General features: G+C 39.7%; 3 protein-coding genes and 3 long non-coding RNA genes across 8 annotated transcripts in view; 4 read left to right on the top strand and 2 right to left on the bottom strand.

Annotated features, from left to right (window-relative positions):
- The first annotated feature begins 19,240 nt into the window (after positions 1-19,240).
- Positions 19,241-24,298, top strand: rbm8a (RNA binding motif protein 8A). Its single transcript, XM_057834272.1, has 6 exons — positions 19,241-19,349; positions 19,595-19,654; positions 19,724-19,801; positions 23,656-23,792; positions 23,870-24,006; positions 24,075-24,298. The coding sequence occupies exons 1-6, from the start codon at positions 19,250-19,252 to the stop codon at positions 24,121-24,123; spliced, it is 561 nt and encodes a 186-aa protein (XP_057690255.1). The 5' UTR covers positions 19,241-19,249; the 3' UTR covers positions 24,124-24,298.
- Positions 24,299-25,144: 846 nt separating this feature from the next.
- otud7b (OTU deubiquitinase 7B) lies at positions 25,145-68,100 on the top strand. The gene is made up of 11 exons (XM_057834029.1): positions 25,145-25,311; positions 33,249-33,428; positions 33,503-33,661; positions 37,536-37,727; positions 37,798-37,899; positions 44,983-45,110; positions 49,990-50,224; positions 50,290-50,439; positions 50,522-50,636; positions 60,012-60,090; positions 65,715-68,100. Exons 2-11 carry the CDS (start codon positions 33,344-33,346, stop codon positions 66,864-66,866), a joined length of 2,397 nt encoding a protein of 798 aa, XP_057690012.1. The 5' UTR covers positions 25,145-25,311; positions 33,249-33,343; the 3' UTR covers positions 66,867-68,100.
- Positions 68,101-76,977: 8,877 nt separating this feature from the next.
- On the top strand, positions 76,978-100,073 carry LOC130914645 (enhancer of mRNA-decapping protein 4-like). 3 transcript variants are annotated; one of them, XM_057834033.1, is made up of 13 exons: positions 76,978-77,289; positions 80,659-80,734; positions 84,096-84,198; positions 85,373-85,529; positions 87,360-87,516; positions 90,509-90,672; positions 92,316-92,963; positions 93,036-95,139; positions 95,213-95,306; positions 95,438-95,921; positions 96,136-96,241; positions 96,363-96,522; positions 96,591-100,073. In XM_057834033.1, the coding sequence occupies exons 1-7, from the start codon at positions 77,285-77,287 to the stop codon at positions 92,500-92,502; spliced, it is 849 nt and encodes a 282-aa protein (XP_057690016.1). In that variant the 5' UTR covers positions 76,978-77,284; the 3' UTR covers positions 92,503-92,963; positions 93,036-95,139; positions 95,213-95,306; positions 95,438-95,921; positions 96,136-96,241; positions 96,363-96,522; positions 96,591-100,073. The 3 variants fall into 3 exon arrangements, with proteins under 3 accessions (XP_057690016.1, XP_057690015.1, XP_057690014.1); XM_057834032.1 differs by having other exon boundaries at positions 92,316-93,172; positions 93,495-95,139; XM_057834031.1 differs by lacking the exons at positions 96,136-96,241; positions 96,363-96,522; positions 96,591-100,073 and having other exon boundaries at positions 93,036-93,172; positions 93,495-95,139; positions 95,438-95,668.
- Positions 100,074-102,138: 2,065 nt separating this feature from the next.
- On the top strand, positions 102,139-106,777 carry LOC130915079 (uncharacterized). Its single transcript, XR_009063052.1, has 6 exons — positions 102,139-102,421; positions 103,261-103,390; positions 105,208-105,355; positions 105,457-105,510; positions 106,357-106,584; positions 106,666-106,777. It is a non-coding gene; the product is annotated as an uncharacterized LOC130915079 (long non-coding RNA).
- Positions 106,778-107,893: 1,116 nt separating this feature from the next.
- On the bottom strand, positions 107,894-112,404 carry LOC130915250 (uncharacterized). The gene is made up of 9 exons (XR_009063071.1): positions 112,075-112,404; positions 111,793-111,993; positions 111,242-111,434; positions 110,871-110,957; positions 110,538-110,731; positions 110,318-110,454; positions 109,772-109,964; positions 109,552-109,688; positions 107,894-109,205 (listed from the first exon to the last, which is right to left on the bottom strand). It is a non-coding gene; the product is annotated as an uncharacterized LOC130915250 (long non-coding RNA).
- Positions 112,405-116,937: 4,533 nt separating this feature from the next.
- LOC130915251 (uncharacterized) overlaps positions 116,938-121,896 on the bottom strand; it is a 5,199-nt gene continuing 240 nt past the window's right edge. The window contains exons 1-3 of the long non-coding RNA XR_009063072.1: positions 121,895-121,896; positions 121,769-121,823; positions 116,938-117,342 (exon numbers count right to left, since the gene is read on the bottom strand). The exon at positions 121,895-121,896 is cut by the window's right edge and continues 240 nt beyond it. This is a non-coding gene — a long non-coding RNA (uncharacterized LOC130915251). The remainder of the gene's footprint in view (positions 117,343-121,768; positions 121,824-121,894) is intronic.

Genomic DNA, 121,896 nt, shown 5'->3' with positions numbered 1-121,896 from the left:
GTCATGTGATTACCGTTGCGATGTATCTTGGGTGAAACTGGTTGAGCCACTGTTGGCATCTCTGGCAAAATAAAAGTAAGATCTAATAAAATAAAGAAGAAACATGTACAGACTTGTGTAGCGTTTCTTCCTCACAAATGTACTCAAGTAAAAAAGGGATGGCTTTGTAATACTACTCTTAGAAGTCTCAAAACGGTTACTCAAGTAAATGTAATGGAGTAAATGTAACGCGTTACTACCCACCTCTGCATCTACTCGCAATAAACTCATTTCAATTTAGCACCTTTCATCGCTCCTACCAACATGGCCGTCCTCAGGCCACTTTGTTAGGGGCGATGTTCCTATCAAAGTCAATGCATTGACATTCAAATCAAGTCAGAACTAGCTTTTTTTTTTTTTTTTTTTTTTTGTCTGTCCTGTTCAGCTGCTTGACACGGAGAATGGAAATCTGAGTGTCCGATTGGTCTGAACAGTTTGAATGTATCACATGGAAGTATGACATACTACCATTGCTATCACTCAACATGCCTTGTTTATTAGTAGAAAGCACCGAACAGGATGGAGTTATGAGGGGACAGAAGAAAAGAAGGAGAGAAAGATAGAAGTACAAACAACAACAAGAAATACATTGAGTGTCTACACTAACTATGAATATGTTGGTGCTGTCTTTAGCTAGTTTTATTTCCAGTTGACACCTTGTGGGGTGTCCTGATGACCAAGGAAAAAAGAAGAGTGGGGAGAGTCAGTAAGATGAGTTATGTGTGGTGTAGAACCCAGAATTTGTATGAATACCTTGTATGTCTGAGTATGCTGGCATCCTATTCTATGGTATGTGATCTCTAATCCTGACACCGAGTTTTACTACTTGAGTGTGTCTAATTCTCAACCTGTTATTTGATTAACGCAAAGCGGCTACTATTTATTCATTGTCTACTATTGACGGTGCGAGCCATCCGATCCGTTTGAAGTGGGAGGGTTTTCAAATCGGTAGGCTGCAAATCTCACACTTCAAATGGATTGGATGTTTAATAGTGATAAACATTTATGAAGGATGATTAGACACTGCATGATTGGACGTCTATCATTTGAATAAAAAAAAATTAAAAAAACTAAATTACTGCATTCTCAAAGTACTTGTTATTATGGCTTGGTCACTCAATGGCTGCCAGTGACGTTAATAGACGTTCAATCCACACTCCTACTTCAAAATGATTGGACGTTTACTTGTGATAAACTCATTTTAATTCCCAACAGACCTTTCTAAATGGCCTCAGGGCCAAAATCTACACAACAGGGAAAATATGAAAAAAAAATTAGGGGGGGGGGGGGGGGGGGGGGGGGAATATGCCTGAATAAATGAACCATCATTGTTCCCTTGAAAAATATAGTCTTCTTCAATAAGAAATGCATAAGTATTTTACTATGTCACTATAATTGGACTGGCGTCATCTGGTGGTTGACGGGGGAATCTTCACCTAAAACAAATGAAAGGGAGAAAAGAGAAACACAACCTGTACAAAAACAAAACAGAAAAAATACCTAGAATGTTAACTCGGCGACAGACGTCTGATCCAAATGAACGTCTGTCACTGTCATTGGCACTGAACTCTCCCTATTTGACTACTTCCATACTCAAAGCTGTATTTTTACTGTACAAATATTCAGAAAATTTGAATTAAATGACTTACATGTCGATTTTGATCTGGGTACAGATTGCAGTTTTCATTTTTGTGGTACTGTAAACCTTCCATGTTTAATAAGTTCTGGCCAAAGTTGGTGAATATTAGAAGTTGACCTCTCTGACTACTCCCATACTCAAAATGATGCATTTATACTGTACAAATATAAAGCAAATTTGAATTTAAAGCCCTACATGCTGACTTTGATCTGGTTACAGTTTGCAGTTCTAATTTTTGTGGTACTGTAAATCCGCAACTCTGAATAAGTTCTGGATAAGGATGGTGAATATTAGAAGTGGACCTCTCTGACTACTTCCATACTCAAAACTGTATTTTTACTGTGCAAATATTCAGAAATTTTGAATTAAATGACTTGCATGTCAACTTTGATCTGGTTACAGATTGCAGTTTTCATTTTTGTGGTACTGTAAACCTTCAATGTTTAATAAGTTCTGGCCAAAGTTGGTGAATATTAGTAGTGGACCTCTCTGACTACTCCCATACTCAAACCTATGCATTTTTACTATACAAATATTTTTTTTTAATTAATTAATTAATTAAATGTCCTAAAGGTGAACTTTGATCTGGGAACAGGTTACAGTTCTCATTTTTGTGGTACTGTAAATCCACAATTTTAATAGGTTCTGGTCAAAGTTGATGAATATTAGTGGGAGACCACTGTGAATACTCTAATCCTCAAAACTAAGCATTTTTACAGTACCAATATTTAGAAAATTGAATCAAAAGTCCTACATATACACTTTGATGAGGCTACAGTTCTCATTTTTGTGATACTGTAAATCCAAAACTCTAAATAAGTTCTGGACAAGGATGGTGAATATTAGAAGTGGACCTCTCTGACTACTTCCATGCTCAAAACTATGCATTTTAACTGTACAAATATTTAGAAAATTTGAATTAAATTTCCTAAATATGAACTTTGATTTTCTTACAGGTTACAGTTTTTATTTTCGTGGTACTGTAAATCCACAATTTTGAATAAGTTCTGGCCAAGGTTGGTGAATATTAGTAGTAGACCTCTCTGACTACTGCCATACTCAAAACTATGCGTTTTTACTGTACCAGTGTTTAGAAAAATAAATTAACAGTCCTAGATATATACTTTGATCAGGTTACAGTTCTCATTTTTGTGATACTGTAAATCCACAACTCTAAATAAATTCTGGACAAGGATGGTGAATATTAGAAGTGGACCTCTCTGACTACTTACATATTCAAAACCATGCATTTTTATTCAAACATATCCTATGTGCAATACTTTTTTACGTGCAATATTCAATGCCTTCACTGTCAACTGCTGCTAGTTCACTACAATTATTTGCAATGCATGAACATAGGACTACCTCATACATATTATATTAATTTAGATTTTATACTTTTATTCTTGCAAGCCACTCGAGATTTTTACTTGTCCTCCACTGAAAAGGGAGATTCTCCACAATTTCATTGTACAGCTGTATAATGGCAATAAAGGGCTACGTATTCTATTCTAATGTCCTATGTCTGGTTACAGTTCTCATTTTTGTGGTACTGTAAATCCACAATTTTGAATATGATCTGGCCAAAGTTGATGAATAATATTAGTGGACCTGTCTGACTACTCCTATACTCAAAACTATACATCTACATGTATGCCAACTTTGATCTGGTTAGAGGTTACAGTTCTCATTTTTGTGGTACTGTAAATCCACTATTTTGAATAGGTTCTGTCCAAGGATGGCGAATGTTAGTAGTGGACTTCTCTGACTACTCCCATACTCAGAATTATGCATTTTTACTGCACAAATATAAAGCAAATTTGAATTTAAAGTCCTACATGCCGACTTTGATCTGGTTACCGGTTACAGTTCTCATTTTTGTGGGACTGTAAATCCACTATTTTGAATAGGTTCTGGCCAAGGTTGGTGAATGTTAGTAGTGGACCTCTCTGACTACTCCCATAATCAAACCTATGCATTTTTACTGTACTAATATTTAGAAAATTTAATTAAAAGTCCTACTTATATAATTTGATCAGGTTACAGTTCTCATATTTGTGATACTGTAAATCCACGATTTGGAATAGATTGTGGCCGAGGTTGGTGAATATTATTAGAAGACCTCTCTGACTACTCACATCCTCAAAACTTCGAAAATTTGAATTAAAGTCCTACATGCATGTTGTGATCAGGTTATAGTTGTCATTTTTGTGGAACTGTAAATCCACGGTTCTGAATAAGCTATTGCCAACGGTAGTGAATATTAGTAGTGGACCACTCTGTGTAGCTGGCTGGATGGCTTCCAACACCGTCCATGAAGTGGGCCGGTCTTTCGATGACTCCCCCCACGCCCCCTGGCTGTGGATACTCATCTTCCGGCGCCATTGACGACACTCGACGTCCAGTCCATTTTGACTGTGAGAGGCGAATAAACGTTCCAAGTCAAAATGGATTGGACGTCGAGCGCAGTCAATGGCAGCCAGTGAGTTCACTTATTTTGCCCAAAAAAAAAAAAAACTAATTCGGGCCACATGAGATTTAATTGCCATAAATGTGGCCTGCCAGGTAGAATGGTTCAACACCCCTTTTGTAAACCAAACCAACCAGTTCATTTTTTAAACATTATTTTTGCCCTTTCTTTTATTTCTCTGCCACATGAACTCATCAACGGCGATAGATCGTTCGATCATTCCCGGTTCAAACGGACGTCTATCACCGAGCGTTGGGAAAGGGATCGGACGTCGTCCGCGGCGAAGCCCGCACTTAAAAGGCCTTGGGTTTGTCGGGAGGCCATTGTGTTTGTTTGGTCGCCTAGCAACCGTCTCCAAGGCCAGCGCTCCATTGTTGAATGGCTGAATTGCCGGCTGCCTGTTGCTACTTTTCCAAATTGGGATGTCATTTCACAAAGTGCCCATTGCCCGCCCGCAAAACACATACGCGGGGAAAAATGGAGAAAGACAAGCACTGACATGGACAGCTTTCTACTTTTATTTATGTATTTTTGTGGTGAAAAAGTGACAATATAATTGATAGAGACTGGATTTTATTTTATTTTTATATTATATTATGATCAAAGGATTATTTTGTATCATTGATGTATTTTTTCTAAAATGTTGAAATATATCGAATGATATATTTTTATACATTTTTATATTTATGTATATTATATTTACTGTAATTTTCGGACTATAAACCGCTACTTTTTTCCTTCATTTTGAATCCTGCAGCTTATAGTCCAATGCAGCATATTTATTGATTTTGTTGGGATAACAGGCAACACTTTATTAGACAGCACCGTCATAAGACAGTCATAATTATGACATGACACTATCATGGGTATTACTGACTTTTTAAGACAGATCTCATTTAGTGACAATCATGTCATTAACTCCATTTATGTCCAGCTGGGATTTTTTGCATCCATTCAAAAGTGAGCTCATTTGCCAGATAACACTAAAGGACATCTATTATAAAGATTCATTTATGCTCATGACAGTGTCGTGTCATAATTATGATTGTCTAATGACAGTCTTATGACGCTACTGTCAAATAGAGTGTTACCAAATACCATAACTAGCGATTAACGAAATATCTGGAACCGTAACTGAAGACATAGTTAGCATAGAACATGTATTTTGATTCTTTAGCTTTATCTGTAGCGCTGCAGTGCATGCTTGGAGGCATGTTGGGTGACAACAGTGTTGACAGCAGGCGGCAGCAGAGATTGACTGTCTCCCCCAAGGAAGCAGTGATGGCGAAATGTAGCTTCTTGAAGCAATGAAGCTTTTCAGCCAATTGGTTCAAAGCTTCATGGTGGTTTATTTTTGTCTTATTACAGTCTTATTACAGTCGTATGACGCCGCTGTCAAATAAAGTGTTAACGGTTAATATATTTTGGTGTAAATATCCCATAACACAGAAAGGACAGCTGCGGCTTATAGTCCAGAGCGGCTTATCTATGAAGAAATGCCGTTTTCGTGTCAAATTTGGGGGGCGGTGGTTTATAGTCAGGCGCGCCTTATAGTGCAAAAATTACGGTAATTATTAGTAAGTCAAAATGATTTGTCATTCAAAATGTCACTTCCTGTTGCCATTGGTTCACTTCATGTTAATTTGGGGCATTTCAGGGTCACTTCCTGCTCATTTGGGGGAATTTCATTTTAACTTCCTGTTGATTGGGAGGCACTTTGGGTTCCCTGCCTACAGATATCAGGTCACTTCCTGTTGATTTTGGGATGTATCAGGGTCATCAATTCATTTTGGGGTCACTTCCTGTTGACATTGGGTCACTTCCTGTTGATTGAGGGGCATTTTTTCCACTTTCTGTTGATATTGGGTCACTTCCTGTTGATCGCAGGGCATTTTTTCCACTTCCTGTTGATATTGGGTCACTTCCTGTTGATTGGGGGCATTTTGGGGTTACTTCCTGTTTCTGTCAGATCACTTCATGTTAATTTGGGGGCCTATTTGGGTCATTTCCTGTTGACATCAGGTCACTTCCTGTTGATTGGGTGGCATTTTGGGGTCACTTCCTGTTTATCGCAGGGCATTTTTTTTCCCACTTCCTGTTGATATTGGGTCACTTCCTGTTGATTGGGTGGCTTTTTGGGGTCACTTCCTGTTGATATTGGGACACTTCCTGTTGATTGGGTGGCATTTTGGGGTCACTTCCTGTTGATATTGGGACACCTACTGTTGATTTGGTGGCGTTTCAGGGTTACTTCCTGTTTCTGTCAGATCATTTCATCTTGATTTGGGGGCCTATTTGGGTCACTTCCTGTTGATATCAGGGCACTTCATGTTGAGTTAGGGGCATTTCGGGGTCATCAATTTATTTTGAGGGTATCTTTCTGTTGATATTGGGTCATTTCCTGTTGCTTGGGGGGGGCATTTTTTCCACTTTCTGTTGATATTGGGTCACTTACTGTTGATTGGGGGCATTTTGGGGTTACTTCCTGTTTCTGTCAGATAACTTCATGTTAATTTCGGGGCCTATTTGGGTCATTTCCTGTTGATATCAGGTCACTTCCTGTTACGGGCATTCCGGGGTCATCAACTCATTTTGGGGTCACTTTCTGTTGATATTGGGTCACTTCCTGTTGATCGCAGGGCATTTTTTCCACTTCCTGTTGATATTGGGTCACCTACTGTTGATTTGGTGGCATTTCAGGGTTACTTCCTATTTCTGTCAGATCACTTCATGTTGATTTGGGGGCCTATTTGGGTCACTTGCTGTTGATATCAGGGCACTCCATGTTGAGTTAGGGGCATTTCGGGCTCATCAACTCATTTTGGGGTCACTTTATGTTGATATGGGGTCACTTCCTGTTGATTGCGGGGCATTTTTTCCACTTCCTGTTGATATTGGGTCCCTTCCTGTTGATTGCGGGGCATTTTTTCCACTTCCTGTTGATATTGGGTCACTTCCTGTTGATTGGGTGGCATTTCAGCGTTACTTCCTGTTTCTGTCAGATCACTTCATGTTGATTTGGGGGCCCATTTGGGTCACTTCTTGTTGATATCAGGTCACTTTCTGTTGAGTTGGAGGCATTTAGGGGTCACTTCCGTTTGATATCGGGCCACTTCCTGTTTATTTGGAGCATTTCGGGAACACTTTCTGTTTCTATCGGATCACTTCCTGTTGAGTTGGAGGCATTTCAGGTTAATTTCCTGTTTGATATCAGGTCACTTCCTGTTTATTTGGGGCATTTCATTGTCACTTCCTGTTGATTTGGGGCATTTCATTGTCACTTCCTGTTGATTTGGGGCATTTCAGGGTCAATTCCAGTTGATTTGGAGGCATTTCGGGGTCACTTCCTGTTGATTTGGGGCTTGTCAGGGTCCCTTTCTGTTGATATTGGCTCACTTCCCGTTGAGTTAGGCATTTCTGGGTCACTTCCTTTTGATAAGGGGCACTCCAGGTTGATTTGGGGGAATTTTGGGTTCACTTCCTGTTTGATATCAAGTCACTTACTGTTTATTTGGGGCATTTTGTTGTCACTTCCTGTTGATTTGAGGGCTTTTCGGGTTCACTTTCTGTTGATATCGGGTCACTTTCTGGTTAGTTGGAGGCATTTAGGGGTCACTTCCTGTTGATATTGGGCTCTTCCTGTTTATTTGGGGCATTTCGTTTTACACTTTGTGTTGATTTGGGGGCTTTTCGGGACACTTTCTGTTGGTATCGGGTCACTTTCTGTTGACTTGGAGGCATTTTGGGGTCACTTCCTTTTGATATCGGGCACTTTCTGTTGATTTGGAGCATTTCGTTGTCACTTCCTGTTGAGATGGAGGCATCTAGAGGTCACTTCCTGTTGAGTTAGAGCAGTGCTTCTCAATTATTTTCTGCCACGCCCCCCCAAGGAAGACGTAAATATTTTGCGCCCCCCCCAAACTCTGCCGCCACTGTAAATAGTGTCAGGAATGAGCGGGCAAGGCAGGTGGTGTGGACCCAAATGCAGGGAAACGAAAAAGGCAGCGAGGCAGGTGGCAGTGAACTCAAAAAACGTTTTAATAATAACTAACAAAAATCACAAAGTACAAACAAAAGGACTATGGATCAAAAGGCAATGTTCCAACAAAACTTACTTAAACGGATGGACAGGTACACGAGGGCTTGGACGGGACGCAAGAATGTTGACCAGAGCGTGGACATGGACGTAGACAGACTTTGACAATGACGCAACAAGGACTGAAAAGAAACTGGGAGCTTATATACACACGTAGACACAGGGTAACGAGACAACGAGGAACAGCTGGGTAACACACTAGGATGCAGATTGCAGGACACTAGGAAAAGGCACAACAGGTGAAATCAATGGGCAATCACAGAGACAAGTCACACAAGGAGAAAACCAACACAAAACCTAACAAATAGTATCATTTGTCTATAAAATTACTATTATAAATACGCATCTGCCTAGCATTGTGTCCTTTTTTTTCTAATAAAGAAAAAAAGTAACATAGATCAACATATAATAAAGTATAACTTTATTAACATTGTTTTGTTTGTAACAGAGAAGACTTGACGTGCATCAATTTGCCTGAATTTGAAAAAAAGTCACATCCAAACTAAAAAATACACTCAAGGTACATTTTTGACCATTTGATACAGAAAAATAAAATGTAATAAAATCAGTAAATAATAACAAATTCAAATTGATTAGAAACATTCACTCATGAGGACAATATGCCAAAAAATTTGACCGAAACAACAAAACTGAATAAAAGAAAAAAAGTGTCCTTGGACGGAAGGACAGTTTATATTTTTGCTGCTCACACTTCCTTTGCAATGGTGTGGAGTTATTTTGCAATGAGCATGCTAACAATGCTCACTGGTTTACTGATATAAAACTGACAAAGCAGGACGATTGTTGGCAATATTCGGCACGTTCTCGCTGAAAAATAATCAAGCGGCTTATCAATGTGATTGGGGTCCACTGTCTTTAAGTGGCGTCTTAATTGATCTGTCTTCTGGCTGTCCGCTATAATTATTTTTAGACACAGTAAACAGTGGTCTTTCCTCATCACCCGCTGTATTAAAAGTCCAAGCTAAAAGGCAAGCGGCACGAAAAAAGTGCATTCTCGGTGATCCCAAGCTGAAAATGGCACTTTTCGGGCGGCGACGTGAGAACCGGACAAGACAGTGGGTCGCTGCGTGAGTGAATCCGGTCGGAAAATGGCTTTCAAAAACGGCGGTGGCACACTGCTCTTCATATCTGTTTTCTGTGTGTGCTGAGTGCTCTTCCTTAGTTCAAAAATACTGCGTGCACTCTGAAAATGAGAGCGCCACTGCCACCTACTGAGTGGATGTGCAAGTACACTTTTTGCCAGTACGGCAAAAAAACAAAAAAAAAGCATGTTCCCCGAGGTCACATGCGCGCCCCCTGGCATCGCCCCACTATTTGAGAAGTACTGAGTTAGAGGCATTTAGTGTCCTTTTTATATGGCATTTTGTTGTCACTTCCTGTTGATGTGGGGGCTTGTCAGGGTCACTTTCTGTTGATATCGGGTAACTTCCTGTTGAGTTAGAGGCATTTAAAGGTCACTTCATTTTGATATCGGGCACTTCAGGTTGATTTGGGGGCATTTGAGGTTCACTTCCTGTTGATATCAGGTCATATCCTGTTCATTTGGGGCATTTCGTTGTCACATCCTGTTGGTTTGGGGGCTTTTTGGGGTCACTTTCTGTTGATATTGGGTCACTTACTGTTGAGTTGGAGGCATTTTAAGGTCCCTTCCTTTTGATATTGGGCACTTCAGGTTGATTTGGGGTATTTTATTTGTCACTTCCTGTTGAGTTAGGGGAATTCTGGGGTCACTTCCTGTTGATAACAGGTCACTTCCTGTTGAGTTAGAGGCATTTTGGGGTCACTTCCTTTTGATATTGGGCACTTCAAGTTGATTTGGGGCATTTTGTTGTCACTTCCTGTTGATTTGGTGGGGGCATTTCAAGGTGTTTCCGGATGTTAACGGGTAACTTCCTATTGATCACAGGTCACTTCCTGTCGGTGGTATGGCAGCTGGAGACATTGAAAATGAATGGGAAAGTTACGGGCAAATTTTGGCTGAAGCGCATGTTTTTTGCCGCGAGAAAAATAATATCAATATCCTGAAATTTTTGATGCGTCTTTATTTTTAATTTTTCATGATTAATTTGCAAATGAAGACCTGCTAAATCAAGATTTTAAGAAACAGAACAATCACCTCCGCTGCCGCCTTTGCAGGTGTCCCTAAAATGGCATTGACGGAAGGACGCGCGCACAAAGAGGCGGCGACGGCGAGTAAATCGCGAGACGCGATTGGAGCGACACGCCGCGGGCCAAGCCTCTTTTTCGGTCGTCGCCAGGGGCGGAGAGCGACGTCACGTCGGCGCCCTTCTTTTTCTCCGGGAGCGCTCGCGCCGCAAAACGCCGGGCGGGCGTCTCAGCGCCAAACGCCCGCCTCGCCGGGCCCTCTTCCTCCGTCTCGCGCCTTTTCTGCTTTTCATTTGGCCAGGCGGCGGAACAATCCGAGCCCCCTGCCGAGCCCCCGTTCGCACCGTGGGTAAGTGGCCCCTTTTTTCTTTTTTTCCCAGGCTATTCTGACGAAAAAGAGCAATGAGAAGCTGAATTGACTGACGGTGAACCCCTCCTAATTCAAGTCAATTGGACGTGTCTGTATGTGCTGTGGTATTTAGCATCAGCCAGCCAGCCAAATGTCATTTTTTTCCCTTTTTTTTTTTTTTTTAATTTGTATATTCAGTAACATTATGACCCGACCCTGTCATAAGCATTAATGAATGCTTATGACAGATGTCACCAAGTGTCAAATTTTGTCAGTCACTCCATTTATGTCCAATCTGCATCTTTGACATCCGTTCAAAAGTGACGTCGTTGACACTTTATGACATCTGTCTTAAGTATTCATTAATGCTGGTGACAGTGTCATGTCATCAGTATGACGGTCATAGGACGGTCTTATATGGAGGACCAAGAGTGCAAAAATTAAATCAGTAAATACACAATTAAATAAATGATTAAATGTGTCATGTAATGCTGCAATTTCAATATTTATTTAAATGTTTTTTTATTTCACTTTTTATTTATTTGTTTCAATTTTTAAATATATATTTCAGTTTTATTTTGATTTATATTCCATTTTTATATGTGTATATGTCCATTTTTATTTATATATTTCAGATTTTATTTATTTCAATTTATGCTTATTTCAATTTTATTTTTTCAACATTTATTTCAATATTTATTTAACTTTTTATTCTTTATTTCAATTTCTATTTATAAATGTCAATTTTTATTTATATATTTCACTTTATTTCAATTTATATTTCAATTTTTATTTAATTATTTCAACATGTATTTTCATTTTTATTTATTACAACATTTATCTATTCCAATATGAATGTATTGATTTCAACATTTATTTATTTCACATTTTAATTATTTCAATATTTATTTCACTTTTTATTTATTTCCATTTTTATTTTTATATGTGTTGATTTTTATCTATATATTTCACTTTATTTATTTCAATTTATATTTATTTCAAGTTTTATTTTAATTATTTCAACGTATGTTATTTATTTATTTATTTATTCCAATATGAATGGATTGATTTTAGCATTTATTTATTTCATTTTATTTATTTCAATATTTATTTAACTTTTTATTTATTTCAATTTCTATTTATATATATGTCAATTTTTATTTATATATTTCACTTTATTTATTTCAATTTTTATTTCAGTTTTTATTTATACATGTCAATTTTTATTTATATATTTCACTTTATGTATTTATTTCCATTTATATTTATTTCAATTTGTATTCCAATTTGTATTTATTTCTTTCAACATATATTTTAGGTTTTATTTATTCATTTCAACATTTATTTCAATTTTTGTTAATGTATGTCAATTTTTATATATTTAAATTTATTTATTTCAATTTATGTTTATACATTACAATTTTTATTTCAGTTTTGATTTTATTATTTCAACATTTGTTTGTTTCACTTTTTATTTATTTCACTTTTTATTGATCTATTTCAATTTTTCTTGATGTATGCCAAATTTTATGTTTGACCTTATTTATTCCCATATTTATTTAATTTTTTATTTTATTATTTCAACATTTCTTTTCAATTTTCCTTTCAATATTTCTTTCAACATGTATTTATTCATTTATTTCAACATTTATTTATTTATTTAAATTGTTTTTACATTTATTTCATTATTTTTCTTTTTTTCAACATTTATTTGAAATTTTTCATTATTTCTTTCTTTCTTTCAACATTTATATATTTAAAATTTTATTTATTTATTTCTTGTTTCCCTTGCGCCGCATGAAATCATTTGATCTGTCATTGGCTCATCAAACTCGGTGGGCGGGGTTTGAGTTGAATAAATCAAGCTACATGGCTCTGGAGTCAATCTAGTGCTCCTTCCTTCCCAACATGGCAGCGAATACAGATGCATCACACTACCACAAGTGGCGTCTTTAAAGCGCCGTCCAAAAAAAATGTATTTCAGATAGAGCGCTATCGTCAAAAATAAAAATGCACTTTTCAAACTCTCCCTTAGTTTTTATTTGGCACTGATAGACCACGGAAAAGCAGGGCAAGTTTTCATGGAGGAAAATGTGTTTATCCACTAGAGGACAGTCATTTGTATTTTTTCAGTCAGAGTTGGATGATTCTGGTATATTTTTGACCTCATGTGGAAAAACTGGGAAATTGTTCTTGAAAGTCCTTATTTTAAAACTATATATACATTCCTGGCAGGAGCCTATCGATAACCTTTTGGCATACAAAGTATCGCCATTTCCAGATATTGTAAGTTTGTCACACCCCTAACACATTCTAGCGCAAAACCGATACCGATATGTTCCAATATTATTTGAAATGCTTTTATCAAGTGATTTTATCCGGCAACTCTATTTCCTGGTTCATCGGCCCATCTCAGCCAAAATGGCTTGTACGTCTAGCACCTTCAATGCTGCTGAAGCATACTTTTTTATATAGGCTGTAGTGTATCATCCATCACTTTAATGTGTCCGAGCATTAAGAAGAAGAGAAGAGCGGGCAGCTGGCTCCTTGCCTCGCATTTGGAAGATTATGACTCAATTATCAATCATCGCTATCGATGGCTTCTGCGGACTTGTGGAGCGCCATCGGCACGCAGCGCAACAAGTGTATTGTAGACCTCAAAAAATGTTCAAATCTTTGTTGTTGTTTTTTTTAAGTCTCTTAATAGCAAATGTTTTTATATTTTTCTTACATTTGAGTCCGGTCCAACTTCAACATATTCCAAAAATTCATGCCGCGTGGGCTTCTATTCAGTTTTTGCCAAAAATTCACACTTTTTCCATAATTTTTTATGACCCAAGAAGTCCCATTCATTGGCACATTAAATATTTTGGTTTGGAAAGCTTTTTCATGACATTCACACGATTCCAACTTCAATATATTCCACAAACATTTCACATATTTTCAATTCTTCACTTTTTTTTCACCAAAATTTCACAATTTTTCAACAAAACGTCACAAAATTTCACCAACACTTCACCATATTTTGACCAAAATTACACAATTTTTCACCAAAACGTTACAAATTTTCACCAAAATTTCACAAGTTTTCATCAATTTCACAATTTTTCGCCACAACGTCAGTTTCACTCAAACATCGGCATTTTTCACCAAAACGTCACAAAATTTCACCAACAATTCACCATTTTTCGGCAGAATTTCACAATTTTTCACCAAAATTTCACATATTTTCACCAAAAGGTCACAAAATTTCACCAAAACTTCACCCATTTTTGCCAAAATTTTACAAATGTTCACAATTTTTAACCAAAGCGTCACAATTTTTAACCAAAACGTCACATTTTTTTACCAAAATTTTTCAATTTTCCCCAAAATTTCACGTTTTTACCAAAATTGCGCAATTTTTCACCAAAACATCCTAAAGTTTTACCCAAACATCACCATTTTTCACCAAAACCACCTTTTTTCACTAAAATTTTGACAAAAACACATTTTTGCCAAAATTTCACAATTTTTCACCAAGATTTCTACAATTTTTTACCAAAATTTCGCTATTTCTCACCAAAATGTCCCAAAGTTTAACCCAAGCGTCACCATTTTTCACCAAAACTTCACAATATTTCACCAAAATGTCGCCATTTTTCGCCGAAATTTCACTATTCACCAAAATGTCACCTCATTTTGTGTCACGTCATGTCATTTCTCATTGCGTCACGCCACACCACTTCATTCCAATGTTTTGTGTAGCATTGTCACATCATGACATCTTACGTCTCATCACGTGACGTAGTGTCACTTTGCGTCACGTCATTTTGTGACACGTCGTGTCACGTTGTATCATTTTGCCTCATGTCACGTAGTGTCATTTCTCAATGCGTCACGTCGCGTCATTTCAATGTTTTGTGTAGCATTGTCACGTCATGACATCTCATCACGTCTCATCACTTTGTGTCACATCATTTTGTGTCACGTCGTGTCATTTTGCCTCATGTCACGTCATTTTTCAATGCGTCACGTCACATCACTTCATTCCAATGTTTTGTGTAGCGGTATCACATCATCGTATGTTACATCTCATCACATCGTGTCACTTTACGTCACGTCACTTTGCGTCACGTCACTTTGTTTCACTTAGTGTCATTTTGCCTCATGTCACATTATTTTGTGTCACGTCGCATCCCTTCTTTTCATTGTTCTGTGTAGCAATGTCACATCAAGTCACATTACATCTCGTTGCGTCGTGTCACTTAGCGTTACATCACGTCATTCCAATGTTTTGTGCAGTGTCGTCACATGCCGTCAATTAGCCTCAAGTCACTTCATTTAACATAGCGTCACATCACTTCATTCATAGACTTCATAATTCCTATTGACCTGACACTTCGTAATTCTTTGCCTCACGCCTTACCATAGGGGGCAGAACTTTATTTAGTAATAGCCGAAGACGCCACACACTCATGTCGGATTTAATCTTGGATTTTTGAAGAACTATGAAAGCTGTACCGCATACAAACAGGAAGGATTGTCTCAGGAGTGATTTGTTCGAGGATATACTTAAAATAGATGCGTAACTGCCTGTTTTTTTGCTCTTTTAAGAAAGAATCCAGACTGTTTTACGTCCATATCTATGAAGAATTCGGTGATTTAAGCATTTATTCACAAGAATTTTCAACGGAAAAAGCCATTGTGGCAGTCCCGTTATCTTAACAAACCGCTAACAGACTAGCATAATTCTTCAACAAATTAAAGTAAATTCAAACTGCCTGTTTTTTTTTTGTTTTTTTGGGGGTTTTTTTGCTTATAACCAAGACTCGAGACTGTTTTACGTCCATATCTATAAAGAATTCAAGGATTTAAGCATTTATTCACAAGAATTTCAACTTTGCTGTGGACATGTGGTAAGGCGGCGCCAAAGTGAATTTAAAGACGAGCCGCACATTCGCCATATTTACGTAATATAAATACTACCTGCACGGTTTCTTTTGCCCTTAACCAAGAATTGAGACTGTTTTACGTCCGTATCTATGAATAATTCAGGGATTTAAGCAGTTATTCACAAGAATTTCCACGTAAAAAGCTCTTTGTTGTAGTATTGCAGCGACACAGTGAACTTAAGGATGAGTATAATGAAAATAAAAGGCTATTTTATTCCATAAAAAGTTGTGATTGTATATAGAATTTATTAGTAATCTATTTATACAGTATATTATAATTGTTTCTGCATTCTTTCCTCAAGTATTAAGTTTCTGATGTGAAAATTGAGTGATTTAATCGCTGTTGAAAGCATGCAGTAAATAAAAGAAAAATAAGTTGCTATTTTGGGCAAAAACTTATATGATGTGTTCAATATTGCTATTGATCCTGAAAATATAGGTGATTATCTCTTCATTTGGTGATTTTTGTGCATCTAGTGTAAAATCTGGCGATTCAATAGCCATTTTAAGTTTTGTTATACTTATACAAAAAAATAATTAATTGGGATTTTATTAGGGAATTACTTTAAATATTTTTTATGCCGCTGCTCATGGAGACTCATGTATGGCTAAGGTAGGTGCCTGTTTTGGTTTTAGGTCGGTAGCAGCTTCAGTTTTGAAAATATTTGAAGTTTTTGAAAATAGGCCCCCTACGGATTGGCCCCGTTTTCCATGTCATGTCAATAGGTTATGAAGCCTTTGCTTCATTTCAATGTTTTGTGTAGCGATGTCACGTCAAGTCACGCTACCTCTCATCACGTCGTGTCACTTTGCGTTATATTACATCAGGTCATTCCAATGTTTTGTCAGTGTTGTCACGTGGTGTCATTTTGCCTCATGTTATGTTGTTTTGTGTCACGTCATTTCTCATAGCATCACATCACTTCATTCCAACGTTTTGTGTCGTGTTGTCATGTCAAGGCAAGAGTTTCTAGGTCTCAGGGCTGATTAATGACATTCATGAAGTCTTCTTGTTGCTTGTAGATTCCGAGTTAGACAGTAGAGGGAGCCGGGAGGTCGTAGTTCATTTTTGCCTTGACTTGCCAAAAGTTTTCACCAATTTCACAATTTTTCGCCAAAACATCAGTTTCACCCAAACATCGGCATTTTTCACCAAAACGTCACAAAATTTCACCAACACTTCACCACTTTTCAGCAGAATTTCACAATTTTTCACCGAAATTTCACATATTTTCACCAAAAGGTCACAAATTTCCACCAAAACGTCACCATTTTCGCCAAAATTTCACATATTTCTTTCAAAATTTCACAATTTTTCATCAAATGTTACAAATTTTCACCAAAACTTTGCCAATTTTTGCCAAAATTTTACAAATTTTTACTACAATTTCACAAATTTCACCAAAACGTCACAATTTTTTAACAAAAAATTTCCATTTTTTGCCAAAATTTCACAATTTTTCACCAAATGTTACAAATTTTCACCAAAGCTTTGCCAATTTTTGCCAAAATTTTACAAATTTTCACTACAATTTCACAAATTTCACCAAAACGTCACAATTCTTTAACAAAAACTTTCCATTTTTTGCCAAAATTTCACATATTTTTCACCAACATTTCGCAATTTTTCACCAAAACGTCCTAGTTTTACCCAAGCATCACCATTTTTCACCAAAACCACCTTTTTTCACTAAAATCTCACATATTTTCACCAAAATGTCACAAATTTTGACAAAAACTTCACAAATTTTCACCAAAACGTTACTACTGTTTGCCAAAATTTCACAATTTTTTTACCAAAATTTCACTGTTTCACCAAAACGTCCCAAAGTTTTACCCAAGCGTCACCATTTTTAACCAAAACACTATTGTTCACCAATGTGATTCCAACGTTTTGTGTCGTGTTGTCATGTCAAGGCAAGACTTTCTAGGTCTCAGGGCTGATTAATGACATTCATGAATCGCGGTCTTCTTGTTGCTTGTAGATTCCGAGTTAGACAGTAGAGGGAGCCGGGAGGTCGTAGTTCATTTTTGCCTTGACTTGGTACGCGAGTACAAAAAGACAGCAGATTTTGAAGTGGAATTTTGTAATGATGCATCACACACGAGTGCATATTATAAGCAAGACATGACAGTTGCACAAAGCGGTGCTAGGAAAGCAAATAAAACTGAGGAATCTTCAAGGAGCACGCTGTGGATAAGAGCTCTGACGGCGGCGTGGAAGACTAGTGATTTTGTTGTTTTGTGTCGGAAAGGACAGCAAGTCATTGTCTCCCGCTTCGCTGAAGAGACGCCGCGCCGGCAGCTCCTGGCACCAAACTATCAAGTCTTTTCACGAGTCGATCAATAACAAGTGGAGCCCGCGTATCGATCACACGCTAGCGTGACGCTAATTGACGTCTTTGTTTTTTTGTTTGTTTGGGGGGGGGGGGGGGGGGTCATACTGTGAGTATACATTTGTGCAAAAAAATTGATTCATCGATTGTTTTTCTTTTCAAATGTCATTTGTACTTATGTATAAAAAATATTTTATTAATCTAAGCAAAAGACAAAATGATAGCAAAAAATGACAAATTCCAAATAATTTGACATTTTTTTGTGTGTGTGAAAATTCTGACATTATCTTGATTGTTTTATCACAATCACGGTAAGGTGATTTTTTTTTGGGGGGGGGGGATTATCAAACATGCCTTTATTAATTTTATTGCTGTATAGTTAAGGTTATAACGTATAGAAGTGACTAATTGTGGTATTTTTATGTATTTCGAAATATTCTGCATGTATTTATTGTTCTATTGTCAAGGTGAAAAAAATTGGGATTTTTTTCCCCCCTGGTTTTCCCCACTTTATTTCTCATGTATTTATACATATAATGCATTTATTTTTTGAAGTATTATTTTTATTACTGGTCAAGATAAAGTGACAACAAGGTAGTTATTATTATTTTTTTTTAATCATGTATTTTACAGATTTTTCCCCCTAATAAAATCTTGGACAGATAAAGTATTTATAATGTAATATAATCTATTATTCAAATATGCCGAGTTATATTTTGACTTGTAAATGATCATGTCAAGACGAGAAACCACATTAAAACGTGAAATTTATCACATTATTACGTATTACGTACATATTTTGTCTCTAGTGGGGCGAAACCCACCAAAATTATGTCTTTAAAAATTATGTTCTTCTTGCAAATGAGGTAATAATAATAACCGTAAAGACTAATTAATAATACAATATGTATAATTAAAAGTATCAGCACAAAGTACGTAGAAGAGCTCATGTTCGCAAGCCTTTCATAAAAGTTACTTGCGCCAAAGCGCCACCAGGGGGAGGCCAAGATCAATATTATAACTCCAAACGTAACGTAAGACCTGGAATTATTTCACCTTACACCCGATCGTTTTGTTGTTAAATCGTTGCTCTATGAACTAAATATGTAAAATAAATGCACAAAATGCGACACCGGTCAATTATGTTTCACTGTTTCCCTTCAAAAGACAATTATGCAACGAAAAGGGGCGCAAATCTTGTATTTTTCTCTGCGAAACTACTTCCTGTTTTTACGTAGGTGCGTCACAACTACGGGCGCATGCGCAGTGGCTCGCTTGCATTCTCACTCACAGTCAACATGGCGGACGTGCTGGAACTTCACGAAGCGGGAGGCGAGGATTTTCCTATGGATGAGGATGGTAATTCTCATTTTTATGTGGATTGCCGTCCAAAGTGTAGTTATATGACGAGCTCTGTGTAAATTGGAAAAAGTTTTGTAGCGATAAAATGCCAAAAACTGAAGAGTTGTCAACTGCGCGGTCGAAGGCCCGAGCTGACATGCTAAATGCTAACGACGCTCCACCAACGAACTCTGCAACATTTAACTTGATTAGCGTTGTTTTTAAACACGTGAGATAAACAACGTCACTTTTTCCTATCGCAGAAAGCATCCACAAGCTGAAGGAGAAAGCCAAAAAGAGGAAAGGGCGAGGTTTTGGCTCCGGTGAGTGAAAAACGACAATGCACAGCAGGCAAATGAATGGAGGGCTCACTCTTCCATTTGTATCGGTAGATGAAGGCGCCAGATCCCGCATGAAGGAAGACTATGACACCGTGGAGCAGGATGGAGATGAGCCGGGACCTCAGAGATGTGAGTTTAGCGTTAAATTAAGTCTTTGAGTGCCATTGCCGTTGATGTGCGTCCAATCAGCATTCTGCTGTGAATTGAAACGAGCTGATCACGAGAAAAAAAAATCCTCTGGGCAAGATTTACCGTTTTTGGTTCCAATGTACATTTGCTGTTAAATGTCAAGCAATATTAGGCTCGAGCGTATGACGTGGCACTCGCGAGGTTTCCGCCGCTATCGCCATTGTGGAAGCGAGAAACATAAGCAATGAGGCATTTCAACACAGGTCGCTCTTTAAAAATGGTTGGAAATTATTGTGCGGTAAAGAATTGCAACAACCGATCGAATAGAAAGGAGAATGTACAGCTCGACGGAACACCATTGAGTTTCTTCCGGATCCCTACATGGAGAAAAGGCGAGGGAAAGCTCATATCTGAACTTACCAAACGTCGAAGAATGGCATGGGTGGCCTCGATCAGAAGGAAGGGCATAACGTTTGATTCTCCAGTTACACACTGAGTTTGCTCTATGCACTTCCACTCCGGTAAGTTAATTTCGTTTGTTTACGCAAATTTCAGTAACTTTACGCCCTAAGTCGGCCTGTTGTTAGCTATTGCTAAAGCTAAACAACTAGCATGCATACATGTGCATTGTCTTCATAAGACATAATTCATGTCGTTGCTAAATGAAAAAGCTGTAATATTTTGACGTGAGAGAGTGGCAAAGAATTTGTACACAGGCTACATTTTATGCAGCAAAAGATTTGTACATCCGTGGTCACAGACTAATGTAAACACACATTGCCTACCTTTGCTAGAAAGATGTGTTGCCGTTTGCTATGGTCATAAAGTGAAGATCCTGCAACCATCCGCAGCAAAACTGTTCGTAGCTTTGTAGCGATTTGTAGTTTCGGAATTGCTGATGAGTGTAGTAACATATACCAAACACTAAATACAGCATGATGTCCATTTCGCGTAGTGGTGGAAGCTTGTCGACATCTTTATTCCATTTGTGTTCGGCTTGCTCGTGAGGGTCAACATTGTTCACATCCTTAAAATTGCTCACATATCTGTCCTTCGCCGTGGTAACAAGTTTGTCTCTGTATCGAACTGGCAAGTATTCCTTACTTTTTTCCATCTTTGGTTGCCGCTAAGTTTAAATGTCCCGTGATGCTTCCGCAATGGTTGCGTTGTCGCAAATCTCGCATGATCCCGTGCTGCTGTGACGTAAACTCTCGAGCCTAATAAGATTTATGAGTCGTAGTAGATTTGCTAAAAATTTTACTAAAGTAAGAATAGCTTTTCTTCAAAATAATATTACTCAAGTAAATGTAGAGGGAGAATGTAACGACTAGTGTAGCCCAAAGTAGCAGCAGCAGTAGTGTTAAATAAATGTAACACTTTACTACTCACCTATGGTCATGGCTGATTGTCGTTAGGCATGAGACTGACTGTATGATAACCTTAAGCAAAACTAACACGGTTTGACGGATTCACAGTTAGGGCTGCAGCTCTTTATTATTTTAGTTGTCGATTAATCCATCAACTATTTACTGTATTTTTCGGACTATTAAGTCACATTTTGGGGGGAAATTTACTTGATAAAATCCAACACATAGAACAGATATATCTTCTTGAAGGGCTATTTAAAATAAAAATACAGTCAAATATGATCTGAGTTTTGTCAAAATCACACAGATGGAAAAAGTGTCTCCTTTAACTAAAACCACCCAGAAATTATTTGGTTTTCTTATTTAAATGAGGAAAGTATGCAAACAATGACAGAATTGGGAAAAATTAGTAAGTTAACCATCACATTCAATATTTTGTGCAATAACTTCAAACAGACGCTTCCTGTAGCTGCCGATCAGTCTGGCACATCGATCAGTACTAATCTTGGCCCATTCTTCTCTACAAAACTCCTGTAGTTCAGTCAGATTCCTGAGATGAATCACTGTCTTTAGGTCATTCCACAGCATCTCAATGGGGTTCAAGTCTGGACTTTGACTTGGCCACTCCAGAATGTGTATTTTGCTCTTCTGAAACCATTCTGAAGTTGATTCACTTCTGTTTTTTGGATGGATCATTGTCTTGTTGCTGCATCCATCCTATTTTTAGCTTCAATTGTCTGACAGATGGTTTTCCTGCAAAACTTCTGAATTCATTCTTCCATTAATGATTGCGAGTTGTCCAGGCCCTGAGGTAGCGAAACAGCCCCAAATCATGATTCTCCCTCCACCACGCTTCATGGTAGGGATGAGGTGTTGATGTTGGTGAGCTGTTCCATTTTTTCTGCAGACATGACGCTGTTTGTTACTCCCAAACAATTCAACTTTGGTTTCATCAGTCCATTAAATATTTTGCCAAAACGTCTGTGGAGTGTCCAAGTGCCTTTTTGCGAACATCAAACGAACAACAGTGTTTTTTTTTAGACAGCAGTGGCTTCCTTCCTCTGTGGAGTCCTCCCATGAACACCATTCTTGGCCATAGTTTTAGAGGATGTGTTCACAGAGATATTGGACTGTGCCAGTGATTTCTGTAAGTCTTTAGCAGACACTCTAAGGTTCTTTTTTTACCTTGGAGTATTCTGCACCGAACTCTTGGCGTCATCTTTGGTGGACGGCCACTCCTTGGGAGAGAAGCGACAGTGCCAAACTCTCTCCATTTATTGACAACTTCTCTGACTGCTGATTGATGAACATCCAGACTTTTAGAGATGGTTTTGTATCCTTTTCCAGCTTCATACAAATCAATGATCCTTGATCGCAGGTCTTCAGACAGCTCTGTTGACCGAGCCATGATGTACATCAGACAGTGCTTCTCATCAAGATATTTCTTACCAGGTGTGTGTTTTACAGTGGGCAGGTTACCACTCATCAGTGATTGGGCACACACCGGACTTAAAATGTTTGGTAAAAATTTGTTTCAATTGCTCTTTAAGTCTCCTTAGGTAGAGGGTTCACTTATTTTTCCCCCTTCTGTCATTGTTTGCATGCTATCCTCATTTAAATATGAAAACTAGGGCTGTCAAAATTATCGCGTTAACGGGCAGTAATTAATTTTTAAAATTACGTTAAAATATTTAACGCTATTAACGCACATGCCCCGCTCAAACAGATTAAAATGACAGCAAAGTGCAATGTCCACTTGTTACTTGTGTTTTTTGGAGTTTTGTCGCCCTCTGCTGGCGCTTGGGTGCAACTGATTTTATGGGCTTAAGCACCCATGAGCATAGTGTAATTATTGACATCAACAATGGCGGGCTACTAGTTTATTTTTTGATGGAAAATTTTAAATTTTATTAAAACGAAAACATTAAGAGGGGTTTGAATATAAAATTTCTATAACTTGTATAACATTTATCTTTTAAGAACTGCAAGTCTTTCTATCCATGGATCGCTTTAACAGAATGTTAATAATGTTAATGCCATCTTGTTGATTTATTGTTATAATAAACAAATACAGTACTTATGTGCCGTATGTTGAATGTATATATCCATCTTGTGTCTTTCCATTCCAACAATAATTTACAGAAAAATATGGCATATTTTATAGATGGTTTGAATTGCGATTAATTACGATTAATTTTTAAGCTGTAATTAACTCGATTAAAAATTTTAATCATTTGACAGCCCTAATGAAAACCTATAAATGTCTGAGAGTTTTCATCTGTGTAATTTTGACAAATATCGGATCACATTTGATGGTGATTTTATGCAGGAATGTGAGAAATTCCAAAAGGTTCAGATACTTTTTCATTCCACAGTACCTTGAAATGAGTAACCGGCACATGTCAATTGTCGACCATCAATATAAACATTAGCGGCAGCCCTAAAAGAAAACTGAGCAATGACCTGAGTTTTGTGGCTCTGCGCTAGCCGTAGAGGGCTGGATCCTGTTTGTCACGGGCGTTCACGAGGAAGCCACGGAGGAGGACATCCACGACAAGTTCTCAGAGTTTGGAGAGATCAAGAACCTTAACCTCAACCTGGATCGCAGGACGGGATACCTCAAAGTGAGACCGCCTGCCCCGTCCGCTCCGTTCCGTTCTGTTTGGCTGCCATTGCTTGAGCAAAAAGTCCTCGCCGTCAGGGTTACGCTCTGGTAGAGTACGAGACCTACAAAGAGGCCCAGGCGGCTATGGAGGGCCTCAACGGGCAGGACATGATGGGCCAGCCCATCAGTGTAGACTGGGGCTTTGTCCGCGGTCCCCCCAAGAGCAGGCGCAGGTGAGTCGCCGTTACAGACGGACGACGCCGGCCGGCATCTCGTTTCACCGCTCCTCCTTTGCTTTTAGGACCGGCGGACGGCGACGCAGCAGGAGTCCCGACAGGCGACGTCGTTGAACTTCTCTCTTTATGTACAATTTGTGCTTTAGTGACTTCACGCAGCAGTGTTTGGATCTGGCTCCATTGTCCTCATTTCCTGTGAAAATATTTTTGTTTTTTTTGCATTTTATCGCGGGGAAGTGTTTTTGTTTTATATGACTTTCGGGCAAGATTAAAGTTTTAGAAATGATGACGTGTGGACATTTATTTGGGGGGGGGGGGGTTGTTTGTAATTTTATCTTACAATGTTATACTTTTGACTACTTCATTTTTAAAATATTTTCAATTATTATTTATTCAGAAAATGTTAGAATATAAGTGAGTAAAATGGTCATTTTAACTAAAAAAAAAACGACACTTATATGGGCGACGTCCGCGTTGCATCATCTGTAATTAGTGACGTCACTGCTTTTAGAAGTCCGAAAAAGAACCTGTCGGTAGGTGTTTAGTGCGCGCTACAGTCATTTTGCAACAGAATTCTCTCACAGAATTAGATAATGAAACATGGAGGTAGGTGGATTATGTACTTTACACTGTACTTTGGATCGCTCGTTTTCAACCAGCTCGTTTCTGAAAAGACGTCAACAATGCGGTAAATATATCGCATACGTAATGATCAAGTTTTCTATAAATCCAGCGTGACTCGTAGCCACTTAAATGGTTTGTGTCATGTTTTTAAACCCGCCAAGAATTAATCGACTCGGGAGTTTTGTAGTGGAGTAAATGATCCACGTTAAATTCGGAGAAGTCTGCCGCAAGATGGCCGCCACTTATGACATTTTGGGTCATCTATCCTTACATACATGATATCTATGCTCCCCGCTCATAGGCTGACGTGTAACCTCTCGGCCTCTTTTAATCAACGAACCAATCAACGGCCACTGGTTCGGCTGTCTCTCGTTCTCATTGGTCAATTACGAGGTCCATTAAGACGTTAGTCGTTCGTCTACTGGCTCGTATCTGTGTCACCGGAAAACGTTCACTTCGGCGATTGGCCCGCTGCCTCCGGAGGCGGGCTCCCAGAGTCGGTTGACGTTGTTGTTGTAAGTGGAGTGGAAATTACTTTGTCGCCGATGGTCCGGCTTGGGGATTTGACGCTGACTTGCGCCACGACAAGATGCTTTAAAGTTCACCGCTGTCACTTTTCACCGAGGGGGGGAACGTAGGAGCACGGCGAGAATGAAAACATCCGCGGAGCGCCTCGAGGTAAGAAGCAATTTACAAGCTCTTGCTTAGCTAACAGCTAACGCTAGCCGCCGATTAGCCTCAGCGTCAAGTCGCCGCACAAACGACAATTTTCCACCGCGGTGAAAACATTCGCTATGTTTGGGTGAAATTAACGTGGTTGGAGGGGTTTACGAGTTTCGAATCACATCGTGGGGGGACGAGCACATACACCCCCGTGGGCTCAACTCATTGGCTGCCAATGACTGTGATAGACGAACCAGATCAGCTTTAAAAATGAGCTATTTTAAATTTAGGACGCAATAACTTTGGCGTATTTCCATTTATAATACTCAAACTGAGGAAAAAACGTCAACAAAGCTGCAACTTGTCAAACGGCTATAGTGATATAATCATCAATGAACTTATTGGCTACCATTGACGGGGATGGACGTCCGATACAGTTGGACTGGCAACGATGTATATATATATATTAGAGGTGGGAACGTCTTGGTACATCACGGTACGATACGATTTGCGATACAAAGATCACGATAACGATGTTACAAGACAACGATTATCGATACATTGGTCAGGAAAACGGCTATTTTCATCCTTCTGCTGTGAATTGGAATTAGTTTATCACTTGTAGACGTCCAACTCATTTGATTTGGGAAGGTGGCAGCGGAAAAACATTCAGAGACCAATGAGTTTAATTATGGAGAATTTCAGGCCATTTGTTGTTGATTTTCAGTCACTCCCTGTTGATTTTGGGGCATTTCAGGGTCACTTCTTGTTTCTTTTGCGTTCCAGAACGGGATGTGACCCGGCAATCTCCCCAAATGAATAGGAAGTGACTCAAACTCAACAGGAAGTGATCTGTAATTGCCCTAAAATGCACAAAAGTTCAGCTGTAAATGCCCTCCAAATTGGAAATTCTAGCTGCGAATTCCCTGGTTTTAAATTATCTACCGAATGAATAAATGAATTTTGAATTAATTCACCCATCATCTCAATGGCAGCCGTAGAGTTAACAGAGAAACTATTATGGTGGATGATTTTGGTCGCAACTTGTTGGTTCATTTTTATGATTTAACATTGACACCTTTTTAAAAGGATATACCGATTCTTGGCAAAAGCATATCCATACAAAGTATCACCTTATCACCATTTTGATATTTTATCCCACCCCTAGTATATTTATTTAAACCCTTTCAGTGAGTGTGGGCACTACAGTAGAAAGTTGACCAAAAGTTGGCACTTTTGGTCATTTATTTATTTTATTTTTACGGCAAGTGACTATTGTTGGTCATGATAAAACCGAAATGTTAGCAATTACCATAATTTTCGGACTCTAAGGCGCACCTGACTATAAGCTGCCACCCACCAAATGTGACACGAAAATGGCATTTGTTCATAGATAAGCCACACTGGACTATAATCCGCAGCTGTCAATTTGACTCGCCATTTGTTTCTACATCCGACGACATGCTCGAAATACGACGACAATGGCAGCACCGCAGACGAATGCACGGCGGATTTTCTCGTGTGACAAATCAACACTGGTTGGTACAGGTGGTGAAACAAGGAAAAAGTTGACGCTTACCTTCTAAATGAAGATGCAAATGACAGAAAAATATGAGCGTGGGGTGAAATGGCTCAACAATACATCTCCACGGTCCTCCTCCGACCATCGTTGGCCAGTCTTTATAAGTTAAGCTGACAATTCTTATTGTGGTAACATCTCCAGAGAAATCGCCAACTTCGCCACGTTTTTATCATTTATTTCACAACTTATTCAAAACAAAAACACCTTCTGTCTGCCGCAATTGACGGTGTTCTCAAGAAAACGTTCAAAGTGAAAGTGAAACTCAAGCTCACTGGTCTGTCTCTGGCACGTCAGCCCCGCGGTGCGTTCAGGGTCAGCAAAAAACGTCCGCCACATTAGAACCCGATTCGTTACATTAATACAGGAATTATTATTATTCCGAATTTGATTTATAATTTATTTGTTTTGCTATGTGTAATTGCCATTTGTAATAGTACCAGCAGTATTTTTTAAGGATTTAGTGAAGGTTTTTGGGCTGTGGAAAGAATTAATGGAATTATAATGTATTCCTATGGCCATCCACCTACTGGTGACGCAGCACCAGGAGCAACGTGGGGTTCAGTATCTTGCTCAAGGACACTTAGGCGTGTTCATCAGGGCGGAGAATTGAACCCACAACCTCTGGGTTGGGGGGACAACTACTCTACCACTGAGCCACGCCGCCTGTAATATACAACTGTATTGATTATCAAATTCGTTTGCAACTAATCCATTGATTGATCTGTTGTTGCAGCCTTTTTTAAGAAGCTAGTTTAGACAGGTAATGTCACACCCCTAGTGGCTTTTGACCGACTCGCGACGTCTCTAATGATTGTTTGTTTTTCTTATTGGGGCGGGGGGTGAGCAAGCTTCCAAGACACAAAAGCTGCTTTGCACGCAATTTAGAACAATAATTAAAGCGTGAAAGACTGCGGGCTGCACTTGTTTGGTCACCCGCAGCCATAGACAAACAAGACAGACAGTCAAGTGTCTTAAGTCTGTATTACGTCACTCTCTCGCCGCAGACGTCTGCCGGCTCACACTGACTGCATCGTGACACAACGCGCACAACTGTCACTTCCATTGGTGTGTTAATTCTTTCATCTTCCATGCATGAATTATGTTTGTTTTGATTTTTTTTAAACCAATGGCTGCCATTGATGGCGCGAGATGTTCAATCCATTTAGACTGGGAGGAGCGAGAGAGTCTGTTCCTGTTCATTGGTGACTTGCTTTTTAATTTTTTGTTGATTTTGCTGCACTTACAGGTAGACATGTGCCGGTTACCGGTTGCACGGTTTACCGTGGTGTGAAAACGTCGCGGTTTCAAAACCACTACAATTTTCCGTCATACCTCAGTACGGTATTCGCTATTTTTCATGTGCCAAAATGCAGCCGAAGTGGCTTGGTGCGGCAGCGCTCACCCTTCCCGTTTGTTGCCGTGAGTGTCAGTGACGCTATTCTGCTGAACAGCCAGCAAACCCCAAAAACAAACCCTCCAAACACAAGGCGTACTTTTCTTAGATTTATTGAGCTCTCAAATTGTGCTTAAATATACAAATGAATACATTTAAAACGTTGTAAAATTGTATTTTTCCACATGTGATTAGGTTCAACAGGATAGCAGTAGCACCATTAAAAAGTTCGCCAAAAACAAAACACACATTTTCCTTTCAAATTCAATATACAAACTAGGGCTGCAGCTATCGAATATTTTAGTAATCGAGTAATCGACTGAAAATTCTGTCGATTAATCGAGTAATCGGATAAAACAATTATATTTTTAGGTGAAGAGCAATTATAGATATACATGAGAAAACAAGACATTTTATCATTTTCAGTCAATCAATGTCTTTATTTTTGATGTATATTGTTGAAAACAGCCAACAATTGCATCTCAGATGTAACTACAATTTTAAAAAATGACTAATTCACTGCTTTCACTCAAAAAACCTTTAGATCTTATTTTTAAAAAGTATATATATATTATATATATATATAAACACACCTAAAAAGGCCTGTACGCTTGATAACACACATCACTTAAAAGTTAGGATTTTTTCCCACGTTTTTCAATTAAATATCTATTTGTGTCAAGCCATTTTTAAGTTCTAGTTAAGTTTTAAGTTAGTCTAAACTGTAAGTCCTGATAGGATTTTGAGTTTTTGCACTGTTCAAAATAAATGTATGATACAGGCTGTATTGGAGCACATTAGGGACTAGTGCTACTTGGTGTTTTATCCAGCAATGACTACTGAGCTAAAATTGATAGTTAGCATTATTGAGTTTTTATTTGACACCCTCATCACTCCACAACGCTATGTTATGTTAAAGCCTGTATGTAAGACACGTTAGCCACGCATCGAAAGCGGTCTTAATTAATTGAAACCTAGCCCTCCGCAGTGCTAACGTAAGGTGAGCTAGTAGTGACAATAACGTTAATCTTATATATTAGCGCTTAGCGCTCTTTATTAGCGCTTAGCGCTCTACTGCTTTAAGATGGCGGCTGTTTGCTAACGCTGCCCAGACGCGGCCTAGTCTGTCACTGTGCATCTAGTTCAACATACATGTGATCTCTATGAGACTCATTGGACGCTACCTGCAACTAACGTAGCATGAGCGGGCTAGTATTTAGCAACGTCGGCGTCGTTTGTAGCGGTTCTGCAGTTGCTTCTTCCTCTACGCACGTGACATCAGCGCGTTGTCCTGCATTAAAAGTAGTCCGAGCAAAACGTGATGCTTAGAGCTGTCAAAATAAACGATTACTCGAGGTGAATAAAATTACTCGGATCAGTTTTTAAACTCGAGTTACTCGAGTTGCTCGAGTATTCGTTTCAGCTCTAATACAAACTAACTAAAACTTAAAAAGACGAATGTTAGCCTAGGCTAAGCTGGGAGAGCAGCTTCGTTGAGATTTTATGTCTCACAGCCGCTGAGTGAGAAACAAGCTTGAGTGGAAGAAGGGGGGAAGAAAAAGGATCGCGTCAAAGATCGCTAATTGGGAAAGGAGGTCACACTCCTCACTTTTTTTTTTAGATGAAACCTTTCCTCAACAATATTTACATTTTAACTAATTCATAAAACTAACTTATACATTTTTAACTACCTTATTAACTTATGAATTCTTTGTTCTTTTTAACACAAAGGCATGGCATCATGTAGACTAGAGTTGACACAGTGGCTGAAAATGGCAAAACTTCACTTGAGCTTCCCCCCCTCAAAAAAAAGTCATACAGTATATATTTTTAATTTTATTTAGAAGTGTGTTTACTTTTTTATAGCAATTATTTTGTTCTTACTCTAATATTGAGCAACTTGAGCTGTGGCTGTGGGTATAGTCTAGGTTCTATTTATTTTAATTTTATATAAAATATTTATTTTTTGGTAATTTATTTATTTTCACATTATATTCATGTTCCAATTTGCAAATATGTTTTGAAAAAAATCCTGTTCAATGGGATTTTTTAAAATTTTATTTTTATTTTTTTTTTAATTTTTTATTTTTTTTCTAAAACCCATACATCTCAAAATTATGGAGCTATAATTGCAATTCCGTGATACCGTGAAACCGCGGTATTTTTGCTCACAGTTACCGTACCGTCAAAATCTCATACCGGCACATGCCTACTTACAGGTTATTTGGAGGATTTTCAGGGCATCATATACATTCATGTGAAACAATTAGGACACATTAGAAAATGTTTACATATCAATGTCTGATCTTGTTTTCCTTTATTTCTGGAAAAGAAAGTGATTTAATTGCAGGTAAACAACAAAAATTAACATTGTTTTACTCATTAAACCAAATATATCAGCTAGGTGCGTGCCATCTTAGACACTCCACGATTCGATTCATTTACAATTCAGGGTGCTACGATTCGATTATTGAACGATGATTACGGTACAGGGAGACCCCGCTTTCTCAAATTATGCTGCAAAATTTGTTGGTAGTCTTCAGACTTCATAATGCCATGCACGCGGTCAAGCAGTTGAGTGGCAGAGGTAGCAAAGCAACCCCAAAACATCAGGGAACCTCCGCCATGTTTGACTGGGAGGACAGTGTTCTTTTCTTTGAAAGTCCCGTTTTTTTTCCCTGTAAAGTCTATGTTGATGCCTTTTTTTTTTTTTTTTGCCAAAAAGCTCTACTTTTGTCTCATCTGACCAGAGAAACGTTCTTCCAAAACATTTTTGGCTTTCTCAGGTAAGTTTTGGCAAACTCCTGCCTGTTTTTTTTTTTTTTTTGTGTCTCCAGTACGGGAGTGGGTATAGAGTCCCTTTTCATTCATAGGTCGATGGATTGTACAGGTTGACACTGTTGTGCCCTCTGACTGCGCGATAGCTTGAACTTTTTTGGAAGTTAGTCGAGGTTCTTTATCCACCATCCGCACAATCTTTTGTTGAAATCTCTGGTCAATTTTTCTTTTCCGTCCACATCTAGGAAGGGTAGCCGCTAGGACTGGGAACCTCTCGTTACCTCACGATACGATACGATTTGCGATTCAAAGCTCACGATAACGATGCTCTGACGATACGGCGATACAATGATTATCAATAAATTGGTCAGGAAATCATTCGAGGATATTCTACAAACAACTAATAAACAGAAAAACAAGCTTCTGCTGCAAATTGGAATTAGTTTATCACAAGTAGACGTCCAATCCGTTTGAACTGGGAGGGGTGGCAGCGAATGAAGTTCATTCGCTGCCATCCCTCCCAGTTCAAGGCAATGAGGTAATTTTGGGCCATTTGAGGTCATTTACCGATTGATTTTCAGTTACCTCCCTGAAAATTGGACAGAATGACTGCAAATGCTCTGGTTTCGAATTAGTGCTGCAACAATTAATCGATTAACTCGAGTATTCGATTATAAAAAAAGATTCAAATTAAATTTTGCTGCTTCGAGTATTCATTTAATTAAAGTGGCGTTGTAATGGTTTGTTTTGATAGTGTTTGCATTTATTTTTATTGATTTGGGTGGATACACTGTCCTCTAGCCTACCTCATTTCACATGGCTGAATCCACCTGCTCCCTGTTAAGACCAACATAAGCTAAGTTTTTGTTTAAGCTAATGATTTTTTGAATGCATTCGTAATTTAGTTTAAAGGTATATTTAGCCATTTTTTTGTGGGAATATGAGTCCGAGCCATTTGTTAAGAGCATTGTAAAAAAGCGTTAGCATTTTATAGCATTGAAGCTAGCAGACTATTGCTATCTAAGTTAGCCAATTGTTCTTTTGTTGTACATAGATCCTATTTTTTTATTTTTATATATATGTGTGTGTGTATATATATATGTATATATATATATATCGTGTGAGGCTTAGCTTAGATAATTTTTTTTATGTTCCTTATCCAATTACTCGAATATTCGAACTAAATAGTTCATCGATTAATCGACTACTAAAATAATCGACAGCTTCAGCCCTATTTCGAATGAACAAACGCTCCCATTCTAAATGGATTGGGCGTCGAGCACCATCAATGGCACCCTTAGTTACCTGAGACACTATTATGGTGGAAGATTTTGGTAGCAGCTTGTTGGTCCTTTGTTTGTTTTTGTTTTTTAAACATTGACACCTTTTTAAAACGATATCTCGATTCTTGGCAGGAGCATATCGATAACCTTTTGGGATACAAAGTATCACGACATATCTCCATTTCGCACATGGAGATATGGCACATTCATGTCACACCCCTAGTAGCCACAGGGCTTTACAGTTTATTGATGATACTGCACACGGTAGGCACAGGAAGATTCAGGTCTTTGGAGATGGACTTGTAGCCTTGAGATTGCCCATGCTTCTTCAGTTTTGCTTCTCAAGTCCTTAGACAGTTCTTTGGTCTTCTTTCTTTTACTCCATGCTCAATGTGGTCCAAACAAGGACACAGGACAGAGGTGGGGTCAGCTTTAATCCATTTTAACTGGCTGCAAGTGTGATTTAGTTATTGCCACCATCGGTTATGTGCCTCAGGTAAGTAAGAGGTGCTGTTAATTCCTCAAATTAGAGAAGCATCACATGATTTTTCAAATGGTGCCCATACTTTTGTCTGGCCCATTTGTGGAGTTAAGTGTAAAATGATAATGATTTCATTTTTTTTCTCTCTTCTCATTTGTGTTTTTTCATTGCAAGCAAAATAAATGAAGATATTACTAGCAAAGCATTTGTAATTGGATTATCTGACATAATTGCAGGGGTGCCAATACTTTTGGCCAGCACGGTAAATATCTATGTCGGCCGTCTTCGCTCAAGAGAAAATGGCGTTGGTTCGCGCATGCGTAGTAGCAATCCAAGGGATTATAACACTTGATGCTAATTGCTAGCCTTTCTATGAGATTTTGCATTGTGTGTTAGCATGAGGATAACAGATTTTTTTCCGTTTTATCTTTACAGGCGTGACGTCCAAACTACTCGTCATATTTGTTTTTTTTTTCCTGTCTGTCTCCGGCCGGCCGGCCCCGACCGCCACGCCGTGAATTCATGATCACATGACCGTGGATATGGACGCAGTCCTATCCAACTTTGTTCAGACCACGGGAGCGGAACCGGGATTAGCCAGAGACTTGCTGGAAGGTACTGAGCCGCCGGGCCCGTCGGGTGTTGGGAAGGGGGGGAAAGGCGCTCGCTAACCGGCGTGCTTTCCTTAGGCAAGAATTGGGACGTGAACGCCGCCTTGAGCGATTTTAATCAGCTGCGACAGGTGCACGGCAGGAGCTTGATGTACGCTTTCCCCCAAGAGATAAGGGAAAAAGATATGGCGCGCCTCGGACGCCCCGTGCTGCAGAGACAAGATGACGTGACACAAGGTGAGAAATGTCGTCTTTGGCTGACATTGACGCCGATCTACGGCCAATCCGTACCCTCCTAGTCCAAATAAATTGGATTAGATGGACAGCCAATAAGTGCTTTTAATGTAATTTTTTTTTAACTATTTAAAAAATGAACATGCTCACTTAAAAACTTTCATTCACATTCATTCATTTTAGTCATTTTTTATTATTATGATTGAGTCTAGGGCTGCAGCTATCGAATATTTCAGTAATCGAGTAATCGACTGAAAATTCTATCAATTAATCGAGTAATCGGATAAAACAAATAAATTTTTAGGTGAAGAGCAATTATAAATATACATGAGAAAAAAAGACATTTCATCTAATCTTGAACCATTTTCAGTCAATCAATGTCTTTATTTTCGATGTATATTGTTGAAAACAGCCAACAATTGCATCTCAGATGTAACTAGAAAAAAAAAAGACTAATTCACTGCTTTCACTCAAAAAACCTTTAGACCTTATTAAAAAAAAAAATATATATATATATATATATATATATATATATATATATATATATACCTAAAAATGCCTTTACGCTTGATAACACACATCACTTAAAAGTTAGGATTTTTTCCCACGTGTTTCAATTGAATTTCTATTTGTGTCAAGCCATTTTTAAGTTCTAGTTAAGTTTTAAGTTAGCCTAAACTGTAAGTTCTGATAGGATTTTGAGTTTTTGCAGTGTTCAAAATAAATGTATGATACAGGCTGTATTGGAGCACATTAGGGACTAGTGCTACTTGGTGTTTTATCCAGCAATGACTACTGAGCTAAAATTGATAGTTAGCATTATTGAGTTTTTATTTGACACCCTCATCACTCCACAACGCTATGTTATGTTAAAGCCTGTATGGAAGACACGTTAGCCACGCATCGAAAGTGGTCATAATTAATAGAAACCTAGCCCTCCGCAGGGCTAACGTTACGTGAGCTAGTCACAGTAATGTTAATCTTATTTATTAGCGCTTTAGCGCTCTTTATTAGCGCTTAGCGCTCTACTGCTTTAAGATGGCGGCTGTTTACTAACGCTGCCCAGACACGGCCGAGTCTGTCAATGCGCATCTAGTTCAACATACATGTGATCTCTATGAGACTCATCAGACGCTACCTGCTACCAACCATCGTGCGGGCTAGTATTTAGCAACGTCGGCGTCGTTTGTAGGGGCTGTCGGCTGCAGTAAGTTGTTATTTTTTGCTTCTTCCTCTACGCACGTGACATCAGCGCATTGTCCCGCATTAAAAGTAGTCCGAGCAAAATGTGATGATTAGAGCTGTCAAAATAAACGATTACTCGAGGTGAATAAAATTACTCTGATCAATTTTTAAACTCGAGTTACTCGAGTTGCTGGAGTATTCGTTTCAGCTCTAATTGAGTCAGTTTTATTTTAATTCAATATTTTTTCACTCTTTATGTATTAAAAAATTTTTTTCTTCATTTATTCATTATCATATGTATATATAAAACTAATTGTATTTAATTTTTTAGTTTTTATCTTTAAATTTTTATTTAATTCGCTTGTTAATTTCAAGTTTTATTCATTTTTTAAAATCTTTTATGAATTCTTTTTATTTGGAATTTTATTCATCCATTTTAGCATTTATGTATTTCATTTTTTTTTTCCTCCATATTTTCATTTTTGTTCATTTCTTTGAATCAGTCATCTCACTTATTATTTTTTTTTTTACAATTCATTTATTTATGATGAGATTTCCACATTTTATTTGTTACTGCGAGTTTATGATTTGTGTACTTTTATTTTTATATATATATTTTTAAAATTGTAATTATCATATTTTATTTTTATGATGGTTATGTATTTATATTTATCTTATGATCTCATTATAATATTTTTAAAACATTTATTCACAAATTTAAAAAAAACTGAACATTTGTTCATGAGTTTCCATTTTTATTTCAGTATTATTACTAATTTCCCTTTTCATCTATTTACAGTGGTATGAAAAAGTATTTCTGCAAATGTGATCTGATCGTTGTCAAAATCACACAGTTAAAAAAACTGCTTTAACTAAAACCACCCAAGCATTTATAGGTTTTCATATTTTAATGAGGATAGCATGAAAACAATGACATAAGGGGGAAAATGAGTAAGCCTAAGGAAACTTAAAGAGCAATTGAAACCTATTTTTACCAAACAATTCAAGTCAGGTATGTGCCCAATTACTGATGAGTGGTTTAAAGCTGCCCTGCCTACTATAAAAACACACACCTGGTAAGAATTGTCTTGATGAGAATCATTGTCTGATGTGCATCATGGCTCGGTCAAAAGAGCTGTCTGAAGACCTGCGATTGTTGATTTGTATAAAGCTGGGAAAGGATACAAAACCATCTCTAAAAGTCTGGATGTTCATCAATCGACAATCAAGGAAGTTGTCTACAAATGGAGAGAGTTTGGCACTGTTGCTTCTCTCCAAGGAGTGGCCATCCACCAAAGATGACGCCAAGAGTGCAGCGCAGAATACTTGGAGAGTTAAAAAAGAAATTTAGAGTGTCAGCTCAATACTTACATAAATCACTGGCACAGTTCAATATTTCTGTGAACACATCAACTATATGTAAAACTATGACCAAGAATGGTGTTCATGGGAGGACTCCACAGAGGAAGCAACTACTGTCAAAAAAAAAAAAAAATTGTGAATCATGAAATCAAAGTTGAATTGTTTTGTAGTAAACTGAAACAGCTCACCAACATCAACACCTCATCCCCACCGTGAAGCATGGTGGAGGGAGCATCATGATTTCGGGCTGTATTCCTGCCTCAGGGCCTGGACAACTTGCAATCAATGATGGAAGCATTAATTCAAACGTTTGGCAGGAAAACCTGAGCCTGTCTGTCAGATAAAGCTATGGCCAAGGTGCTGTTCATGGGAGGACTCCACGGAGGAATTCGCTGCTGCGTAAAAAAAAAACAACAACATTGTTGCTCTTTTAATGTTCGCAAAAAGGCACTTGGACACTTCACAGAAGTTTTGGCAAAATATTTTGTGGACTGATGAAACCAAAGTTGATTGTTTGGGAGCAACACACAATATCATGTGTGGAGGAAAAATGGAACAGCTCACCAACATCCACACCTCATCTCCACTGTGAAGCATGGTGTAGGGAGCGTTGTGATTTGGGGCTGTTTTGTTTCGTTAGGGCTTGGACAACTTGCAATCATTAACGGAAGAATGAATTCAAAGGTTTTGCAGAAAAACCAGAGGCTGTCAGACAGTTAAAGCTAAAAAGAGGATGGATGCTGCAACAAGACAATGATCCAAAACACAGAAGTAACTCAACTTCAGAATGGTTTCAGAGGGACAAAATACACGTTCTGGAGTGGCTAAGTCAAGGTCCACACTTAAACCCCATTGAGATGCTATGGCATGACATAACGACAGCGATTCATCCCAGGAATCTGACTGAACTACAACAGTTTTGTCAAGAAGATTAGCCCTGATCGTTGTGCCAGACTGATCTGCAGGTTGAAGTTATTGCTGCCAAAGAGGGGGGGCACAAAGAATTAAATGTAATGGTTCACTTCTGTCATTGTTTGCATACCATCCTCATTAAAATATGAAATCTATAAATGTTTGGGTGGTTTTAGTTTAGGATGACACTGTTTTTTTTCATCGGTGTGATTTTGACAAAGATCAGATCACATTTGATGGTGATTTTATGCAGAAATGTAAGAAATTCCAAAAGGTTTAGATAGTTTTTTATACCACTGTATATTATACATTTTTTTTTACACTTATTCTTTATAGAAATGTTGATGTCTCAATCTGTATTTCCATTTGAATTGACGTATTTTGACCTTTGATTTCTGTATTCGCACACTTTCCTCAGGAGCCGCCGACAAGCGTCAGCCAAGGGCGGCGGCTGCGTCCCCCGCGCCAGCGGGGGGCGATGACGAGCGGCTGCTGAACACGCCCGAGTACACCTTCCAGCTGCCCGACCTGAGCGCGTACCAGGACGACTTCCGGGTCAGCGAGCGGGACCTGATCGAGAAGTCCATGATGGTGGCGCTGGAGCACGCCGGTCGGTCAACTGCCCGCCCGCCTTTTCCGCCCGCTGCCACGGGGTTGACGGCTTTACTTTGTGTCCGCAGGGCGTCTGAACTGGTGGACTAAAGTGGTACCCAACTGCCAGAGTTTGTTGCCCCTGACCACCACTGGAGACGGAAACTGCCTGTTGCACGCCGCCTCGCTTGGTCAGCTCTCATCCTATCTTGTTCAATGCCGTCACTGCCAGCCAGTGCCAAATATACAGTAGTATGAAAAAGTATCTGAACCATTTTGAATTTCTCCCATTTCTGCATGAAATCACAATCAAAAGTGAGCTGAACTTTGTCAAAATCACACAGATGAAAAAAACTGTCTGCTTTGACTAAAACCAGCCAAACATTTATAAGTTTTCATATTTTGATGAGGATAGCATGCAAACAATCACAGAAGGGGGAAAAATAAGCAAGTGAACCATCACATTTAAAGGGATCCTCTGTTTTTAAGACAAGTCATTCTTAAAAGATACATGTTAGTATGAGTTATAATAATTTGATATTAAAACCCCTCTTAATCTTTTTGTTTTAATAAAGTTTGGGAAATTATTTTAAGTGATAGGTCGCCGTTCTTGTTACGTCGCAGTGCAGTTACGTCACTGGTTCCGTTGCGGAAATTCCAGCGTGTCACTCGTTAGCTTTTCCAACATGTCGTCAGTTCTACCCTTCCTATTTGAACCAGATCTGAAAAGTGAAGAGCAGGACAGCACTGTCGGTCGTTCACAAGATGAGCTTCAGGGAAAAATGCGTGCAGCAAATACCTGATAAGACAAAAGTTGGGCAAAACTGGTGATGCGAGAGAGTCCTGTTGGGAAGTCCGGTTGGGAGCGAGAGTGTATGCTGTTCGGTTTTATTAGCAGATATTCAAGGTAAGCATACTGCGTTTTCAAACTTATCCCAATATAATTATGTAGATTGTTAGCATCCAGAGCTGTCGTGTGCTTTACATACAGTACAGGCCAAAGAGCACACCTTGTGTAATCCATGTCTTGTACATTGTAACGCGTGGTAGCTAGGATATGTGTATAAAAGTACCAAAAAGGGGAGAAGCTTCCACTTATGCACATTTATTCACAAAAAATAATATTTCCACCTTGACCACTCTTCACTCGGGAGCTCAGCAGTACGCAAACACGCGTTCCCTGACGAACTCCCAACATTGTTGTAAGGTCCACGTCAGAGTCACTGTCGTCACTGTAGCGTGCCATAGTGCTTTAAGTATTTAGGATGATTTGGAGAAAACTTCCACAAAGAATAGTCAACAAAAAAGATAGCAATAGTAATCCAAATCTGCGTTTTTTTACTCATTCGAAGATCCAGGAATTAGACCGATACCATGGCAATGTCGCAGCCGTGATTAGGCCGTCGATTCCACAAAATAGACTGATCCGAAAAGCCGCTGTGGGACCGACGAATAAATAAAATGGACAGATCCGAACCCAATATTGCAGACGCGGTGGGACCTTCGGATCCAGAAAATAGACGGATCCCTTACTTGACTGAGGATCCAGGAAACATGTTCGGGAGCCAGTTGTAACGCGTGGTGGGTAGGGTACATGCATACAGGGACCAAAAAGGGGGAGAAGCTTCCACTTATGCACATTTATTCAGTAAAAATAATAATTCCACCTTGACCACTCACTTCACTCCCCTTGTTTCCATTTGACTGGAAATTGCATCCAAAAGCAGCACATCGTGGCATTTTACTTCGCGAGTTTAGGCAGCAATAAGCAATTGTTGAACACGAAAGATACCAATGACGTCATCACCGTGAGCCAGCAAACCATTGCGCCAACTAAGGGTCAAAATATGGACTAAATGTTATAAAATATTGCCATTGATTTAACATTTTATGTGTTCCTAACAACATATTTTAGTACAAGAGAACAATTGTGGTTTATTAGAGCCTACATGTATTTAAGTTAGAGGATCACTTTAATATTTTGCGGCAATAACTTCAACCAAACACTTCTGTAGCTGCAGATTAGTCTGGCACATCGATCAGGCCCATTCTTCTCTTCAAAGCTGCTGTAGTTCAGTCAGATTCCTGGGATGTCTAGCATGAATCTCTATCTTTAGGTCATGCCACAGCATCTCAATGGGGTTCAAGTCTATAGTTTGACTTGGCCACTCCAGAATATGTATTTTCTTATTCCGAAATCATTCTGAAGTTGATTTACTTCTGTGTTTTGGATCATTGTCTTGTTGCAGCATCCATCCTCTTTTTAGCTTCAACTGTCTGACAGACGGCCTCAGGTTTTCCTGCAAAACGTTTGAATTCATTCTTCCATTAATGATTGCAAGTTGTCCAGTCCCTGAGGCAGCAAAACAGCCCCAAATTATGATGCTCCCTCCACCGCGTTGCAGATAAGGTGTTGATGTGTGTGAGCTGTTACGTTTTTCCTGCACACATGACGTTGTGTGTTACTCTCAAACAGTTGAACTTTGGTTTCATCTGTCCATGGAATGTCCAAGTGCCTTTTTGCAAACATTAAATGAGCAACAGTGTTTTTTTGTTCAAGACAGCAGTGGCTTCTTCTGTGGAGTCCTTCCATGAACACCATTCTTGGCCTTATAGTCGATGTGTGCAATGAAATATTAGACTGTGCCAGTGATTTCTGTAAGTCTTTAGAAGGCACTCTAGGGTTCTCTTTTACCTCTCTGAGTATTCTGCGCTGAACTCATCTTTGGTGGACGACCACCTCCTTGGGTCATTCTTCATCCACCATTCTTGGTCATAGTTTTACATATAGTTGATGTGTTCACAGAGATATTGAACTGTGCCAGTGATTTATGTAAGTTTTGAGCTGACACTATAAGTTTCTTTTTTAAATCTCAAAGTATTCTGCGCTGCACTCTTGGCGTCATCTTTGGTGGATGGCCACTCCTTGGAGAGAAGCAACAGTTCCAAACTCTCTCCATTTGTAGACAACTTCTTTGACTGTCGATTGATGAACATCCTGACTTTTAGAGACTGTTTTGTACCCTTTCCCAGCTTTATACGAATCAACAATCCTTGATCGCAGGTTTTCAGACAGCTCTTTTGACCGAGTCATGATGCACATCAGACAATGTTTCTCACCAAGACAATTCTTACCAGGTGTGTGTTTTATAGTGGACAGGGCAGCTTTAAACCATTCATCACACACCTGACTTGAAATGTCTGGTCAAATTTGGTTTCAGTTGCTCTTTAAGTCTCCTTAGGTAGAGGGTTGACTTACTTATTTCCCCCCCTTCTGTCATTGTTTGCATGCTATCCTCATTAAAATATGAAGACCTATAAATGTTTGGCTGGTTTTAGTTAAAGCAGACACTGTATTTTCATCTGTGTGATTGTGACAAAGATCAGATCACTTTTGATGATGATTTAATGAAGAAATGTGGCAAATTCCAAAAGGTTCAGATACTTTTTCATATTACTGTAAAAAAGAAAATAAAAAGCTTTAGTTTATCTAAGTTGTTTTAAAGTGCCTACGACAGGATAAAGAAAAGTCTTCAATAGCATTATTATGTGAATTAGAATAATTTTAAGACGATTCGACTATAGACCCTACTCACCAACGTCACAGAATGACGTGTCGCTGTATCCGGCCGCCATATTGTCAGTCTCTGTTTAGCCCTATTCTCAATGGTTTCAATTAGTCGTTCACTTTATAGAGCAATTCATGGAAGCCCCGGTGCTTTCAGACGCTGTAAACTCATTGGATGCGTTGCATAAAAAGCGTTATGTGGAAAAGCTTCAGTCTATCCATTTGCCAGATCCATATTTGATGCCTAAATCGATATTTTTCGTCCTGCTGTCTTCGCCGTCTCTGCCTGACATCTGCTACCCTGATATCTACAACTATCAGAAACTCAGCCTGTTCTCACGAAACTTTGAAAAACTTTAAGAGCAGCACTCTAAGCAACATTACCCCGTGTGACCCTTTACTTCCAATTTTCTAAAATGGCGACAGTCAATAAAAAAAAAGTTGACTGCAATGGCCGACGCTTCAAGGATAGGTGGATATTGGACTATTTCTTCAATAAAATACGCAACAACTGTGTCTGCCTCATTTGCGAAGAGACAGTCGCTGTTTTCGAAGAGTTCGATGTGACGCGATTTTACCAAACAAGACACGCTGACTTGTACAACATTACAGGGAAGATACGCAGCGAGAAATTACAGCAACTTGAAGCTAGTTTAATTTCACAGCAGCAGTATTTCACAAGAGCCCGAGTGTCGAAAGAGAACGCCACAAAGGCGAGATTGTTGAAATTATGAATTTAAAAAAATACTAATAAAGCAAATGTGACACACAGAACGGCTTGCTAAAATTTGTTTAAATATATCGTTCTACGTAAATCAGCCAAGGTAGCCCCCCACATTTTTACCACACCAAATCTGGCCCCCTGTGCAAACCGATGATCCGGAGACGAGGCCAGCTTCTTTCACTTGGTACCAGCTAAATATTATTCAAAAAATAATGATGGCGGAAGAAATAAACATCTTGAATTTGAAACTGTATGTTGTCGGCGATTAGCTTCGCAATGATCTTAATTGTGGTTGTCAGCCCAAAACCCTCTAAATATATATTAAATTCATCTTACCAGATATAAAATGACTACTACATAATCCGTGGTGATCGTTGGGTGCCCAGTTTTCTCGTCGAATTGCAGCAGTCCATCTCGCTCTCCTCTCCGGGTCTCTTGGAATACGGTAGAACTTCAAGTCTCTCCGTCTATCTTCTCTGTAATTGCAACCGACCGCCACACACGCCTTCACCCTTTTGATTATTAATGTTAACGAGCAGAAAAACACGCCATAATAGGAAGAATTTACGTAGCGGTAATGCGTCAACAAGACGAGTTGACGGACAATATGGCGCGGAGGCGTGGGTGTGACGTCATGTGAGTAGGGTCTTTAGCATGCATTGCAGCGCTACAGATGTAAATGACAATCAAAAATCATGTTCTGTGCTAAATATTTCTTCAGTTACTGTTCCAATTTTTTCATCAATTGCTAGTTATGGTATTTGCAAACTCTCTATTTGACAGTGGTGCCATAAGACTGTCATTACACAATCATAATTATGACATGTCTCTGTCCTTAGCATTCATGAATGCTTATAACAGATGTCATTAAGTGTTATCCGGCAAATGATCTCAAGATCCAAGATGGACAAAAATTGAGTTAGTGACAAAATTTGCCAAATGACACTTAATGACATAAGCATTCAGTAATGTCCATGATAGTGTCATGTCATAATTTTGATGATCTTATGACACCGCTGTCAAATAAAGTGTTACCTAAAAAAAATAAATAAATAATAAGCCACACTGGACTATAAGCCACAGGTATCAAAATGAAGGAAAAAAGTAGCGGCTTATAGTCCGAAAATTAGAGTACTCCTTCCTTCCTTCCTACCGCAACTCCGCCCGATGACGTAAAAAAAATATTGTAATTGCACAGAATGAGGAAATAGAAAGGAGATGAGGCGGTGATGACTTTCCCACTTTATTATGTATTATTATTTACATGGCAACAATGGAAAATAATTTTTAAAATAACAGCGGCATCCGCAACATGCTACCACTAACTTCACTCGCACGCTGTCTCCCTCGAGTCCCTCCCTCCTTGCTTGCTTCCGGCTACGTCACCACTCTGCAGTCTGATGGCCCCTTCAAGGGCCCACACAGATGTCAATAAATATATACAGTGGGGAGAACAAGTATTTGATACACTGCCAATGGGTTTTCCCATTGTCAGTGTATCAAATACTTGTTCTCCCCACTGTATAATGCGACTAAAGATGTCCCGATCGATCGGCATCATTTTCAAAGTATCGGAATCGGCAAAAAAATATCGAACATGCCTTTTTTTAATATATATATTTTTTTAATTGAATCATTTTCTAATTGTATTTGACGTTACAGACAAAATGTCTCACGCTCATCTAAAGTCTTTAGTTTTGGCTTAAAGTAGGGCTATCAAATTTACTGCGTTAACGGCAGTAATTAATTTTCTTTCAATCAATCACGTTAAAATACCTAACGCAATTAACGCATGCGCTGCACGACCCACTCACGCATTGTCGCGTTCAATCTATAATGGCGCCGATTTACCTGTATATAGAGCTAAAAGGCAGCGTAAAATGGGTAGAGTGAATTTTGGCAGTCTTTGGAGCCCTTCTTGAATTGGCTTAAGCCTTAAAATCCCTCTCTCAACATTTGAAATATCGTGTGAAAGCAATGATGGGAAGAAAGGTAGTAGTTGATCTTTTTCTTAACACCCTAAGTTATTTCCCAACACAGAGAAGATATATCAATTGGTGCCAATATGCACAGTCATGGTTGCACTTCCCATCATGCATTTGGGCATGGCTACAGTATCATTTACTGAAAGCTCAACAAATACACTAGATGGCAATATTTAGTCACAATATACAAAGTCACAAGTCTTTCGATCCCTCTCACAGAAAGAATGTTAATATTGTAAATGCCATCTTGAGGATGTATTGTCATAATAAACAAATACAGTACTTATGTACTGTATGTTGAATGTATATATTCGTCCGAGTTTTATTCATTTTTTTCTTAGCGCATTGCCAAAATGTATATGATCGGGAAAAATTTTCGGGAATGATTGGAATTGAATCGGGAGCAAAAAAAAAAAAGCAATCGGATCGGGAAATATCGGGATCGGCAGATACTCAAACTAAAACGATTGGATCGGGAGCAAAAAAACATGATCAGAACGTCCCTAAATGCGACATTAGATCATTTCTCGCGGCACACCTGATGATCTCTCACGGCATACCTGTGTGCTGCGGCACACCGGTTGAAAAACACTGCTATAAAGCAATTTTTTTATTGTGAGACGCTGACCCGGGTGACGTCACATTCGCATTTGTCATAAACCCGAGATTGAAGCCGGAAGTCGCTCATTTTCATGGCGGGGGATTCGAAAATTAAATATATAAAACGATCGCTTCCACACACATCCAACAGGTCCATTTCATTCAGGAGCATAAAACACTGCGTGAAGTATGAAATAAACATGCTTTTTGGTGTCATGCGCACTTTTAACTTATTGGCTGCCATTGACGGCAATAGACGTCCAATTAATACATTTGGATTGCACGTATTGGTCTGAATTCTCCCATTCCAAATGGATTGGACATCCAGGGTACTGAAATATGATGATTAGTGAATCCACAGTGAAACTCCTCTGTCTCCTGGACTTTTTTTGTTTAGGGATGTGGGGCTGTCACGACCGCGACCTATCGCTGCGCAAGGCGCTACACGAGCAGATGGATCACGGCGCGGAGCAGGAGGCCCTCAAGCGGCGCTGGAGGTGGCAGCTGACTCAGCAGAACAAAGAGGTCACTTTTAATTCTTCTAACGTCTCGTTACTAGCCACCAAATGGAACTCGAGTCCGTGCGTGTCGTGCCAATGTCTCTCTTTGAAGATGTTGTTTCACTTCCATTCTTAGAGCCTCTTCACGCCCACGCCAAACCACAAAAATGACAAAAGCTCGGCGCCGCAGGTCGAGCCGGTCTCAATTGGGACACGCCGCCCGGATTTCCGCGTTTTCACTTTGCGTTGGCAAACTCGCATTGACGGCTAGTCCCGTCCAATCTGTTTGAGTTGAGAAAGCCGGCGGCGTTAGATAAACAAATACGCATTTTGCACAACCCTGCCGCTACCGCTAATGAAGTAGTGCCAGAATTCAATCAAAAAGTAGGTCATTGAACAAATCAATTTCAATGTCATTAAAAAAAATATATATTTTTTTTTATGTCAACATATATCTTAAATGTGAAATTTATCTCAATGTGTTTCAATATTAAAGATTTAGTCATATTTAAATATGACATTTTGTCATTTGAATTCAAAGTTTTTTTTCATACATACGTGTAGTCCCCGGGTTACGATCGAGTTCCGTACCTCCGCTAGCGACGTAACCCGAATTTCTGTGTCGGTGAGAATCTCTTAACTATCCAAAAAGTCCAAAAGTATTGTATTTTGTTTAACGATGGAGGATACACTGCCTTCTCGTGGGGTCTAGCTGTTCTGTCGCCTTGTACGCGTAAAGAGCAGACGCCGATGTTTGACATGGATAAAAAATAGATAGATGCGCTGCGGTTTGGCCGGCATCAGGCTGTAAGTTGTTTCAGCTATAACTAGCAAATAGTATGAAACGAACACTCACTCAGACATTTTAGCATGTAGAACAAACTCTAATAAAAAGCATGAAAAAATAATGAATTAGTTTAAAAGTGCAAGTCTTTAGCATTCACAAACACTAAAAGAAATGAATAAAGTGGTGGTCAGTAAATGTTACTTTTATAGCGCAAGTGCAGGGAAATATATATGGAGTCACTCCATTCTGAGGGAAAAAAATATGGAATCATGAGAAACAAACAAAGAAATAACAATCAAAACTAGAGATGATGCCGATCGATCGGGTCCAATCACGTCATTTTCAAAGTATCGGAATCGGCAAAAAATATCAGCCATGCCTTTTTTTAATATATATGTATATTTTTTTTAATTCAATCGTTTTCTAATTGTATTTAACGTTACAGACATAATATGTTACACTCATCCAGAGTCTTAAGTTTATGCTTAAGGTAGGGTTATCAAATTTATCCCGATAACGGCGGCAATTAATTTTTTAAAAAATGTGTCACGTTAAAATATTTAACGCAATTAATGCGTGCGCTGCATGACCTGCTCGATCTGTAATGACGCCGTTTTACCCATATAGAGAGATAAAAGGCAGCATAAAATAAGTAGAGTGAATTTTGGCAGCCTTTGGAGCCTTTTTTTAATTGGCTAAAGCCTTACAATCCCTCTCCCTACGATTAGAACTATCACAGGAAACAATGTGGTGAAGCAAGGTGGCAATTGATCTTTTTCTTAACACCTTATGTTTTTTCCCAACGCAGAGAAGATATATCAATTGGTAGCACTACGCACAGTCATGGTTCCACTTCCCATCATGCATTTGGACATGGCTACAGTATAATTTACTCAAAGCTCAACAAATACACTAGATGGCAATATTTAGTCACAATATACAAAGTCACAAGTCTTTCTAACCGTGGATCCCTCTCACAGAAAGAACGTTAATAATGTAAATGCCATCTTGAGGATTTATTGTCATAATAAACAAATACAGTACTTATGTACTGTATGTTGAATGGATATATTCGTCTTTTTTTTCTTAATGCGTTGCCAAAATGTATATGATCGGTAAAAATTATCGGGAATTATTGGAATTGAATCGAAAGCAAAAAAAGCAATCAGATCGGGAAATATCGGGATCGGCAGATACTCAAACTAAAACGATCGGGATCGGATCGGGGGCAAAAAAAACATGATCGGAACAACCCTAATCAAAACCCATCTCTAGTAGTTAGTAGCACCACCTCTGGTTTTTATGACAGCTTGTAGTCTCTGAGGCATGGACTTGATGAGTATTTTTCATCAATTTGGTGCCAACTCTCTTTGTTGTATACATCTTTTTATTTGAGCTTTGGAGTACATTGACATAATTTAATAGTTCTCAGCCACATCTAAGATAACAGATCAGATTTTCTTTTTCATGGCACATTTGATGTAGATAGGAGAAAAAAAGAAGAAGAAAAAAATAATAGTAACAAAGGATAGGTTGATAACAAGACTTTGTCTTTGCCATGAGAAAACAAAAAACAAAACAGGAGTTATGTTTGGCTGTATCGTGAGCAAGTCCTCATCTAATTTACACAAACCACACATACCCACACACACAAAAACAAAATAATAGTCATGGAAATTTAAAAAGAAAATAAATAAAATTCAAGGAAAACAAAACGCACAACTCTCTTTGATTGCAGTTGCCAGATCATCCTTGTAGGTCGGGACCATTTTTTTCAATTTCCGCCACAGGTTTTCAATAGGGTTGAGATCTGGGCTATTTGCAGACCATGACATTGACTGGATGAGTCTTTCTACAAGGAATGCTTTGACAGTTTTAGCTCTGTGGCATGATGCATTGTCATCTTGGAAAATGACACATATTTTCAATTGAAGGGATAAGAAAACTGTCTAAAATGTCTAAAAGGACTGAGTTTTGATGTTTTCTTCAGGCAGTCATCTTTGTAAATCCCACTGGAACAGCACCAAAGCAAAGTACAAGGTGATGATGCTGGAACTTTTGTTTGGTGCTGTTCCAGTGAGATTTACAAAGATGACTGCCTTAAGAAAACTTCAAAACTCCCTCAGTCTTTAATAACATGGGGCTGCATGTCAGGCAAAGGCACTGGGGAGATAGCTGTCAATAAATGCGCAAGTTTACAATGGAATTTTAGACAGCTTTCTAATTCCTTCAGTAGAAAATATGTTTGGGGATAATGAAATCATTTTCCAAGATGACAATGCATCATGCCACAGAGCTAAAACTGTCAAAGTATTCCTTGTAGAAAGACTCATCCAGTCAATGTCATGGCCTGCAAATAGCCCAGATTTCAACCCTATTGAAAACCTGTGGTGGAAATTGGAGAAAAAATGGTCCCGGCAATAAAAAGGGGGTTGGCACCAAATTGATGAAGAATACGCATCATGTCCATGCCTCAGAGACTGCTAGCTGTCATAAAAGCCAGAAGTAGTGCTACTAAATACTAGAGATGTTTTTTGATTGTTATTTCTTTGTTTGTTTCTCATGATTCCATATTTTTTTCCTCAGAATGGATGGATTCCATCTATATTTCCCTGCACTTGCTCTGTAAAAGTAACATTTCCTGACCACCACGTTATTTGTGTTTGTGAATGCTAAAGAGTTGCACTTTTGAACCAATTCATTACTTTTTTCAAGCTTTTTATCTGAGTTGATTCTACATGATAAAATGTCTGAGTGAGTGCTCGTCCGACACTGGTCATTCCATACTTTTTGCTAGGAGTTGTATGCGGTACAGCTTTCGTACTTATTTAAAAATCCAAGCTTAAATTAGGCTTGTACATGAGCGTGTGCTATCTTCGAATGAGTATTACTAAATGAAGCTAAGCCCCCTATAGTAAGGCGTGACACAAAGAATGACGAAGTGTCAGGTCAATAGTAGAGATGTCCCGATTGATCGGCGTCCCGATCGATCCGGTCCGATCACGTCATTTTCAAAGTATCGGAATCGGCAAAAAAATATCGGCCATGCCTTTTTTTAATATATATATATATTTTTTTTAAATTAAATCGTTTTCTAATTGTATTTAACATTACAGACATAATATGTTACACTCATTCAGAGTCTTAAGTTTAGGCTTAAGGTGGGGTTATCAAATTTATCCCGATAACGGCGGTAATTAATTTTTAAAAAATGTATCACGTCAAAATATTTAACGCAATTAATGCATGCGCTGCATCACCCACTCACGCATTGTCGCGTTCAATCTGTAATGGCGTCATTTTACCTATATAAAGAGATAAAAGGCAGTGTAAAATGAGTAGAGTGAATTTTGGCAGCCTTTGGAGCCTTTTTTTAATTGGCTAAAGCCTTACAATCCCTCTCCCTACGATTAGAAATATCATGGGAAGCAATGTGGGGAAGCAAGGTAGCAAGTAGGTTCTTAACCCCTTATGTTATTTCCCAACGCAGAGAAGATATATCAATTCGTAGCACTACGCACAGTCATGGTTCCACTTCCCATCATGCAGTTGGGCATGGCTACATTTACTGAAAGCTCAACAAATACACTAGATGGCAATATTTAGTCACAATATACAAAGTCACAAGTCTTTCTATCCGTGGATCCCTCTCACAGAAACAATGTTAATAATGTAAATGCCATCTTGAGGATTTATTGTCATAATAAACAAATACAGTACTTATGTACTGTATGTTGAATGTATACATTAGTCCGAGTTTTATTCATTTTTTTTTCTTAATGCATTGCCAAAATGTATATGATCAGGAAAAATGATCGGGAATGATTGGAATTGAATCGGGAGCAAAAAAAAAGCAATGGGATCGGGAAATATCGGGATCGGCAGATACTCAAACTAAAACGATCGGGAGCAAAAAAAAAAAACATGATCGGAACAACCCTAGTCAATAGAGTTTTGAAGTGTATGGGTACATATATTGTTTACATTTTTACATCAACTCGAAAGCTATTAAAATGTTTATGTCAACATTTATTTAAAAATATTAATGCACATTCCATTTAATCTATTTTGAATTTGACTTTAAAAGCCTTTTAAAACTCCGACACTGTGATTTCAGTCCGGTTTGGTGTACAGCGAGGACGAGTGGCAAAAAGAGTGGAAGGAGCTGCTGAAGCTGGCGTCCAGCGAGCCGCGAGTCAACTACAGCAACCATCTCAACAACCGGGGGGAGTCGTCGGACGAGCCCGTCTACGAGAGCCTGGAGGAGTTCCACGTCTTTGTCCTGGCCCACGTTCTCAAGCGGCCCATCGTGGTGGTGGCCGACACCGTGCTGAGGGACTCGGGAGGAGAAGGTGAGCTCTAACACTCTCGTCGTACGTTCGGCTCGTCCGACGCCCTTTTTCTTCACCTCTTTCAGCCTTCGCCCCCATCCCCTTCGGCGGTATCTACCTCCCGCTGGAAGCGGACGCCGCCGACTGCCACCGCTCGCCGCTGGTGCTGGCTTACGACCAGGCGCACTTCTCGGCGCTGGTGCCCATGGAGCAGAAGGATGGTTCGGCCGAGCGAGGTGACCCCGAATGTACTTTCCGGCACCGCGCGGCGGGACACGCTCGCTGAGCGTGTGGTCTTTTATTTTTCGGGGGCGGCAGTGGTGATCCCGCTGACTGACTCGGAGCACAAAATGCTGCCCCTGCACTTTGCCGTGAATCCGGGGAAAGACTGGGAGTGGGGCAAGGACGACGCCAGCAACACGATGCTCGGAAGGTAATTGTTAGCAATAGGGTTGTGCCGCTCATGTTTTTTTGCTCCCGATCTTTTTAGTTTGAGTATCTGCCGATCCCGATGTTTCCCGATCCGATTGTTTTTTTTTTTGCTCCCGATTCAATTCCAATCATTCCCGATCATATACATTTTGGCAATGCATTAAGAAAAAAAGGAATAAGACTCGGACGAATATATACATTCAACATACAATACATAAGTACTAGAGCTGGGAATCTTTGGGCACCTAACGATTCAATTACGATTACGATTCGGAGGCTCCGATTCGATTATAAAACGATTATTGATGCACCCCCCCCCCCTTTTTTTTTTTTTTTTTTTTTTTTTTAATGTTTTGTACATTAGTTCCAAAATTGTTCAAAAATACTCTCAGGCTAAACCAAACTACTATTTCAGTATCAAGTTAACATATAGCAGTAAACAAATATACAAAAATAACAGTAAATAAAAAACTCCAGTCCCCATTCTGTAACAGCAGCTTTAAAATACATTCAATCAATTTAATTAAATTAAATTAAATCAATTAAAGTTGTTAAAATTGCTCCCGTTATTCCATAATTTCCCTTTTGTCTACTTTCGACATGTGAAAGTTTTAAAACTATTTCAAAGATAGATTCAAGTCAATATTTTACCGATTTAGGAGTATTTTAGATAAAAAGTTAATTAGGTTTGCTTGGAAGGTTCGCTACAACAGCCTTGCAGGGAAGTGTACTGCTTTAAGATGGCGGCCGTTTACTAACGGCCGCATCTAGCTTTCTGTACATGTGTTGCTAACGCCACCGAGGCTATATTGGATCTAGTCCTATATAAATGATATCTACCATTACATTATATGGATGACGTACTTTGTAGCAGCTTTTCGGCAGCAGTCAGGTATGTTGTTGTGTTTTTTTATCTCGTGGCATGAGTTGAGCTAGAGCCGTGAGTTGAGCATTGGCATTACCCGAGGGGCCGGGTAATGACAAGCATGATGTTTAGCTACTCTCGCTGCGTTCTTCCTCGTTGCGCCCCGAAGACCGCGCGGCAGGCTGAGTGTGTTGTACTTCCGCTTTACTTGGCATATTTCAATAATCGGAATTTGGATGTTTGTGAATCGTTCTCGAATCTTCCACGGCCGAATCGCGAATAATCTAAGAATCGGAAATTTTGCACACCTCTAATAAGTACTGTATTTGTTTATTATGACAATAAATCCTCAAGATGGCATTTACATTATTAACGTTCTTTCTGTGAGAGGGATCCACGGATAGAAAGACTTGTGACTTTGTAAATTGTGACTAAATATTGCCATCTAGTGTATTTGTTGAGCTTTGAGTAAATGATACTGTGGCCATCCCAAATGCATGATGGGAAGTGGAACCATAACTGTGCATAGTGCTACCAATTGATATATCTTCTCTGCGTTGAGAAATGACTTAAGGTGTTAAGAAAAAGATCAATTGGTACCTTGCTTCCCCACATTGCTTCCCATTATATTTCTAATCGTAGGGAGAGGGATTGTAAGGCTTTAGTCAAATAAAAAAAAAGGCTCCAAAGGCTGCCAAAATTCACTCTAGTCATTATACGCTGCCTTTTATCTCTATATAGGTAAAACTGCTCCATTACAAATTGAGCACGACAATGCATGAGTGGGTCGTGCAGCGCATGCATTAATTGCGTTAAATGTTTTAATGTGATACTTTTTTTTAAAAATTAATTACCGCCGTTATCAGAATAAATTTGATAACCCTACCTTAGGCCTAAACTAAAGACTCTGGATGAGTGTAACATATTATGTTTCTAACGTTAAATACAATTAGAAAACAATTTAATTAAAAAAAATATATATATATATATATATATATATATATATATATTTTTTTTTAAAAAGGCATGGCCGATATTTTTTTGCCGATTCCGATACTTTGAAAATGACGTGATCGGACCCGATCGATCGACATCACATCTCTAGTTGTTATTATTTGAAAATCGCTTATTACAGTGATCCCTCGCTACAGTGGGATGAAAAAGTATCTGAACCTATTGGAATTTCTCACATTTCTGCATAAAATCACCATCGGATGTGATCTGATCTTTGTCAAAATCACACAGATGTAAAAACAGTGTCTGCTTGAACTAAAATCACCCAACCATTTATAGGTTTTCATATTTTAATGAGGATAGCAGGCAAACAATGACTGAAGGGGGAAAATAAGTAAGTGAACCATCACATTTAATTTTTTGTGCCCCCCCCCTCCAAGCAGCAATAACTTCAACCAGATTCTTCCCGTAGCTGCAGATCAGTCTGGCACATCAATCAGGACTAATCTCGGCCCATTCTTCCCTACAAAACTGCTGTAATTCCTTCAGATTCCTGGGATGTCTGGCATGAAGCGCTGTCTTTGGGTCATGCCACAGCAAATTCTGAACTTTGACTTGGCCACTCCAAAACATGTATTTTGTTCTTCTGAAGTTGATTTACTTCTATGTTTTTGATCACTGTCTTGTTGCAGCATCCATCCTCTCTTTAGCTTCAACTGTCTGACAGATGGTTTTCCTGCAAAACCTTTGAATTCATTCTTCCATTAATGATTGCAACTTGTCCAGGCCCTGAGGAAGCAAAACAGCCCCGAATCATGATGCTCCCTCCACCATGCTCCACCATGAGGTGTTGATGTTGGTGAACTGTTCCATTTTCCCTCCGCACAGGACATTGTGTGTTACTCCCAAACAATTCAACTTTGGTTTCACCAGTCCATCAGTTCATTTTGCCAATACTTCTGTGGAGTGTCCAAGTGGCTTTTTGCAAACATTAAACGCGCAACAATGTTTTGTTTTTTTTTAGACAGCAGTGGCTTCCTCCGTGGATTCCTCCCATGAACAGAACTCTTGGCCATAGTTTTACATATAGTTGATGTGCGCACAGAGATATTGGACAGCGCCAGTGAGTTCTATACGTTTTTAGCAGACACTCTATTGTTCTTTTTTATCTTTCTGAGTATTCTGCGCTGAACTCTTGGCATCATCTTTGATGGACGGCCACTCCTTCGGAGAGAAGCAACAGTTCCAAACTCTCTCCATTTGTAGACAACTTCTCTGACTGTCGATTGATGAACATCTTGACTTCTAGAGATGGTTTTGTATCCTTTCCCAGCTTCAAATCAACAATCGTTGATCGTAGGTCTTCAGACAGCTCTTTTGACCAAGTCATGATGCACATCAGACAATGTTTCTCATCAAGACAATTCTTACCAGGTGTGTGTTTTATAGTGGGCAGGGCAACTTTAAACCACTCATCAGTGATTGGGCACACACCTGACTTCAACTGTAAAATTTGGTTTCAATTGCTCTTTAAGTCTCCTTAGGCAGAGGGTTCACTTACTTATTTTCCCCCTTTTATCACAGTTTGCATGCTATCCTTATTAAAATATGAAAACCGATAAATGTTAGGGTGGTTTTAGTTAAAGCAGACACTGTTTTTACATCTGTGTGTTTTTGACAAAGATCAGATCACATTTGATGGTGATTTTATGCAGAAATGGGAGAAATTACAAAAAGTTCAAGATACTTTTTCATACCACTATATAAAGATGACTTTGACACCCCGTTGTAGTTTGTTCCTATTTAAGGACTGATCCCCGACTCTAGATTAGCCAGACTCATTCACCAGATTAGCGCTAAGTAGTTGCTATGACTGGAGTGGAGAAACTAGTAAATAAGCTCTTGCTATGTTGTCCCTCAACCGCACTTGTTGTCCAATCCACGTCATTCATGAAGCAGGAAAAAACCATGCTAAACGTTCAAACTGCTAACAGGAACATTCCTACAATACGTCCCCTCATCAGACGCAAATTTATATAAAAATGATGTCAATCATTTGGGTTAAGTTTAGGGCTGTGCGAAACGATTATTTTTCTCCCGATTAGTCTGCAGACTTTTTAAACAATTTTTAAAACTTTTTTAATGTTCACTAATAAATTAAATTTTTGCTGAGAATTATTCATTCACAAAAACATTTACGAACACTTAAATTCTTTATTAAAGTACAAATAAACCCATATATAACTCAGAGGTTGCGCTAGACTTTTTCGTTGTCTGTCATTTTGACTCACAGGGTAATAAAAATCCGGTCATAATCTATTTTTACCAGTCACTTAAATTTTTAAAATGACTATATCTTGATGCAGTCACTATATGTATATACACAATAATACAATAATACTTTATAATGTAAAGTAACTAACATTAGTGCAGTCATGGATTACATTAAGCAGGCCAGTACTGTGTTTCCATATATATTTTTTATTATATTATGTATATACACGATATATATATATATATATATATATATATATATATATATATTAGGGCTGTCAAACGATTAACATTTTAAAATCGAGTTAATTACAGCTTAAAAATTAATCGTAATTAATCGCCATTAATCGCAATTCAAACCATCTCTAAAATAGGACATATTTTTCTGTAAATTATTGTTGGAATGGAAAGATAAGACACACGACAGATATATACATACAATATACGGTACACAAGTACTGCATTTGTTTATTGTAACAATAAATCCACAAATGGCATTAACATTCTTTCTGTTAAAGTGATCCACGGATAGAAAGACTTGTAGTTCTTAAACGATAAATGTTATAGTTACAAGTTATAGTCAAATTTTTTTTTTTTATTAGAACCCTCTTCATGTTTTCGTTTTAATAAAATTTGTAAAATTTTCAATCAAAAGTAGAGCTAATTTAATAAGAATAAAAATAACAATAATAAAAATAAAAATAGAGTGACCAAAGTCTTAAGTTTTACGTGTATTTTGCATAGCTATTTTGATATGGAATGCCAGTTCATTTTGCATTGTTGTTTAACTGTGTGTCAGAATAGGGCCTCATTACTATAGACTGAAGTGCTTTTCTTTTTGTGAACATTATTTTTTTTGGGAGAGATAGGAATATTATTTTTGTTGTGCTTTCACTAAACGATACTTACAGTATCTGTACATATCTTACCCAAAATACAACAAGAGACACATAATTGCCACTAAAAGAAACAAAACTTACCGAAATATGTGTGGAGCACAGATAGCAATTTGCATTGCATTGTGAATACAGCATAAACGTCTCACAACTACTAATTCTCCCACGTTTTGAAGAAATAACGTGAGTATGGAACGGCGCTGCCCCCAAGCGGCCGGTGGCATTCTCTTCACTCTTAATGTCCATAAACGGCCTCATTGTAATCTGTTTGAGGCAATATGCGAGATGGTCATTCACCCAAGCGCCAGCAGATGGCGGCAAAACTCCATAACAACAAGTGAGCTTTTCCGTTTACTGTCATTTAACTTACTTTCTCTCTTTGTTGTATGTCTGTATTAAGGGTGCATAATATCCATATTTTTAAACCGATATCGATAACTTCCCGCTCCTACATGCTAAGGGTGTAACGTAGTGCTTCTCAATTATTTTCTGTTACGCCCCCCCAAGGAAGACGTAAATGTTTCGCGCCCCCCCAAACTCTCTGCCACCACTGTAAATAGTATCATTTGTCTATAAAATTACTATTATAAATACGCATCTGCCTAACATTGTGTCCTTTTTTTTCCTAATAACGAAAAAAAGTAACAGATCAACTTATAATAAAGTAGAACTTTATTAACATTGTTTTGTTTGTAACAGAAGACGCATCAATTTGCCTGAATTAAAAAAAAAAAAGTCCCATCCAAACTAAAAAATACACTCAAGTTACATTTTTGACCATTTGATAAAGAAAAATAAAATGTAATAAAATCAGCAAATAATAACAAATTAAAATTGATTAGAAACATTCACTCATGAGGACAATATGCCAAAAAATTTGATCGGAAAAACAAAACTGAATAAAAGAAAAAGAAAAAAAAAAAGTGTCCTTGGACAGAAGGACAGTTTTTATTTTTGTACCTCCTTTGCAATGGTGTGGAGTTATCTTGCAATGAGCATGCTAACAATGCTAATTGGTTTACTGATATTACACTGACAAAACAGGACGATTGTTGGAAATATTCGGGCGTTTTCGCTGAACAACAATCAAGCTTATCAATGAGATTGGGGTCTAATGTCTTTAAGTGGCGTCTTAATTGTTTTGGCGTCTGGCTGTCCGCTATAATTATTTTTAGACACAGTAAACAGTGGTCTTTCCTCATTACCCACTGTATTAAAAGTCAAAGCTAAAAGTCAAACGGCACGAAAAAAGGGCATTCCCGGCGGCCGAGGTAGAACCGTAGGTGAGGGCGGTCGTCGTGACGATCCCAAGCCAAAAATGGCACTTGTCGGGCGGCGACGTGACAACCGGCCGGACAAGACAGTGGGTCGCTGCGTGAGTCCGGTCGGAGAACGGCGGCGGCGCACTGCTCTTCATATCTGTTTTCTGTGCGTTCTGAGTGCTCTTCCTTAGTTCAAAAATACTGCGCGCACTCTGAAAATGAGAGCGCCACTGCCACCCACTGAGTGGATGTGCAAATACACTTTATTCCAGTACCAGTAGTAAAAAAAAAAAAAAAAAAAAAAAAAAAAAAAAAAAAGCATGTTCCCCAAGGTCACATGCGCCCCCCCTGGCATCGCTCTGCGCCCCCCCAGGGGGGCGCGCCCCACTATTTGAGAAGTACTGGTGTAACGGTACATGTATTTGTATTGAACCATTTCGGTACGTGGTGCTCGGTTCGGAACGGAGGCGTACCGAACAAGTTTCTGACATAATGTAACCCTTAGTTTTCGAGGCTGTGATTCGATTGGGATACATTTTCTTTGTGTAAATTAAATTTACTCCGTCTTCTCTACTATAATGAGGACCAACACGGTAGGACAGTATAACCCAGAAACGTCAACGCCGCGACAACTTGGCCGCCGCGAGAAAGCAGTGAAACGCGGGCGTTAAAGTCAATCAGCCATGGTACACCAGTCGCAGTGCGGCCCACGTGTTAGATCCGTCCCAGAAGCAGCTCAACACGAGGCACGCGAAAAGAACGGCAGAGTTTATTATTTGACGCGAGACGCGACCCTCCTGCGTCAATACGACTACCGGTAGCTTGGATCGGGCAGACCAGAAGTCACTCGTGTAAAAATACGGTGGATCCGGTCGATTTTCAAACTAATATGCAATCGTAACCGACTTTTTGAGTCCATCTGATCTCTTTGAGTGGTAGATCGGGGCACAGTTGACTTGTCTTTGTTGATTCACTGCTGTCTTCTCTGCTATAATAATAACCCACATGGCCCCGTGTTCAATACAAAACCCTCCTACCACAACAAAATAAGAACTAATATTCACATAGGAACTAAGTTATACAACATAAAATATACAATATGAATGAATTCTACATCACATTTGTAAAATATAAACACATAATTAAATAAATAATAGCTCATTTGAATAAAAGAAATTGAAATGAGCTAAAACACCTGTAATTAAATTATAAGAGTAATTTACACAATTAAATGTATTCATTTCTTTGTGGCGCTTTAAATTGAGAAAATCCACCAATAAAGCTTTCAAAAACCCAGACTTTGGTTTTCTTCTTTCTGAAAGAAAGAAAGCTGACCAGTACGCGGGGTATGACAGGCAAATTGTTGTTGGATTATCTTTAAATACCTGCGACTTTTTGAGCAGAATTCTAGCTTTGTATAGGCTAATCTTCCTATAAAAGAAGTCCTGTGCTAAAGAGAAAAGCAATCCCAATGACAAAGATTTTAACATGTATTTTACAAATGAAATGCGTCATTGAATCATTTTTTCCCCCTTATGAACGGTTTTCAAAAGCTTTATTGGTGGATTTTCTCAAGTTAAAGCGCCACACAGAAATTAACACATTTAATTATGTAAGCAGGATGTGTGTATTATTCTTATTATTCAATTACAGGTGCTCCCGGCCGTTTACTGGATTTTGACTGATTTTGCAAGGCCCACAAAAAAATCTGTCCTATTGCTATATAAACATGGAACCCACCAAAAGAAAGAGACAAAAGACAGATTAGACCCTCTTCTTTCAGCAGGAAAAAAAAAAGTTAGTTCATATATTTTTCCATGCTTTAGAAATCAGCATGAGAAAATAGCTTAGTTTGAGCGGCCGAGCACGGCGGCGCGGGCTCTGCTCGGCGAGCAGCACGGACTCAACGGCATCGTCCGCTGCACTGGTGGTCCCTGTCGTTCTGCACAGTCGTCCGCCGCCTGGTATCCTGGACGTCCATTCGGTTGTCTTCCGCCGGCGGCCCGTTGGATCGGGTTGCGGGTCTTACCAAATGCACTAAGACCCTCCAGTGGCCCGTTTTATTGCTTTTAAATGGATTGTCAGCGTTGTGCTTTGGAGCCAAGTTGAATCAGAACCCAGAGATATCTCTTGTGGGAAAAAAACGTAAACGACGTATAAATACGTCTTTGGGACACTGAAACAATTAAAAATTAGGGCTGTCAAAATTATCACGTTAGCGGGCGGTAATTTTTTTAATTAATCACGGTAAAATATTTGACGCAATTAACGCACACAGACAGTATTCTGCCTTTTGGTAAGTTTTACAGCAAGGCTTTTTGTGCTGTCTAACAGCGAACTCTTGTGGTCGCTTTGCGACATGGTTTGTTTTCTTGCCAGTTCAATATGGCTGCACGACGTCTCGGGCTGACGCCTATGTTGTAATGTTGTGCTTATATGATCCTTGGACAAGATTTGTCCGGGAGTTTGTTTGTTATAAAGAACGTACATATTATGTTAGTAAGCGAAATGCTATATTTTTTGTATGAGACGCTTTTTGTTTATGTTTAGTGAACCTGTATAGCGTGCTAAGCTAACATTGTTGCTAATGTAATGCTTGTGTACTTTTTTTTGTAGTTTTACGACGGTCTAAAGAGGACAATGGTTTGAGGTCATTTTATTCATAAATCAGATGAAAAAGGAAGAAGTCTGATTATTAAGGCGTCGTTCACTAGCTGTCTAGCTTTGGAAAAAGTAGACGCCTCGGAGTGAGGACAGCATAGACAGATTTAAATGACAGTAGAGTGAAATGCCCACTACAGTCCTTATGTACCGTATGTTGAATGTATATATCCATCTTGTGTCTTATCTTTCCATTCCAACAATTTATTTTACAGAATATATATATAATTTACAGAAAAATATGGCATATTTTAGAGATGGTTTGAATTGTGATTAATTACTATTAATTAATTTTTAAGCTGTAATTAACTCGATTAAAAATTTTAATCGTTTGACAGCCCTATTAAAAATCAAACGTTTTTATACGTTTTTGGGAGTTAACTGATTTTTGTAGGTGTCAGGACACGGCAAATATCGTCTGGATGACACACACCCCTACTAACAATGAGTATTCTTCTCGACAGTGTGACTCTGTCGTTGGAGGCGAAGCTCCAGAAGCTGCACACCTACATGACCGTCACCTGGCTGCCGCTTCCCTGCGAGGTGAGATGACTTTACTTTTTTGTAGAGAATCGGTAACAGGTCTAGACTAGGCAAAGCTCAGATGAAGAGGTTTGATAGATGTTGGAGGGCCTGAGTCGAAATCAGGGGTGTCCAAACGTTCTTCTCTGATGGTTTTTCAAAATACAGCTAGTCCCCAGGTTACAACGTACTTGACTTGTGCGATTTCGACTTTTCGATGCTGGAGTCTCATCTGCCATCTCCAGTCGTTTATTATTTTTTTTAAAGTAGCATAAACGGTACTTTATTGTACTTACCGTATCTTATTTTTTCACTTTACTTTATCAATATGACTGTTTCTGTCCTCACAAAACGTCAAGTTGTTCAGCTTGGCAAACAGCAAACAGGGCAATTGTGCTTTTTGAACCTTTTGACCTCCTTCACTTTTAACAATTTGCAAAGCTGTAACACACATTTGTACACCTATCTTCAAAACGACACGCATTTTAACAGTAAAACACTTGGTGTTGAAACGTCCATCGTGTCCGATCAACATATAAATTTAGTAGATTGAATTAGCCTAATTTGCCGAACAAAAGTATTTGCTTGAGTGCTGATATGTATACAATTGTCATAGCAAATCGCGCACATGTAAATCCACAAACTGCAGCTCTAATCTTAATGGCGTACCGCACGCAACACGTTACTTTTGCTCGTTAATATTCATGACGCTAGCAATTGTTGCTAGGCGTTTGTCCCTAATGCAAAATGCATGGAAATACAACCTCCAGCAAAAAGTATGGAATCACCAGTCTCGGACGAGCACTCACTTAGACATTTTATCATGTAGAACAAACTCAGGGAAAAAGCTTGAAAAAATAACGAATTAGTTCAAAAGTGCAGCTCTTTAGCATTCACAAACACCAACATTAATGAATAAAAAAACATTGTGGTTCTCAGTAAATGTTACTTTTATAGAGCAAGTGCAGTGAAATACATATGGAATCACTCCATTCTGATGAAAAAAATATGGAATCATGAGAAACAAAGAAATAACAATCAAAATACATCTCTAGTATTTCGTACCACCACCTCTGGCTTTTATGACAGCTTGCAGTCTCTGGGGCATGGACTTGATGAGTATTCTTCATCAATTTGGTGCCATATCTTCAAGGACTGAGGGAATGTTGATGTTTTCTTCAGGCAGTCATCTGTGTAAATCTCACTGGAACAGCACCAAACAAAAGTTCCAGCATCATCACCTTGTCCAATGCAGATTCCTGACTCTTGACACCTTGTCCAATGCAGATTCTTGACTCTTGACAAGGTGATGATGCTGGAACTTTGCTTTGGTGCTGTTCCAGTGAGATTTACAAAGATGACTGCCTGAAGAAAACATTAAAATTCCCTCAGTCCTTGATAACAAGGGGCTGCATGTCAGGCAAAGGCACTGGGGAGATGGCTGTCAATAAATGCACAAGTTTATTTTGAAATTTTAGACAGTTTTCGTGTCACAGAGCTAAAACCTTGGTCAAAGACGAGCACTCACTCAGACATTTTATCATGTAGAATCAACTCGGATAAAAAGCATGAAAAAATAATGAATTAGTTCAAAAGTGCAACTCTTTAGCATTCACAAACACCAAAATTAATGAATAAAAAACATTGTGGCTCTCAGTAAATGTTACTTTTATAGAGCAAGTGCAGGGAAATATTTATGGAATCACTCCATTCTGAGGAAAAAAATATGGAATCCTGAGAAACAAACAAAGACATAACAATCAAAACACATCTCTAGTATTTAGTAGCACCACCTCTGGCTTTTATGACAGCTTGCAGTCTCTGGGGCATGGACTTGATGAGTATTCTTCATCAATTTGGTGCCATATCTTCAAGGACTGAGGGAATGTTGATGTTTTCTTCAGGCAGTTATCTTTGTAAATCTCACTGGAACAGCACCAAACAAAAGTTCCAGCATCATCACCTTGTCCAATGCAGATTCCTGACTCTTGACACCTTGTCCAATGCAGATTCTTGACTCTTGACAAGGTGATGATGCTGGAACTTTGGTTTGGTGCTGTTCCAGTGAGATTTACAAAGATGACTGCCTGAAGAAAACATTAAAATTCCCTCAGTCCTTGATAACAAGGGGCTGCATGTCAGACAAAGGCACTGGGGAGATGGCTGTCAATAAATGCACAAGTTTATTTTGAAATTTTAGACAGTTTTCGTGTCACAGAGCTAAAACCTTGGTCAAAGACGAGCACTCAGACATTTTATCATGTAGAATCAACTCGGATAAAAAGCATGAAAAAGTAATTAATTAGTTCAAAAGCGCAACTCTTTAGCATTCACAAACACCAAAATTAATGAATAAAAAACATTGTGGCTCTCAGTAAATGTTACTTTTATAGAGCAAGTGCAGGGAAATATTTATGGAATCACTCCATTCTGAGGAAAAAAATATGGAATCCTGAGAAACAAACAGACATAACAATCAAAACACATCTCTAGTATTTAGTAGCACCACCTCTGGCTTTTATGACAGCTTGCAGTCTCTGGGGCATGGACTTGATGAGTATTCTTCATCAATTTGGTGCCATATCTTCAAGGACTGAGGGAATTTTGATGTTTTCTTCAGGCAGTTATCTTTGTAAATCTCACTGGAACAGCACCAAACAAAAGTTCCAGCATCATCACCTTGTCCAATGCAGATTCCTGACTCTTGACACCTTGTCCAATGCAGAGTCTTTCTCCAAGGAATGCTTTAACAGTTTTAGCTGTGTGACATGATGCATTGTCATTTTGGAAAATGACAAACATATTTTCAATTGAAGGGATAAGGAAGCTGTCTAAAATTTCAATGTAAACTTGTGCATTTATTGAAGATTTAACCATAGTGCCTTTGCCTGACATGCAGCCCCATATCATCAAGGACTGAGGGAATCCAATGCAGATTCTTGACTTCTTGATGATGCTGGAACTTTGCTTTGGTGCTGTTCCATTGAGATTTACAAAGATGGCTGCCTGAAGAAAACATCCAAATTCCCCCAGTCCTTGATGATATGGAGCTGCATGTTAGGCAAAGGCACTGTGGTTAAATCTTCAATAAATGCACACGTTTACATTAAAATTTTAGACAGCTTTCTTATCTCTTCAATTGAAAATGTTTCTCATTTCCCAAAATGACAGTGCATCTTGCCACAGAGCTGAAACTGTTAAAGCATTCCTTGGTGAAAGACTCATCCAGTCAATGTCATGGCCTGCAAATGGCCCAGATCTCAACCCTATTGAAAACCTGTGGTGGAAATTTAAAAAAATGATCCCGACCTGCAAGGATGATCTGGCAACTGCAATTAAAGAGAGTTGGCACCAAATTGATGAAGAATACTCAAGTCCATGACTCAGAGACTGCAAGCTGTCATAAAAGCCAGAGGTGGTGCTACTAAATACTAGAGATGTGTTTTGGTTGGTATTTCTTTGTTTGTTTCTCATGATTCCATATATTTTTCCTCAGAATGGAGTGATTCCATATATATTTCCCTGCACTTGCTCTATAAAATTAACATTTACTGACCAACACAATGTTTATTTATTTCTTTTAGTGTTTCTGAATGCTAAAGAGTTGCACTTTTGAACTAATTGATTATTTTTTCAAGCTGTCTATCGGAGTTTGCTCTACATGATAAAATGTCTGAGTGAGTGCTCGTCCGAGACTGGTGATTCCATACTTTTTCCATGCTAATCATTTGTCATCTCTGTTTCAGCAGCTACTTGTAAACGCAAATTTGATTTTCTCTTACTGAAGATAAGACTGATTTTATTTTATTTTAGTTTAGTTCCATTCTGCAAGTGTTGATGTCATGAGCAGCCGAATAAAGTCAGCAAACCACACCGACGTCTGACATCGTCATTTCGGAGTAGGGCTGCAGCTACCGATTATTTTAGTGTTCGAATAATCGAGTAATCGGATAAAGAACATAAATTAAAATACCTGAGCTGAACCTCAAGTGGTTTTAAAAAAAGAAAATGAGGATCTATGTACAACAAAAGAACAATTGGCTAACTTACATTGCAAAAGTCTGCTAGCTTAAATGCTATAAAATGCTAAAAATGCTCTTAAGAAATGGTTCAGAAACATATTCCTACAAAAAACGGCTAAATATACTTTACGAATGCGTTAAAAAAAACATTAGCTCAAACAAAAATTTAGCTTATGTTGGTCTTAACAGGGAGCAGCTGGATTCAGCCATGTGAAATGAGGCAGACTAGAGGGCAGTGTATCCACCAAAATCAATAAAACTAAATGCTAACACTTTCAAAACAAACTATTACAACGCCACTTTAATTAAACGAATACTCGAAGCATCAAAATTTGATTCAAATCTTTTTTTCTAATCGAATACGCGAGTTAATCGATTAATCGTTGCAGCACTATTTCGGAGCTAAGCTCGTTGTCTAGCTAGGACTTAGTGCCAACGTCTTGGCGAGGACAGTACAATGACAGATAACACAGTTTTGGCCCGAATATAAGACGGTGTTTTTTGCATTGAAATAAGACTGAAAACGTGTGGGTCGTCTTATATTCGGGGTCAAGACATTAGACCCATTCACGACGCTAGATGGCGCCAGATATCATTGAAGCAAATGCTGAACTTGAGGAGTAATGTTCTGTCATAATAGATATTAGCTACTCTCGAGTTTAACCAGTTTGCATTATTTTATTGCAATGTTTTTCCTAATTCAGATTTGTTTCAAGACTACAGTTACAGTTAGACCTCTCTTTGATGGATAATGCAGTTATTGCAATTTTGTTGTTTTTTTTTCCACAATAGATTGGTTTATTTACATTTCAAAAACCAGAAGCCATATATTTACGAATGTGATTGCATTTTAGTTTACATATTTAAATGTTCGGATATTAAGATTTGAATGAGGCAAAATAACATGCTTTTTCTCTCAAGTATATTGTTATAATCATTTGTTTCAGATGTACTGTAATTATTTTCTGTATACAAGTTAATTTGGTGTTCAAAAAGTCTTTTTTTCCAAACTTGAGTCTTGAAAAAGAGGGGGTCGTCTTATAATGAGGGCCAATACGGTACAAGGTTTTTGATCGTTTTTAAAATTTATTTAGAGGGTGTTAAAGGGTTCATTCCGATTTGCGTGGATATCTGGGTTACATCACCAGCGCAGGAACGGAACTCGTTCGGAAACCGGGGACTACCTGTATTTCGTTTACAGAAAGTTTCGTATGTCGAGGTACCGCTGTACTGAAATTCTCCAAGGTTTTGCACATTGAATTCAACACGCCAAGTTAGTTTTGACCCTCTGAGCCAATAGCACCAGCTAGTGTTAAAGCTGAGAAGTGCAGCAGAACGTAGGTTGAATGGAAGCTTCTTGTGCGGGCCGAATCCAACGATATCTTTATAATTTGCCGCGGGCCAATCAAAACTGGGCAGCGGAATGTCGTTTTGTCTAAACGTTGCAATGTGGTTACCGCAGAACACCAGAGAGAGAGGCAGATAAAAAGCAGGAAATGCTAGGCAAAAAGTCAGACAGAAGGTTAAGGCGCTTACCTGGACTGCGCAGGGTGAGTCTCGTCCAGAAGGAGTCTCCGAGCTCCTTCCTCCGAGCGGGCTAACGAGGTTCGCTTTTCCCCACAGCAAGCGCCGCTGGCCCAACCCGAGTCGCCCACCGCCTCGGCCGGAGAGGACGCCCGCACGCCCCCGGACTCGGGCGAGTCGGACAAGGAGTCGGTCGGCAGCGGCTCCAATGGCGACGCCGCCGCGCCGGCCAAGAACAACTCGTCGGCCTCGTCCGCGTCCTCCAACGGCGGCGGGTCGACGGCGTTGGGGCTAAAGGACAAATCGAAGAAGGAGAAGGACAAGAAGAGGGCCGAGTCGGTGGCCAACAAACTGGGCAGCTTCGGCAAGACGCTGGGCAGCAAGTTGAAGCGCAACGTGGGTGGGCTGATGACGGGTAAGAGCGGCGGAGGCGCGCACGGCAAGAAGGAGACCACCAGCGGCGGTGGCAAAAAGAAGCCCGAGAAGGACGGCTCTCCCCCCACCTCGGAAGACTCCTGCAAGGGCTCGCCCTCGTCGGGCAGCGAGCGCCTGGACGGGACGGGCGCCGAGGGCGAGGCCTACAAGTACGGCGCCGAGGTCAAGGCCAGCCTGGGCCTCCTGAAGGCGGCCATGCACGGCGAGAGGAAGTTCATTTTCGCCGGCGTGCTGGCCATCGACGACCGCCACCCGCAGCGGGAGCGGCGCATCCAGCGATACCTGACCGAGGTGGAGGAGCGCTTCCGCGCCGAGCAGGAGCAGCGCCGCGAGGCCGAGCGCAAGGCGGCGGCGCCGGAGCTCGACCCGTCGCCCTCCTCGGGCCGGCTCCAGACCTCCCTCCTCAACCCGTCGATGTACTCCGGCGTCGTGCCCATCCCGCGGCCCTCCGTCCTGGAGCGCCCGCCCTCTTCCGGGGCTTTCCGCGCGCTCCCGGCGGACACTCGGCGGCAGCTGGCCGGCGGCTCCTACCCCTCCTACGTGACGCTCCCGCGGCACAACCCCGCAGTTTCTAACTCGGAAGTCCCCGCCCCCCTTCGTCCGCCACCCCAGCTCATCCCGCCGGACTACCCCTCCGACGACTCCCCGCCGCCGATGCGCCACCACTCCCTGGGCAGCGCGGGCGCCCTTCCCGGCCCGCCGTCCGCTCAGTGTCGGACCCCCGACTGCAAATTCTACGGACACCCCGAGACGGGCAACTACTGCTCCTACTGCTACCGCGAGAAGAAGGAGACTGGGCCCGTCCAGAGGTTTTGACCCCTCCCCTCACCCTGACGAGTGGCCTTTTTCCGTTGGACGGGGGTCCCGAGAATCAGACGGACCTTCAAAAAACACTGCACTCGTTCCATTTTAGCTGTGTTTCTTATGCAGGTGTGCGTATGGGCTCAACTCCTGGCCTCTGTCACCTCCTAGTGGAGAGAATGTAAATGGCAGGACCGGCACTCCACAGTTGCATGCACGGAGAGGCAGGGATGCATGAAGATTGGCTCTACCGTAGGTATCACATATACAAGATAGATGTCTAATGGCAGAGTTGGCGGTGAAATTAACAGGCAGCCATCTTGGGTCAGAGTTCGGATGGAAGGTGAGCGATTTTCTCCACTTACACACTTAACCTTTTTAACTTATTATATTATCTTATGTTTTTTGACGGATTAGGTTTATCACAAACTGTATCAATGTGGCCATAATTCAGGAAACATATCTTTATTTTTAACTCTTCCAGGGACAGTGGTCTCTGCAGTGGACAGCTATTTGAAAGTTGACCATCATCCCTCTATATAGAGAGGGACTATTTTCGGTCATGTAAAAAAAAACATATGGCAGAAAACAGGTGACTTGAAGTTCCGCTCTGAGACCCCCAATTTGGCCAACTTTCAAAATTGTCCGCTATGCATGTGTGATACATCATTGGAAAGCTTAAAATCTCTATTTCTGGGATAAGAAAAATTTTGAACAGGAGTGCATTTAAAAAAAAAAAAAAAAAATTCTAAACAGCAAAACCCTATCTGGAGGCGAGCGCACGCGAGAGCAGAATTATAGACGCTACGATTTTAAAGAGATATCATCACGCACTTACCTCTTTTCGATCCAAAAACTCCATGTAGCATGTATCACCGAGTGTCAAGACACGGCTGTGGATAGCTACAGCCGAATTTGGGGGGGATTTTATGGGTGAAACATGGTCATATAACAAGGGTCGCGATGCAGAAATCGCAGACATCAAGGAGTGGTCGAAAATTTCTTTTTCATATATTTACCCTTTTAAACCTTTTCAATTTTTTTTGTATGGATCGATTACTTATCATCTAACCCATCGGAGAAAATGAGACAGTAACAAAAAAAATACAACTAAGCGATATTTATGAGGTAGATATTCGTGACTTTTGTACAGACGCCATTTTTTTCCTTGTGACAGAATTTGTTTAAAAGTTTAAAACATGTGAATGAATATTTTTTAAAGTCGTTTTATTTTTTAAACGAAATATGAGACATCAATTAATGATTCTATGCTAAAAACGACACATTTTGAATAATAAACATAATTAATTACCTTCGTTTTATGGCTTGGTTGAAACAAAAGCGGTTGCGCGACGTCTGTAAACGGGGGTTTTCAGGGTAAAACGGACAAATTAAAAATAGTTCGGGGGCTTCATATACCTTGAATCAGCTATGGCAGCATATAGACATGTTGTTATATCAAACACAACAGTTGTTTTGGCTTAGAATACAGCAGTTTATTTTAAAGAGGGTTGCAAGAGCAGAAACAGCTTTTTCAGTCTTGTCTGTGTTTTCCGCCATATATATATTAGGGCCGTCAAACGATTAAAATTTTTAATCGAGTTAATTACAGCTTCAAAATTAATTAATCGTAATTAATCGCAATTAATCGCAATTCAAACCATCTCTAAAATATGCCATATTTTTATGTAAATTATTGTTGGAATGGAAAGATAAGACACATGACGGATGTATACATACAACATACTGTACATCAGTACTGTATTTGTTTATTGTAACAATAAATCCACAATGGCATTATTAACATTCTTTCTGTTAAAGTGATCCACGGATAGAAAGACTTGTAGTTCTTAAACGATAAATGTTATAGTAACAAGTTATAGTAATTTTATATTAAAACCCCTCTTCATGTTTTCGTTTTAATAAAATTTGTAACATTTTCAATCAAAAGTAGAGTTAATATAATAATAATAATAAAAATAACAATAATAAAAATAGATCGAAAAGTTTTACGTGTATTTTGCATAGCTAAATTGATATGGAATGCCAGTTTATTTAGCATTGTTGTTTAACTGTGTGTCAGAATAGGGTCTCATTACTATAGACTAAGGTGCTTTTCTTTTTGAGAACTTTTTTTTTTTTTTTTTTGAGAGATAGGAATATTATTTTTGTTGTGGTTTCACTAGACGATACTTATGTTTGTTGTGAAGGAGAAGCTTATGCCAATCAACGGCGCGCCTGTGTCCACTCGCCTTTACTGTATAACATATACAGGGGGGAGAACAAGTATTTGAGACACTGCCAATAGGTTTTGGCAGTGTCTCAAATACTTGTTCTCCCCACTGTATCTGTATATATCTTACCCAAAATAAAACAAGAGACACATAATTGCCACTAAAAGACAGAAAACTTACCGAAATATGTGTGGAGCACAAATAGCAATTTGCATTGCATTGTGAATACAGCATAAACGTCTCTCAACTACTAATTCTCCCACGTTTAGAAGACATAACATGAGTATGGAACGGCGCTGCCCCCAAGCGGCCGGTGGCATTCTCTTCACTCTTAATGTCCATAAACAAGAGGTGGGCAAACTATTCCACAAAGGGCCGCAGTGGGTGCGGGTTTTTGTTCATACCCATCATGAGAACAGCCTTTCACCAACCTGGTTTCTTACAAGTGCAATCAGTTGATTGCAGTCAGGTGCTTCTTGGTTCCACTGAAACCTCATTGGTTTAACTGTTTGTGCTGAATCAGTTGGAACAAAGACCAGGACCCGCTGCGGCCCTCGAGGACCGGTTTGCCCACCCCTGCCATAAACGGCCTCATTGTAATGTTTGAGGCAATATGCCAGCGGATGCGATAATTGCGTCAAATATTTTAACGTGATTAATTTAAAAAATTAATTAACGCCCGTTAACGCGATAATTTTGACAGCCCTAATATATATATAAAATTTTAATTATTAAGCACCATTATATTTTATACTTACTGTATACAGTATATTGTATCATTTATTTTAATTACACATTGATTACAGCCCCAAGCAACACTCCAGTTCTTTAACTCATTGTCTGCCATTGACAACACTAGACCTCCAATTTCTTTAAAATGGAAGGATTGGCCGTGGATGCTCGTCTTTCAGTGCCATTGGACAAACATTCATTCGCCCCTCCCAGTTGAAATGAATTGGACATCTAGCACTGGCAATGACGGCGAATGAGTGCTCTGTAAGTGGTTAAAAAAAAAACCAAAAAAAGGTAATTTGTGCATGAAACTCTTAAGTATACAGGTTATATACTGTATTTGTAACATTTACGAAACAACATGCAAGCTGTTTAAAAATGATCCATTTACTGTAATGTCATGTCAATCAAACAGCACTGTCTCAAAATGGCCGACAAGCGAGCATGATATCAAGGCCTATAACATCAAAGTCAAATGTGCATCAACTTTGAGATAAAGATTACTCAAATTTTCAAACATTGTTTCATCAAAAACAACATAAGTCTTTTTAAGGCATACTTAAGAATAATAACTTTTTTTGGTGTAAATTTCAACTTCCAGCCTTAAAACCGATTTAGTACAGTTTGTCATCACCCAAAACGTTTAGAAATCTGTCATTAAGTCTGTGCGTTAAGATTGTTTCAGTCTGTCAACTCTGTCCCAAGATGGCTGCCAGTTACAAATGGTCAAAAACTCGATGGCCGACAGCTCCTGATATTGTGAGCCAGGCCACGCCCCTTAAAGGTACACATGCAAAATCACCGATCCTACCATAATTGCAATTTACTTTTTCCACTTTTTATGGTTTTTCTGTTAAAAATAGGACATCTACCCTCATATATGATATCTATGGTGTCAGAACTTAAGCCTTTAAAGAGTACTCATTTGAGTGCCCTACAATGGGTTAAAATCGCGAATGGCGATTAGGGAAAAAATGCGCTATTGCTCATGTACGACCTTTTAAGAAAAAAAATTGGCGCTGACAACACTGCACTGATCGTATCTGGTATCGGGTCCAACTTGACCGGACCGCTTGATTCAGTTGTCGGCGCGGAGGTGAGTCCAGTCTTCCGTGTTGGGTCAAGGTCACGTACTAAAGCCGCGTTTCCACCAAGAGGTGTCCTCGCATACACTTGTTTAAGGTCCAAATATCGTGCCCGGTTTTTGGGTCAGGCATCAGACTCTTCAGTCGTAGTCTTGGCTTTCAGTTCTAAGGGGTGTTCTCGTGTCTACAAGTTCTCCAGCCCACAAACGGTTCTCGGATCGTAGAAATCATGGTACGACACTCGCAAGTCCCCAAAGTCTTGATCCCGGTTTGGGTTTGAGTCATTCCTCAAACATTTGGCCTCAGTTCCTTAGCGTCGAAACCCTGATCTCAAGTCCTCAAATTCTTGGTCGTGACTTGTCTCATGTCCTTCATCAAAGCCAACTTTTGCCCTCAATTCCTTGGTCTTGATCTTGACTTGATCATCAAAGTCTTGATCCTGAGTCCTTAAAATCTCAGTCTTGACTTTGCCTCCGTTCCTCAGAGTCTTGACCTCAAGTCATCAAACCTTGGCCTCAATTCCTTCGTTGTCATCAAAGCCTTGGTCTCAAGTCCTCAAATTCTTGAACGTGACTTGTCTCATGTCCTTTGAGTATTGATTTCGAGTTTTTCGCAGTTCCTTAGTCTTCATCTTGAGATGGTCATCAAAATTGACCTCAAATTCTCCAACTTTTCCCCTCAATTCCTTAGTCTTAGTTTTGAGCTTGACATCAATATCTTGATCTCGAGTTCTTCAAATCTTAGTCTTGACTATGCTGCCGTTTCTCAGAGTGTTGAGCTCAAGTCCTCAATTATTTGGCCTCAATTTAGCAGTCAAAGTCTTAATCTGATGTCCTCAAAGTCTTGATCTTGAGTTGGTCGAAATTCCTCAGTCTTGTTCCTCGCCTCAAGTCCTGAAAATCTGTTTTGACTTTTCAATTCCCTAAACACTTGACCTCTTCCCTTTAATTCCTTAGTCTTAGTTTTGATCTTGACTTGGTCATCAAATTCTTGATCTCGAGTCCTTCAAATCTTAGTTTTGACTTTGCCACTGTTTCTCTGAGTCTTGACCTCAAGTCCTCAAACATTTGGCCTCAATTCCCTAGTCTCAACTTGGCGGTCAAAATCTTGATCATGTCCTAAAAGTTTTGACCTTGAGTTGGTCAAAATTCCTTAGTCTTGTTCTTTGTCTCTAGTCCTGAAAATCTGTTTTAACTTTTCAATTCCTTAAACACTTGACCTCAAGTCCGTCAGCTTCTGCCCTCAATTCTTTAGTTTATATCTTGATGCGGTTGTCAAGGAGTTGATCTAAAATCCTTAAAATCTTAGTCTCGACTTTGTCTCAATTTCTTAAAAGTCTTGATCTTTACTTGGTCTCAATTCCTTAGTCTTTTTCCTTGTCTCATGACCTCAAAATTTGTTTTGACTGCCTCAATTCCCTTAAGTGTTGTTCGCAAGTCCTCCAGCTTTTGGCCTTGGTTCCTCGGTCTTGATGTTGACTTAGTTCCTTAGTCTTGTCCTTGATATTATTTTCAAAGAGGTGATCTCAAATCCTTAAAATCTTAATCTCGATTTAGGCTCAAGTTGTTAGTTTTGATCTTGACTTGGTCTTGGTTCCTCGATGTTGACTTAGTTCCTTCGTCTTGTTCTTGACATGGTCTTCAAAGAGTTGATCGAGAGTCCTTAAAATCTTGGTCTCGACTTTGTCTCACGTTTTGAAAGTCTAGATCTTGGTCTTGATCTTTACTTGGTCTCAATTCCTTAGTCTTGTTCCTTGTCACAGGACCTCAAAATCTGTTTTTACTGCCTCAATTCCCTTAAGTCTTGTTTGCAAGTCCTCCAACTTTTGGCCTTGGTTCCTCGATCTTGATGTTGAATTAGTTTCTTAGTCTTGTCCTTGACATGGTCTTCAAGAGTTGATCTTACATTTTTAATCTCGGCTTTGTCTCAAGTTTTTAGTCTTGAGCTTGACTTGACCTCAATTCCTTATCCTTGCTTCTTGTCTGTGGACCTCAAAATCTGTTTTGACTGCCTCAATTCCCTTAAGTCTTGTTCTCAAGTCCCTCAACTTTTGGCCTTGGATCCTCGGTAAGTTGTTGACATGGTCTTCAAAAAGTTGACTCGGAGTCTTCAAAATCTTAGTCTCGATTTGGCCTCACTTCCTTTGTCTTGATCGCCGTCCTCAAGATCTGGGACTTGACGTTTTCCTCAGATCATGACATAGTCTCAACTCCTTGAGTCTTTACCTTATGACGAGTCCTTGAGTGCTACTTGCCAACCACTCTTCGATCGTAGACTTGGCTGTGTTTATCAACAAAGTGACCAAACGGTGCAAAAAAACAGGACTCTAATTCCAGAGGATCAAGCAGTCATTGCGCTTCTTCGATGACCGATCACGACAACGGGAAATAAAAAAATGCGATGGACACCGCTCGGTGGAAACGCGGTTCTCAGTTTTTGCTGTCTCTTGGGTCGTCCGAGCTCCGCTCTCCTCAAAGTTTGGATGACGACGAGTTTTCTCAGCGCCATTGACGGCGATAAATGTTTGGACATCTATCGCCATCAATGGCAAAAAAAAAAAAGTTCATCTGGATGTCAATAATATAGGACTAAGCTACGGAATAAACGCTTAAAACAATGCTAGCCTTGCAAAAAAATATAAGCGGACCAGTAATACAATCGAAAAGCACAAACAACGCTCGCATGCAGTTCACTGCCTCGCCAGCAGGAGGCGACAAATCCCCCCCTCGCAACTTAAGCGTTTGCCGTGTGTTTCGTGTGCATTTTTTGTGACTACTCCAAAGATGAACATTTTGTATGAAAACGGATATAGCAAAAGGACAGCCGGGGAAATTATTTTTGTAAGTTTTACAACGTTTATTAAAAATTAAAAAAGGGTGAAGAAGAATGTATATGTTGCTTCCAATGGAGCGGTACGCAATTGAAATATATATATATTTATAGACGCATCTCATGGGGTGTTTTTTTTTTTTTTTTTCAATGATGATTATTTGGTTGTCAGTTATATTCACGTTTTTTGTTTTCCCTCCAGCGACACTAAAAGAAAATGGCTTGTCTTTATTATAATTTTTTTTTTACAGGTAAATTGCATGCAAGTATGCATGTAAATCCATCTGTAAACCAAATGTGTGCATTATTTTTAACAGCTGTTTTTTTTTTTTTAGTACTTTTATTGTTTAAATACTTTTCCAGGCTGCCGAGTGTGCAATGTGGACGGAAAGAATATTTTGGCGTTATGACTTGGATTAGGTTGTTGTTATAATCCCGCCCCACTTTTTGCACCATTTGAATAAATTTTCCTTTGTATTTGAAGGACGCTGCATAGAACTTTTTGTCTTTCTTTCAAATACTGGATGGAAAAATTTGAAGTGAAATTAAAAAAATATGAGTAATAATTATAATGTAATAAAGGAAAAACAAAATATAAATTGTTCAAATACATGTATTTTTCATTGAATTTTTGGAAATCCAATTTTAAAAAAACAATGTTTTTTTTAATCATGAAAAAAATTATATTTATTTTGTTGAAATACATAAAAAATATACAAATTCAAATAAAACTAGCCCTGCAAGCAGGACTCAACGGGCCCTCGGGAGTCCTGTGTTGATTTATCCAATTTCTTTTCGGTGATTTTTTGGGGGGTCATTAGGTTTTTTTGCCCTTGGAGGAGGAGTCGGTCTCGTAAAAAAGGCCATTTTCTGTTCCCAGCAGGGTGCGCCAGGCCTAATGGGTGATATTTTTAAATGAAGTCGAGTTCAGGCTGGGATACATCACGTACATGCCAAATATGAAAAAGATTGAACGTTGTATGGGGGAGGTATTAGTCATTTTCTGAATTTGGTGTTTTGTCAAAAAAAAAAAAAATGTCCGACTTTGGCACCCCATCGACTTTGGCATGATGAAAAATACATCGTATCTTTTTTTCTTCTACAGATGAAGTAGCAGAGTGTGAACCCTAAACCCTAACACATAAAAAAAACAACCCACACAGGTCAGCCCGTGAATGAAAACTCACCATTTTGATATGTGCAAATTTTAGTGAGTTTTTGAGCATGTTCAGAACTTCAAATTGGCCATTTTCATTTGCCCTGAAGAAGCTCTAACCCTAACCCTAATCCCCAAGTAAACCCGACTTTAGTACTCCGCCCAGGTCAGGCCCGTGAATGAAAACTCACCATTTTGATAACTTAACATCTCATATGTGTCATGAAGAGTCTCACCAATTTTGAGGAAGATCCAACTAACTGCCTCGGCGCAATGGTATCAAACGTGCACCCTGGTTTTCGAGAAAAATGGCATGTTTTTCAATATTCAATCCAAAATACCCGATTTCCTGTTGGGTTTGGAATATGGGTGCAAGAGACTTTTTGAAGCATTTTGGCCCAAGGTATCGACTCCCCACATTTCATCGCTCTACGTTGAAAAAACCTAAATGGAGAGGCCTTTTTTTTAATTCCAGGGGGCGCCACTGAGCCATTTTTTGACATTTTTTCACAAGGTTGCCAAATTATCGAAATTTTCGCAAATCCACATGTTTGTTCAAATTTGGGTGAGTTTTTGAGCCTGTTAAGACCTCCAAATGGGCCATTTTCATATGCCATGAAGAAAGAATAATAATAATCCTTTGCAGAACAATAGGGCCTTCGCACCATGTTGGTGCTCGGGCCCAGGGCCGGCCCAGCCTATACGCAGACTATGCAGCTGCATAGGGCCCCTGACCACTAGGGGGGCCCAATCTGGCGATTGTTTAATTTATATTCTATTTTGTTTACTACAGTTCGCTTCCCCAACAGCGGGGGGGTTGGGGCAATGAGGACGTCCATCCAGCCAGGGGTTCAGATAGTCAGGGGGCTGCGTCTGGAAAAACAAGGGAGGGGGGGGGGGAGGGGACACCGGGTGACTAGTAATGAAAAGACAAGTCAACCAAATATTACAATAAGAAAAGAGAAAGTAAATGCAAGTGATAAGTAGAGTGAAAAACAGGCGATAGGACTAAGTGGCTGTACTTCCCCCAGCATTATAGCTCCTAGGGCACCTTAGACTGAACAGTGAGTCCAGTCAATGTTCAACTAGCCTAACCATAAGCTTTGTCAAATAGGAAGGTTTTTAGTCTAATCTTAAATGTACAGACTGTCGGCCTCTTTTATATTAGCCGGAAGCTAATTCCATAAGACAGGAGCTTGGTAACTAAAGGCTCTAGCTCCTACTGTTCTTTTAGAAACCCTGGGAACTACCAGTAGACCTGCATTCTGAGAATGAAGTGTTCTGTTGGGGTGATATGGAACCAGAGTATCTGTGAGATATAACTGCCCCAAACCATTGATGGTCTTATTTGTAAGACGGAGGATTTTAAATTTAATTCTAAACTCGACTGGAAGCCAGTACAGGGCTTGGAGCGCAGGGGTGATGTGCTCTCTTCTATTAGTTCCTGTTAAAAGTCTTGCTGCTGCGTTCTCGGCTAGCGGGAGACCTTTTAGGGAACTTTTAGGACAAGCTGTGAGTAAGGAGTTACAGTAATCTAATCTAGATGTAACGAACGCATGAATTTTTCTGAATCGCTTTTAGACAGAATATTTCGAATTCTGCCTCTTTTGCGGAGGTGAAAAAATGCTGTTCTGCAGGTTTGTTTAGTATGTGCTTTAAATGATCGGTCTGGGTCAAATAGAACTGCTAGGTTTTTAACTTTTGCACCTAAGAGGAACATAATAGCTAAAGCCAAATGTCAAAAGAAGCCAAATGGCCTGATACGACCAGGACGTTTCCCCCACATGACCTGATATGACCAGGCCACGCCCCCAAATATCCCCAAATGACCTGATGACCAGGACACGTCCCTCAAATGACCTGATATGACCAGGACACGCCCACCAAATGTCCCCAAATGATTTATGACCAGGACATGTCCCCCAAATGTCTCCAAATGACCTGTTATGACCAGGACGTGTCCCCCAAATGACCTGATATGACCAGGCCACGCCCCCAAATGACCTGATGACCAGGACACGCCCCTTAAATGACCTGATATGACCAGGACACGTCCACCAAATGTCCCCAAATGACCTGTTATGACCTGGACTTGTCCGCCAAATGTTTCCAAATGAACCGGAAGTGACCTGATATTGACCCCGAAATGTCCACAACAAATCTGGGCGGGGCTAAGATCAGTATTTCCACACAGGAAAGACCAGTAGTCATGTTATTCAGCATTTCATTTCTTTGATATGGGGTGGGAACTAAAGTTCACAGACGCAAGTTGACAGTGGTCGCTATTAAGCGTGCAGACAACTCGTCGATACCTCTGATTGAGAGCAACAAGAAAAAAGGGTTAACTGCAATGAAGAATTGAAGCTGAACTCATTTCCTCTGGAGTAAAAGCGGCCAATGAGGTAATTTAGTTTGTGTCATTTGACTGAGTAAATCTGTTAGTTAGTGTAGTTATTTAGACATGTTGTATTTTCTGTCTCTGTGTGAAAATGATTTGACTTTGTGCATATATTCATCTGTGTTGTTCAGTTCTCACGGCAAATCAAAGTCAATCAAGTTGTGTGTTTAAAGCCCTTAAAATTCCCATGATATAGCCTCTTGGAGTGGAACCTTCTCAATCTTTCTACTGTCGATTTCCTTCACTTGACCTCTTCGGCAAATACATTGTCGAAGGCCACGAATACATGAATCGGTGTCCAGAGAATAGGCCACCTGCAGCTGGACGGCTCGCCAGTTCAGACATGTGAAAAGGAACCCGATGCCTTTTTCACTTTACCGCGTCCTCCTTTCCCTTTGATGGGCCCGAAGTAGTCCATCCCCACATGTGTGACAGGAGGCAGTTTTGGGATGATGCGATCCAGGGGAAGGTCAGATATTATCTGCTCCCCTATTTTACCACGCTAAGGCAAACATGACATTGCTGAATTATGGCTCTCGCCGAAGAGTTGGCTTTCAGAATCCAATAGTGACGTCGAAGAGCATGCGATTCCTCTCTACGTGTCCGGTCAACGCATTGATATAGGTGAATGAGCTTAGACACATGTCCGCTTTTGGGTAGGACTGCTGGACGCTTCACCTCTTCAGGCAATGCAGATCTGCTTAGTCTTCCTCCTATCCCCAGCACACCATTAAAAAGCACAGGGTCAAGTCTCAATTCAGCTGCACTTTGACTGTTGTTCCTTTATTTAGTACCGTTATCTCATAATCAAAGCTGTGGATCTGTTCAAAGCGCACCACAGCTTCTTCTGCACAGTTTTCTTTGTGTTTTGTCACTATGATCCACGTGTAGCCCGAACTGACTTTTGCCCTCTGGCTCTTTCTAGTGTTGTATCGTTTTGAACGAATTGTTTGGGTGAACGAGACCGAACTAATCACCATCTGCACTGATTCGTTCTATGAGGTTGGTGCTTGTTCGCTGCGTGGGAGGGCGTTGAGCAAGCGGCAGCGTCTTCTGACATCTTACACGACCAATCAGACGCCAGCCTCATCGCGGGCAGGGGAGGGAGCGGAAAAAGAATCAGGGCGTCTGTCACTCACTTCCACGTGTAGCCAATAAGCAGCCAGCGTGCAGGCAGGAGGGCAAGACTGAGTCATGTCACTTCCCGTTCAGTGACTCGGTCCTCCGGAGGCTCCGGTTCCTCACCTAGCTTGCTGCTAACTTGACTTTGCAGTAATTCGGTGAACGAGTCAAAAAATGACAGGAAATGACTTTGTCACATATTTGTTAATGTGGAGCCTATCAAATGCTGCTCAAACAGACAAAAACACCACACAAATCTAGCGAGCATGGTTTAGTGTTCTACTTTTCTCAACAGACTCGGGACTGTACCTATGACGATATACTATCAAATTTACAGTAGTAAAGACTTTCGCGGGTAGCTACGAGGCAAGCAAAAGCTGAGCTGCGGTCACGTGACGGCAGTGCGGGGGGAGAAAACTGTCATTGTATTGAGGTTTCACGGCAGTGATATTTACCTCATGTGCACAGAAAAATGATCACCATAATACTGATTTGCAATGAAACTGTATATACATGTCAATTTTTTCCGACTGTTTTATTTTCTTTCGTGTCAGAGCGTGTCGGGTGTTAGTTGGTTTGACAAATTATGTCCATCCGTCCATCATGTGCTACTCAAGTGCCCCAAAACAACGCACGCGGACACGGGAGATGTCGCAATATGTCTACATTTTTCTTAACAGACTAATGAGAGTAGAAAGGCAACTTCGTAAAGAGCAAACAATTATTTCTCGTCAGCATTTGACGATCTGAGATGAGGGGACGACAGGGGAGCTGACCGGATTATTTTATTTGTTAATACCAGTGCAAAAATTCAATACCATCATCTTAATACTGATTTGCAATTAAACCTCCTTCTTTACATCATAAGGCTACTCTGTGAATTCCTGGTTGGACTGCTTAACCAAAATCTCTTCCAAAGTTTGAGTAGAGATTCGATTGGCACTCACGTTCGGACGGCCGTGCTGGTGGTTCTGTTACCGAGTGGACCATTAACCACCCAGCCAAGAAGCGTCTGCACTGCGTATGGTCCATTGCCTTCGCTTTTTATGATTCGCCATGGTTCAAGTGCTTTTGGAGCATTGACTCTGATCAGTGGTTCCACGTCTGCGTCGGTTTTGGTTGCTACAACATCGTTCAGATATAGCCATTTCCTGATTTCACGTTCCTCGGGAGCGCTATCTTTAGTTACAGGGATGCTGTTCTGGGTGTAAGTAACTGGCAGATCAGGGAAAAGGCTGCAGTTGAGACCAGCAACCTGTAGTCCAAAAATCCTGTAACTGGTAACGGGCATTTCCAGACCCAACGTTTTGAGTTTATCCAATTTCTTTCCAGTTGCGTTGATATTTTTCATCAGTGCTTGAGTGCAAAACGTAGCAGAGACGCCAGGGTCTAAGAAGGCATACGTTTGTATAGTACAGCTTCCTCTTGACAGCTTACCTGCACAGGAACGACAGCAAGTGTGCACTCTTTGCTGTCGGCCCCGGTAGGTTTATGCGGTCCTAGGCGCTGCTCACAAAATGACTCGGTAGGAGTTGTACTCAATTAATAGTTTCATCTCCGGCTGAGCTTTCTTATCCACTTCAATGTGTAAAATATGTTGACACTTTGGACGCGTCATATGCTTACGGCAGTCCTTACCTTTTGACAGACATCCACAGCACAAGCCGCGGACTTTTGAGGAATTCAACTTTCTCCTTGTTGGCTATACGTTTAAACACGCCACACGATTCCGTTGTATGATCCATATTGCAATACAGGCAAGGTTTGTGAAATGCAAAAGATGTGGTCAATTTTCAGACCTTAGAGTTATTGGGAAGAGAAAATTCACTTAGCGAAGGGGTCACCGTGGTGGGAAAACTGCTACCTCTTCTGGTCAGTTGTGTTTGCCCATTGATTTCACCCTCCCGTGTCACCCACCTGATCCCTGTCGTTTCGTTACCCTTTGTCTGTGTGTCTATAAACTCCCTGTTTTTGCAGAGTCTTTGTCGTGACACTGTCCATGTGCACGTCAGCAGCTATTCTCGTCCGTTTTCTCCTTCCGAGCCCTCTACTTCCTCTCGTTAGGTTTTTGATAGCCAGCCTTTTGTTAGTAACCTGAGTTTTGTTTGCTTCTGTGTTTTTTGGATCTTTGCAGTCTTGGTTTGTACTTTGTTTTTTTGTTGGCCTTCATGAAATCATTTTGCACTGCCTTTCTGCCTCACTTCCCTTTCCCTGCATTTGGGTCCAAATCACCGCCCACGCTCCCTGACAGAATGGTGCCGAGCCCGAAACCGCCTGTACCCACTATCGGGGAGCGTCACGGTCAACGCGACTCCGGACCTCCGCATGTGAGTACAGATTCGGAGCAAGTGTTGCTTCCCCAATGCCAGCGGGAAGAGTTAACTGAGCTACCAGGACAAATCTGAGCCACGTTGAGCTCCATAATAGCCCAAATAGAACATGTGTTGACCGGGCATTGGGAACACAAAACGTATCCTTCAGAAATGGGGAGAGAATGCATTGCAGTGTACCACCGTTTGCGTATAATGTATCTAGTAAACGTTCTGAAGAGAAATCCCACATTTCACCAATTGCCCGGGCTGACACAAACTACAGTGGTACCTCGACATACGACGCACAATCTTTTGGACATCCGACGTCAAATTTGACTCGTCATTTGTTTCTACATCCGACGACATGCTTTAAATACGACGATCTATGACAGCACTGCAGTTTCTTTGTTTTCTCGCAATAAGGACGCACGGTTCCAACAATGTTAGGGCAGGTGGTGAAAAGAAAGGGAAAAAGGTGATGTGTACCGTTACCACCAGTGTTGTCACAGATTACTTAAAGTAATTTAATGACTGATTACACCACCAAAAAGTAATCTAGTTACTTTACTGATGACTTTGTTATCAAAGTAACGAAGTTACTCTAGAAGTAACTTATTAGGTACTTTTGACCAATTTTTCTCCTTTTGCTGCCTCAACTTAAAAATGACAACAAAAAAATCTTATCACATGTCATTGAATTTTTCACATAAGGCTTCATCTTTGAGTTAGCGGGGGTTTAATTAGTCGATGGAGTTGATTTCAAACACCATTGACTCATGCTAGCTTAGCCACTCCGGAGCCCTGAAACTAACAAATAACTGACAAACTGCACAGAATTTGTTCAGTCAACTCCAATGACCAAAATCCCCGCTAACTCCTACACAAAGCCTACTGTCAAAAATTCTGAACTTCCCCCTTTCAAATAAAGACTTAGCTGTTAAAATATTGTCTATAAAAGTTGTAAAGCAATAAAACAAACAACAAAAATGAATGAACAAGAATCCTACAACGTATTTCATAATGGGTCCAAATCATTTTTCGAGCAGATCATGTGACTAGCACCTAAGAGACTAGCTTTTGCTTTGCTAGGCCCAAAACTACACCAGTGGAGGCAAGATGGACATTTAGAATTTCTGTAAACCTAAGCTTTCAAACCCAACCAACAACAACTGAGCTTGAACAGTTTTATACATACAGTATTGGCCAAAAGTTTGGCAACACCTCATAGGTGAATACTTTAAAGAAAGTAGAATATAAACCTGTTTTCAGTTATTTCACTTTTTTTTTTGCCATTCACAAGTTCGTTCATAGTTTTGATGTATTCAGAGAGGATTTACAATAGTAGTATAAAACGCAAAAATGATGAGGTTTGTAGTTTGCAACGCACAGAGATATTTTTGTCATATTTACTGGACAGAAATGTGAAGTAATGGCTGTATTTCCAGTGAGCAAAGGCAGCCATTTGCCTTTCACTGTTAGCATTCTGACGAGCCAGCGAGGCTATGTTATTAACCGCCGTGGCAGACAGCGCTCAAACACCATGTTTATACACTTGACCCATTTTTTTTTCCCCGATGAGAAAACGTGAGATGCTCTTCGTACATGACTACACTATTCTTCATTCTACATACATTTTGAGGCAAAAACAAAATAGTAACGCACAGGCACTAAGGAAACTAACTTTACTCGGATTACTGCCTTGGAAAAATGAACGCGTTAGATTGCTCGTTACTGGAAGAAAGTAATCAGATTACATTAACGCGTTACTGACAACACTTACCACTGACATGAAGATAGCTATGATAGGAAAATATGAGCGTTGGGTGCGCAGCCGTAATATGGCTGGCTCAACAATACAACTGTAGACGGTCTATGACGATCCTCCTCCGTTCGCCAGTTATAAGTTAGGTGGCAATTACAGTCTTATTGTGGTAACATCGCCGGCTTTGTCAGGTTTCCAGTGGTTTATTCCATCAACTTTTGCAACACAACACGCCCGGTGCCCCTTGCAGCACCAAGTGAACAGAAATGAAACTATCAAGACAGCCACGCGGTGCAGTGTGTTCAGGTACAGCAAAAAAAAGTCCGCTACGTTAGAACCCGATTCGTTACAGTATAACAGGTATTATTATCTAGGTCTTTGAAAAAAAGTGTTTGTTTTTTTGAATGGGATTTCTTTGGCGCGCAAACCGTTTGACCGATCGCCACCGTTCGAACATCGAAACGACCGGAATTTTCGCGCGATGCAGGGAATTTTTCCAATGAACCTGAAAATTTTTCCGTTTGCCCGTAACTGCTGATTTTTCACCGATTTTTTTGAAAAAAATAACAAATTTTGAAAATGTAACTCGTCCTACAATTTTTCACATAATTTTGGAATCAAAAATTCCGGGACGGCGTGGGGCATAAAAGTTGTATACAGAATTTGGGGAAAAACGACTGTTCCCCGGAAATTTGCTAAAAACCTTCCCATTCATGGAATTTACATTGCATTGATGCCATTGATGGCCATGTATGTCAATTCTATTGATGCAAGTGTACTTGGATATCATTGACGCCTCTGCAAGTTTATGCCATTGATGGCCATGATCTTCCCCAAATGTTCCCATTTTCAATGGCAAAAAAACAAAACAATGTCCCCAAATCAACAGGAAGTGACCAAATATCAATAGGACATGTCTCCCAAAGACCTGATATGACCAGGCTAAGCAGCCCCAAATGACCTGATCTGACCAGGCCACGCCCCGCAAATGTCCCCTAATGACCTGATTTGACCAGGACATGCCCACCAAATGACCTGATATGACCAGGCCACGCCCCAAAATGACCTATATGACCAGGCCACGCCCCTTAATTGTCCCCAAATGACCTGTTATGATCAAGCCACGCCCCCAAATGTCCCCAAATCAACAAGAAGTGACCCGATATTGTCCCTGAACTATCCCCAAACCATCCTGGGCGGGGCTAAGATCTATATCTCCACACAGCAAAGACCCAGAGTAATTTCTCCAGAAATTGCAGTTTCTAGTTATTATTGCTCCGATTTGTCATTCAGAATTTGTTTTGCTCTTTGCAATCGATATTTGCAATGGTCACATTATCTATTGAGAATTTTGTGTAGGTTTTGGGGCTGTGGAACGAATGAATGGAATTAATCATGTATTCTTAGGGGAAATCCTGCTCGACGTACGACCATTTCGATTTACAAACAAGGTCCTGGAACAAATTAACTTTGTATGTAGAGGTACCACTGTACTATTTCACCAGAGAACTCATTTAAATCACCGTCTGTGTAAGGGTACACCATCAGGTATTTATACCAAGAATACGGTTACATTTAGACCTGATATTACGCCGGTGCTTTCTCTGCCGCTAGAAACCTGGTCCGATCGAGGCTGCTTGCACAGATAGTTTCCAAAGCATTGTCCTACTTGCTGCTAAGGAGATGGACAAGAGAATTGAGGACATGTTCAAGCGCGGTAAGTCCTGTAATTGTCCGGAAATTTCAATTTCCTGTAAGCTGTGTGTACACTATAAACCTTTCTGCTTTCTGTTACCTTTCCCCCTCAGAAATACATGTCTGTGTGTATTTTACGTTTATAATAACATATGAATATGCAGTATATACCGAGTAAAGTTGTATGTACAAAACGTCTTAAGTTGTTGTTGTTTTATACAGTGGGGCAAAGAAGTATTTAGTCAACCACTAATTGTGCAAGTTCTCCCACTTGAAAATTAGAGAGGCCTGTAATTGTCAACATGGGTAAACCTCAACTATGAGAGACAGAATGTGGAAAAGAAAAACAGACAATCACATTGTTTGATTTTTAGAGTATTTATTTTTATAAATATATATCAAGAGATTTTGAGTGAAAATCTCCTTCCGTCAGCAAGGGCATTGAAAGTGAGACGTGGCAGGGTCTTTCAGCATGACAACGATCCCAAACACACAGCCAGGGCAACAAAGGAGTGGTTTCGTAAGAAGCATTTCAAGGTCCTGGAGTGGCCTAGCCAGTCTCCAGATCTCAACCCCATAGAAAATCTGTGGAGTCGGTGTTGCCGAACGACGCCCCCAAAACATCACTGCTCTAGAGGAGATCTGCATGGGAGAATGGGCCAAAATACCAGCAACAGTGTGTGACAAGCTTGTGAAGAGTTACAGAAAACATTTGGCCTCCGTTATTGCCAACAAAGGGTACATAATAAAGTATTGAGATGAACTTTTGGTGTTGACCAAATACTTATTTCCCACCATGATTTGCAAATCAATTCTTTAAAAATCAAACAATGTGATTTTTTTTTTCCCCATTCTGTCTCTCATGGTTGAGGTTTACCCATGTTGACAATTACAGGCCTCTGTAATATTTTCAAGTGGGAGAACTTGCACAATTAGTGGTTGACTAAATACTTATTTGCCCCATCTCAGCTGTTAACATCGCGGCGGCTCACACTTGTTACAATATGGTATTTTAAATTGGGACCAGTGGGCCAAGTATTAGCGAGGTTCCACTTTTGCAGAGGCAGGCAGAACCAACTCAAATAGCTTGAAAAAGACCGACGTACTGGCAAAATGGGCGTTTCTATTATATTTTCTATTTTCTTGTATTCGCTCATATGATGAATACATTGGCGTTGTTGTCACTTCCTTTGTAGGCAAACAAGATGACAGCCAACCATTTTTTGGACCAATGTGTCAGCTGGAGAGTGGCATCAGGCCTAAGATCGAGGCTGAAGTCAGACGTCTGATCCACTTCCAAAAAAAGGATAGACTCGCCTCCTCAGTGTCGGCCATTTTGCTTGACACAGATGGGTACTATAACCTGTAAAGTGCTGAATATCCACATTGAGCAATGTTAAATCATGTTTGTCTGGCATGCAAACATTCTAATGACAATATTTGAATGATTTGAAAGATTTCACCAAATTGTACAGGCGATGGTGGCAGGGGAATTTCAGTTTTGTGATTAGGACAATTCTTTATTCACGGAAACCAAATCAGTGATTTACACCTAGTGGGGGAAAGCTTATTCTGTCCTATAGATCAGGGGTCCCCATCTGCCGGGCCGCGGACCGGTACAGGTCCGACCGGGCCGCACAGAAATAATAATCTAATAACGACCGCATTCTGGCCGAATTAACCGTGTGCCCCTGCTTAGCACACCAATAGAAAATGGGACGTACCACGTCATTGTTTGGATACACCTCCATGCTGGTGATATCCTTTACTTCCGGTCCGGCAGACTCAACGGGGATTGTAACGTGTGGTAGTGCTAAGCTAATTCCTTCGGTGTATTAGAAAGAAAATATGGGTGTGTATAGTTGTGTTACCGGGTGCAACAGCATCTCCTACGACAAAAAAAAAAAGGGCCAACGGTAAAAAAAAAAAAACGTATTGAAACCAAAACAGTGGATAAATCGTTCAACTTACAAGAGAAGAGATGACGGGAACACACTCTCATTCCAGCAGAAATATGATCAAAAGAAATGCTTTTCCGACGACGAACCGCTGCGACCCGAGCCATCCGTCGTGTCTTCGTGATCTGATATTTGGTCCTCCATGCAGGAAAACCGTCAAAAGTGAGTCCAGTTTTCATTACCCTTTTTATTGTCGTAGGTGGGAGACGCTGTTGCACCCGGTAACACAGTCATGTTTTCTTTCCAATACACCGAAGGAATAAGTTTAGCACTACCACTCGTTACAATCCCCGTTGAGTCTGCCGGACCGGAAGTAAAGGATATTACCAGCATGGAGGCGTATCCAAACAATGACGCAGTACGTCCCATTCCCTATATTCCTGTCTACTCTAGATATAATACTACGGGATAGATTAGAAATTTCGTCATAGAAATCCATTGATTGGACTGCTAGCAGTACATCTTGTTCAGTGTATATAATACGTCCTCGATAATAATGTATGAGTAGGCCGCGGGCGCAGCACATTTGTTCCCGGAAATAATTAGCCCCCACACGAGCGAAGATGACTGGAAAACAGACGTCTTTGGAGATATTTTTTACGGCGAAAAGGGCACCAGATGAGCCAGAAGATGAGCCTACAACCTCGAAGACCCACGAACTGCAAAGGAGTGGATTCGTGACCCGTTTGTGAATAAACCGAGTGATTCGAGCATGTCTGTGCAACAGGAGGATCAGCTTGTAGAGATCGCAAATGACGGTGACCTTAAACGTACATTTGAGACAGCAACTCTATCGAGGCTCTGGATTAAAGTCATTCTGGAATATCCTGACATCGCTACAAGAGCACTGAAAACCTTGCTACAATTTCCAACATCGTATCTTTGTGAAGCGGGCTTCTTAATTCGTGCTTAACGACAAGGCGAAGTCGTGTGCAGCTTACATGGCAGGATGTATCTGAGGAGAACTTTTCTACATGTCCTTCCATGATCAAACCTAAGTTAATATTCCTTTCTTTAAAGAAAGTTTGTAGTGTTTGGAATGGCTGCATTGGCGGCCATGTTTAACGTGACGCGCATGCGCAGAACCGCATCGTTGCCATTTTTGATGGGTTGCAAAATTTGTCAGAACGCCGGTCCGTGAAAAAAAGACCCAAATAACACCGGTCCGTGGTGCAAAAAAGGTTGGGGACCCCTGATCTAGATAAACCGTTCTCTTCCTCTTCAGTTTTCTGCAGGATATTCGACAGTACATAAAGTCTATTGTTGAAGGTCTTCTCCAAGTTGAGCCGAAGAAGCAGGAGGCACATCAGGCCTACTTGGGAAAGAAAGAGGAACTCCTTCAGCTCATTCAGTGGAGAGAATATAAACAGACTTTCGAGACGGTAACGCACAACATATTTGCTCTTACGTCCACAAAATGGAATACTTTGGGGCCTATTTGTGATATGGGACACTGTCGTCACACGTTCAAAAATGCGCACTTGTATGCCAAGATATTTAGTCATCTGCTGCTGATGTATTTGACATATTTCGCTGTTCCCTGTCAAGTTTTAACACATATTGCATCTTTGGCTTCAGGGCAGGGGCGCCTCCAGAAATTGTTCATAGGGGTGGCCAGATGGGGCCACTTAAAATCTTGGGGTGGCACACCAAAACTAAAAGCCATCATTTCAGGTTTTCATTATATTATTGCAGTAAAAAGGTCAGGGGAAAACTATCAGAAAGACTTCAGTACACGGCTACTGAAATACTTTGTGTAATATTTGATGTTACTGATGATTTAATGTGCATAGTCCATAACTGTCCAGTCAACATTTTGAGTTCCACAACAAATCTGTTTTATTGTGTTATGTATATATTAGGCATAAGGTGTACATTTAACAACAACAAAATAATTACTGGGGAAAAGCAAGTACAGAGGCAATCATATCTTAACTGGATATTTCCCCACACAATGTTAATGTGAGACAAAAATAATTATTAGTGAATGAACAAAACAAAAAGCATAAGCGGATTTCAAGCGGGGGGGGGGGGGGCAGCCCCCCCCGTGGCCGAAAAGTGTCATTGCATGTAATTGACTTTCCTATATATATATATATATACAGTGGTACCTCTACATACGATCGCTTCGACACACGAACTTTTCGACATCCGACGTAAAATTTGACTCCCCATTTGTTTCTACATCTGACGACATGCTCGAAATACGACGACAATGGCAGCACCGCAGACGAATGCACGGCGGATTTTCTTGTGTGACAAATCAACACTGGTTTCAGAAAAGGTTGGTACAGGTGGTGAAACAAGGAAAACGTTGACGCTTACCTTCTAAATGAAGATGCAAATGACAGAAAAATATGAGCGTAGGGTGGGCATCCGTGAAATGGCTCAACAATACATCTCCACGGTCCTCCGACGACCATCGTTCGCCAGTCTGTATAAGTTAAGCTGACAATTCTTATTGTGGTAACATCTCCAGAGAAATCGCCAACTTGGCCCCGTTTTTATCATTTATTTCACAACTTATTCAAAACAAAAACACCTTCTGTCTGCCGCAATTGACGGTGTTCTCAAGAAAACATTCAAAGTGAAAGTGAAACTCAAGCCCACCGGTCTGTCTCTGGCAGTCAGCCCCGCGGTGCGTTCAGGGTCAGCAAAAAACGTCCGCCACATTAGAACCCGATTCGTTACATTAATACAGGAATTATTATTATTATTCCGATTTTGATTTATAATTTATTTGTTTTGCTATGTGTAATTGCCATTTGTAATAGTACAAGCAGTATTTCTTAAGGATTTAGTGAAGGTTTTTGGGCTGTGGAACGAAATAATGGAATTAATCATGTGTTCTTATGGGGAAATCCTGCTCGACATACGACCATTTCGACTTACAAACAAGGTCCTGGAACGGATTAACTTCGTATGTAGAGGTACCACTGTATATATAAACGTTGTGAAGCAATAAAACGACAACAAAAATGAATGAAGTTAGCAAAAAAAAAATTTTTTTATAATGGGTCGAAATTATTTTTCGAGCACCTTAGACCAGCGGTCTCAAACCGACTCCACAAAGGGCCGCAGTGGGTCCTGGTTTTTGTTCCAACAGATCCAGCACAAACAGTTCAACCAATGAGGTTTCTACTAACATAAGCAGCACCTGATTGCAATCAACTGATTACACTTGTAAGAAACCAGATTGGTGAAAAGGTATTTGTCTCGTTTGGTTGGAATGAAATCCAGTACCCCCTGCGGCCCTTTGAGGACCGGTTTGAGACCACTGCCTTAGACGGTTATTTGCTTTGCATATAATTAAAAAAAAGAATATATATGGCGGAAAACACAGACAAGACTGAAAAAGCAGTTTCTGCTCTTGCACTCCTCTTTAAAAGAAACTGCTTTATTTTAAGCTAAAACAACTGTTGTGTTTGATAGAACAATATGTCTATATGCTGCCATAGCAGATTCATGGCACATTAAGCCCCCAAACTATTTTTAATTGGTCCGTTTTACCCTGAAAACCCCCGTTTACAGACGTCGCACAACCGCTTTTGTTTCAACCCAGCCATAAAACAAAGGTAATTCATTATATTTATTATTCAAAATGTCTGTCGTTTTTAACTTAGAATCATTCATTGATGTCTCAAATTTCGTTTTAAAAAAAAAGAAACGACTTTAAAAAATTATTCACTCACATATTTTAAACTTTTAAACAAATTATGTCACAATGAAAAAATGGCGTCTGTAAAAAAGTCACAGATATCTACCTCATAACTATTGCTTAATTGTATTTTTTTCGTTACTGTCGAATTTTCTCCGATATGTTAGATGATAAATAATTGATCAAAACAAAAAAAAAGTTGAAAAAAATGTTTAAAAGGGTAAATATATGAAAAAGAAAATCTTGACCACTCCTTGATGTCTGTGATTTCTGCATTGCGACCCTTGTTATATTACCATGTTTCACCCATAAAATCCCCCAAAAAATCCAGCTGTTGCCATTCACAGCTGTGTCTTGACACTCAGTGAAACATGCTACATGGAGTTTTTGGATCGAAACAAAGTAGGTACGCGATAATATCTCGTTAAAGTCGATTCCGATACTTTGAAAATAACAGGATCGGACCCGACCGATCGGCATCTTAGCACCCCCATCTCCTCCTCCTCACTAAGCCTCTGTTGCTCCCCTGTCGTTTCTGTCCTCCTTTATTCTTCAAAATGTCTGTCGTTTTTGTCTTAGAATCATTAATTGATGTGTCAGATTTCGTTTAAAAAAAAAAAAAATATTTACTAAAAAAAATTTAAAAAATAGCGAATTTCGGCTAGGATCGGATCGGGTTGGATGAGAATACCTGAATTTTCCTAATTCCTCTCCAGGCCCTGTCGAGCGTTGACCACCGATTGCTCGCTGCTGTGTGCTTGGCGGCAACCAAGCTGGATTTTGAGAAAATGCAGCCCAACCCATTGACCCCATCACTTATTGTGGCCATCGTCCAACGCCTGACCCAGGACATCAAAAAGGACAAGGATCCCCCACTGAAGTAAGGCCAAGACTAGGCCTGTCGCGATAACAAATTTTAGTGTGCCATAATTTATTTCTTAAATTATTGCGATATGCGATATTATTGCCCCCCCCCATTAAAAAAAAAAAAAAAAAAAACACTGTCAGAATACAGCATATATTAATAGATCGTGTACACCCATTTAAACGCAATAAATGTTTACTCTTAAATTCAAAAATACTTTTTAGGAAATCACAACTAAAAACAATAGACCATGCCTCTTTTAAGTAAAAGACAACAATATTCATCCATCCATCCATCCATTATCTTCCGCTTAGTCCGGCGTCGGGTCGCGACAATATTAATACTGCACAGAAACACAGAAGAAATAAAATGTGTTTTTTAAGAAAAATGAAATTCCACTTCAAAATTTAAGCATCTAGGCAAATGAAAATGTTTCCCCTCACAGCTTCTGCTATGGCGTTCCATGTGTAATACAGTGGTACCTCCACATACGAAATTAATTCGTTCTAGGAGCTTGTTTGTTAGTCGAAATGGTCGTATGTCGAGCAGGATTTTCCCATAAAAATACATTATAATTCCAATAATTCATTCCACAGCCCAAAAACCCACACTACATCCTTAATAAATACTGCTGTTACTATTGCAAATAGCAATTAGAAAGAGCAAAACAAATAAAATGTGAATAAAAATCAGAACAACAATGATATAATCATAGCAATAATAACAATAATACAGTACAGTACCTGTAATAATGTAACGAATCGTTTCTAATGTGGCGGACTTTTTTTGCTGTACCTCAACGCACCGCGGGGCTGACGATGAGCAGGAGAGCGCTATTTTACTTTCTGTTTCGATCCTGGCGTCAACAGCAGTGGACAATCGGCGAGTTGATGGAATAAATGATTTCAAACCTGACCAATCTGGCCATTTCTTAGGCGATGTTACCATAATAAGGACTGTCACCTTAACTTATAAAGACTGGCGAACGGAGGGGGACCACCGGCCAAGATCGGCATTCTACGACCCAGCTCAAGGATGCACACACCATGCTTATATATTGCTATCATTCACATCTTCATTTCAATGGTAAGCGTCACCTTTTTTTTTTTTTACTCCACCTGCACTAAACTTAAACTGCACTAAACTAAAAACAGAACTAAAATGCATTTTGCGTAGTTGGTAACAAGGAAGCCGAACTTTTAACAGCACGTCAGCCGCAGGCGCGCACGCAGGTGCACGCGAGGCGATAAATCGCAGCGGAAAAATGATCGCCTTCATTTCTATTTACCGTGCGATAAATGGAATTATTGCATATTGCGACAGGCTTAGCCAAGACACAATACCACAGCACTTGCAGATAATTTGACTTAACGGTATTCGTCGTGTTTCTTTTCAAACGAATCCAAATATAGCACTTCAAAGATGTCGTTTTGAAATTTGGCTAGCCTAATAACATCGTTGTGCGAGACATTTTCTCATTTTTTCAGAAGGCACACAAACACGAAAAGTTTTTCACGTGGCGGGCGATGCGACGGCGACCGACCAAAGGCCATAGCGACCTCGGTCCATTTAATTGAAGATTGAACTATAGCGTTACAAGAATGAATGCTGTTTTATACGGCGTTATTTCAAATATTTCTCTGGCTCCATTTGTGCAGATTTTTGATGTACCTATTGTACATGTTGGACCAAACGGCTCTGGACGAGGAAGAGAAGCAGCTCATAGCGGAGCAGCTGACGGAGACTAGAGTCGTCATGTCTGACATCAAGGGAAATGCACCCGAAGAAGCTGATCATTCAACGATGGGACAGATCATTGAAAACCTGGACGCGTTCTTTGGCTGAGAGCCATATAATATGTTCAAAACGTTAAAAAAAACCAAGTCATTTGTCCATTGAATTACAACAGTTTGAAAGACCAACAAGTCTTTGAATTCTTTTTAATAACATTGCTGTTGCTAATCAATGATGAGTATTTCTTACCATTGATGCGACCTCTGGTACTAGATGGTTCTGCTGATGGCTTTGGAGTCTGGTTGATACCTGGTGTTGGGGGGTGGAGCTGTTGCTACCGCGCAAGCGCAGATCGACGCCATTTTCTCCCAAGGGATGATGGGAGATATAGATGTACTTACACGGATGCTGCATTAGGCTACAACAGGGGCTGCAAGAAGCAGAGTCACGCGAGATTTGAGTTGTTTGTTTTTTTTTTGCGCGCGTGTGCTGCGCAAAGTCGGATTCTTCCAGATCCTTCCAGAGGTTGCTGCAAACTTCGACTCAGCTTGTGAATACTTCGAACTTATCTAGTACGTAAAGTTCTTAGAGTGGCATGAAACTTGAGTCTTTAAAATCCCTCCAGCTTGAATTTATCTTAATAGATACTTGGAGTGATCCGAGAAGATGGATGTGAGTACTTATCGGCATCTTCTAATGTACCTGGTGGACGGAAGCTTCCAACCACTCAAGCGGGGCGCCGTAAGGTTCGACGAATGGCGCGGGGTTTCATTGCTAAAAGGTAAAAAAAAAAAAAAAATGTTATACTGACAAGTCTGAAAAGCAGGTCTTCTTGTTGTTAGGGCAAGTGACTATTTCTGGCCATTTAAAAAACGTCGCTCCAAAAGCAATTCATCAAAAGATATTGAAATAAATAAAAACAAAGACACTTTTTCTATTTTGGTTTTTAATTAGAAATGGATCAAGATATAAAATGTTCTATAATAAGAGGAACTGTTGTGAATCTCAGGTCCACAGCTGAGTTTCATTTATCGCTGGCTGGTGGTCATTTGAATCTACTGCAGTTTAAGCTTCTCTTTGCATTTGAAATTTTCCTCCAACAGACAAAAGACTGTTCTAAACTGGCCCCTCCGAGCAATACTTGCGCCTGGTTATCAACGCAGAGGAGAAGCGGACTATCCTAATGGAGTGCCACAATAAATCTGGTACTGGGAACCACAGTGGCGTCCGGGGCACCTGCAACAGCCATTTCTTCCTTCTACTGGCCAACAATGATTAAGGATATCAATGAGCATTGAGCAAATACTGTCAAGGAAATCGAAAGTGTTGCATAAACTGTATTTTGTCTCAAGTAATTATTTCTATTGAAACACGGATGGATCCTATTTTTACTCCTAAGCAGAATTGGACCATCCCGCTTTTTTCGAAGTATTCTAAATAAATGTGTGTTTTTCAATTTCGGGTCAAGTGTTGTCACCGCTGCCAAGTGAATGACCCAATTCAAACGGTGGCCCCAGCCCTCCATCCCATCAAGGTACAATGCTAAAACATTGTCTGGTCTTCATTTCAATTCAAATGATGAATAACTGTGCTGCGGGTAAATGGTCTCGATGAACGTTTTAATATTGCTACCATTTGAAACGGCTTTTTTGTTTTGGTTTTTTTTGTCACGCACCCCAACACACACACACAGGTGCATGCTTTTTGTTGGTTTGTTTTTCATTTTGTGACACTTGGGTCAAAGAACCTTGGGAGGTATTGGGCACGGATTTAATTGGACCACTCCCAGAAACGGGGCAAGGGAACAGATATATACAGTATATATGTCCTGACCGTGGGCGATTTATTTGTACACTAAGTGGGTGATTGCAGAGCCTTTGAAGACCAAGACGGCAGCGGAGGTCTCCGGAATGGTGACCGCAAAGTTTGATACATTTGGCATGGTCAGGAAAGTCATCACTAGCCACGTTTACATGCTGACTTTTTTTCATACCGATTCAAATCATTCCGAATGGAAATTTCACATCAGCTGTTTTCATGTCACTTCATCTATTCCGATCCAGCGTTTACATGTGTCTGCCTTTATTCCGAAAGGACGTTTGACAACTGCCGTCTGACATGCGCAGATTAATCAAAACAAAGCGTCACGTTGCAAAACATGGAGATCGATCGTCAGATCAGCTGCTGTTCTAACTTTTCGAGTGGAAACAAAACTTCAGAATGACACGCCGTTCATTTAAAAAGTTGTGTGGGTGCTCTGTGCGTGTGCTTGGAAGCCATGTTGCATGTGACGTTACTTACGTCACCAAGTCAGTACGGAGCATGTGCAGAAAGAACGCAGCCAGACACCATTCCGCTTCCCTGTTTACATGATATAATTTGACTTCTAATCGGTTTGGGAAAAGGAATATTCCACCCTTGTGAATCGGAATGAAATTCCATTCGGTTTGGGCCTGTTCATTCCGAATGAGGTGTTTATATGGAACACATTTATTCGGTTTGAACAAATATTCCGATTGAAATTGGAATATTTGGCTCCATGTAAACGTGGCAACTGATCAAGGGAAGGAGTTTGTGAAGCAGGTAAGGTTCCGTGACAGTTGACTTTTTCCCATGCATTGATGAATGTCAGATCTGCTGAATTGAGTCACTCTGCTCTTGTCATTCCAGCTCAATGATGGCATTTTCAGCGTGCTGAACATCAAACACGCTGTTTCCAGTGCCTGCCACCCCCAGACCAACGGCCAAGTAAATGTTTGAGTAACTCTGGTGAAATCAGTAGAGTTTGTTTTTGTATATCAAAATGCAATCCATTTCGCAGGACGAAAGGACTAACCAGAACATCAAGCGTGCTGCTCTCCGACAATATGTCACGACTGGGACGTCCATCTGGCTGCATCAATACTGCAAAGCAGGTTGTCTTACATTGAAATGTGACTTTTCGTGTATTCTACCTTTTGAGAATATATTCCAAAAGCATTTTTCATTTTTGGTTCTTGACATCTGTTACACGAAACGAGTTAATCAAGAGTTTATCTGTGAACAGAACTCCACACACGACACAGTCCATATTTCCTGCTCTGCCACCGCCATCCACGCCTTCCGTCACTGATCGGAGCCCTGTCCTTTGTGGTTGATGACCCAGAAGAGGATGTGGACACCAGAGTTGAGGAGGTGACAGTTCTCAACGAGACGGTCTGTACACTTGAAGGGATGAGCCTGACAGAGGGCAGCGTTTTCGCCAGTTTCTTTCTGGCACGTCATGTTGTTTTTGGAGGTACTTTGCAACATCGAGAAGGCACAGGACATCCAGAGGAAGACTTTTGGAGCGCAGAAAAGGCTAAGAGTGTTCTGTTAGGGCTGGTGATGAGGTTCTTCTTCTCTCTGCAGATCCAAAAAGGACACTCGTTGGCAAGTCAACACACATAGGACCGTACACTGTGGCCGGTATTACGCCGAACGTTGGTGGCCACGATTGTTAAGGGGTCAACTTTACGGAAGGTCAACATGTCCAGACCACCGGTCAAAAAGTAAGAGACATAACGTCCTTGTTACTATCAATCTGTTTTATGTTCTGGTGAAGTCTACGTGGTCTACCAGGTCTGTGTGAAAGTGTCATGTGTGAGCAAGTCTTATTCTTGTTCATGTCATCTATTGTTTAATGTTTGTTTTTTGTTTTTTATGTGACTACTATAAGTGGATACATGTTTTGAGGCCATACTACATTTTTTTTCATACTAATAGATCCAACAATTAATCGGAAGATTCTTCTGAATGGGAAGCTGATCTTCAATGTGCCAGTGCTGGAGCAAAGTGGCTAAAGGACTTCGACCCTCTTCAGTCCAGCCTGGTGAAGCATTGTTTTATACGTTCACATTGAATATGGTTGTTTTTTTTTTTTCAACTGCTGACACGTGCAAAGTAACAACAGCTGTATACTACATATGGACTGTGCCTGCATCTTATTCTAGAAACCATTCAGCCATAATCACACGAAATACTTTCTTCATGGAGCTGATGGACACATTGGATGAAAAGCGTCCTCCAGGGGAGCTCATTGTAAAGGAGGATAACGTCTGCCTCACTCGAGAAGACGCCTGGGTTGGTTTGGCACAGTGCGCGGAGGCCACTGTGAGTGTATTATATAACTTGGTCTAATGAATTGATGTGGAATTTGAACTTCCAACTTTTGATTTCAGATTGGGAATGCCTGTCTACAGATTGTGGGGGAAACTGCAGAAAGACATGTCCTCAATAGTACTGGTGAACCATTTCATTTGAAGTAGTGATGGGCGATACCAGTGATTTTGGATTCGATCCCATACCAAGTAATACCAAGGCCAAATATTGCGATCCGATATCGATACCGGAAGTTCATATTTTGTATGTATGTATATATGTATTCAGTGGGGAGTATTTGCTAGTATTTGATACACTGCCAGTGGGTTTCCCCATTGACTGTGTATCAAATAGTTGTTCACCCCACTGTATGTGAGGTTGCGCTAGACATTTTCGTTGTCTGTCATTTTGACTGACAGGGTCATAAAAATCCAGTCATAATCTATTTTTACCAGTCACTTAAATTTTTAAAATGATAATGATGACATATTCAATAGTATTTAGTTTTCATTCATTTTTGATATCGCTTGCTTGGCGGCGAAAAATTAGACACGGAAGTTGTATTTTTCTCCCTCTTTTTACTCTGCTTACCGCCAACAACACCAACAAAACAACTCCACTCCCAAAGAAAAAGAGGCAACTATATAGACCCCAATCACCAATGTCACACAATGATCTTAATTGTGGTTGTCAGCCCAAAATCTTCTAAATCTATATTAAATGCATCTTACCAGATATAAAATGACTACTACATAGTCTGTGGTGATCGTTTGGTGCCCAGATTTCTTGTCGAATTACAGCAGTCCATCTCGCTCTCCTCTTCGGGTCTCTCAGAATACGGTAGAACTTCAAGTCTCTCCGTCTATCTTCTCTGTTACTGCAACCAACCGCCACACACGCCTTCGCCATTTTGATTTTTAATGTTAACGAGCAGAAAAACACGTCGTAATAGGAGGCATGTACGTAGCGGTAATGTGTAAACACGACGAGCTGATGGACAATATGGCTGCTCCAGTAAGGGGGCGGAGTTGTGACGTCATGTGATTGGGGTCTATAGACAAGTTTCCTGAGCGAAATATGGGCGCCGCCATCTTGGAAAATGTCTGCCTCGCACTTCCGGTCCGGCTGAGTAGCAGTGTATTAGCAGTGTATTGACGACGATAAAACTACGAAATCGAGCCACAGCAACCCATGGAATCATCAAAAATTGATTCAGCACGACCTAGATGACACGTAGATGAGATTGGATGGCAGTTCGTGTCACTTCGTTGATCATTCGTGGACAAAATTATTAACAACGGTCAGACTGTGTTAACGTGAGGAATGGATTGATACTACGGCCATTAGTGACCAAAATGTGGTGAAATTACAAGTTATATTACATTTGCCGACTGCAGAAGGGCTGACATGGATTGTTTTGTTACAAGGAAATGCTACAAGGTTATGTACATACGATGTAAACACAAATAGTATGTCATTCTTTTTTTTATTGCAGGCATTGATCGCAATAAAACATTTAGACATGATTCCATTTCTTATTTAAAACGATTGGTGCACTCCAAAACAGGTCAATAAATCACATTTATAAAAGTATTGCAAAAATAGCATACGAGAATGTGATATCAGACCGCAGAGCTCCGGAGCCTCGTGAACAAATAGCGACATCACGGAGGCCCTCGGCGGCATTTAGATGTGCTTTTTTCCCGTCCTCGGTAATTCCAGCTCCAATAGCACATATTTAAAGACGCTACAGTTCACAAGTTCGCAGTTGGATCACGGCGATCTCGGCGAACCACCGTCTGTCACAATTCCTGCCTCTCTCTCGGCCTCTCCCGGGAGTCGAGCTGTCATCATCATTGTGGAACGCAAACGATATATGTTCGATATATGTCCATCAACGTACAAGTCAAGTTGTCTTCCCTTTTATAACAGCGTTTCCCAGCTGTAAACAAACGAATAAAAACTTGTAACACTTGGATTTATGCGGTGCATTCAAACACGATTAGCAGCAGGCGGCTAGTAGCAGAAGCTAGTTGTTGTAAAAATGATTCAACTTCGTAATTACAATCATCATCGTAATATCAATAGCAAAGGCAACAAGTCGTTTCATGCGCCAGATTTTAGGTTTCGTATTTTTAGAGCACATTACCTTCCATAACAGCGGGGGCATGACTGCAGGAGCTGTCAGTTTTGTACATCTCCTTCCCTCCCTCCTGTATGACGAGTACGAGCACCCATGGTTTGGAAATCGACATGGTACGAAGCATGGAGGCCTTGGCTTGGTTCTCCACCCGCCTACATCAAAATAACATTCCCGGGATCTTGTATAAAGACCTTCCAACTTCGATTCCACCGCCATTGACTTAAACAGGCGGAAACGGAAGGGGAAGGAAGACATAAGGAAGTAAACCGGAAGTACCTCGGAAACAGGCGGCAATCTAGTCCACCAATTGGATGACGCGCTGGCACACCGGGTGCACCAATAAGAACCTCGCGTTGATGTGTCAATCACGGTGCTGCCGCCAGACCCCGGTGACGCTACAATATTCTGACAGAATAGCCAACGACGTCATGCATTAAGAGAGACAATAGCTAATTAATATGCTCACTCGCCACCCTGTCGTCTGGGGTGTGAATTGCAACCTGTCAAAATGACTGACGGACTTCAGTTTTTTCCGTCACCGTTTTAAAAAACCGGTCAACGACGGAAAATATTCGGTTAACGCGACCCCTGTTGCGGAGGCAATATGATACACAGTCAGAAACAGCAAATGAAGTAAACAAAGATGAATAAATAAAGTTCAAGTCCTGGGCATCCCCCATTCTTGGACCCTCCATGTCAGCAAGGAAAAACTCCAAAAACTCCCAAGCTCTTTGGGAGAAAATGAGAAACCTTGGGGAGTACCACAGTCAGGAGAGATTCACTCCCAGGACGGATAGACAGGATGCACCAGGACAGCTAATGGGAATTAGCAGACGGGGTTACAGTCTGTAAGGATGCAGTAGAGTAAAGGAACAAGAAGAGGTCCATCTAGCCAGATGAGACGGGGGTGGCAATGAGGACGTCCATCCAGCCAGGGGTTCAGATAGTCAGGAGTCTGCAGCTGAAAAATAACCTCTCCCCAGAGGGGAGGGGGACAAAGGGGACACCGGGTGACTAGTGATGAAGAGACTAGTAAACTAGATATTAACATTGGAAAATAGAAATAAGGTAAGACAAGCGGTAGGTAGAGTGAGAAAAAGGAGCTAGAACTCAGTGGCTGTACTTCCCCCAGCATGATAGCTTCTAGTGCAGCTTAGACTGAACTGTGAGTCTAATCCGACCTCAACTAGCTCCGACAGTACTTTTAGAAACCCTGGGAACTACCAGTAGACCTGCATTCTGAGAGCGGAGTGTTCTGTTGGGGCGGTATGGAACCAGCGCATCGGTGAGATAAGATGGCCCCAACCCATTAATGGTCTTAAATGTAAGAAGGAGGATTTTAAATTGAATTCTAAACTCGACTGGAAGCCAGTGAAGGGCCTGGAGCATAGGGCTTTAAAATTTTAGGAAGTCATCACAGCTAAGGGTGACTGGGATATAAGGTTCTATTGAGCTGTGACTGTTTGTTAGCTGTGACTGTTTGTTAGCCTTGCTACAGTGCTGAACAGGAACCTAGGATTATTCTTGTTTTCATCTATTAAGGATGAGTAATGTCTGGTTTTAGTCGTACGCAAGGCCTTTTTATAGGTCATTTCACTGTGTTTCCAGGCAGAGAGAGTGTGCTCTGTGTTGGAATGGCGGTATTTCAACCTTTAATTTTATGTCAGCATGCAGTTTCAATATGTATTACATTTTTTTTTAAATATTTTTTTCTGTGTCCATTTCAGTATGTATTTCAGTTTTTTTTTTAATTCTAAGTTTTATTATTTTAATATTGATATACTTTAGTTGTTTTTCATGACGTTTTGTGATATCTTTTATCGTTACTCTTCATTTTGATGTATTTTTTGTTTTCATTACATTTTAAGTATTACAACATTTAAATTTCCAAATAATTGTACTATATTCAAAATGTTTAATTATTTAAACAATAATTTTAGGTTTTTATATATTGTATGTATTGTATTTCAACATTTAAACTATATTTGAATAATTTTATGATTAAAAAATATTTTTATATTTTTTTTGTTTTTATTATTTTTCAACATATAATATATATTTGTATATTTTTTTATGATTTGATTTTTTTTTAGATTTATATATATATGTATATATATATTCATTAGATTTGTATGTATTTCAACATTTAAAATTAGTTGAATATATGTTTAAAAATTTCTATGATAAAATATATTTAGATTTTTAGATTTAGATAGATTTTTATTTTTTAAATAATAATTTTAAATTAATATATTTTGGATATAATTAAAATATATATATACATGTGTGTGCGTGTGTGTTTGTGTGTACATTCTTTACTTTCATTAAATCTTTTTCATCATTTAAAATGAATATATTTGAATGTACCTTATGATTAAAAACACTAATTTTACTTTTTATTCATTTTTTTCCCATTATTTTATATGTATTTCAACATATTAAATATATTTGAATATGTATTTAATTTTTTAATTATTTAAAAAACATCTGATTATTTTTGGCGTTGTAAGTGGTCAAAGTTACTGTGTTTAATGTGAAAAAAATGAATTTTTAAAGCAAGTCTGGTTCAGTCACCGTTAATGGCAGCCAATCAGATCATTTAAAAATGTCAATGTTCATCTAGTCCTGCGTAACAAAGCATGTATTGTAAGCAAAATAAAATAAAATTAAGAAAGAGGCTTTTGTTTTGAATTTGTATGGTCACTTCCTGTTTCCGGTTCATTCTTTTTACGTCGGTGTAGGCTCACGTCGTTGTCCTGACAAATGGGGATTCCTGTCGAATTGATAGCCAAAGCGCTACTGAACATGCGCATGGCAACCAGTCTCCTCCAGGGGTGATCACGTGTCAAACTTTTGTCGAGTGGAGATTCCTTTTTGACGACGACGCCGTTGTTGGAATTACTGTCGCTGCAGGCGAGTAAATTTCTCAAGTATTTTCATTTTATAGTGCCTTTTGACCACTCACCTCTGTAAGCAATTAGATATACACGAAAGAATTGGAATATGGGTGATATTGCAAGACAAAAGCGTGATGAAGTTAACGTCTCATGATAAGCAGTAAACACGTGCTTCGTTGCTTCTATTTTTCTCGTTGGAAGTGAGTAATATTTCTAAAGTATATTCATTTTATAGTGTCTTTTCTCCGCTAACCTCTGTAAGCAAATACATATGAACGCAAGACTGAATTGGAATATTGATGCTATTGCAAGACAAAAGCGTAATGAAGCTAACGTCGCATGATGAGCAGTAAACACGTGGGTCGCCGAGGTTTTAATGGCGATTCGGTTATTGTTCAAGAGAGAGATTTTTTTTTTTTTTTTTTTACATTATAGCGGGTTAACAGCGTATAGAAGTTAAAATTTTATGATATAGGCATTAAAAATTTGGGTCACCTGGGTTTTAATGGAGTTTCGTGCTTGAAATCATACAGAAATTAACCCTATCTACAAATAGAGGAAGTCGGCGTTATGTAACGATGACGTCATCTCGTTTAGCAACGTGTCGCCATTTTGAGAAGGGGCACGCACAGCTAAACATGAATTTCAGGTGTTTTTTGCGTCTTTTTTCATAAAAACGTCTTAAACATGGCTTACTATTATCACGAGTCACTGCCGACAGACGCGAGGAGGCGATACGACTTAAAATTAGCGTGTATTGGCCTGCAAATCTGCCCATACAAAGTCGTAGCTGATAGCTGGATAAACAATCCAAAGGAATGGCCTGCAGTGAAGTTCGGAAACATCTACAACTACCTCATAAAGTCACTCAGTAAGTTGACCTGTATCAATTACATGGAAAATGTTCTGTGTGGAACTAAGAAAACTGGTAGTATATACGGAGTGATTATTTCTGGCGTAACCGGTATTTCGCCTCCAAGCGTTATTTAGCCGTGAACACGTCACGGCAAAATAACCAATTCCCACCAGGCCAATAATATACCGATTGACCGATCGGAGCAGTTCACGGCAAAAGAAAAATAACTCTTTGCGAGTTGTTGGTTACGGTAATAATAACCACTGCCTAGTCTATTGAATCCTAGCAGCTAATTGGGGCGGGGGAAAAAAACGATTAAACTTTACTCACCAGTAATAAAATGTTGGCTACAAACGTAAATGTGCCTGGTCCACGGAACCGTCTTCTTTTACTGTTCCTCGCTTGATTGCTTTCACCCAATTGCTTGTCCTTTTCTTCTCAAGGGGAAGAATGAAGAACTTCAAATGCGACTCCGAACTCTTTCTTGTGTTACAACCCGCAACACGGCAACTTTTAGTCATTCCAATGAAAAAAAAGACCGCAAATAAGACAAAAGTTGAACGCGTTTGTACTCCAATGCGCAACAGAGCAACTGCTTGTGACTCGTGTTTTGCCCCACTTTCAATACGGCAACGCTTTGTTGTGGCTGGTGACGCCAATAATGCCCAGATGTCTGACTGCAAGAATTGCTAGTGACCCAATTATGCCATTATATTTTGAGAAAGCTAAGTCCTATGAATAAAAATAATTAAAATTTTCAAAAAAGCTAAACTGCTAATCATTCTTTTTGGGAGTGTATCAAAGTATTTGGAAGTCCTTTTTCAAAGTTGTCTTTCTGTGCATGTGTTTTACAGTTGGTGAACAATATGGAGAAGAGGTTCCAGGAGATTTTCAATTTCATGTCTAGGGGTGAATTCCCTAATGGTTTTACTAAATCTCAGAAATGTGCTTCAAGAAGATATGTGCAGAAGTTCAAACTGAAAGGTGAGAAGGCAAAGTATTTGTGGTGTTGTTGTTATTTATTATTTTATATAACTGGTGCAGGATAATTATCGGTCCGATAATAGGAATTATGACATTTGCATTGCTCCCACCTGCTAATTTGCTGCATCTATTTTTTGCTACAGTAGTTTGGTTCACATTACAAGCTCATTCACATACACATTGCGGTGTCTAGCGGTAGCATTGACAATCGAGAATGCTTTCTGTTACGTTTCCGCCTCGGAAATATGTCTAAGTATTTTATGTTGACTATAACATATGGATTTGCAACATATGTTTACTTCTGTGGTGAAGGGTCATATGTACAGAACTTAATAAGTTGTTGTGTTATAGAAGCCAGCGAATGCTTTAGTAGCTCAAGCTAGTGTGCTATGCTATACGTATAATAGTTGTGTATATAAGTGTATTGTACAGTTTGTTGTATATTGCGTATTGAATATGTGCATTTTTCTGTTGTACTTTCACAATATTGAGTGTCTTCCCATAAAAGCAGGAAAAGACCAAGCCTTGTGGTTTATGGAAGTGCATTTATTTTTAGCTGGCTGTTAGGCAATGCAAAAGTGAAACTAGGGTATCCATTTTTTGAAACCGATATCGCTAACTTCCTGCTCCTCAAAGCCGATACCGATATCGATAACCGATAATAAATATATATTTTTTAAAATGTATAACCTGAGTTTTTGAACACCTGGAGGTTTAAAAAAAAAAAAAAAAAAAAAACTAGTGGTGGATTCAACATAGATTTGCCTTTGATCACAGCAGATTTTTCATAATGACATGAACAAAACGGTGCGTTTCACTTCTGCACTGCCCGACAGCCAGCTAAAAATGAATGCACTTCCATAAACCACAAGGCTTGGTCTTTTCTTGCTTTTATGGGAAGACACTCGTCTTAATAATGTGAAAGTACAACAGAAAAATACACATTCAATACTCAATTTACAACAAACTGCACAATACATTTATATACACAACTATTATATGTATAGCATAGCACACTAGCTTGAGCTACTAAAGGATTGGCTGGCTTCTATAACACAACAACTTAGGTTCTGTACATATGACCCTTCACCACAGAAGTAAACATATGGTGCACATCAATATGTTACAGTAAACATAAAATACTTACAGACATATTTCCGAGGCGGAAACGTAACAGAAAGCATTCACGATTGTCAATGCGACAGCTAGACACCGCAATGTGTATGTGAATGAGCTTGTCATGTGAACAAAACTACTGTGACAAAAAATAGATGCAACGGATTATTCTGACCAGCAGGTGGGAGCAATGTCCCGCAAATGGTCAACTGCTTTCCTATACTAGTGTGTAAAGTCACTGTAAACTGTAAAGCCAGCACAATACATAATATCGTTCCTTTTAATAATATTATTGGATTTATCGGGATGACGTCATAATTCCTATTATCGGACCGATAGTTATCGGACCAATAATTATCGTGCACCAGTAAGTGAAATGCACTGTTTTGTTCATGTCATTATGAAAAATCTGGTGAGATCAAAGGCAAATCTATGTTGAAACCACCACTAGTTTTATTTTTTAAACCTCCAGGTGTTCAAAAACTCAGGTTAACATTTAAAAAATTATATATTATCGGTTATCGATATCGGCATCGGTTTTGAGGAGCAGGAAGTTATCGATATCGGTATCAAAAATGGATTAACGTGCAGCCCTATTTTATATACATATATATATATATATATATATATATATATATATATATAGTTATGTAATTGTTATTTATGTGTATTTATATGTGATCACTCAATGCTCATTGTAGAAGGACGGCTCTTCTTTGGGAGAAGGGTGATCCAGTCCCGAACAGAAGTACAATCACTGTTCAATGAAGTACAATCGGCTTCAAAAAAACAGTCTCAATGTGCTCCAGATATTATTGGCGTGGCATGACAGTGGACATTGACAGCTGGGTATGTGATGTTTTATTTCTGCATTTTGTCACTAAGTAATGTTGGTCGGCTATTTCAGACCTTATTAACCTGACCTGTTTCCTATTACGATTTGTTTTAAGGTCTCCGAATGCGAGCGATGCCAGAGGACTGGTAAATCTTTACAAAGCATTAAGGTATATTTTTATAGTGATGTTGTGTAATCAAATAAATAAATATATTTCTGGTTTTTATTACATGCGTGAAAAATTGGAAGCCGCTTTGTCCAACTTCATGCATGTATTTAATATCTGAACATGTGTGAAAATTAGGTTTTTATTAGGGGTGTCAAACAATTAAAATTTTTAATCGAGTTAATTACAACTTAAAAATTAATCGTAATTAATCGCAATTCAAACCATCTATAAAATATGCCATATTTTTCTGTAAATTATCGTTGGAATGGAAAGATAAGACACAAGATGGATATATACATTCAACAAACGTTATATAAGTACTGTATTTATTATAACAATAAATCAACAAGATGGCATTACTATTGTTAACATTCTGTTCAAGCGATCCATGGATAGAAAGACTTGTCGTTCTTAAAAGATAAATGTTAGTACAAGTTATAGAAGTTTTATATTAAAACCCCTCAATGTTTTCGTTTTAATAAAATTTGTAATATTTTCAATCAAAATATAAACTAGTAGCCCGCCATTGTTGATGCCAATAATTACTTACACAATGCTCATGGGTGCTGAAGCCTATAAAATCAGTCGCACCCAAGTGCCAGAGAGTGACAAAACTGTCATTTTAATCTGTTTGAGCGGGGCATGTGCGTTAATTACGTAAAATATTTTAACGTGATTAATTTAAAAAATTAATTACCGCCTGTTAACGCGATAATTTTGACAGCCCTAGTTTTTATGTGTTCTGTTCATATCAAGGTGGGAGCCATCTACCCAGATGAAGTGAAAAACTTCAAAGATAAAACATGCTGCAAGAAATAAGTTAAACATTGGATTTGCCTTTCACAGATGTCTGTTGTTTGGGAGTTTGTTGGGATAGACCTGACTGGGCCTCTCCCAAAAACCAAGGATGGCTTAAGTACATTCTGACTGGCACCGATTATTTGTCTAAGTGGGTTGAGGCCTTACAAAACCAAAACGCCATCAGAAGTGGCACAACGGATCTGCTCAATTGTTTATAGACAAGGCTGCCCCCAAAGAATCCTGTCCGACCAAGGAAGAGAATTTGTCAATGAGGTATCTGAATGCATGAAATGTTTCACAGTGGTATTTTGGCATTCTTGTTTTCCGTTTTTTAAATTGGATTTATTTACAAAGTTTTCAGCTCAACGATAACCTTTGTGCCTTCCTGGGCATTGAAAGAAGTTACACCTGCATATCCTCCTCAGATGAATGGGCTGGATGAGAGGACTGATAGCAACATAAATCGGCAAGTTTTTTTTTTTTTTTTTGGGGTGTTCTAAAATGTATATCTAATTGTACCCTTCTACTTCGTAGAGCTCTTACAAAATTGGTAAACGACCGTCAGGACAACTGGGATGTGCTCTTGGATCCAATCAGGCATGAAAATCACTCACCTTTGGGCGAAATTTGCTGTTTTGAAGTCAAAAAGACCTACGTGAATTGTGTAGCTCCGAGGAGAACATTTTTTTTTGGGGGGGGGGGGGGGGGGGTCGTAAGTCCATCTAACTAACTAGCGACATGTTTTATTGAAGTTGCTAAGCCTGTCACGATATGCAATGAGTCTATTTATCGCAAGGTAAATAAAAATGCGGGCGGTCATTTTCAAGGCTGCGTTCTATCACCGCATGCGTGTAGATGACATATGAGTTCATTTCACAGATGTTGATTGGTTATCAACACGCCGTAGAATTACAGTTCACACATACAAAATAGGGAAACACATCTATATATTAAACACTGTAAACGTTAGCATTGCTACATTGACACTAATGAGGAACAAAAGACGACCTACTTTAGCCTGCTATAAAACATTGGCAGTGTTCTCCAAAACGCAAACTTGCGGTTAAAAGGTGACACTTCAAACATGAAAAATTGCCGCTTAACGGCATTTGCAAACGAAAAAATGGGGAGAAAAAAATGGTGACACCACAAGCAATGACGAAAAGTGCTTTTTGCGGAGTGTAAAGTTGTTAGTGGTTTAGCGAACGTCCTTCCGGTGAATATTTCAAAATAAAAGCACGTCACGTTCGTCATATAAATAACGATTTCTGGAGTTAATTCTGAAGTATGTGGGATTAATACTACAATATGTAAATACTATAATACTAAAGAATTCAGATTCTACACTAAGAATAGCTTTAAAATGATACTCTTTAAAAAAGATGACTGGAAATGAATATCATAATACAATAATAATGCTAGATTTTTTTTTCAAGAATTGTTTTGAATGATGTTGGAAAGGCAAAGTCAGTGTTCTGAATCTGTTTACATTCCATTTTTTCGCACGATCAGCTAAGCCTGCACAATATATCGTTTGAACATCTCCACCGCAATGTGCAATAGTCACACCGCAGGACATGCATTTTTTTTTTTCCCGCATTTCAACTTTTGTTTTACTTCATAAACGCAGCAAGTGTGCAGATCCTTTATTAAACTGCGTTAAATAAATTAGGGCTGATGGCGCCATTTTTCAGAGGATCGGAATCGGGTGAAAAGGGTCGGGTTTTTATTTGAACACATCTGCTTCATGCTCGTACAGCGTCTCACTCTCCCTCCTGCTAGACAGAGCGACCAAAACTGTTTTTCTTGGTTAACACTGCAGCTATTCCAAATGGAGCTAAAGTTATTTGGTGAAAATTTTCTTGTTTTAATATTGCAAACTCCCCAAAAATCGCGATGATAGTTTTTTCCAGTATGGTCAAGAAAAAAAAAAATTATTAGTCAACTAATCGTCAAAATAGTCTGCTGACACAGCCCTACCGAAATATACTTCCTCCACACCCTTCTCACCTTTTTAACCCATGACTTATTTTCATGCCTGCCAGTATTATTTGCCTTAAAATCCAAGATTAGCACAACAACAAAGCTCTCCCCTTTTTTAATGATGTATGGGAGGGAGGCAGTTTTCCCCTCTAAAGTTCCTATTGACATGCCGGCAAGTAGATTTTTAAAAGGCCCTCCAAACTATTGTAATGGCTTGTTTAGAAGATAAACATTTTGACTTCAATTTCAGCTTTCCTAAATATTACAACCCGACGAGCCCATGTACGATGCTTACATTGAGAAGAAAAAAATCCTCAATGGAGACTTTAAAAAAAACAAAAAACGGCAATCTTGAGATCTCAAGAAAAACAGAAACAGGCCTATGAAAAACGAATTTTGAAAAAGTACAAGGACATTGTGTATAAACCTGGAAGAGGTCCTTCTCTTTAATATGAGAAAACATTTTACACTTGTTTTACACTGCGATGTAAACGGCGCAAATTGAACTAAATGGAAATAACTGACACATCTGAACTGAACTGAGAGCAAAAATTGGCCGAGTAGTGTTTGATCCCTGGAGCCAAATTTAAAATAAAATCTTAAAACTTGAGTTTTTGCAATCAACAACAGGGAACAGCGAAATATGTCGAATACATCGTCAGCAGCGGCAGGTGCCGTTCAAGAAAAACCAAAATATTTTGGCATAAAAGTGCACATTTTCTGACATGTGACAGTGTCCTCCCAGCTTTTCAATGATCTCTCCCAACGTTGGATGATCGGCTTCTTTGGGTGCATTTTCCTTGATGTCAGACATGACGATTCTAGTCTCCTTCAGCTGCTCCGCTATGCGCTTCTTCTCTTCCTCGTCGAGAGCCATTCTGTTCAACGTGTCCACTGTGTTGAACAAAAATCTGCACAAATGGAGCCAGAGAAATATTTGAAAGGGTTAGATCAATAACACCGTATAAAACCACATTAATTTTTGTAACGCTAGAGTTAAATTTTCAATTAAATGGACCGAGGTCGGTATGGCCTTTGGTCGGTCGTCGTCGCATCGGCCGCCATGTGAAAAACTTTTCGTGTGTGCGTACCTTCTGAAAAAATTTGAAAATGTCTCGCACAACGATGTTATTAGGCTAGCCAAATTTCAAAACGACATCTTTGAAGTGCTATATTTGGATTTGTTTGAAAAGAAACACGGCGAATACTTTAAGTCCAATTTTTTGCCAGTGCTGTGTTATTGTGGCTTGGCCTTACTTCAGTGGGGGATCGTAGTCCTTTTTGATGTCCTGTGACAGTCGATGGATGATTGCCACCATAAGTGGTGGCTCCAATGGAATGGGGTACATTCTATGAAAGTCCACCCCAGCTTCGAAAAATCCGATGGGGAAACCCTGATCCGTTTTTAGCAATTAGTGGAAACATTAAACAGGGGCACCAATTGAACTGAGGGCATTGCAGTGCCAACTAGTCTTACTTTATTTCAGCCAATGAAAACGTTGAGGCCTCCAATGATCTGTGTCAACGTTGAATGATCGGATTCTTCGGGTGCATTTTCCTGGAAGTCTAAGATGACTGTTTTAGACTCCTTCAGCTGCTCCGCTATTCGCTTCTTCTCTTCCTCGAGGAGAGCCATTTTGTTCAACATGTCCACTGTGTTGAACAAAAATCTGCACAAAGGAGCCAGAGAAATATTTAAAACGGTTGGATCAATGGCGCCCTATAAAACCGTATTCGTTCTTGTTACGCTATAGTTCAGTCTTCAATTAAATGGACTAAGGTCGCTATGGCCTTTGGTCGGTCGTCGTCGCATTGCCCACCACGTGAAAAACTTTTCGTGTTTGTGTTCATGTGTGTACCTTCTGGAAAAAATGTCTCGCACAATGATGTTATTAGGCTAGCCAAATTTCAAAATGACCTGTTACCTTTGACGTGGTATAGTTGGATTTGTTTGAAAAGAAACACGACGAATACTGTAAGTCCAATTTTTTGCCAGTGCTGTGGTATTGTGCCTTGGCCTTACTTCAGTGGGGGATCGTAGTCCTTTTTGATGTCCTGTGACAGTCGATGGATGATTGCCACCATAAGTGGTGGCTCCAATGGAATGGGGTACATTCTATGAAAGTCCACCCCAGCTTCGAAAAATCCGATGGGGAAACCCTGAACCGTTTTTAGCAATTAGTGGAAACATTAAACAGAGGCACCAATTGAACTGAGGGCATTGCAGTGCCGACTAGTCTTACTTTATTTCAGCCAATGAAAACGTTGAGGCCTCCAACGATCTGTGTCAACGTTGAATGATCGGATTCTTCGGGTGCATTTTCCTGAAAGTCTGCGATGACGGTTTTAGACTCCTTCAGCTGCTCCGCTATTCGCTTCTTCTCTTCCTCGAGGAGAGCCATTTTGTTCAACATGTGCACTGTGTTGAACAAAAAATCTGCACAAAGGAGCCAGAGAAATATTTGAAACTGTTAGAGTTAGATCAAATGCATATGCAGTTTTTTACCCATTTGAGCCAAGCAATCTCTTCAACAATAGAGAGGTGACTGTTTTCTTATCCTTGGTGCGGAGCATACCTTGGGCGTCATGTGTGATACTAGGCCCAAGGTGACTCTCCAGCCCATAAATTTGTTCAGGAACTGCTTTGTTCACATCTTTCTCGCCTACAAAGAAAGTGACAACAACGCCAATGTCTTTCTCATCAAGAAAAGATAATGTATAAGGCCCATTTTGCCAAATGTTGAAATATACTAGTATACTGGAATAAGTAAATGTTGAAATAAATTGAAATAATAAATAAAATGAAGAACAAATGAAAATTGAAATGAATACATATTGAAATGGGACACTTTTAATTAAAACCCTCAACCCTTTTTTAGCAATTAGTGGAAACATAAAACAGAGGCACCAATTGAACTGAGGGCATTGCAGTGCTGACTAGTCTTACTTTATTTCAGCCAATGAAACCGTTGAGGCATTCAACGTTGAGTGTCAACAAAGCAAGCTTGATTCCTTCGGGTGGGTTTTCCAGGAAGTCAAAAATGGCGGTTCTAGACTCCTTCAGCCGCTCCACCATTTGCTTCCTCTCTTGCTCCACAAGATCCGTTTTGTTCAGTATGGCCACCGTGTCGAACAAAAATCTGCACAAAGGAGCCAGAGAAATATTTGAAACGGTTAGATCAATGGCGCCGTATAAAACCGCATTCATTCTTGTTACGCTATAGTTCAGTCTTCAATTAAATGGACCAAGGTCGCTATGGCCTTTGGTCGGTCGTCGTCGCATCGCCCACCACGTGGAAAAACTTTTCGTGTTTGTGTTCATGTGTGTACCTTCTGAAAAAATGAGAAAATGTCTCGCACAATGATGTTATTAGGCTAGCCAAATTTCAAAATGACCTATCTTTGACGTGCTATATTTGGATTTGTTTGAAAAGAAACACGACGAATACTGTAAGTCCAATTATCTGCAAGTACTGTGGTATTGTGGCTTGGCCTTACTTCAGTGGGGGATCCTTGTCCTTTTTGATGTCCTGGGACAGGCGTTGGATGATTGCCACGATAAGTGTGGCTCCAATGGGTTGGGGTGCATTCTATGAAAGTCCACCTAACTTGATGCCAAGCACACAGCAGCGAGCAATCGGTGGTCGTTGCCTTGTTTTCCTTAAATCATGCGTGACTAAAATGCCACAGGCGGGCATTCTGTAAATATTGTCATTAGAATGACTATTGTTTGCATGCTCAGTGAAAGGAGTTTTTAAAGAATGAAATGCAGTTTTTTACCCATTTGAGCCAAGCAATCTCTGCACCAAAAGAGAGGTGACCGTTTTCTTATCCTTGGCGCGGAGCAGACCTTGGGCGTCATGTCTGATATTAGGCCCGAGGTGACTCTCCAGCCCATAGATTTCTTCAGGAACTGCTTTGCTCACATCTTTCTCGACTACAAAGAAAGTGACAACAACGCCAATGTCTTTCTCATCATATGAGCGGATGCAAAGAAAGTATAATGTATCTTTAAGGCCCATTTTGCCAAATAAATAAATATACTAGTATACTGGAATAAGTAAATGTTGAAATAAATATAAATAAAAAGTGAAGAACATAAATTTTGAAATAAACGCTAAAATAAATATTGAAATAGGAGACTTAATGACACTTCTAATTATTATTTAATTGTGTATTTCATTTTTGCATTCCTGGTCCTCCATACAAGCTGAGTAGAATTAGTAACTGTATAGCTTTATTAAGCTGAGTTAAATAAATAAATAAAAGATCCAATTTGTCAATTTATCCAGGGTTTACAGTGTCCCTAAAAATTAGAGATTAATTCATTAATGACGGGTTATAGTTTACACACAGCTTACAGTACTTACCAGCGTTGAGAAATTCGTCAATTTGGTTGTCGATTGCTTTTGCGGCAGGTAGGACACTGCTTAGGAAGCAGTTGGTGCAAGCAGCCTTGATCGGACCAGGTTTCTAGTGGCAGACAAAGCAATGGGATCTTATCAGGTCTGAGTGTAACCACGTTCTTGGTAGAAATACCTGATGGTTTACCCTTACACAGATGGTGATTTAAATGAGTTCTCTGGTGAAATGGTACAGTGGTGCATCTACAGACAAAGTTAATTCGTTCTATGACCCTGTTCAGGTTCTACTTGGGCTATTACGGAGCTCGGCATGGCTCCGATTTGTCCTGATATCTCAGTTAACTCTTCCTGCTGGCCTCGGGGAAGTGACACTTGCTTTGTACTCACTTCTTGAAATCCGGAGTGGCGTCGACCGCGACCCCTCGTTGGTATAACCGGGGTCTGGTTAAAGGTCACGTGGTGTGGGATAAACTGTCTGTCCAAAGGTGCGAGACGTGTGTTGGAATGTTTCGGTCTTGCACCCGTTCCGCGCCCGCTTCCGTTCACTGGATTGTTTGTGGTCGTCGCTTGACAGAGCCTGGACAGGGATTAGGAAGGTTCAGGTATTCTCATTCAGATGTCAACTATTTCATCACATCAGTCCTGTCCCATTTGTCACGACATGAATTTGCAATTTCGCCACGGCACTACACGCTGAGGCTCTCCGACTCCGATGCAGCCCACCGCCACAGCTTCGAAAAATCCTCGGGGAAACCCTGCTAATATTATAGTAACAATATTTAAGCAACGCTCGTTTTAACTGCAATGTAAACAGCACAAATTGAGTAAAATGGAAATAACCGACACATCTGAACTGAACTGAGAGCAAAAATTAGCCGAGTAGTGTTTGATCCGTGAAGCCAAATGTAAAATAACAGCTTAAAACTCAAGTTTTTGCAATTAACAACAGGGAACAGCGAAATATGTCAAATACATCAGCAGCAGCAGATGCCATTCAAGAAAAACAAAATATTTTGACATAAAAGTGCGCATTTTCTGACGTGTGACAGTGTCCTCCTATATAGGTATGCGCCGGTTACTGGTTTACCGTGGTGTGAAAACGTCAACATCAACTTTATATGCGCCAAAAATGCAGCCAGCAGTGGCATGGCGCAGCAGAGCTCTCACCATTATCTTAAAACGTTGTATTTTTCCACATGTGAGGAGCTTCAACAGGTTAGCACCATGAAAAAGTTCGCCAAAAACAAAACACACATTTTCCTTTCAAATTCAATATACAAACTAAAAACTTATAAAACGTTATTTCATTGTGTAAATGCATTTATAATGATCATGAAAATACGTAGACTATTTGAACATTGAGAAAACTTGCTTTTTTTTTTTTTTTCTACCAACTCGAAGGGGAGATTAAAATAAATGTCAAATCCACTATGTGCCTGATCGAATAGACACTCAAATATAAAAAATATAAATGTTTATCGAATTCGCATCTTACAGTCTCGTCCCGGTGCGTTCCGGCTCACTTTCACCCCTGCTTATTACCTTATGAATTCCTTCTGTCTTTTTAACACAAAGGCAGGACATGTAGACTCGAGTTGACACAGTGGTCCTGCAGTACATATTTTTAAAATTTTATTGAGAAATCTTGTTAGTTTTTTTCTAGGAATTATTTTGTTCTTGCTCTAATCTTGTGCAACGTGAGCTGTGGATATAGTCCATAAGTTCTATTTATTTTGATTTAAAATATTTGATATTTTTTGTTCATTCCTGCATTTATTTGGACCTTACATTCATGTTCCAATTTGCAAATATGTTCTGAAAAATATTTTTAAAAATCTTCAATTGAAAAAAAGTTTTTTTTTTTTTTTAACCCATCCATCTCAAAATAACAGATTTTGGAGCTATAATTGCAATACTGTGATACCGTGAAACCGCGGTATTTTTCCTCACGGTTATCATACCGTCAAAATACCCTGCCGGCACATGCCTAGTCCTGTATCACAAAAATATTCCATTTTGTAGACGTGATGGTAAATATGTGGTGTGTTACCTTCTCGAAAGCCTGCTTGTACCGTTTCTGCCGGAGTAGCTTAAGGAGTTTTTCTTTGCTTGACTCGAAGATTCGCTCCTCCTCTTGCTTCTCCAGCTCACTGACGACGACCGATTCCACGAACATTTCTAAGTCCTGCTGATAACTGAAGAGGAAAAGAACAGTTTATCCATGGGACAGGATAAGCTCTCCTCTACTAGGTGTAAATCAGCGATTTGGTTTCGTTAAATAATTAATGACGTGACTAAAATGCCACGGGCAGGCGTTCTGTAAATATGGTCATTTGAATGATTATTGTTTGCATGCTCAGTGAAAGGAGTTTTTAAAGAATGGATATGCAGCTTTTTACCCTTTGCTGCCAACAAATCCCTTCAACAATGCAGCGATGACGTGCTTCTTTTCCATTGTGAGGATCATAGATTTGGCCTTTTTCTCGATTTTCTGCCTGAGGCGATTCTCCAGCGGATAGATTTTTGCAGGAACTGGTTTGTTTGCTCTCACCTCGTTCGCCTAGAAAAAAAGCGATAACAACGCCAATTCTCATCATACGAGTGAATGCAAGAAAATGGAATGTATCTTGGGGTGGCGTGGCTCAGTGGTAGAGTAGTTGTCCCCCCCAACCTAGAGGTTGTGGGTTCAATTCTCAGCCCTGATGCCTTGCCCAAGTGTCCTTGAGCAAGATACTGAACCCTAGGAGTGGGAACCTCTTGTTACCTCACGATTCGATACGATTTGCGATACAAAGCTCACGATAACGATGATCTGGCGATACAACGATTATCGATACATTGGTCAGGAAATCATTCTAGGATATTCTACAAACAACTAATAAACAGAAAAATAAGCTTCTGCTGTGAATTGGAATGAGTTTATCACTAGTAGACGTTCAATCCGTTTGAAGTGGGAGGGATGACAGCGAATGAACGAATGCCACCCTCCCAGTTCATTGGCAGCCAATGCCAGGCAATGAGTTAATTTTGGGCCATTGAAGGCCATTTACCTGTTGATTTTCAGTTACTTCCTGTTGATTTGGGGGTATTTTATGGGTCACTTCCTCTTTATTTTGTGTTACAGAACAGGAAGTGACCTGGTAGTGACTCAAATTCAACAGGAAATGACCTGTAAATGAACAGCAAGTGACCTGTAAATGCCCCGAAAAATCGGACAGAATGACTGCTAATTTTCTGGTGTCGAATTAGTGCTGTAACAATAGATTAACTCGAGTATTGGATTAGAAAAAAAGATTCAAATTAAATTTTGCTGCTTCGAATATTAGTTTAATTAAAGTGGCATTGTAATGGTTTGTTTTGAAAGTGTTTTTGCAAGAACGTCCGTCTTTTTCAAGCTATTTGAATTGGTTCCGCCTGCCTATGGAGCAGGGGTCCCCAACCTTTTTTGCACCACGGACCCGTGTGTTTTGGATCTTTTTTTCACAGACCGGTGTTCTGTCAAATTTTGCACCCTTATAACATTTTGCTCCCAAAGCTTTTGTGGCGGTGAAAAAAGCCCTTTTTTATATTCAGTTGGACTCTCAATGTTATTCTTTGTTTGACACGAAGATCTGCTCTGCCTGTTGCTTCTCCAGCTCATTGACGACGATAGATTCCACAAACATTTTTAAATCCTGCTCATAACTGAAGAGGAAAAGAACAGTTTATCCATGGGACAGGATAAGCTTTCCTCTACTAGGTGTAAATCAGCGATTTGGTTTCGTTAAATAATTAATGACGTGACTAAAATGCCACGGGCGGGCGTTCTGTAAATATTGTCATTAGAATGAGTATTGTTTGCATGCTCATTGAAAGGAGTTTTTAAAGAATGGATATGCAGCTTTTTACCCATTTGAGCCAAGCAATCTCAGCAACAATATAGAGGTGACTTGATCCTTTTGCCCGGTACAGCTATTGAGTCTGGCCACCATTCAGCGGATACAATTTCCAGGGCCCTGTTCAGGTTCTACTTGGGCTATTACGGAGCTCGGCATGGCTCCGATTTGTCCTGGTAGCTCAGTTAACTCTTCCTGCTGGCCTCGGGGAAGTAACCCTTGCTCTGAATCTGTACTCACCTGCGAAGGTCCGGAGTGGCGTCGGCTGCCAGGCAGCCCGGGGAGAACCGGGGTCTGGTTTAAGGCCACTTGGGGTTGGACAGACTCTCTGTCCAAAGGTGGTAGTAGTAAGCAGGAACGCTTCGGTTGGCACCTGCCCCGCCTTCGCCCCCCGAACAGTGGATCGTCCAATGGTTCGTTGGAATGCTCCGGTTGGCACCTGCCCCACCTTCGTTCTCGGACGTTGGATTGTCCAAAGGTTGTAGAAGTAAGTTGGAACGCTTCGGTATGGCACCTGCCCCGCCTTCGCCCCCGGACGTTGGATCATCCAGTGCTTTGAAGAGCATGTTGGAACGCTTCAGAATGGCACCTGCGGAGGTCCGGAGTGGCGTCGGCCGCCAGCCAGCCCAGGTAGAACCGGGGTCTGGTTTAAGGCCACTTGGGGTTGGTCAGACTCTCTTTCCAAAGGTTGTAGAAGGTTGGAACGCTTCGGTATATCCGCCCTCTCTCCTGTACGTTGGGTTGTCCCATGGTTTGTTGGAATGATCCTGTATGATCCGCATCTCCCTCGTTATCGTACGTTGGATCGTCTGTGTGAGGACATACAGTACATGCAGGTAAAAGGAGTTTAAGGCAGACAGGCGGTGCAAAAATGATTTCATTAAGGCCAACCGAAAAAAAACAAAAAACAAAAACAAAGTACAAACCAAGACTGTGGAGATCCAAAAAACACAGAAGCAAACAAAACTCCGGTTACTAACGGGAGGCTGGCCATCAAAAACTTACTGAGAGGCAGGGCCGTGCACAGACCGGCATCAAAAGGCAGGCATGAAAATGGGTCAGGGGTTAAAAAGGTGAGAAGGGTGCAGCGGAAATATGTTCCGATAGGGCTGTCCCAAACGTCTAATTTTCTCCCAATTAGTCGACTATTACTAATACTTAGCGATGAAATTTTTGTTGACGCTTATTACTTCACAAAAACATTTTGGAACACTTAAATACTTTACTAAAGTACAAATAAACATGTAAATAACAATAACCACGCAAACAATTAGGTCAAATGTTGATAGCATTTACCACTGCAAATGAATGGAATGTAACAGAATCAGAACACTAACTTCCCTTTACAACATTATTATTATTATTATTCAAAACAAAACAAAAATTCTAGCATTATAATTATAGTGTACTTTTATATATAACGGCATTATAATAATTAACTCCAGAAATCATTATTTATATGAACGTGACGTGCTTTTATTTTGAAATGTACACCGGAAGTACGTTCGCCACACCGCTAACCGCTTCAAACTACGCAAAAAAACACTTTTCGTACTGCCTTGTGGTGTCACTTAAAGAGTTTTGTTGTTGTTGTTGCAAATGCTGTTAACCAGCAATTTTTAATGTTTGGAGTGTCACCTTTTAACTGCAAGTTTGCATTTTGGAGAAGACTGCCAATGTATTATATCAGGCTAAAGTAGGTTGTCTCCCCCCATTAGTCTCAATGTAGCAATGCTAACGTTCACAGTAATAAACATGTGTTTCCCTATTATGTATGTCTGAACTGTAATTATATGGCGTGTTGATTACCAATAAACATCTGTGAAATTAACTGGAGTCTCATATGTCATCTACACACACGCACGCGGTGATAAAACACAGCTGTGAAAATGATCGCTCTCATTTCTATTTATCTTGCGACAAATGGACTCATTGCATATCGCGACAGGCTTAGCAACTTCAATAAAACATGTCGTTAGTAGTTAGATGGAATTAGGACCCCACCCACCCCCCTTTAAAAAAAATTCTCCTCGGATCTACACAATTCATGTGGGAATTTCGCCGAAAGGTGAATGATTGTCAAGCCTGAAAAGGGGCACACGAACAAGTACTTATAACAGGGGCGTTACCGGGGGGGCAATGCCCACCCACGGACACGCTCTGCCCACCCAAAGAAAACTGGATGTAGTACTAACGGCAGTCTGGGCACCGCGTATGGTATCCCATTCATATAGTACTGATGTGTTCTAAGCAGTGTTGTTTTTGGCAGCCATTTTAATTTTAGTCTTAGTCTTGTTGACGAAAATACTTATTAGTCTTAGTCATATTTTCGTTAGGGCCGTCAAATTTATCGCGTTATTGGGCAGTAATTTTTTAAATCACGTCAAAATATTTGACACAATTAACGCATGCACGATTCATGCATTGCCTCAAACAGTTTATAATGACGCGGTTTTAGCACATTGAGAGCGAAAAAGCAGAGAAATGTGAGTGGACACAGGCATTCATTGGACCGCGGCTTTTATTGGCAGCCACCACGTTGCCCATCCTCCCATCATGCATTTGGGCGGAGCAAGCGACAATCTTTTTCTTAACACGCTTAGCCCTTTAACACCGAGCGTGTCGGCAGCGATGCGTTTACACATATCGTCTTTGAAGCTTCGTCACACTGTAATTACTTCACCCACGTACCGCTGGTTGGTCTCATTTGAAAGTGCGGAAGTTATGTCCACACCAGTTTTTATTAGAAGTCAATCCACCAAGAAAAACAGGAGATCATGTCATTTGAGTTTTATAGTTTTAGTGCACTCATAAATATGCATTAAAACGCTGCATGGACCATGTATCTATCTCCATATTTCCATCATTTCTTGTCCTTTTTCAAAACCGAAAGCAGCACAAAAGACTACATAACCCAAGAGCAGTTGTGATGTCAAGAAGGACGAACCGAATGTGATAATTTTTAATAAATTTCCGAGCGAGGCGCCAACTAATGAAAGGGAGGCATGTGAAGCAAGCAACGGCCGGTTGGTTTGAGCGAGTGACTTTGAAACGTGCAGAATGAATCTAAAACTACATTTAGCGCAAGCTAATGCATTATTTCATTAACTCAAGGAAGAAGATGAGCCGTATTTGTCGTTGTTTTCTTTGGATGAGTCAGTGAAAGAGTTGGTAGGCTGTGTGACGTTGTGTGTGACGAAGCTCCATGACCCTTTCAAGAAGCTTTATTGAGTTAAAAAATAATAAAAAATAAAAATATTGGGTCACATGCCTGAAAAATTTGAATTGAACTGACCTACTTTTCAATATTTTTTAAAATACTTTTTTTCAATGTTATATATATTTTTTCTTCACTATAATCTTTTCAATTTTTATGTAGATGTGTGTTCGAGAAGCTTGATTGCATGTACATATGTACTTTTGATAAGGTGATGGGTACAACACCTAACTTCACAAAGAGATATCCTCCAAACCCTTTTTGTGTTAGATATGTATAATTTTTTGTTCACTATTTTGCACTGTATATAACCTGTTTTGACCATAGTATGTGTAAAGGCCAAAAACACCTACGACCATACCTCCTGTTTGTGTTGAATTGTCAAACATAAAACTGTTCAATCTTATTTTTTTCTATTGAATGTTTATCCTAACAAGTTGAATAAATATTATCAAGCTTCAAAACGGTTGGTCGAGCATGTTTGGTTGTCAATGGGACATCAACATTACAAATTTTGAAAAAAGATTTTGGGATTTTTTTTTTGTCTTTTTGGGTCCAAAATGTAAATTATAATTGTTCAGTGAGGAAAACAACAGTTTGGACATGAAGTTCAAAGTGTCCTGAAAAAAGGGACCCAACTTGGCCATTGTAAACAATTTTTTCTTTGAAATATAAAGGCAACATCAAATGCATGCAAATTCGGCCAAAATAGGCTTAGGTGTTAAAGGGTTAACCGAACACAACGCAGAACACATTGTATACTCATGCAGCCACTACTAAAAGTCATGGTTGCCCAATTTCCCATCATGCATTTAGGCGGAGCAGAGAACGTTCTTTTTCTTAAAACGCCTAAGTGAACACAATGCAAAACACACTGTATACCATTTGCAGCCACCACTGACAGTCATGGTTGCCCAACTTCTCATCATGCATTTGGGCGGAGCAGGAGACGATCTTTTTCTTAAACTTGAGTACAAGTTATGGTCATTTTAATATTTTAAGAACTACAAGTCTTTCTATCCGTGGATCCCTTTAACTGAAAGAATGTTAATGCCATCTTGTGGATTTATTGTTATAATAAACAAATAAAGTACTTATGTACGGTATGTTAAATGTTTGTCAGTCTTTCCATTCCAACAATAATTTACAGAAAAATATGGCATATTTTAGAGCTCGTTTGAATCGCGATTAATTATGATTAATTTTTAAACTGTGAATAACTCGATTAAAATTTTTTATCGTTTGACAGCCCTAATTTTAGTCAATTTAAAATGTATTAGTTGACAAACTCACAAACATTTTAGACTAGTATTGGTTGGCGGATACACAAACTTTTAGTAATAAATAAATAAAGGATTCCAACAATTTAGAATGAACACTGACAGTCAATAAGCACTTATTTTCCACAACACTAGCTTTATTTTGGTGAGATTTACACAGTGAATGCAGTAAAATAATATTCCTGCTGTGCAGGGAGGTACAAGTCATATGTAGCTTACAATTTATAAGGAAGTTAAGGAAACATACATATCATGTTTGGAAATTAAAATAGGCCAAGCCTTGAAAACAGTAAAACACAAAACTAACTCCTGGCCCACTCAAAAGAAGTCCAAATTGAAGTGCACTGTGTAACCCTTCTCCCCATGTGAAAAAATACAGCCTGCACGAAACGTGCAGCGTCATTACTCAAAGTGCAAAACTATACAATACACAGACCACTAATGGGCTACCTGAATAAACAAAATGAATATTTATTGGACTAGAATATAGTCAACACCGTTATTCCTTTTACAAGCACAACTCATGTGCTAATGCTAAAATGAAAAGTTCGCTAAAACACTTTTTTTTTATTTTTCACCACTCTTTAACATAACTGACATAACAACAGAACTCTGATCACAAATCTTTGTCTATACCAGTATTGTCCTGGCTGGTTTAAACATTTTACGCGTGGATTTTTCCACATTGTTTAGCGAACGTCAAACACTAACTCAATTTAGCACATATAGGAAACTCACCAGGAAACGTTCCTCTCCTTGACTCAATACGCACTGGACTCGTCTCCAACACCTTCTAGATTAAAATAAAATGTAAATGACTAACTTTACATTATCAGGGACTGTTATTTTTCTTAGACAACTTACTT

This window comes from Corythoichthys intestinalis, chromosome 4 (genome assembly GCF_030265065.1).
Source record: "Corythoichthys intestinalis isolate RoL2023-P3 chromosome 4, ASM3026506v1, whole genome shotgun sequence".
Taxonomy (NCBI): domain Eukaryota; kingdom Metazoa; phylum Chordata; class Actinopteri; order Syngnathiformes; family Syngnathidae; genus Corythoichthys; species Corythoichthys intestinalis.
This window is presented reverse-complemented; position numbering and strand designations above follow the sequence as displayed.

What these genes read in the sequence shown, in the direction of transcription:
- rbm8a (XM_057834272.1), top strand. Translation starts at nt 19,250, where the DNA reads ATGCGCAGTGGCTCGCTTGCATTCTCACTCACAGTCAACATGGCGGAC. An exon ending in TTTTCCTATGGATGAGGATG is followed by an intron (nt 19,350 to 19,594) that starts GTAATTCTCATT and finishes TTCCTATCGCAG; the next exon opens with AAAGCATCCACAAGCTGAAG. An exon ending in AGGGCGAGGTTTTGGCTCCG is followed by an intron (nt 19,655 to 19,723) that starts GTGAGTGAAAAA and finishes TTGTATCGGTAG; the next exon opens with ATGAAGGCGCCAGATCCCGC.
- otud7b (XM_057834029.1), top strand. Translation starts at nt 33,344, where the DNA reads ATGACCGTGGATATGGACGCAGTCCTATCCAACTTTGTTCAGACCACG. An exon ending in GTTGCACGCCGCCTCGCTTG is followed by an intron (nt 37,900 to 44,982) that starts GTCAGCTCTCAT and finishes TTTTTTGTTTAG; the next exon opens with GGATGTGGGGCTGTCACGAC. An exon ending in GGCTGCCGCTTCCCTGCGAG is followed by an intron (nt 60,091 to 65,714) that starts GTGAGATGACTT and finishes TTTTCCCCACAG; the next exon opens with CAAGCGCCGCTGGCCCAACC.
- LOC130914645 (XM_057834033.1), top strand. An exon ending in TGAGGACATGTTCAAGCGCG is followed by an intron (nt 84,199 to 85,372) that starts GTAAGTCCTGTA and finishes CTTCCTTTGTAG; the next exon opens with GCAAACAAGATGACAGCCAA. An exon ending in GACAAGGATCCCCCACTGAA is followed by an intron (nt 90,673 to 92,315) that starts GTAAGGCCAAGA and finishes CCATTTGTGCAG; the next exon opens with ATTTTTGATGTACCTATTGT.